The sequence below is a fragment of the Pholis gunnellus genome, assembly GCF_910591455.1.
Source record: "Pholis gunnellus genome assembly, chromosome: 14".
Classification (NCBI taxonomy): domain Eukaryota; kingdom Metazoa; phylum Chordata; class Actinopteri; order Perciformes; family Pholidae; genus Pholis; species Pholis gunnellus.
This window is the reverse complement of record NC_136541.1, coordinates 21,769,805-21,886,279: the sequence shown is the minus strand read 5'-3', so window position 1 is coordinate 21,886,279 and position 116,475 is coordinate 21,769,805. Positions and strand designations below refer to the sequence as shown.

At 41.6% G+C, this 116,475-nt stretch overlaps 3 protein-coding genes across 3 annotated transcripts; 2 read left to right on the top strand and 1 right to left on the bottom strand.

The window, feature by feature from the left end:
- Positions 1-13,650: 13,650 nt before the first annotated feature.
- Positions 13,651-19,173, bottom strand: cryz (crystallin, zeta (quinone reductase)). Its single transcript, XM_079172695.1, has 8 exons — positions 18,989-19,173; positions 17,841-17,993; positions 17,555-17,718; positions 16,324-16,375; positions 15,927-16,076; positions 15,560-15,661; positions 14,712-14,807; positions 13,651-14,630 (listed from the first exon to the last, which is right to left on the bottom strand). The coding sequence occupies exons 1-8, from the start codon at positions 19,094-19,096 to the stop codon at positions 14,466-14,468; spliced, it is 990 nt and encodes a 329-aa protein (XP_079028821.1). The 5' UTR covers positions 19,097-19,173; the 3' UTR covers positions 13,651-14,465.
- Positions 19,174-20,133: 960 nt separating this feature from the next.
- On the top strand, positions 20,134-31,809 carry dars2 (aspartyl-tRNA synthetase 2, mitochondrial). Its single transcript, XM_079173840.1, has 17 exons — positions 20,134-20,528; positions 22,903-23,002; positions 23,803-23,869; positions 23,969-24,070; positions 25,164-25,259; positions 25,355-25,478; positions 26,473-26,519; positions 26,706-26,812; positions 26,899-26,968; positions 27,528-27,707; positions 27,936-28,043; positions 28,236-28,298; positions 29,152-29,304; positions 29,442-29,660; positions 29,757-29,867; positions 29,969-30,044; positions 31,081-31,809. The coding sequence occupies exons 1-17, from the start codon at positions 20,354-20,356 to the stop codon at positions 31,269-31,271; spliced, it is 1,989 nt and encodes a 662-aa protein (XP_079029966.1). The 5' UTR covers positions 20,134-20,353; the 3' UTR covers positions 31,272-31,809.
- Positions 31,810-36,770: 4,961 nt separating this feature from the next.
- Positions 36,771-100,511, top strand: LOC306706130 (voltage-gated inwardly rectifying potassium channel KCNH6-like; the record flags this gene model as incomplete). The annotated part of the gene is made up of 21 exons (XM_079173041.1): positions 36,771-36,846; positions 41,606-41,836; positions 53,446-53,610; positions 58,451-58,913; positions 62,340-62,515; positions 63,162-63,241; positions 64,864-64,986; positions 87,295-87,467; positions 89,117-89,255; positions 90,426-90,563; positions 90,819-90,973; positions 93,063-93,304; positions 93,830-94,029; positions 94,602-94,689; positions 96,049-96,213; positions 96,373-96,494; positions 96,741-96,812; positions 98,370-98,469; positions 99,780-99,882; positions 99,986-100,104; positions 100,219-100,511. 21 exons carry the CDS (start codon positions 36,771-36,773, stop codon positions 100,509-100,511), a joined length of 3,423 nt encoding a protein of 1,140 aa, XP_079029167.1.
- Positions 100,512-116,475: the final 15,964 nt, after the last annotated feature.

Genomic DNA, 116,475 nt, shown 5'->3' with positions numbered 1-116,475 from the left:
TGGTTGAAGCTTCACCACATCATTAGAGCGCTGAAAAAACTTGATTGAAACTTTGATTTGTAACACAGTGTGAACCAGACTGGTCTCACCTAGCATACGTAGCAATACCTACGAAAATATATTGCGGAGTAATTTGTAGATATCCCACGAAATTATTTAGTTATCCACGTAATCATGAACGAGGAAGTATAAAGACCACAAAAGCCCACATAGGGCGGGTGGGAGGTGGTTGGTTCCATCAAACGGTCAACTTTCATCCAGGAGACTGCTGTTTGTTCCCCGTGTGAAACAAGAAGTCAACATCAATGTTTTTGTCACTTAACTTGCGTCCTGCAGTAACAACACTTCCACGGTTAGTTTAACCCAAACGCCAATCTTTTGCTCAACCTAACCAAGTAGTTTTGTTGCCTAAACCTCACTGAGTTTCCTGTGAAAACGGAAGTTTATTTTCACCGTACGCCTGTAATGAGCGGAAATTGACACGCGTTAGTGGCTTTCATCAGAAAAACTCACAAATATTCAGTAACTTTTCGTGTAAAATCAAAAGAGGTGGAATGCATTGGCTGAAATGCAATTTTGGAACCCATCGGGGCATTCATACGCAGATATGTGAATAGAGATGAGTTGAGATGCTAATCGGACTGTAAACAATAACCTGGCGCACCGAAGATGAGGTCTTGGCCTTGATTTGTGCTGGCTGTCTACACCCGAACCCAGCTGCTCCCCCAGAGGCTAAATCGTCTTCAGAGAAATGGCCGTTTGGTTCCGAAATTGCCAAACAGCAGACGGACACAGTTAGTGACTGGTGAACATAGTGGAGCATATAGCAGCTGAAGAGCCAGATATTTCCCTGGTGTTGGTGGAGACCAAAACAGAGCTAAAAGGAGAGTTAATATAGGTAACTGTTAACAAAATAGGTAAGCTATACTTAATAAGCTAGAGGCTTAACAAGTATAGCTATATATTTGACTTGTATATATATCTCAAGTCCAGTATTTCCATTTTTCAGAAGAAACAAGCCTGCAGTGGGTGTGGGGCCGAGTCAGAGCCGACCAAGTTTTTCTTTTTGTGCATCCAACATTTGCATTTCACACACATATGTCTGGAGACACAGTTACATTATTTCTAACAATACAAGGTGTTGGTGTCATAGTGTCAGTTCAGGCTGCTATCTAGTATCATCAATCATATTCTCGTATTGCCGTGGTGTGGGTTCCATGCTTTCATCTATTTCCAACAACACTGTTATGTGCTGATTACAACAACTGTCTGTAGTTAATCCTTAATCCTCAACTGTTCATTAGAACCTGAAGCTCTACAAAATATACAACATTTTTCTGTTTTTCCTAAGTGAAGACTATCATTTCGACATTGTGATATTTGAAACATGATACCAAATGTCAACAAACTGGTTTGATTCCATTCTCTCTGCCTTTCCTGAATAAATTAGTCTTTTTGTAAAATAACGTGTTGAAGAAGCTTCTGTACTGTTCTGCTTTATTTGCATTTTGTGTCCCTGTCATGAACCAAAGCTTTAGGACCACTGAAGAACAGGCTGCCTTTTGTGTGTGTGTCAGCAGGTACACACTGCCCCCTACAGGCAACATGGGAGGGCTGCAGCTAGTTCCTGCTCTGGTACACTATCTTCAAATCCATCTACACACAATGCTAACAGCTGTCCCTTTTCTGTGACTGATTTGGTGTAAAAACATTTTAATTATATAAGTAATTTAAAGTGGTGAAATGAAATAAGTCAAAAATATTCATTTGAGAGTTCGGGTCTGTGAGAGCCATGGCCTCAAATGCATGGATAGCTACCAACGACAGGGGGAAAACAGACCCTAGCTGAGATCTGTGAGCCCTGGATACCGTGGTGGAGGGCCTAACCTCTTGAATCCTAGGCCTATTTTTAGCCCTGTACTCTAAAATGTCCTACCCTTACGCAAAGGGGCTTATCTCGCTAACTACAAGGTCTATTTGAATAATTGAAATGGCAAAATAACACAAATAAATGTGAGCTTTGTTAATATGTGTACATATCATTGTATATGTTACTGGTAAATGCTGAAATGAATGTTACACACAGCTCAAATTGAGAATTTTCAGGTTCGTTTTTTTTTTCTGTGCCCAAAAAGCACTTTTATTGATTTTAAATGATGCACAGCCAGGCCTAAACTCTCCCAAATCATATCACAACATGTCAGCAGTCCTTTTAAAAAAAAAAAAAAAAAAAATATCAAATGGCTTTGATAGAGTGAAGTATGCCTGAGAAATCAATGCCGGTGTACAGGTCAGCTTTGGTCAGCCAACGTCAATTCTGATTTTCGAAGGCGCATATATCGCTGTCTTATTGTACTTTTAAATACTATATATCTATATATTTCACTTCTTTTATCACTAATAGTGTTCAATCTATCTAATACAGAAGTTTGGCATCATTTTGAGAGCCTGGGCCATATGAAAACTTGTGAAATATGGCTCATTTTCGTCAGAATTTCAGTTTTACGTGATGTATTTGAACCTAACACAGCCTGTGATTGGCCGATTTGCGCAATTCCCACAGTTCTGAACCCGGAAGACTCTGGGCAGTGCAGTCATTTGTTCTTTGAGTTGTTTACAGAATTTTAAGCCAATAAAATAATCAAAAACTGTGATCCGCCCCCATTGGCCAAAACTGAAATTATTATTCATTCGTCATAGAAGCTCGTCAGAGACTCAGTTTTTTTACCAGCACAGCAGAGAGACGGCTTCGATATGCCGGCATGGATTATTCTTTTTTTTTTTGGGATTTTCATCCAGGAAACATCTAAAAGGTACGGAGCGTTTCAATGTTTATGATGATGGGCTGAGTTGATATCTGTGGCAGATCAATAGTAACTTTATAACGGTTTAAAGTAGAATAATTTGGAGGTGATAGTTCGATGCAGTTTGTTCTCCTCGTGGTCCGGGATATGAAGTGTGTGTGTGAAAGTGCCGTAGATCGCGGCTGGAATCGATAACGGAGAAAATAGCTCGCCTTCTCCTGGTGAGAAATAGGTGAAATTGTGGTAGTACTTGTAGTACCTTGAAGTACTTTGTGTATATATACCTTTTTGAGTGATTAAAATAGGTTACATGGTCCATTTGGTCAGAATCTCTTCGTCATGTACGTTTTTGAAATATTTTAAAATATCATTTCATTCGTCCTCAAAAGTGATTTGTACTACATGTGTACACTCTTCTCCCCCCCTCAAAAACCCTATTTGGGGCACTCTCGGGTTAAAGCTGCACTTATCCATATTTTTTATAATCTGCCCTTTTTGATTTTGCCTCAACGCTCACGTTAACCTAATTTCAGGAGCAGCAGCAGGCAGCTGTTTACAGCTAAAAGTCCTGATAAACCCATTGTACACTACCTGCCCCAGCATCAAACAGCAGACATACACAGTTAGCAACTAGCTGGTGAACATAGTGGAGCTTTTAGCAGCTAAAGGGACAGATATTTCCCTCAGGAGCTGAGCAGAAACCTGACTCCATACGAATCATAATGTGTCTGCAGGGTGTGTAATGAAGAAGCTACTTGCTATAATGTCTGTTTGCTTTTCAACTTGCTCTGCTTCCCCCAAGTGGCCAAAAAACCCTAAAAATGCAGGTTTAAGTTGTTGCCTGTAGCATTTTACCATCAATAAATCATTGATGAATTAATTAATGGTTGATTTTTTTCTGTACAATGATTTGGGATGAACAGGAAGAGGATGCTGTTCTTTCTTTTGTTTGCACATTTGGCATCAAAAAGCATCAAGGCTTCTGGGAAATGTGTCTCAACTCTGCGAATTAGCAGCACTAGTGATATATGGCACATGGCACCTTCAAAAAAAAAGTGAGTCAGTGTAACAGATCAAAGTGACTCAGGGTTCTCAGACGGTAAAGGTTTGGTAAGTGTAAACCGAACCACCTGTAGGCAGATTGAGAGGTCGGCAGTGTGACCAGCGAAACCCAACACACTGCAAACAGCCGCCCTGGTGCCAAAAACTGAAACCCAATCCAGCAGCGACAGACAGAAGCTGCTACAGCAGCACAGAGGTCAAAGTTACTGCTGTTTCAGTTTGTTTTGTGTTCAAGTTCATGGGGTGCCTCGATCACTGAACTGTAAATCAGAACGTAAGTGTATGTCACTGCTGTTTTTTTCATTTTGTCTCAGTATTTGGTGTTCAGTACATTGGTCTGTCATTACTAGGCTGTCATGTTATGGAATCGTACTATATCGTACTTAAAGGTGCTAAATTGGAAATTCAGAGGATATCTATGATTGAAGGATTGCCTCTACAAGGCTCTCAACATGGCGACAGGTGTGCTTGCGTCGTACAGCTAATGGTGCTAACAGTGCAAACAACGGCAACAGTGCTGATAGAGCTAACAGTGTTTACCTGAGGGGGAACTGGAGGGTGGGTGCTGAGCATCCGCAAAGACGCCGTTGGTAGGGTCGCCATTATCAGCTATAACCGGCCATTAGCACAGCGAAGACGCTGGCCATTAGCTAGCCACGGCCATGGGGCACGCTCACATGCACTAACATGCACTAAAATCACATGCAGCCGGCCCAGCTATGTCAACAAAGCACAGAGAAGGTCAGATTACAACACACACAGATGCAGAGTGACTTCATTCTCTGCTCAGTTAGACATTACTCCACTATATCTTTACACAGATAATAGTTGTTTAATTCTATGTCAATGCTCTGAATATCGAATTTAGCTTAGCACCTTTAAGGTTGACCATTTGCGTCCAAGAGCAATCATCATTTAAAATGTATACATAAAATCAATAATATTGCAAAATATTGAAAAAATAGCATTCCATTTTAGTCCAGTACCTCTGTGTAGATGTTTACACCAAATACCAGCAATTGACGAAACACATCAAGTTCCATTTAGTTGTTCTTGAGCTTTTGACTATATCACATCATCATCAAATGGAGTAAGCTTAAAATGTTGAATTTTACTGGGCAAAATGTATCTGTCGATGAAGATCATGTGAAACCCAGTACAGCTACTAAACACACCTTGAGGTAAGATTGTTGAGTCAATGGACGTTTCTAAGATCAATAATTAACCTTGAAACTTCAAAATAACAGTAAGGATTTTTACACATGTGAAACTCAACTTGTAAGCCAACATGGACAAGAAGTCCAACAAATGCTGAGACTAAGCAAGCTGTGCTGTGGTTGAAAGCTCCAACACAGCCACTAAATGGATGTCAAGGTGAGATTACAAAGTTACAAAGGCCAACAATGAACTTTGAACTCTAAGAAATAACACCATGGTTTTTACTCAATGTTTATAATTAGAAAAATAAAACTACAGCAAACATCTGTAAAACACCTGAAAATAGCAAAGCTACATTTTTTGAACAGTTCATAACACATATCACACACATTAAGATCGTATGAAAACATCAGTCTCACTACTTTCTGCATCTGATGTTGGACTATTTTAAATGACGGAGTACTTCTTCTGACCTTTATTAAAACACTACCAATCCATCACGTTTCATACATTCATCAACATTCATTTCAAATATCACACGAGCAGCTAGCGTATCTTCTTCTCCAGTGCGGTGGGTGGTCGGCTGGATGTCTTCTCAGGAAGCACCAGCCTCAGCTTCCTCCTTGGGGAGGATCCCCCTTCCTCTGAGAGGTACTCCTGCTGCAGCAGCGCAGCAGCTGCAACTGCATCTCCCGTGGAGGATACACTCTGTGTGGACATACTGGGTGATCTGTCATCTGCTCCCTGCATGCTGCCTCCTGACAACCCTGCAGCAGGTCCTTCAGCTGACATGTGGACTGTGGACCCAGCATGCACACCCTCAGTCTCTGTTTGACTGTTGTTTTTTGACAGATTCTCCACTGTGGTCACTGGTCCAGGAGCCTGAGGGGTCACCCCAGACAAACCATCCACACTTGGAGGTGCCTGAGTTGGGAGATTGTGATGTACTCCTTCCCCGGTCTGAGGACCTGGTCCATGGGCTGGATCAGCCTTCAGTCTTGCTACAAGTGGAGAGCTGTCAGGAGGTGGCTTGCTCTGCGAGAGCAACTGCACAGGTCCAGGATCAACAGCTGGGTTTGCTGCTAAACTCGAGGCTAGTCCTGCAGGCTGGGAGGTATGAAGAGGAGAGTTATGGATTGCACTTGCTTGCAAAGGGTTAGCATATATAGTGTTAGCTAGAAGGGCGGTAGCTGGAGACACAAGGCCTCCCCCAGGTTGCCTGCTGAGGCTGTATGGGTCACCACTTGGAGCCATGTTTGGCCCACTGATCGCTATGCCAGGAACAATGGAATTAGCTGGACCACTGGGGAACAGTGATCCTGGGGCCATGGTGTTGAGCAAGAAATTACCCCCTTGAAGAGAGAGGCTGCTGCCAGTCAGTTGTGATCCAGCCGAACCAAGCAGGGAGAGGTTGGTAGTGTGTCCAATGCCAGAGAGGGATATGGGGTGCTGCGAGGAAAGCTGAGCACTCCCCAGAACCAATCCAGCTCCCTGATACTGAACATTCCCACCCTGCAAATTTTGTCCCTGTCCAATAGCAAGAGCAGAGGATGATTGGTTGGCAGTGTTGGTGGTATCGCCTAGTTGGGAGTTCTCTGGATGTGTACCCTCTCCCTGGTCACGCTCTGTACTTCCCTGCCCGCCTTCTTCCTGCTTAGAGGATATTTTGCTTTCCTGTCCTATTTCTCCTTTGTCTTCTGCTGTCTTCTCTTCCTCACGTTCCTCATTCGATCCTTTGGTCTTGGTGGATTTCTTCATTTTCTCGCTGCTACCCTTCATTTTCTTGCGAGACTTTCCTTTCCCTTCCGTCTCTTCTCTGTCTTCTCCATCCTGCCTTTTATCTTTACTCTTTTTTGAGCTGCTTTTCTCTGAGTGGCCGAGCTCCGTTTTCCTCTTAGGGTGGACTTTGCTTTTTCGTAGCGGGTTCAAGTTTAGTTTAACCTTCAGTAACCGGCTTGACTGGACTTTAGCTTTATGTCTCTTTCCTCTCTCCTTGTCTCGGGAGCTCCTCGCTTCCTCCTCCCTCTTGTCCTCTTCTTGACTGCTTCCTCGCTCTAGGCTTCTTGAACTCTCCAGGTCAAAAGTTACGTTTCTTGTTTCTCTTCTCAACTCTGTGTTCTTCGTCATGTCAAACTGGTTGTGGTTAACATTCCTACCCCTGTTAATCTGTCTGTACTGAGGATGGACGCCTTCAAACTGAGCCGAGTCTTTCATGTTGGTGTGAATCCTTCCTTGTCTCATGTTCTGATCTGGAGGTCTGTATGTCCTCTCAGAGTGTAACATCTCATGTCCTCTGCTCTTACCCTCTATTTCAGTCCTGTTGCTCTCCCCATATTCTCTGTTTGTCTTAAAAGCAGCCAGGGTCTCTGGTCTCTGAGCAAAGCAGTCTTTCCGTGGATGTGAGGAAGAGTTGGTGTTGCTATGAGAAAGGAGCTTGTTAGGAATGTCCCTGCTTGTTATTCCCTGCTCAAGCCTCCTCTTTTCTTCCTCTGTCATCATCCTCATTCTCCTCTTCTGTCTTTCCTCCTCCATCTCCATCCCTCCATTCATCCTGTTGTTCCATCTCATAGAGTTCAGCCCCATCCCTCTCTGTCCTTTGGTGCTACAGTCCGGACACCTGAAATGGCAATTTTCATCAGTTCTGGACTCAAACTGGCCTCCATGGCCTTCTGTCCATGCATCCAACGTCATGGCCTCCCTGTCCCACGGCTGGCTTCTATGTGCTTGCCAGAAGAGGTCCCTCCTCTTCTCACCAACATCTAGGTGATTGACAGGATGATTCACCATCGTGCTGCTTCCCTCTTCTTCTTCTTTCTTTCTTTTACTTTCTCTCAGTTTCTTCCTCCGAGACACTAGATAGTAACCCAGGACTACCAGCAGGGTCAAGCAAACTCCACCTGAAGCACAGCAGGACGGGTAGGATTTTTACATTCATCTTTACAAATCTACATAAAGGTGCTGTGTAGCATGTATTACATTACGAATTGATTGAGATCATATCCAGTCTAATCATTCCAGAACACAATGAGAGCAGAATCATTTTTGTCATTTTGCATCACTTTATATGAATGTAATTGTTGCATTCAGAGGATTCGTTCACAACAGCAAAGTAAATCCACAGACATATTGCCATAGTCATATTTATTGTGTCCCAGCATCTAACGCCACATAACCCTTCCCAACAAGACGATAAGTAGCTCCACACACGGATGTGTCGTAATTTGCAGTAAGCTGTTAGACACAAGTGAATAGTAGGTTTCCTTTCTCCAATTAGTCACTGAGCTAGCTAGCTTCCTAATTGGTGGCTAGCGGGTTAGCAATGTCAACACGCTGCTTTTTTTGTAAACTAACTTGTACGTTACCAGTTAGCATCCTTGCTAGCTCGTCAACCTTGCTGACAAGTTAAACAGAATAAAATGCATTTTTTGTTCAATACACTCTAAATGGAAAATTTGTGTTTTCTAATTTTCTGCTCTTTAAGTTTACAGCTGTTTGGGTATACAGTCAAATGTGTTTTCTTTGCTGAAATTATTTATGCGAGAGTTATGAATCTAATTCTCGTTAACGTTTTCTGATGAACTAATTAGTGACATCTTGGCACAGCTAAACTCAACGAATCAAACCATTTCTGTTGATTGTGTGGTGTATCATTCTCACCGATGAAGCAGATGACTGCAGTGATGGACAGATCTCGAGCGTACCGGTGAGGGGTCACGCTGCCTCTTGCCTCTATCCGCACTGTGATGTTCTGATTGGACGGGACACAGTTGGCCTCAGTCAGCTCCAGCACTGTGGTAACTGACGGGTTGTCAGCGCTCACACACACCATCCTACGGCCATTATAGAGGGTCTGAGAACAGCAGGGGGCAGATATATCAGGTTTGAGTCAACTAGTCCTGTGATTAGCATTTCAATGGCAGAACCTTGAAATAAGCTGAACCAATAAGATGGTAAACTATCTATTGAGTACAATCTCTTCATATTTTTCATACCTGTATCATCAAACATAATGCAATTACTCAATTTTTTTCAATATTATCAGTTTTTGTTTTCTTCCACCTCGAAAGACAGTGCTAGTATAAGTCATAATTTGCAGTCACCAAATAAAACTGCCACATTTCATTTCATGTGGCAGTTCCTGAAATCAGGTGAAGCAGCATTGAAATGTGTATAGGTTTAGGACGTCTTGCACCTTGTCTGGTTGTTGTATGAAGGTGGACAGGAAGGCAGCCAGTTCCAGCAGCTGACAGGAGCAGTTCCATGAGTTGAGGTCCAGGTTGAGGTTCGTCAGCCAGCTGAGGTAGGAAAAAGCCTCAGCAGGAGCAGAACTCAGACGGTTTCTGGACAGATCCAGAGTCTGCAGTCTCACCAACCCACCGAAGCTAGGATCACAAAACCGGAGATTCACTGTATCATAAATATATATAATACTGTGTGCAATTCAAATACTGTAAAAAATGTTTGACATTTTTGTGTGCTTTTGCAATAAATTAAGGAAAAAGCAAAGTGTAAGAAAGAATAATGTATTGAACGCAATACAAATCTACTAACCTGCTTTTAGGCAGATGATCTATCAGGTTTTCTGACAGATCCAAACTCTCCAGACCTTCGAGGTCATTTAGAGGGAAGGAACCAGAGTCCAAACTGGTGAGCAAGTTGCCCTCCAGCTTCAGACTCCGCAGGGCCTTGCTACCTTTGAACCAGCCACCTTGGATCTGAACATCAACACAGAGAATCATGTCGAAGGAAATAGCACAGACTTTATTTAGCAGTTGTATATATAGATGTAGTTCTCTCTTAGTACAAGAAGCAACACTTAATCATTATGACTGTGTCAATAGAATTATTTTTCATCCACTGGATCACCCAAATTATTAAAATAAAAAATACATCATCCAGCTACAACCAGTCTTGTTTCAAATATCTTCCCAGATATATCTTCCCCCTGAGGCCGTGCCCACCATGCTGATGAGGTTGTGGCCCAGGGAGAGCACCTCTAGCCGGGTTAGATTGGTCAGAGCTCCCCCCTGTAGGGCCTGGCTGGTCAGGAGGTTATGGTCCAGCAGTAAGGTGTGGAGGAACGGCAGGTTTCTGAAGGACGGTTCCCCTAGCACTGAGATAAGGTTGTGACTCAGACCTGGAAGATTGACAGACATACCTATAGTTCATAAATGCAACATTTTAAAGCCACTATGTATTGAATTTAGTGGCTCTTCGCTTCCTAAAGAGAATAATGGCAAAATGGTACACACTCGTGCAAGTATATATATAAAAGCACAGACACACATACTGACTGACCTATGACTGTAACTTTGCTGAGGTCAGACAGTGAGGCAGGCTGGACTGTGGTGATGGAGCCTTCTGTTAGCAGTAGTGCCTGGGTCGTGTCTGGAGCGTCTGGTCACACACACAGTTAACACATACAGTACAGTCCTGTAAGCACATGAGGTCTGATGAGTAATGTACTATAATGTTTCTCAGTTTACTGTAATGTAAGGGAAATTGAAATGTCATACAATTACTATCATTAAGACCGGATGACATAAAACAATGTGTGTGTGTGCGTGTGTGTGTGTGTGCGTGTGTGTGTGTGTGTGTGTTGGTCTGTGTGTGTTACCAATAATGTAAGCCAGTCTGTGACAGATGAGGGCATCTTCAGAGCAAACCACACAGGAAGCAGGGCATGATGGGACAGGGGACACACGCTGGGCTCTGATGACTGACAGTAGCAACATCAGGAAAATGCCTGCAGATAAATTCACATTTTCCCCAAATAAACACGTTATGAAAAACGATATCTTGGGAAAAAAAACAACAACTTAAATTCCTCCTTGCATAACATTAGCTTTAGGCTAGCATTATGCTTTGATTTGTGAAAAACGCCATGGCCGTATAGCTAGCTAGTCATGTTGCTAAACATACTGTACATACTGTTTTATTTTCTATTTACTGGAATGTCATGGTTGTTACACGTATGAGGAAACTTTCATGTATTACCAGGGAATTTAGTAAGGCCTTGTGAAAAACTTTAGGCCGAAGCTAAACGCGTGAAATTATACATTAATGGTATTTTTTTTTTCTTTGGCAAGTGACAAAAGAGGTAAGAAGATAAGAGGTATTCCTCTCAACTAGCACACAGCCTGTAAGTGGAAACACTTGTCTTCACTAAAAGCCCTTCTCTCAACTACAGCAAGCAACGCAGGTCACTGCTACACAATGTTATCTCCCACTTTGTATATTAATTGCAGGTCATGTTGTGTCACAGTAGAGGTAACATGGTGATGAGGTAGCATCTCTTCCATTAACCCGCTGCATCACTGTCATGATCTGATTGGCCAATGAAAACATATCAATACATCAATAATCACCTCTCTTCAGCTCCATGCAGGTAAGTGTAGACTTCAGCCCCCCAGGACCCTCTGTTCATGTCCTATGTTCATAGATCAAAAGCAACAAACAATACCCCCATCATCATCATCATCATCATCATCATCATCATCATCATCATCATCATCATCATCATCATCATCACCAACAACAACATCAGTGCTTTTTGGCTTTCCCTAAGAAAACCAAACCTGTATGTCTTTTTCTTAATGCCCTCCAAGTTTGTGTCATCCTGTTTATATAACGCAATGAATCCCAACAGTAGAATTTGTATTCTAAAGGTCATACATTTAAATGTTCCATGTTTTGTTAAAAGTAAATGTCGTGGGCCATTATAATAAATGGTCTTAGCTAAAGATTGGCAGGAACAAATTGTGATATCTGTCATTTGGACATTTAGTTTATAAAGATTAAAAAGAAACTGACATGAAGTCAGATGGCTTGGGCCCTTCTGGAGCCCTATCAGAGACCTCAGCGTGTCCTTGGACCAAAGTCTGTGAACCTCAGTTGTCCCGTTTGTTCACTGTTTGCTCTGAGTTGCTAGGCAAACAAACAGGGATAAATGTGTTGGCAATGAACTGACGTGTGTGTAGTGGGGTGGGGTGGGGGAGGTTGTCCCCAGAGGATGCTGACTGATGGATGACAGCCAGTCTTTGTAGCAGAATGAGGCCTATCATGTTTCTGCTAAAGCTCTTTTCCTAATGGACTTACCTCTAGTGAGCTGTCCTCTGATGAACAAATACGAGCTACTCCACAACAGTATCTAATGTTTGCATTAAATCCACAAACCAGAGTGGATGGACAGAATGTGAACATAAACGCCCAGAGAACAGAGCACCGTGGTGTTATGTGCCGACAGACTTTGAGCAATTTCACCTCAAATGACAAGAAGTATCGCTGCTGAAAACGTTGAATACACTTATTGTAAGTTGCTTTGGATAAAAGCGTCTGCTAAATGACTGTAATGTAATGTAATGTAATGAAAACAACACATAAAGTCACACACAGTTTAAACCAGCAGTACTCAGCAATTCAGCATTTGAAGTAATAATCTTGAAAATACAACTGAATCAAATGTGGACATTTTGCGTTTCTTTGTGGTTGTTTCGTGTTTCTTTGCAGTTGTTTTGCATCTCTGGAGTTTCTCTCAGACATTTTGCATGTGAAGCCCGGGAGCCTTGTGACTGCTTGGACCCCTCAGCCGGTGTCTGTTGGTGCCTGTTTAACCCGAGACTGTGTGGTTGAGTATAATGTTCTCATCAACGCTCAATAGAAAATCATAATTAGCCACAAAAAACTACACTACCTGTCTAACGTTTGCTCCAAAGGATAGAAAGTTAACAGCTTGAAAATGAAACATCTGGCTAAAGTGCCAGATGTTTCATTCAGGAGTTGGTGGAGACCAAACCTGAGCGGAACAGAGAGTGCAGATCGAACTTGACACTTATCAGTCGGACAGAAACACAACTTCAAATATATGCTGATGTGTCTGATAGAAGTGTGGGTAAGCTGTCGCTTGCCAACAAAAGATCTTGATAAACTTATAGTATGTTAGCGTCTGTGCTTGTTTCTGAGTTGTTCTGCCTCCTAGTGGTCAGCAATGATGGCTGCAGCTTTAAGCTAAACACTGGTAACCTTGTGATTCGCTCCTCCAAAGGTATCTGTAGTAAGAGGCCAGGTAGGTTCATCGTTGCCTTTGGCACGTTATTATGAATCCCACTGCTCTTCTTCTTGACCCGCCTTCTGCAGCATTCAAGCGCTAGGATTGGCCAGGCGTCCATGCTCGCCAAGGTGCTGGTGACCTGATTTGTTCTGGTCCTATGCCCTGACCAATGGGCTCTGTCCTGACCCGATCCACTAGAGGGCAATGCCTCTAACCAATCGCCTCTACCTCAACCAGCTACGCAGGGCGGGTCTTGCCAAGAAGAGCAGTGGGGCCTTCACCAAGATGACACCCCAGATTTGCTGGATATCAGTTAGTCATAATTTAATTAAACACACATTTGTTTAAGGATATGCACAAGCAAGATCAACTGAAATATTCAAGGTATTGAAAAAAACAGAGTGAAAATGCATTACCCACCTGATGGTAATTACCATCGTTTAATTATGCGTTCGTGGTGCATAATACCAAACAAAACTGTATCATCAATGAATCAAATTTCCACAAATTCATTTCCACACAAAAGACCTTTCAGGCCCCTGAGGGTCTGGGGTCCCAGGGCAGTAAGTCATCCAGCCTTGGTTTACACTAGATGTCTGACCTTAGAAATCCCCGTCAGTTTTGTCAGTTAATGAAGTACTGACTCACGGAAACCATTTCATTAATGTGTCTCACTACCGTGTGTCTAGTAGACATTAGATTTAAATGTTTATTTTTCTGTCAAAAACTATAACCTCATCCTAGCTGAATGATCCCCAGCAACCCTGTGACAAATGTGTCAATAAAGGAGCGAGATATTCCCACAGCTGATTAACATTCACCACAATACATCAGAGCAGTTTTATTGATTTGCTTTCTGCCTGGCTTTAGTTTCTGAACATCTACTGTATGCACCTAAACCAAAGAAATACTGATCACAGAGCGGGATCATTTAAAAACCATTACAAACTGCTCACCTGTTGAACAGAACCCAAAGCTCCCCCCCTGCGGGCGACATGGTACACTCCACTGCCATATTAATCCATAAGAATGATCTGAGGACCTGAGGGACAGTCGGCTGTAGGGAGACTTAAACTAGGAGCGCCATCATTTACCGGTTGCTACAGCGCTGTAGATACTGTGTGTGTCTAGCTTAGGTTACCTGGCCCTCTCTGGAGCATGCTCAGTAGAGACCGCCGTCACCTGAGAGGCACAGATGTCATGTTTAACTCCTCTCAGATATGATCTTTTAACTTTAGTCCTTTCTATTACTTCCTTTTACCCAAATACCAATCGTGTTTATTATCACAAAAAGATTTTTTTTAAAATGTCTTTTTTTTATACATTTATTTTATTTACATTCTTGACTTTTTTCCTTATTATTAACAGCCAAAGCCTGTTCTATGATCACATCATCCCACGATCAGGACGGTCTTCCCAGCAGCCCCGGGACACTCAATGATATCATGGTGGGCCTGGGCGGCCTTGGTGAGCGGATACTGGGAGCCGACAACCGGACGCAGCCAACCAGCTTCCATCCCCGCGTAGAAGAGCGCTGCACACTCCTTGTTCTCCTCCTGCGAGAGGAGGGAGGAAACATACAAAGATTTATTTAAACATTGTATCAGGACGGCTTATGTGATGCCACTGCTTCGTACCGCTGTAGCGAAGAAAAGGGCCACTCCCATGATGCTGCTCTCCTTAGCCATGGTGTCTCTGGGGTTGATCTCTATGGAGCCTCTGCAGCCGATGATCTACAATGAAGGAGAGGGATAAGGGCGTATGAAGTAACGCACAGGAACGAGCTACACTGGGATACAGCTTCTACTCTGGGTAGTAGGGCCTAGCGGGGATACTGGGCTGTACTACAGAGCTATAGAAGTCTAGGGGTCGTATTCACAAACCACCCTATGGCTAAAAGTAGCTCCTAACTGGTGGAAAAATAAAGGCTGTGTCAGTCCTAACTTTTTGATCTAAGAGTAATTCACGAGGCATTTCAGCTCTAAAAGTAGCTCCTCAGCTCCCCAAGAGAAGTTGGAGGAAGTCTAGAGGACTCCAGAGTCAAAATTTGAACAAATGTAATGTAGATTGTTCCTCGCTGCCCCTGTATACGGATGAATATTTCATTTCTCATTCACTGCCACTGTGAACCAATCACTGTAGACATAGTATTCATAAAACATGATGTCATCCGTTGCAACAGGGTCAGCCCCACCCCTTCTCTTAGCTTAAGCATTATCTCTGCATTTTTGTGCTACTCTTAAAGGCCCAAAATCCAAAATACAAATTTTCTCTCTTACCTGTAGAGCTACAGGATTATTTTGGTGTCTCTATGAGACAGCTCACACCAAGCTCTTTAGACTGATAAATAGCACGACAGGTAGGAGAACAAATATGTATTTTTCATATATTCTTTTGGAGTGTCCCTTTAAGAGGAACTGTTCCATTGTCTTTGTTGAGAGAAGATCATTTGTGAATACGGCCCCTGGACTGTAGTGCTACTGACCGTAACACGTCCTCCCACGGCCAACATCTGGAGGTCTTTACTGAGGTTGACATTTGACAGCATCTCTACTATCACATCGATGCCTCTGCCCTCTGTGGCTTCCTAGAACACACACACACACACACACACACACACACACACACACACACACACACACACACACACACACACACACACACACACACACACACACACACACACACACACACACACACACACACACACAGTTAATATCCCTGTAACCACCACTAAACCATCTGACAGAACTAAGAAACAAGGAATAAAAAGGTGATTAAATGTTTAAAGGAGCTTCGTTCATGATGAGTTCCTTTCCTTCTTGTGTTCCTGTGTGTGTGTGCGTGTGTACCATGATTTTGTCCGTGTAGCCCTCTTCCCTGTGATTAAAGGCCAGGTGAGCTCCGTTGTTGAGGACCAGCTTCAGTCCCTCCGGCGTCCCTGCCGTCCCCAACACCTTGAGACCCAGAGCACGGGACAGCTGGCACGCTGCCACACCAACCTAAACATACACACACACACACACACACACACACACACACACACACACACACACACACACACACACACACACACACACACACACACACACACACACACACACACACACACACACACACACACACACACACACACACACACACACACACACAATTACATGCAATGAGGATGTGGAAACCATTTGAATTTAAAATATATATATATACGTATATATATATAATTAGAAAAGAAGAAACAAAAAATGTCACCCCTCCACTGCCTCCATGGATGAGGACGGTCTCTCCAGCTTTGACATGGGCTCTGCAACACACATCAGTAAAAACACATTTGAGTCATAACATCTGTTCGACTGGCTTCTTTAAAGCGTAAGTCTGGTGTTGTTGTATATTTTACTTATTGTAAACAAATCCCATGCAAAGGTTAAAACCAACAATGCCAATGCCCTCTGACTTCCCCACTCGACCCTGAGACCCCTTCAAAAACGGTTCACAAATACATGCTGTTGTTTCATTTTTTAAAAAGCCATTGGGGAAGTGTCTTAAAGCTGCATTCTCTCTAATGTCCACCAGGGGGCGACTCCTCTGGTTGTATAGAAGTCTATGAGAAAATGACTCTACTTCTCTCTTGATTTATTACCTCAGTAAACATTGTAAACATGAGTTTATGGTCTCAATCTCTAGTTTCAAGTCTTCTTCAATACAACATGATGTTCATTTAGTAAATGATGGTCCATTTAGAGTCAAACAGACCATACAGCAGGGTATGCTTTAGGGCGGGGCTACACAGTGATTGACAGGTCTCTACCACAGCATTGTCGGGTCTGGGAGTTGTCCGTGTTTTGTTGTCTTACAACTTTAACCCTTTCACTGTGTTTTAGAGCATGAAAGGAAATTGTAACTATTTGGTTGACTAAAACTTAGTTTTCGGTTGTTCTTCGCTCCACCTTCTCGTGTCACTTGTGGTTGCATAAAAACCAACGGCTAAATGCCATGCTCAAGGATTCAGGACTGCAGTCCACAAACAGGTGACGTCACGTGACTACATCCCCTTCTTATATACAGTCTATGCTTTCAACACACATAACTTTAATATTTTCAGCATTGTCCTGTTCTAGTGGAAGCTGGTTCCAACCCAAAAAGCTGAATCACAGTGCACACTCTTGGAAATAATACTTATACAACAACTTCATTCACTTTAAAGTGAAGTCCTTACGGAGTAACTTCCAGTGCACTTGTGCTGGTGTTGGTGACGGCAAGCGGATACAAAAAAAAAAGCAGATGTAATCTCATTTTGCATAATCTCTAAAACAGCATGAATTAATCTTTTTGTCCACTTTGGGGGAGTTGTTTGGATGTGATGAAGCTGTCCACTCTCTTCAGTAACCACTCGGAGCAGGTTATGATGAAATAAAACTTCTGCACAAATTAAGTAAAAAGAAAAGTGAAATGAAAGAATGCAGGTTGAGCGCTGAGGTCTTACTTGTGAACCAGAGCCCTGTAGGCGGTGAAGTAAGGGATCCCTATGGCTGCACCCTGGGTGAAGTGTAAAGCATCGGGCAGCTTGTGGACACACTGGTCGGCTGCCACAGTGTACTCTGCATAACCTCCGGACTCTGTGGCCGTGGTGAACACACGGTCTCCTGCCTGCACACCACACACGTGGAATGAAGTTACTGTAGTTGCATTGAAACCGTGGATATGGTCAACTATGAGGTCCACCGTTAGTTCTGTTTTTTGTCGTTGTGTGTGTGTGTTTTTTCTCAGACCTTTACTGCGGTCACTCCTTCTCCAACAGTTTCCACCACTCCGGCTACGTCTGTGCCCGGTGTGTATGGCAGGGAGGGCTTACGGGCGTACGTCCCAGCCCGGATGTAGGTTTCCACGGGGTTCACTCCGCAGGCATGGACACGAATCAACACCTGCAGAGCGAGAGACATGGTCGAGCTGTAGATGGATAGATATATATGCAGAAAATAATTATGGGGACACGAGAGATAAAAGGATATATCCATAGCCAAAGGCCAAGCACAACTGATGATACATGTGTTTCCTCAGTTCAATTCCAATTGCTCAGCAGCTCAATTGAATCCTTATGAATAACAATATCTAATATTTATTGCTTTTTTATATTCATGACTCTGTAGGCTTTATTGCCATTCTGTGGGCTATGCACCCTAATATGAATGTATATTAGTGACCGTGCATTATGCATTTGAAAGTGTATTGATACAGAAACATGTGCATGGTTGATCTTTCAAAGGTGAAGCCCAGCCTACCAGACCGACACCAGAAAGAAGTTCACACAAAGACAAGTTACAGATTGATTTTTGGTGTTTAACGTTCAATCCACTTCACAATAGCACTGGGCTTTAAAGGGACTAGCAGCTTTACTGTTTTGTCACTCTTACACAGTGTTAACTTACATGAGTTATGTAATTAAATGACAATATAAGTGTAGTTACTGAGAAATAATTATGAAATTAAATTACAGTTAATGATCAAAATGTTGGTGATTGCAATGAGGTTACATCCAAATATATTCCTTTCAGTAAAAAGATTATATGCAGAATATAACATTCATTCTTTTGCTCGGTTTTCATCTTAATTCAAGTTATATTGAAGGACTTTTAATTCAAGTTTGACAGTAATCAGAGTTGAGTACTGTTTTTAGGAGGGGGATATAAAATAACCAAGCGTAGTAAGTTACATTATTATAATTAAGTTGTTAACATAGTTATATTATTACATTTGAAGCTGTGATAAATATAAATCTGTGAGCCATTTCGAAAGTAAGCTTCCCGACACTGCTCTTACACAATAAGGGCGGTTATTGCAGGTTGTTTTTACTGTGGCTGAACTTCCACCAGCAGATTGTGTGGTGTTGATCCAGTCAGCTTCCGTCTGTCCGTCTCACCTGTCTGTGTCCAGGCTGTGGGACAGACACATCCGAGCAGAGTCTGAGCACCGACGGAGCTCCGAACTCACTCACTCTGACAGCTCTCATCAGCCTGCAGCCCGACATGTCCGCACACAACGACGGAGAACAAACTTTCAACGAGACGTCCCACTCCCTAACGAGCCTGAGATGCGTGCAGCTTTCTGCAGTTCACAGATCTGGTTATACGCGCAGCAGCGCCGCCATCTGGACAGGAGTGTACTACATTTGCAAGGTTTAAAATGGATGAATACGAATAATGTGATTTATTTATACATTTATCCAATAGACTTCTTCTGGTACACCCTTCCTGCCTGCACCTCCAGTTTGTTATACATGTTTTCTTAACATCTTGAGAAAATGAATTCTCAGATTTGCCACAGAGGACATTTACTGCTGTTTTCTCATGCTGAGTGCTCTTCGTGATGAGTAAAGCAGCATTTTGATTGTATAAAAAAAAATATTTCCTCATTCAAACACTTGAGCTAAAACATGATAATGGGCCTCAGCAGAGACATGTCAATCAATCAATACAGTTTGAATTGGAAAGTCTAACATCCAAAATATCGTCTCATCCTGAATTAAAGTACTTTAGACCAGCTATCAAATCAACAGTTCTTCTTATCGGTCTGTTTTTTGGGTTGTAATACTGGAAACTTTGTCATTTATATGATTCCATCAAACTTCTGTGCTTTCTTATAAAGCTCAAGTCATCAAGGGATTCAACTACATATGCTATGGAATGAAAATGTTTTTTTTTCATTCACTTATCTTATTCTTAGTGATTTCCTGTTATAATGTCATATTTTATGGTCTTTTATTGTTGTAATTTTTTGTGGGTTTTGTATTTTGAATTCACTTCATAAAAAGGACACAAATACTTCTTTCACATCATCATGGTAGTTGATTTTTGAATTATTTAAACATGTCTTGACGATTTAAATCGATTGTGTTGCAGATCGACTGCTTTAGCCTCGGTCTCTATCATGACGTCACATCCGTTTAAGTATCATCGACTCCTAAACTATATGGATTAGCATTGAGCTAACGTGTAACTCAACAGAAAAGCCCATCCACATGAGCAGAGAGTCGCGAGACCTGCTCAGCACGAGCGAAGACACAGAACCCGGAAGTTGAGGTGACAGCGGAGGTTTTTCTTATCCAACCCCCTCACGTCCTGACCCGGTCAGTGAAGACCGTTCGCCATGTTAGCACTCTGTTGAATAACGGTATCATTACATGAGAAGCTCGCTCTTCATTAAAAATAGCAGGACACGCGCTGACCGGACGGCCCAATGACTGACAGGCTTAGTTAACCGCCTGGCGTTGTGGTCGGATAACAACATGGCAGCAAAGAGCAGGTGTGTGCTGGGGATGCTGTTCAGTGGACTCAGAGCTCACACTGTCTGGTACCAGAGCTCAGCCTCGACCTCCCGTCAAGTACGTCCGCTGTGGAGACCTCAACTCAGACACCTGAGCTGCTCATATCCGGTCTGCAGGTCAAGGTCTCCAACCACAGGTACCTTGCATGCATTAACCATGTCACTTCGATCAAACTGACTGGGACAGTGACGCGCATAAGGGTCCAGGATGTGAGTACAGTAATGACTGGTATTTAGTCAGTCCAAAAACTCCAGGAAAGGAGGCTAACGTGCCTCCTTTCATGTTTCCTTTAGCATCAGGTACAGTGGCGCATCCTTTTCGAAAGGAAAGAAGATAATACCTTCCCACAATTCCTATCAACCGCTGCAACGAGATTTAAAGGGAAGGCAGACACACTCATAATGACGTAAATGGAGTTGGATTATTTTAGCCCCGAGGTTATGGGGTCAGATCAGTCTCAATAATTGCAAATGCACACAGAAAGATTCACAAATGCGCACAGAACAATTCACAAATATATTCGATTTACAAATGCACGCAGAACAATTCACAAATACATTCCAATGCACAAATAAATAAATTACGATTTTGTGGATTTGTATGTATTTATTTGTGGATCGCACTGCATTTATTTGTAAATCGCTTCACATTCATTTGTGGATTTATGAGACGCCGCTGGATTCACAAATGCGTTTTTTTCAACATAGACCTATCTGTAGCCAATCAGATGTCAGCCTCATTTTCAACCAATCACATGAGCGCAGCTCCCCCCTCCCCTCCCCACGAGACTGGCAGCTTTGTTGAATCAGGAAATAAATATTGTAGCCGTCGATGTTCACCCAGAGCTCTACGATACCTCATATCAGTAGAGACCGGACCAAACTATGTGTATAAATGTTATTTCGGACAAATACATACAAATGCAGAAATATATTTGTGATTTTTTTTTTCCTTTTTGTTGGTTTATTGCTGTTAAATCACAGCCAAATCAGTTTATGTTGTGTTCATACAGCTGTGGTAAACAGCCGACGTGTGGCTCGCTAGACACAGTGAATACAGTTCGATGAAATCCACGGAGCTCCTCCGGACTATGTTATGAACCAGACATGACGGCGTTTAGTTCCCCGTGATATCTGGGACTTCCACAACACATACTAAGCAGAAATAGAGGTTATTTTTTCCACAGTTGACGGCGGACAGTTGAAGGGCTATCAGGGCGATAAGCCACACCCCCTCTCCGGCGCGTCCAGCGCGATTCACTGATTCACGCGAATGAACACAAATAGTCCCCCGGCGAGACCGGCGCCGCGAATAACGCGATTAACGCGATTAACGCAGCGCGAATCACGTTTTGGTGTGAACGCAGCATTACGCTGGCAGCCTCGTGGCCTCATTGTTTGTACCATATGGTTTACACACACATAGTTTGGTCCGGTCTCTACTGATATGAGGTATCGTAGAGCTCTGGGTGAACACAGACGGCTACAATATTTATTTCCTGATTCAACAAAGCTGCCAGTCTCGTGGGGAGGGGAGGGGGGAGCTGCGCTCATGTGATTGGTTGAAAATGAGGCTGACATCTGATTGGCTACAGATAGGTCTATGTTGAAAAAAACGCATTTGTGAATCCAGCGACGTGAGATGAGTCATAAATCCACAAATAAATGTGAAGCGATTTACAAATAAATGCAGTGCGATCCACAAATAAATACATACAAATCCACAAATAAATACATACAAATGCAGAAATATATTTGTGATTTTATTTTTACATTTATATAAATCGTAATTTATTTATTTGTGCATTGGAATGTATTTGTGAATTGTTCTGCATGCATTTGTAAATTGAATATATTTGTAAATCCTTTTGTGTGCATTTGTAAATCGAATATATTTGTGAATTGTTCTGTGCGCATTTGTGAGTCTTTCTGTGTGCATTTGCAATTATTGAGACTGATCTGACCCCATACGAGGTTGTGTTTTCCTAAATCCTCGTGAATTCTCCTTCACATCATCAAAAGTGGTTAGGAAAAGACATAGGACGTAATTGTTTTGACTATTCGACGGCAGCCAATGGCTCTGTTCCTCTAAGAGTCTCAGTCTATGCTCCCAGTGTGGCCAACATCAGGACCTGCTCCAAGTGGAATGCAGCCGTCATTAATGGTATGAAATACACCGGCGTGTTTCCTGCAGTGAAGTCGTCTACCGTGAAATAGGTCTATGGAGTCTGATATATTTAAAATCACTATCACACTATGCATTTATAATACTATTTATACACACAGAGGTGTAACAAATTATGCAAAATCACATGAACTAATCAAGCTTATGTTGAAAGCACCAAATTGCGTTCCACTGAAAGCTATGTTTGTTATTTAGTAACTCAGCAGCATTACAGCTTGTTTGGAGTCATTGATTTGGACGATGGTAATGTGTAGAAAATGACATCATATGACCACAACAATCCCAGTTATCGTCCAGCCACAATGTTCTCCTTGTTCCTCTTCCAGGTCCCAGCAGTCTGTCGTTCAGGAGTCACACCTGTGGAGAACTGAGATCGGATCATGTGGGAGAGGAAGTCACTCTGTGTGGCTGGGTCCAATACCTCCGGTATTATTCTGTTACTGCCCTCGTTGCTTTCAAACACTGGGGGCTTTAAAAAGCAATGAGAGGTTCACCCTATGGGGACCATGAATGTCTGTACGACGTGTTGTTCCAGACCATCTAATAGTCGTTGACATGTTTCAGTCTGGATCAAAGATTGACGCTGCTATCCCTAAAATGACTAAAAATGCCCTGAAATCCTGTGATGTACACGGCACGTTCATTTTGACTAACTCAGCCCTGTCAGTAAGGCCTCATATGTATGGAAGCTCACAGGGACTTTATTACAATTATTATAATATTCCACATATGTATGTGTTGTTTATAAATGAAAATGCAATAATCAGGACAATATTCAAACATTGATTCAGATTTGAAAATTAGAATGCAATATAAAGTGTTTAACCTGATTTTATGCAGGCAATATTGAAGGCAAAATGAAAAAGCATTTTTCCAACTATTTGAAAATTGAAAGTGTTTGACTTCACCTGCTGTACAGTGGACAATATTCAAATGTTAATTCAAATTTGACGACTAAAATGCAAAATATAAACAATGTTGCCTAATTTTCCATTTGCGAAAAACAACATTTAAGTCCCAATAACAAATGTAAATGCCATTTAAAGCTCACTCACTGGTGTTTAGGACACGCAGCGTATGTCACTATTACATATTAACTCTACACGTCCTGTGACCTCTCCATACCTTACTGCACAATTCTATCTGGGATAAAGAGAAAACATTACAACTTGAGGGTTGCAGAGTTACATGAAATAGTATTCTAACCATGTTTCTGCCTCCAACAGGCAAGACCTGTTTGTCATCCTGCGAGATTTCAGCGGCTTGGCCCAAGTTCTAATCCCTCAGGAAGAAGTAAGGACGAGTACAACAAAGTTGTTTTTGTTTAGGTGGATGGTCAAGTCAAGAAGTTGTTTCACTCGTGTTTAACCTTTTCTTTCCTGTGCTTTTAAGTCTGCGAGTCATTTGAAAGCAGCGCTGCGTGATCTCACAGCCGAGTCTGTCATCAAGGTAACGGGAACAGTCAGAAGACGACCCGCGGGGCAGGAGAACAAGGTGTGTGTGTGTGTGTGTGTGTGTGTGTGTGTGTGTGTGTGTGTGTGTGTGTGTGTGTGTGTGTGTGTGTGTGTGTGTGTGTGTGTGTGTGTGTGTGTGTGTGTGTGTGTGTGTGTGTGTGTGTGTGTGTGTGTCCTTATTTATATGAGGTATGGAAACAACAGCATGTTTTACTCTATTGATTTGTCTCTATTCACTTGTAAATAACCTCAGGTTTTGTCGATGCCTGATTGGCTAACACTTTATCGGAACAATAAATCTGAACTATAATTGGTCAATTAATTAAATTGAAATGCAGAAATAGAAACAAATAAATTCAGTGAAATACAAAATGTTATATGTAATTCCATTTCATGTATGCATTTACTCGCCACAATTAAATATAAAACATACAGATTTTAAAATGATTTTATTAGTGTATAAAGCACGACAAGGTTGTGCACCAGACTACGTAATGTAAGATAAAAACACATTTTATTCTGGCTCTTATGTAGTATTTCTTTTAAATAACTTTGTTTTTATTATTTATACTTTTATCATCTTTACTTTTTTTTACTCTATTTTGTTTTATCAACATTTTACTGTTGATCATTATGATTTATTTGATTCTATTTTACTCCATTTAATACTTTTAACGTCCTATGTTTGCTCAATCGCCTGTAAAGCACTTTAAAGTTGATGAGAATTGTGTAAAAGGTGCTTTGTAAATAAAGTTTGATTGACTGATCAACAATGCAATTCATCATTTATAAATTAGGAAAAAGCTCCCTTGCACGTCTTCTATCATATGAGTTTAATTTAATTCTAAAATAATTTAAAGACATGAATGAGCGTGAAATACATGTGATGTATTGTGTTTCACTTTATATCTTTATGAGTGTCTGAAAACCAGGAAGCATAACCACTAGACCATGAGGGAGTGCACAGGAACTAATATCCAACAATCCTTTTCAGTAAACCTCTTTAATCATATCAAGGGTTACATTGAATTGCTGTAATATGCTGTTAAATGTTAAATGTGAATCTGAATGGTGGTGTTTGGCAGAGCAAACATTGGAAGTAGTCTTTTCTTATTCATCTTCTCATTCAACAGGGGATGCCAACCGGAGAAATAGAACTCCTGGCTCACGCTGTGGAGGTTTTTAATGTGTGCCGGAAGTTGCCTTTTGAGATTAAAGATTTTGTTAAAGTAAGTTAACAATTTTACAAATGTTCAAGCAGTTAATGTGATTTACTATCGTTATTAATCATGGATGATTGTGTTTCTGTTGTATGGTTGTACAGAAATCTGAGTCTTTGCGGATGCAGTATCGCTACCTGGACCTGAGGTCCTCTCAGATGCAGAAGAACCTCAGACTGAGGTCCCAGCTGGTGATGAAGATGAGAGAGTACCTCTGTAATGTGCACGGTAAGGAGAGCGGGATTCACTTCCTCCCTCGTCTTTTGTTCATTACAGCTGGTGGTCGTCCCAAGCCGGGAACCACTGTGGCAGGCTGCTCATCCGTCATACAGCCGTCACACACAGACTGACCAACACACCTTTGTCTGTCGACCTGCCTCAACTTAGAGGACAAGGAGGAAACTATGGACCCCTGGTTCTGATGAATTCTGGTGATCCATTTTCTAAATCTGATCTGATTTGTTTTCTCTCCTGTGTTTACTGAAGAACAGGTGAAAGGTTTTATCAGGAGAATCTTTCTTAGTTCGAATGTTTTTTTTCATATGTGAAACAGGGGGAAAGGAAAGTTTGAGATTTGTTTTTGTCAGGACCATTTTTTCAAGTGTTTGTTGTAATTCTCATTTTGGCCACAAGAGGCTGCCGTGCACCACTACTCCATGTTCTAAATAAGACTAACAGCGTCCATGTTTTCTTCCAGGTGACTTTTAACCTCTCCATGCACTTTAAACCCAAGGTACAGATACTGCATGTTAGGAAGTTATGTAACATCACTGTCATGTCTTTCTTTTGGCTAGAAATGTATTTCTATCTGCCTTTAGGGAGAATCTGAATGCTTTAGTCCTCTTTAGAACATAGTGTAGTGGTGCACTTCAGCCTCTTGTGGCCGAAATGAGCATTACAACAACAAACATCTTGACAAAACTTTTTATTTCACCTGGCAAAACCAGTTTCACAGATGGAAGAAAATAGATGAGCAACTTAAAAAGATTATCTTGACAAAACCTTTTTGTTTCACCTTGTTCTTAAGTAATAACACCGGAGAGAAAACTATTTAGATCAGATTTAGAAAATGGATCACCAGAATAGTTTTTTTTTCTCTCTTGCCTCTCAGAGCTTCCATAGCAAGCATGAAAACACTACACCTCATTTACATAACTCTAGATAGAGAATAGTAGAATCCAGGTCCATTGTTTCAGGATGCCTATTCTTTTGTCATTTGAAGGTTTTGTGGACGTGGAAACTCCTACCTTGTTCAAAAGAACACCAGGGGTAAGAATGTCCTTCATCATGTAACTATGACAACAACACAGAACCAAAGTCACTTTAACCGTTCTTAAACAAACAAACTCTTTTGTCTCTTTTTATAATCAGTTTGGGTGAAATATCATTTCTCTTAGATTTAGGGACATAGAGTCTTTGCTTCCCTCAGACTCTGTTCATTGTGTTGTGTTTCAGGGAGCCAAAGAGTTTGTGGTTCCGTCCAGAGAGCCGGGCCGGTTCTACTCTCTGCCCCAGAGTCCACAGCAGTTTAAACAGCTTCTGATGGTGGCTGGTGTAGACAGGTGGGGTGATGGTGTGTGTGTGAGATCTTTGGTTAACAATTCAAAGGAGTTTAAGAAGTCTTTGTTCATTGTTGTCACGGTGACAGGTACTTCCAGATGGCTCGGTGCTACAGAGATGAAGGCTCCAAACCGGACCGGCAGCCCGAGTTCACCCAGGTAACGTGGAGGCGAGACGGGAAAAACACTGACAAAGTGCTTTTTTTATGTCACAGGTTTCATCTTGTGACTTTATTGTACTTCTTTATGTCGATAGTGACTGGTATTACAGCTGAGATATTCCAGTTTCATCCAGACTAGATCTGGGAAATTCTGTATTTGTTCCCGTACGGGGACTCGTACTGGGGCCACCTGGGTGAAAACTAGGCATCGTTACCGCTAAACCATAATGGAACTTAGTCTTTGTTTCCTATTATAAACACCTCATTCATCACATTTCTTTACATTTGTTAGCTGGTGCTGGATTGAGTAGCACAAAATTTAGCTCAGAAAGAACGCCAACAACCATACATTATGGCACATAATATAACATAGATCTTTTGCATCATTCATGTTTCTTGTACCTTGGGTCTAGATGCTGACTTTGGTTTGATTTGTCCTGTTTTTTGATCCAGGAGTGCCTTGCTCGTGGTCCTGGTGTTGACTTGGACGTAGCTAGGTGGTTTCACAGTCCTGACCCGTGTTCTCTGACCGGGCATGCTCTCGTTATCTCTCCCAGGTAGACATAGAAATGTCTTTTGTGGACCAGGCTGGCATCCTGTCCCTGGTGGAGGGTCTTTTACAGGACTCCTGGCCGGCAGAGAAAGGTCCCATTACAGTCCCTTTCCAAACCATGACATATGAAGAGGCCATGAGAGACTACGGTGTGGACAAGCCCGACACCAGATTCAGTATGAAGGTGGGCTGTTTGAGGGTTTTTTTAATGTCACGGGATGATATCAGAACGAATCTTTCTGCAGCACAAAGGAATTAAGCTCATTACATGACTGTAATTACTGTTCTAACATCAGTGGTGGAGATTTTAATTTTAAGATAAGATCTGAATATACAACTCATTGCTGCTATGAATGTACCAGCAGTGTTTCTGGCTGTTTAAGCACACGTGTCTTTCTGTCTGCCCGTCCAGCTGATCGACCTCCGACAGCTGTTCTTATCCATGGAAATTGAATTCCTCAGATCAGCTCTCAGCCAACCGGGAGGCTCCGTCCAGGCCGTCTGCGTCCCCAGTGGAGCGGTAAGACCAGAACCTGTATTTTCCTGACACAAAATAAATCCATCAGAGCATGCTGGACTTATAATGCAATAATGATGAGAACCAAAGACAGAGCTACGTTTGAGAAGCAACAGGCTTGCTGATATCTTGCCTTTGTTGACCTGCGTCACAGCTGGACTCACATGATCCTCTCTGTCTCGTGTTTGACCACAGAAACTGTTTGCTGGGAAAGATTTAGAAGAACTGAAACAAACAGCCAAGACTCAGTTCGGCCAGGTTGGTTTGTTTGTCTTCTTACTTTCTCAACCTCTATTGTCTTGAGATTTTCTTTTGTGATGGCACCATTTCATGTTACATCAACTTCTTGTTGTTTTGTATTAATGAGCCCTGTAGCAAATACAACCTTTGAAGCATACAAAGTTTCACTAGCTTCAAATCAGCATTTCTTGTTAATATTGATTATTCATGACTTTAAAAAAGCATCCGTCAAAGTTGCAAAACATCTTAAAGGGATAGTTTGGATTTTTTTAAGTGTGTTTGTATGAGCTTCTTCTCCATAGTCGGTGTTTTACTACAGTAGATGGAGTTAGTAGAAACAGACAGGAGAACCAGCACAGGAGCAAAGCAATGTACTGCTTACCAAATCTGTATTACTTTAAGTGTACGTTATATCTAGAATATCTTCACCACTTTACCTTGCTGCAGACGGTCCTTACTGATGGGGAACTGAAGCCGTTCTCTATGAACAACACAAGGGAGTTGTTGTTTTTCTATTGTGTGACTTTGGTCTTTTAAAGGGATAGTCATTTATATATTATTTGCCTCATTTATTTCTTAATTTCAGTATTTATCTTACAGACATTTATTTATTTATCTATTATAAACTTCAATGGCATTCCTTAGATCCAGGGTCACTTTTCTGTGAGGCAATTTCATGGCAATCCATCCAATAGCTGTCTAATGTCACCACTCTGACTATCCTCTCAAAACTTCTGTCTGATGCATCCGAAGCAAAAACAGAGCTTCAGCTTCACAAAGGTTTATTTTGCGACGGTGCAGTTTCCCCCCAGTATTGTCTCAGTATGTCTTTTGTATGTTGTCTCTTCATGTGGGTATGTTTTGTCCCCAGGAGCTCAGCGTGGTGCTGGTCAAAGCCGACGGGACTTTGAAGTCTCCCCTGAAGAAGCTGCTGTCTGTCTCGGCCACAGACGAGCTGCTGCAGAGGACCGGAGCCAAACCAGGAGACCTGGTGCTGATGGTAGCCGGGTCCCTCCACACTGTGGTAAGAGACCCACTGACGTCAAGGGGAAAAGTTATTAACATGACATGTGTATATGTTAATTCTATCTCCTCCTGTCTCTCCAACCTTCCCCTTCCTGTCTCACGGGTCTTGCTACGCCCCCACCGTTCCGCTCACAGCGCCCGTTGCTGGGTATTCTTCGTCTGCGGTGTGCGGAGCTCCTGGAGTCACGCGGCGCGTCAGTCCGCGACCCCTCAGCCTTCCACTTCCTGTGGGTTTTGGATTTCCCCCTCTTCTTGCCCAAAGAAGAGGAGCCGGAGCAGCTGGAGTCAGCTCATCATCCATTCACTGCCCCACTGCCAGAGGACACGCAGCTACTCTACACAGAGCCACAGAAGGTAGTCACGTAGATTCACTCTTATCTCAGTGTCTTCTTCTATTCCTTTTTGGAACGGTTATAAATAATCATACGTGTCACGTGGGATGCATTCCAGGTACGCGGTCAGCACTATGACCTGGTGTTGAACGGCTGTGAGATTGGAGGAGGCTCCATCCGCATCCACAAGGCCTCAGAGCAGCTTCACGTCCTGAAGAGTGTCCTCAAGGTCAGTTATTGTTTACCTTGACAGTTTTAGAATTAGGTTGAATAAATGACCGGTCATAACTGCTTTTGAACTGCTTTTTATCCTAACTGTATCCACTGCAGGAGGATCCCAGTCTTCTCTCTCACCTGCTGGAGGCTCTGGACTCCGGAGCACCCCCACATGGAGGCATTGCTCTGGGTGAGGTCAACTCTGCACTTCACTGAGCTGGTTTAGAAAAGAAACACACATTTTATTATTAATTAGGATGCTCCCTTAAGCAAAAGGATTTACCTCCAAACTAGACCCTGGATATGATCCAGGGTCCATATATTGAATATGAAGAATGGCGCAAGGCATATTTGCTCCCAGACGCGGATTGACCTATCTGGCTTGTTTCCCACAGAGTAAGATCTGATTGAACTTTGACACGGGTCGGAGACCGAAATCTGCCAGGCAAAATAGAAAAATTGTGAGCGTAGGGTTGTAAACATGTGCTGCGGGAGCTAGCAGGGCTAGCAGGGCTAGCGGGCTAACAACAACAGCAGTGTTGTCTACAGCTCACAGTTTATACATCTATGAGCTGCAAGTTATTGACATTGCAGTTGAGCAATATATTTCATTAGATGAAAGTAATGATAGATTCAAGGTTAATATTGAAGAGTAAACTTCACTGAAAATGAAACTATTAATATATCTAAAGAAAAACACAAAGTACATAGATGAATTCGGCAAAACATTTCTAAATACATTTCTAAATTACAGTTTAGTATTGCATATCTGCCAACGTCTGCTATACGTCTTATCCATACCACATATGTGTGATAGGCCAATGTTGGTGGATGAGGTATCAGTTGGGCTGTAGTTCTCACTTCAACTGATAAATCTTAAATATCAGCAAATCTAGGACTATAATACAAGTTGTACACTTTGGACCATTTTGGGTTCAAATATGAGAAACGTTATGAAATTTAATGAGAATTAAAAAAGAATTATTATAAAAGTGATTTTATTTTCAAGTTAAGTTTTGAGTGCATTTTTATTGGTTCTAATTTTTATTTTATTTTTTATTTTATTACGCAGCATCAAAGTTAGTAGTGTTGGCTACCTTCTGTTGGCTTGAGGAGCCAATGTGATATATTTAATACTACTATTAAAAAGCTACATTCATAAGCTATAAGGTGAAAATGATTATATAATTGTTAAGTCATTTTTTAACTCTTCCATGCTTTTCTAGGTTTGGACCGACTGGTCTCCATCATGGTCGGCGCTCCCAGCATCCGTGACGTCATCGCCTTCCCCAAGTCCTCCCGGGGTCACGACCTCATGAGCTGCGCCCCGGACTTTGTGTCTGAGGAGGAGCTGAAGTCTTACCACATCTCTGTCAAATGGCCAGCAGAGCGAGGAGCAGGAGAAGAGGGGAAGTGAGGAGGTAAAGAAGGAAGCGATACGGAGACATCAGAGGAAGGGGTGATACCTGATATGTCAGGTCTTTGCAACCCACACAGCAGAGGTTCGAGTGGACAATGAGACGAGATGAGCAGACAACCAGCTGTGAAGACCTCCGTCAGCCAGCCAGCAGATGTGAGGAGGAGGAGCTGTGGCTTCATCTCAGTACTGTCACTTTCAAATGGAAGAGAAAAAGGGACCAGCAGACATTATGGAAATCTGACACATTAACTGGTTAAACAAAGAAGATTGTTTTCAAGTCTCACTGACAGCTAACAACACTTAAGGGCAGACTGATATGTTGGTTTATAGATACTGAACCTCTGTTGTGGTGCTTAGACCAATGCCTCATACAATCTGTCTTTAATAACAGAAAGATTTATATGAACAATTTCCTCAAAGGACTAATAGCTCAACTGAATCTAAAGAGCTGCTTATTTTGTATTGGCTTGTGTCACATGATGGTCCAAATATGTTGTTTCAGACCATGTCTCACCTTGACAAGAATAAACATCTGGATAAACTGTCAAATCCACAGCCCTCGTTCTGTGTAAAAACAAAGAAAAAAGCATTTAAATTGTCAGCTGAAGCTAATATGAGGCTTCAGCTGTCTAAGTTGTGGGTGTCTTCCAAGTGTAGTCTTTTTATCATGTGTATCCAGATGGTGTTCCCTTGCTGAGTTATGTGAAGGAATAGAAACACAAAGAGAGAGTATTGCACCCAAAACATGATGACTTCTGAAGTTACTCATTTGGAACAAGCACCGTGACTTCTACTGGAATCGCTTTAAGAAGGAAACCTTTTGTGGTTATTGAGGACAAGAGGAACAATTAACATTAACAGCAAAACTATTTCAATGTACTTATGATTATTGCTATGAGACAGACTTGGATAATGTCAACCTATCTTTTAATATCATACAAGTTTACAGGGGATAAAGAGAAATTAATGTCAGCTCAATTTAGAAACTGCAGATACAAAATGGCACACTAACCTAGGACTGCATTAAAAACATGGTTTGAATATTCCTGACTGATAAGATAATGACCAAAAACACACACTGTACTTGAAGGGCCGGGGGAATTTGTTTTCTGTGCACCATGGGAGAAAATGGGGCCAGATTTACTGAGGCTTTACAATTCAATCCAATTTATTTCTATCTTCCATTATCACAAATCACAAATGTACAATCTTTACAACATACGCCATCTTCTGTCCTTGAACCCTCGCATCAGAAAAGGATATACAGTATATATATATATAAATGTGTGTATATATATATAAATATATATATGTGTGTGTATATATACAGGACTGTCTCAGAAAATTAGAATATTGTGATAATCCCCATACGTGTGATTTAGTTTACTGAACCAAGCTGAGTGTTTTTCAAGGCTCAGGAAACCCTTGCAGGTGTTTCGAGTTAATTAGACGATTCAAGTGATTAGTTGAATACCCTACTAGTATACTTTTTCATGATATTCTAATATTTAGAGATAGGATATTTGAGTTTTCTTAAGCTGTAAGCCATAATCAGCAATATTAAAAGAATAAAAGGCTTGCAATATTTCAGTTGATTTGTAATGAATCCAGAATGCATGACATTTTTGTTTTTTTAATTGCATTACACAAAATAAAGAACTTTATCACAATATTCTAATTTTCTGAGACAGTCCTGTATATATATATATATATATATATATATATATATATATATATGTATATATATTTTTGAAAGTGGAAGTCCAATGTTAGACAGGCGCACCAGTGCCATCTCTTGATGCATATGCACATTTAATGTAAAGTGGTTTGATTCACGAACAGTGTTGCCGTAAATTTATTTTTTGACTTTATTGACAAAGTAGCGCAACACAGCATCTTAAATCATCTGGTTCTTGCTTCGTGTTATTTATCAGTGACATGTCCACTCTGTCGGGAAATTCTCGTGCAACGGCCACACACATTTCAGTGAGGAAATCTCTGTAGCCGGCGTTGTCTTCGTGGTCCCAGTCAATATTTACCACTTTGTGGTCGTTAACCAGTAGGTTTTGAATACGTGAATAGTGGGTAGGACCCATATGATGCAGCAAAATACGTCTCATTTCTTGTCCTGTAGGGAGGAACTATTGGCAAAATACGGTGAATTCACCCATAAATGTTGCTCCTGAGATGTGGACAGGTGGCAAATGAGCCATTGCTGCACGGATATCAGAATCAGTCCATGGTCTGTAGACAAGTAGCGCTGCATCAGCTGCTCCAATTACTTCGGGGCAGTGATGTTTACGTTGTTTTCTACTTCTTCGAGAGTAAGGGGCTTTGAAGAGAGAGAGGAGGGGGCTGAAGTGGGGGGGTTCGTAAAGTATTGATAAAATCTCTGGGGGCTGAGGAAAGAGAGAGGGCCTGAAGGGGGTTGGGGTGACTCTGGCATGTCAACAAGTGAGTAAAACATAGCTAAGATTCGTTTACGTTGGCAATCGTTAGCTACGCAGATTTCTTCTTTGATACTAGAGCTAAGTTATCTCGCTAGCTACAGGTGAAGTTGTAGCAGTAGAGAAAAAAAAAGAAATGTCCAGAAAACCAGTGAAATACCTGTCCCAGAAAGAATTAGAAGAGCTCCTGTTCAGGGAAAGCAGTGATGAAGATGTTGATAATGTGGAAGCAGAAGTGATGTGATAGTGATAAAGACTACATTCGGGAACCGAATGATGATGAGGAGGAGAAGGATGATAGTGATTGCATTGAGCCTATCACTTCAAGTCATCAGAGAAAAAAAATACGACGTCATGATTCCGGTAGGCCTACCACCAGACAAATGGCCCCCCCAGGACCTGTTACCTCTAAGTCTACTGCCCATCCTACTTGATGCTGAAGTGACGAAATATCAGAGCGGAACAGCTACAGTTCAGTAGCAGAGGTGCGTGCGATCCTGGGGATTTTTATCTTTAGTGGTTGCCAGATGGACAACCATCTGTCTACTAAAGAAATGTGGAACCCTGGTACTGGTGCACCTGTGTGCCGTGCTGCTATGTCTGAGGGTCGCTTTTCGTTCCTCCTTGCCTGTCTGCGATTTGATGACCCTGACACACGGCGGGAAAGACAGGCTGCACCCTTTTTTTATTGGGTGCAGCCGCTCACATTCATCCACAGTGGTTGAGTCGTGGGTCTACATGGCCCTGTCCCACCATGTGTGGCGGATGGGAGTGGTCCTGTTCCAAATTGCTTTGAGACCAAAAGCTTCCTCCCACTGAAGATCAGTGAGAAGCAGTCCATAAGTAAAAAACAAAATGAAAAAAGAAACACGCAGAAGGTTTGGGCAAACAACAAACACCAAGATGAGGCTCCAGTTAAAGAAAACAGACAAATTACAAAAAAAACTGACCGATTATTATAGACAGACCTCAGTGTACAGGAATGGAACGACATTCTGTGTTATTCAGCAACAGGGACACTGTTTCTGAAAACAGACGTTTTACAACCTCATTTTCAGAACACACTAAATGTCCTTCACTTCCTTTGTTTTGGGGCAGGAATCTCAGAGACTGAAAGCTCAAAACCTGGACAAATAAAGCCAAAACAATAATATACCACTAGAGGGTAGACAGACAAATCATTTTATTGTAATTTGGTCACAAGTGAAATATGTTTTTCTGATCTCTGTTCTCCTTCTGTGTGTCCAGGCTGTCAGGATCTGCTGAGCAGCATCCCACGCTGGAGCAACATCAGGCGCCACCCCAGCGCTACACTCAGGGAGCTTTACAAGTTTCTCTGTTAAACATCTGCTCCTGCCACTGTTTTCTTCCTGACAGCAAGGGAGTCATATCGGCGTTAAATCATCAAACTCATGTGATTTGTTCTCCTGTATCGACCCCAGCCGTCCGAGGAGAGGGGATCTCTCGTTGAATTGCCTTTCCCAAGGTTTTTCCTCGTCTTCTTCAAGAGCTGGGGCTCGGTCAGGAGCTGCTGCAAAGGTGGAGCTGTCAACTCTACTGAGTCACTGGATGCCATAGAGGTCATAGAGGCCCATACTAATAAACGTGACATAAACAAACACCGCATGGTCTGTCTTTTCTGTCTTCTAGACTGCAGAAAATCATGAAGGTCTTTTGAATCCTTAAGTAACAAAGACATTTTAGCTCCAGACACAATAAAAGTAATTGTGTTCTGGCAAAAAAACAACACGTAAACTAATGAGTGGCTGGGCAGAGCTTTAATAACTTTCCAGTTTTAATGCTTTTCTTTGTTTCATTTCTGCTTTTACTACAGAACATCTTTCCTCTTGGTCATGAATACTCTTTCACAATTTAAATTGACTAATTATACATCTATGTAAAAAAAAAGAAGTAATGGTTACAGGTAATCATAGCCTACATGATTGATAGGTTAAAGTGAAACATCAAAATTGTCATTTGCTCTGTTGGATTTGATTGTTTGGAATGAATCAATATCACATACATTTGAGATGATAAACTAGTCCAAGGCGCTTCGCTGATGGATAAGACTCTTTTTAATAAGTTTATCTTAACACTTAACACTCAGTTCATCTTGGATGTGAGATGAACTGTTGTGCTAAGTTGCATTTTGGTGAAGAGAACCGTGTGAAGAGAAAAAGTGAACTCAATATAGAGACATGTGGGTTAACAACTTTAAAAACACAACAAAAACTACTATTGTGATAGTCAGCTGGGTACATCACACACACAGTCTCCTCTTAGTTCTAAAGATGGGAACATTTCATTCAAATAAAATACTTTCAATCTATGGGTTTTCTCTTTCCTTTACACTTTTTATGAACCCAAATTAAAGCAACTATTTAGTCCCTTACAGCACACACACTGTCATTACAACATTTATCCAGTAGATGTCCCTTTGTGCAAGTAAGAAGGAGCTGCCCCACATCCCCCTTCCTTTAGAAATACAGCAGCACTGAGAGAAGTGATTCTAATCAAAATGTCTGGAAGAATAAACATAAACTCTACTGGTCACATATTTCCCCTTTTCGCTTACAGAGGATTTAATTACTTTTCTTACTTTGGAAACTTATGTATTAGGTTTTGTTGTTGTACTTTAACCTGTAGATAATACTATGAAGATATTTCTTACTGTGAACTGAGTATTCTGCTGTGTAGAATGGGTCGACCAGTTGTTTAGATATTGATAGTAGTATTATCAGAAGCAGCAGTAACAGCATCTATGGATGCTAGTTATAGTTAAGAGATACTACATGTAAATAGCCTACCTAGCCAATCAGAGGAAAGGTTTCGGATTATGGGCGGGCCTGTGCGGTCAGGATGGAGAGAGCGTTAGAGAAGGAGAGATGGAGAAAGAGGGGAGGAGACGATGTGGTGAAGCCCAGGGCACAATCACAGCTGAGACAACTTTTTTTTGCAAGAGAGCGTGTTTGACGGATCGGAACAGCTCGGAGCAGCTCGGGTTTCAGCCAATTAGAGCCGGAGGGGGTTCCATCACCGGGTCTGAGCCATGCCGGTGAGACGGGGCCATGTGGCGCCTCAGAACACTTTCCTGGACACCATCATCCGCAAATTCGAGGGACAGAGTAAGTGCAGGGGTCCGTCATAACAATACATGGATCACCTTGCTGAGCAGACGGCCGCTCTGGAGACAGAGGTGCTAGGGTCTCTGAAGCTGGCTCCCGCTCTCCTCTCAGCAAAGGTGATCCATGTATTAAAAGAAAGTTGTATTTGACTACAGTCAAATACAACTTCTTTTTTATATTGAAACATTTCAATATAATTCAATACTAGGTACTATTTTAAAGGGACCCATTGTGTACAAAACACAGGCTCGGTCTATATTCTGCATTAGGTATGATATCTTATTATGATCGAGCTTCATTTAAGTTGATTTCATGGTTTTGCTGATGGGAGCAAAGATGAGCGCCAGACTCAGCAGCCAGCAGCCATGAGTCAGAATCAGGCATTGGAAACTGTTAACGACTTCAGTATTTGGTGTAACTTTGTAATACTTTGTGTATCACAGAGTCATTAGCTAAAATGCTAACGATAGAGAGTCACTGTGCCCAGTCAGCATTTTTCCGTTGAAAAGACGTTTAAAAGACGTCCAGAATTGGTTCAAAAGTGAATGTTTTTTAGCCAACTATTTATAGACGTTGATTAAACATTCATGCTGAGACCAGATTTCAACGGGATTTGCAATATTAAAATGTTTCATCCTCTCTATTGTGCTAATAATAGTATATCATCATTTTAGAGGCTTACTAAGAAACTACATCCACATTTATTGTTGAAAGCCAATATTGCAAATCCTGTTGAAATCTGGTCTAACCGTGAACGTTTAATCAACGTCTATAAACAGTCGTCGAAAATGTTTTCTTTATATACAACCATCATCTCCTTTTCCTTCTTTAAATGTCGTTGTCAAAGCCACACATGAGCTGGTTTCAGAAGTATTATGTATTTTAAATATGAGCTTTAACATGTCGCATTCTGTACTCTGAGAATAAAATTAAGTGATAAGACAATATTTACTTTAAGCAACAATAATATTTTATTATTCAGTGATTAATCAGTATTTCAGCTCTAGTTCAACAGCTGGCTAGTTAGCTTCTTTTTTGTTTCAATCATTATTATTATTATTATTATTATTATTACTAACCTTTATTTAGACAAAATCCATTGAGACCGAGGTCTCATTTTCAAAAGTTTTAGTCAAATAAAAACAAGGATAGCAAGAGTAGCGAGAACCATCGCCTATAAAAATAAAGTGATTAGTTTGCATTGAACCCTGTTACTGCATGGCTTCATATTAACTTCCACTGTTACTGTAAAGCTGTTAGAATTGTGGCCAATCTTCTATTTGCAATTAATATGCATTGAATCCAGTTCTATTATTTAAATTAAAATGATAATCTACTCTGGCTGTGGTCATCACAGTGAACAGTGTCTGCAGTGTGACGAGAGGGCACGTGAGCCCTTGTTGCTGTAGTTTATCTCCTTGGAGCAGAGGCTGCATTTAGCATACCCTGCCTTATCAATGTCTTTAAAACACTGTGACAGCAGGAAGCTGTACTCACGTCTGTTTAGAGTAGACCTCCACCTTTATCCAGACCCAGCCCCACCTTTATCCAGGCATCATCACGTTACGTTTTCTCCTCCTAAATCACGATAATGATGAACGTTAACAGTCGAAAAAGTTCCGCAAGCAGTGGACTTTATCCTTAACCCAGCAAGTCTGAACGGTAACGGTACATAACGTAACTTAAACTTTAATGGAGGGAAAGACGCTGTAGACATCTTAACGCTGATTGGCCAAGACTCGACACGTCACATCAAAGATGTTTTATTGCGAAGATCACGACATCACCTTTTCTCCTCGTCTCACTCCAATCTGAGAAACGCTGGCTGGCCAGTTGCCCCCCCCCCCCCAAAAAAACAACTCTACGGATCTACACGATTCACGTGGATGATATATTTTGATTCAAAACGGCAAATTTCGCCAAAAAGCGACAAGTTTGCAGGTATGTATAAGCCAAACAACAATGATTTGACCGTGTTCTTACTATTACTTAGTTTTACTCACGTCCTCCACATTTAAACTGTACAGCCCACTCGCTGTCCGCCGTGTATTTTACATGTAAAATATCCTACAACTATTTTATAACGATGGGCTACAGCCAGTGGTGGGCTAAACAGAATCACAGTTATAGCTATTTTATAATTTAATATTTTTTCTTATATGTATTATAATTTATACAAATATTGTTTCCATTATCTTATTTTCTCAATGCACAGCTACTGTGTTCCTCAGTTGCTTTGCTTCCAGTGCAGCTTATTTTAAGTAGAGATTTTATCCAATCAGATTTCACCTCTGTGTCTCTAGGTAAGAAGCGAGGCCCCAGGCCTGCAGACTCACCAGTGAATCCATGTGCAGGTTAAGTGAATGGGGACGATATTGTTGATTGTCATAGTCTTAGTCATAGTCTTATGATTGTCATAGTCAACCAATCAGATCTTTAGTTTGAGATTCTTAGACGCGCCAGAGCGGCTTGCAGGCCTACAGCTACGTCAGCATTACTGCCGCTCAGAATCCAGGTGCAGCTCTGCCACAAGGTGCATAGTGTGCTGTGATTGGTCAGTGGGCGAGCACGTGACTAAAGTGAAACTTATGCTTGCTAGCAGAACTTAGGTTGTAGCAGTCAAGTGGAACGATATGGAAGAAATTATGGCAAATTATGTTTTTTTTACCTAGCTTTGTTTTTTTAACATCAAATGGCGGAAGGAGGAGGAGAAACGGATTTAGTGGCGGAGTTACTGGGAACGCTTTTCTCAAGAAGGACATTTCCGAACAAACTGGACATAGTAAGAAATGACCCCACAGCTAGCAGCCCTGACCAGCCAGGAAAAGGATTTGTATGCAGCGTCGGAGAAGCGTTGCACATGTTATGGCTGTGAATGTGTTTCATTTTAACTGAGCGTCGGTACTTTTGGAGAGACTCGAGTGGATCTACAACTCAACGACCACGTTAGCAGGGAAACAGCTCCACAACCGCGGCCCGCCCTTCGCCGGTCCACGGTCGAAGACGACAACCGAACGGCGGCGGAAGACCGACGACGACCGGCGAAATACAACTGGGGAGGCTCGACTGGCGTCAATGAATGGAGAAGGACTTCTTACTGGAACTGATGTACTGGGATTAAACTCTTTGTCAACAAAGAAAGGAGGATAGACAACATTTGGTAAGTGAAGTTCGTTTGTTTACCTCTACAGTTACTCCTGTTCATTTGTCAAGCGTGGCGTTTTTATGAATAATATTTGAATGGCTCGTGCTCGTGTGGTGGAATGCGTGGATCCGCTGCAGGTCTGCTGGATTGATTTGTGGCTTTGTTGTCATATAGATATATGCGACTGCTCTTGTGAGTTTGTCATTGTGTTAATTACATTGATTTGGACTCTATTGTCCGTTAATGATGCAGCGTCCCGTCATGCTTGTATTCATTCTTTATTTTAAACCATCAATATTTTAAAAGAAATTTGTGTTTTGCGACATGTTGATATTGTAACCGTAATTTAGACGGTTGAAAAGACGTTGAAAATAGGTCTAAACGTTCAGACTCCATTTCAACGCGTTTTAAACCAGAAATCAACATTGAAATCCAGGTTAGTGCTCACTGGGTGGCGTCGCTGAGTACCTGGTACGGGGGATGTGTTTTAGGGCTTGGAGATGTTTTGATGGTTTTCTTCATAGTGCTTAATAAGGTACTGAACTCAATTGTGTTCAATTGGTAGGGGTTTCGTTATGGGCTTGTTACTGCATAGATCAGGTGTACGATGTGGGATAAGGTCAAAATAAAGTAGAGCAGCGCACACTTTGCCAAAGGGCCAGTACTGTGGAGGCCTGGATGTTTACACACGAGGATACTAGGCTGCTCGGAGCGCTCCACTGAATCTTTTCACAGTGGAGCTGCTCAGAAATCTACAAATACTGGGTTTCAATCAAAAGGTATTTAATCTTACTGAGGCTATACAATTTGCAGAGTGAATTACACTATCAATAGAAATATGATCCGCGGAAAAGAGTTCACGATGTCTCTAGGTAAAGATGTGACGAACTGCTCGATTTCCTCCTCTGCATCCTTCTTCATACTTCAAAGAGTCATAAAGTTTATCAGTGTTACAATTGGCTCAAATCCAGCTGGCCCCTCCCTGGGTCCGTTCAGCTGACCGCCCTCACGTGACCACCCGGCGTGTGATCAGATGATCCTTCTGCGCGTTCTTGCGTCGTTGGTCACTTCCTGTTGTCTCACTTCACGGCTCTTCTCCTCATGGTCATAGTGGTCCCTGTAATGCCTGTTTCAAAATCCCTATCTTTCCCTATTGACTATCCTTTACAGTCTAATACATATTTAATACACTCAATGATTGTTCTTTTATGGTTCAACACTTCTATAGTAAACACACTGTAAACATACTGTAAACACTTCTAACATTTGGCAAGCACAAAGTGGCATTTCCACATGCTTCTAACACATGTAACATTGCTTCTAACATTTTACTATTCACCACTAGTTGGTGCTATAAATCATACTAACAAACACTTCTAAATTTAATTCCTCACAGTACCGGCATGAGTAAACCAAATGTCTGGCTCGCGGGCCACCTGTTGGGGTTTGGTTAATGTGCATCTGTCAAAGCTATGTTTCATATACTGAGACTATTTGGGTGTGATTTTTTAAGGTTAAAAAATGTCAGTCACGGCTTTCAACATGTGTGTGTGTGTACTGTGATTTTTTTGTCCTCCTAATCTCTCCTTTCTTCTCTTTCCTCTTCCTCCACAGATCGAAAGTTTATCATTGCCAACGCACAGGTGGAGAATTGTGCCATCATCTTCTGTAATGACGCCTTCTGTGGGATGTGTGGTTACACCCGGGCTGAGCTCATGCAGAAGCCCTGCACCTGTAGCTTCCTCTATGGCCCTCACACCAAGAGACCGGCGATGGCCCAGATGGCTAAAGCACTGCTGGGAGCCGAGGAGAGGAAGGTGGAGATTTCCCTCTACACTAAAGATGGTAGGATCCCGTCAACCCTGATTTTCATACACTCGTACAGTGCCTGTTAAATACTTGCTTGTTCAGAACGGGCAGAATGTTTGGCTTGTGGTGTTGCTGCTCATACAAACCACTTCACTCCCAACACTACGCACCCTCGGGTCCTCAGCAACACACCTGCCATGACATATAGTAGTACGGTCACACACCCGCATCAGAAACCCCGGGGAAATACACTCTGGTTCACGGGAAAAGTACCAGGGGAAGACTTTGCCGGCAAGAAAGGCAGCCTGGGGGTCCAAACAGCTTTAGATGTATTATAACGAAAATTAATGAATTGTGTTACAATTTTAACTCATTGTTCCCCGAAATGACTGACAAAAGGCCCCCAACAAACTTAAAATATGCAATTCAATTTTATACTACTTACTGTGTACTTCTACTTCAGTGGAAAATGTTACTCGTTACGTTGCAGATTCAGATTTGGCTCACAAAATATAGCAAGTCAAATGTGATTTAAGCACATTGTGCTCATAATGCCTAGCTTTCACTTGAAGTAAAAATATGAATGCAGGACCTTTACTGTGTGGTATTAATAGTGTAGTGACTTTAACCAATATCCATTTTTTCTATCTAAATGCCACTAGGGGGTGAACGGGAGAACTTGTTCGGACGCGTGTTCCACAAACATTTCATTGTCCAATGTGCTGTCTTTCTTTCGATCCGTTGATCCATTTATTCCGGTTACATGACACCATAACAGAAACACATAGGATACTGGACTGGATAATATATCACCTGCAACTCCACATTGACACGACAAGTTGCCTTGATACGACTAGTTTCTTTGAGACAACCAGTTGCTTTGAGACGGTCAAAAACTGTTGGCTTCCTGTCCACACACACACCTGGCTCATTACCAGGCTCTTACCTAAATGCACTTTCAGGGCAATGTGCCACCCACTGATCCATGCCAGAACTGCACACAAATTCACCCTGTGTTACCCTCAAAAACAAAAGAAAACAACAAAACCACATTTTGGCTCCAACAAATAGTTTTACTATTAATAGTTAATAGTTTTACATCCCCAAAAAAGTCTCAGTAGCCTCTTTTATATCACTATCAATACCAACATTCCCAGTAAGACCGGATGTTGTTTGGCTGGGCCCCCAAATTACTAAATTTGCCCCTAAAAAAATACACCCAGGTGGCTTACTCACAGTCAGAAACATTGGTGAAAGACCTCCCCGCAACCCTGAATAGGATAAGCGGTTACAGATAATGGATGGATCGAAGGATAATGACCTGTTTAACTTCCTAACACTAGCTCTAAGTAGTGTGTACAAATGGTTTGTGAATTATGCGTTCTGCTTTGAGAGGCATTCAAGGGTTGTACCCATATCCATGATAATCCTAAACAGAGGCTCTGAATATGTCTGACAAACTTGCTCTAAACACAGCTTTTGCTCATGAACCATAGCAGCCACTCCTCACTGAGCAGAGTAATCTTTGTATCCACCTGGTCAAACTTTTTATCGGCTGCTGAACATGCCTCCCCCACATCTGCAGGTAATGTCTGCATTTCCCACAACTTTGATCAGCAGGTGCTTAGGTCCTCTGATTTACAACTGTTGATAGAGGTACAGAGACCCCCCTCTGAGGGGCCAGCGCGTCTAGCGTTGACTCCGTAACATCAAAGTCAAACACATTTAAATCACACAATTCAATCAGAGCGGGGTGTGATGAAAAAACAGAATCCAGCGAGTGTAATGTATCCCCCAGGTTCAAACCCTCATATAAACTGGGGGAAATGTCTACATCAACAAAACCCTGTACACAATCATTAGGCACTGCGGACTCGATACACATATCATTAGGACCAATACAGTGATCACACACCCACTGTAAAATATCAGGAGGCACTACAGCCCGCTGTGCAACTGACTCGATGTCCTCCGTGGGGATGAGGGCAGGCCATGCAGTGGGCGGTGAAACTATGTCGTACTCACTGGTTGATGCAGCAGCGAATGCTAACACAGTCTCGGGCAAGTCCGACGCGGCACTATGGTCCACAAAAAACACAGCGGGGCCGGTGGTGATCTGGGCCGAAATAGTCGCTGATGAGTGCTCAGCCTGTTGGAGGGCGTCCACAGTAGGGCTGCAACAACAAATCGATAAAATCGATATAATTTGATTATTAAAATAGTTGGCAACGAATTTCATTATCGATTCGTTGTGTCGCGTGATTATTACGCCACTCAATAAGTCGCGGAGATGTTTGCCTCTCGGCGCCCCCTCGATGCTCTTAACTGAGTGTCCCGCGGGGTCCGAAGCCTTTACTTTGAAAAAATGAGAGTGTTCAAAGCAGGCCCGGTCGCCTGAATACCGCAGCTAGGAATAATGGAATAGGACTCCGGTTCTATTTTGTGGGTTTTTCTCTGAACTGGGGCCATGATTAAGAGGGACGGCCGGGACACTTCGTATTGTGCCGCTAGAGGTAAAATTCTTGGACCGGCGCAAGACGGACGAAAGCGAAAGCATTTGCCAAGAATGTTTTCATTAATCAAGAACAAAAGTCGGAGGTTCGAAGACGATCAGATACCGGCGTAGTTCCGACCATAAACGATGCCAACTAGCGATCTGGCGGCGTTATTCCCATGACCCGCCGGGCAGCGTCCGGGAAACCAAAGTCTTTGGGTTCCGGGGAGAGTATGGTTGCAAAGCTGAAACTTAAAGGAATTGACGGAAGGGCCCCACCAGGAGTGGAGCCTGCGGCTTAATTTGACTCAACACGGGAAACCTCACCCGGCCCGGACACGGAGAGGATTGACAGATTGATGCTCTTTCTCCATTCTGTGGGTGGTGGTGCATGGCCGTTCTTAGTTGGTGGAGCGATTTGTCTGGTTAATTCCGATAACGAACGAGACTCCGGCATGCTAACTAGTTACGCGGCCCCGTGCGGTCGGCGTCCAGCCTCTTAGAGGGACAAGTGGCGTTCAGCCACACGAGATTGAGCAACAACAGGTCTGTGATGCCCTTAGATGTCCGGGGCTGCACGCACGCCACACTGAGTGGATCGGCGTGTGTCTACCCTTCACTGAGAGGCGTGGGTAACCCGCTGAACCCCACTCCTGATATTAGTCCATTTATTTTTTTAATTATTACTTTAACAGCTCAGGAATGTTCGAGCAACCTGTTTGTGCACTTTCTGAAGATTCTTTGCACTGTGAGTTCTGTTTTTGAATAAAGGGTTGGAAATTAATGCTTTTTTGTTTTTTTATCCGATTCATCGATTAATCGAACAAATAATCGACAGATTAATCGATTATTAAAATAATCGTTAGTTGCAGCCCTAGTCCACAGCTATGGATGTTTCATCACACAGGGACGAGCGGGGTTGGGACCTCTCAGTCAAAACCCTTGATAAACAAAACAAGACAAAACAATAGTAAAATATATAGATGAAACACGCTGTGTAAATTAAATAACTATTCTTTAATGTGTACAGACCTTGTAGGGTCCCTCCTAGATTATTGGATCTCCAACAGAGCTGCGGTGATTTCTTCATGCACGTGGGGCCTTGTTGATACACAGCCGTTTGGAGGAGACCTAGCAGTCAGCACCCTAACGAACAAAACAATAGTAACGTGTGTGTATATATAAAAAAAAAACACCTGCACTAATTAAACTAGTCTTTAATGAGTACCTTTTGTTTTTTTGCCTTTTTTGTGCCTCAGCTAGTTTTTCAGCCCTCTTATACTTTATCGATAATCGTCCGGGGCGGGGTGAATTGATATCTATAGGTATTTACAAGGATAGAAATTGAATATTCTCTAGGGGTGAAAAACAACAACTATGTCCTTGTTTCTGTGGCGACTGGAAGTCGTCAGTAGAATCTATATACAAGTATAGGCATTGAAATAAATATACTATCTTAAAATAGAGTAAAAAGTATTTAAACCCAAAACTAACCTAATACATGAATAAGTATGAAAAAGGCATTGATAAATGCTCTCTAAAAGTGAAGAGAAGCAGACAGGGAAGAAAGAAACTGGAGGGGCTGTTGTGTTAGAATGACAGGAACGAAGAGCATGATGTGTGTGTGCTCTGAGGTCATAGTGAAGGTCGTTCCAATCTTTAGGGACAATGAGAGAAATAGGATCATATTTTTCATTAGAGCCAATAGAAATGATAAACAACGGATTAGAGATTAATGGAAAGAGCCAAAAGATTATCCAGGACTCAAACACACACACACACACAAACTCTTTCTGCTTACGCACAGCTTTAGGAACATATTTATCATTCACTAAATGGATGTGTTTGAAGTGGAAATTGATTAATCTGGGTAGTTGGGAGGAGCTGAATGAGCCACCACCACCGCAGTCACTGCAGTAATGCATCTCATTTCTCAATCCTTTTATGAATAACATAACCAGGTCGTGGATTTCCTGTTCCGTCACAAGCCTCCACCTGAGGAGTGGCGGCTTCATCCAGACGTGGTACACAACATCAGGGGCCTCTTTGGCAGGGCAGAGGTGGATCTCTTTACCAGTCCTCTGGGTCAGGATGCCCTGGCTCACTCGTGGCCAGAGGGTCTTCTTTATGCCTTTCCATTGTTCCCTTTGAGCTTGCCAACGCTTCTCAGAGTTCTTCAACAGGGCCACAGACTTATGTTGGTGGCCCCCTTATGGCCAGCCAGGACTTGGATCTCCCTGCTGCACAGACTCTGCTGCAGGACATCCTGACGCCTCCCCGACAGGAGGGACGTCCTGTCGCAACTAGGAGGTTGGATTTGGCATCCCGATCCCAGCCGCCTTCAACTATGGGTCTGGCCGCTGGAAGGCCCGACTGGCTGCTGAGTGGCTGCATAGAACCAGTCACAAAGACTATTCTAAATGCCAGGGCGCCATCTACCCGTCTGCAGTATGAAAACAGGTGGAGGCTGTTTTCTGACCGGTGTGCGGTTCAGAACAAGGACCCAGTACATTGCCCCGTGCCTGCTGTACTTGAGTTCCTACAGTCCTTCCTAGATAAGGGCCGGTCTCCCTCTACCCTGAGGGTATGCGTGGCTGCTATTTCGTGGCAGCATGCTAAGGTCGACAATGACACAGTAGGGAGCCACAGACTAGTGTCCCTCTTCCTAAAAGGAGCTCTGCAATTGCATCCCCTGAGCGCCCCGAAGGACCCTGCATGGGACCTGACCTTGGTACTGGACACCCTATGCTTACCCCCTTTTGAACCCCTGGCACGGGCAGAGCCGAGATGGCTGTCGGCCAAAACGTTTTTTCTTTTTACTCCTTGCCATCACTTCAGCCAAACGTGTAGGCGAGCTGCATGCCCTGTCGGTGAGTGAATCATGTCTGAGGTGGAACTCAGATGGCTCGGGTGTCACTTTGTGGCCTAATGCAGCATTTCTCCCAAAGGTGTTGACACGCTCACATATCAACCAGCCTATCCAGCTTGCGCAGTTTGACCCCCCATTAGGAGAGGAGAGGTCAAGGCTGCTGTGCCCAGTGCGAGCCCTCAGAGCTTATGTGGAAGCTACCTCGTGCATACGGCAGTCGGAGCAGCTCTTTGTCAGTTATCGTGGGCCTAAGAAGGGCTGTGCTCTTTCAAAACAGCGCCTGTCCCACTGGATAGTGGAGGCCATTGCCTATGGATACAAGGCGAGTGACCGAACACTACAGAGTTAACGGTTCTATTAATCCTGGATGACCGCCAGAGATCTTGGTCACTCGGAATCCCGTGAACTCGCGAGAAGATTCCGTAGGACTGAACTCAGGATGACAGGATGATCCCAGCAATACTCAAACTCAAACTCTCCCAGCTCACTGTGCCAGCATCCACGTGTCAGTGGATCACAAACTTCCTGCCTGACAGGACGCAGTAGGTGAGGCTGGAAAAAATCACATCCAGCACCCGGACTATCAGCACTGGTGCCCCCCAGGGATGTGTGCTCTCCCCACTGCTCTTCTCCCTCAACACAAACGACTGCACCTCAGAGGACCCAACTGTTAAACTCCTGAAGTTCGCAGACGACACAACGGTCATCGGCCTCATCAGCTGTTCGGCCTCTGGTGTGGTCAGAACAACCTGGAGCTAAACAAGCTCAAAACTGTGGAGATGACAGTGGACTTCAGGAGGGGCCCCCCAACACTGCCCCCCCTCACCATACTCAACAACACTGTGTCTGCTGTGGAGACCTTCTGGTTCCTGGGATCCACAATCTCCCAGGACCTGAAGTAGGCCTCCAACATCAACACCATCAGGAAAAAGGCCCAGCAGAGGTTGTACTTCCTGCGCCAGCTCAGGAAGTTCAACCTACCTCAGGAGCTGCTGATCCTGTTTTACTCAGCCATCATCCAGTCTGTTCTCTGTTCTTCCATCACTGTGTGGTTTGACTCGGCCACCAAACAGGACAGAAACAGACTACAACGTATTGTCAGGTCTGCAGAGAGAATCATTGGTTCCAGCCTGCCCCCCATCCTGGACTTGTACACCTCCAGAGTCAGGAAACGGGCAGGAAAGATCACTGCAAACCCATCACACCCTTGACACAAGCTGTTCCAACTCCTCCCCTCTGGTAGGTGCTACAGAGCACTACGCCAAAACCACCAGACACAGGAACAGCTTCTTTCCAGTGGCTGTCACTCCGATGAACAATTAATCAGACATATTGCATCTTCATTTGTACTATTTGCACTATTATCACCTTCTGCACTAATATCCCAAATCCATTGTCCATTGTTATTGTTGTTGTTCTTTATGCTCATATATATTCTTAGATATATATTTATATTCTACATAGTACTTAAATGTTAAATGTTTATGCTTAGTTTCTCTGTTCTACTTTGTTGTCTTTAATGTCCTTGTTTTTCTTATATTTCTCTTGTTTATTGTATATATTTCATGTGTGTGTGTGTGTGTGTGTGTGTGTACGATGAGATTAACCTGAGTCAAATTCCATGTATGCGCACGCAATAAACCAATAAAGCTGATTCTGATGACATCCAGTGTTAAGCACTGCCTCTGGCGGTCATCCAGGATTCAACCGTAACCGTAGTTACATCCGTAACTTTAGTTTAATTTATTAGTCTCTCTTGATGAAAGTAACTTTTGTATTAAAAAAGATTGGTACAGTTCAAGATTTAGTCTTAATGGATTATCACTTTGGAATCATCCCTCGCTATAAAGTGTGTTTGTGTGCGCATGGTCTACAGCAGATGGTCTTCCAGCTGTGTCACTGGGATATCATTAAGGTAGAATAAGTTAGCATGGAGCTCCGTTAATCCATCCTGGCTGTCAATTTAGCCCTAACACTAACTCCTATAGTCTGCCACTGTCACACACACACGCACACGCACACGCACACACAAACAAAGCCTAGTACACTCCGTTCTGCCTTATTCCTTCATTAAATCCTGTTTCAATGGAAGACCAAGGACAGTCTGTATACATGACCCTTTCTGTTTTGAAGTGAATTAAAGACATGTACAATAATTATGACACAAAGTTATCCATTCATTATGTTGTCATTAGTTTGTATGTAGGATTTCCCGTTTGATTGCAAGATTAACAACAATGTTTCCTTCATTGTCAGGAGTTGGAAGTAACGAAGCTTTCTGCTCCAGGTCCATGAATAATACAGCAAATCTAATAAAATGTCCTGCAGTGCTATGTTACACTAAACATTTGGTCAAAATTATTAAAAACACATGTATCACAAATGTAATTATCAGCACTTTTATCAGCCACACACAATACTTGATTCTCATTGAGGACGTTCATTACTTTCACATAACATCACAGTACAGTTTATGGTTTTTTGTCATCAGTCATCAGTAATTATCACAGCTTCAAAGCTTCCACTATGTGTTGAAATGGTAAAGGCTCATTTACATTAAGGTTAAAGTGCAAAACAATAATTTCCATTTACAGTGTATTTCTCCAAAATATGTATATTTAAGGGACACCCCAGGTGATCAACTAATAAATAATAAGACAATGATGAATATATTTTAGTTTTACAGGTTTTCTGTTTAAATATGCAAGTGAGGCATTATTTTATTAAATATGTGCACATTGCATACATTTCCGGAACAGAAATCTGAACATTGAATTAAGTCAGGTTCAAAACGATTGTGTCATTTTGTGACATATGAGAGTCAACTGTTTTACAGAGGGAATTTTGGATATGACCGTCAACAGCCTTTATAAAATCAATTTTCACCATGTTTTCAGGAATAAAATGTTATAAAAATCAGGCTTTGAAGGATATATGAACTAACACCTTCTTAAAAACCTTCAGAATATAGAGAGGAATAAAACTGGAGAGTTTGGTGTATGTAACAGCTACTTGGTGTATGTAACCCACCCAAAAAATTTTAAAGATATGTCTCGTATAATTACATACATTTTGCATGACACTGCGGGGGTATAGGGTTAAAATGACTTAGTCATGAAACTTTCTGAGTTGATTACTTACATTAAGATAATTATTTTTTTGTATTTTAGGTTTTATGAATATATGTTTAAATATGCAGAAATCAGCAAATATCTAAAACTTTGCAACTTTTGGTGAGAGTAATCTACACACATGGATAGACAAAGTAGTGATATGAACAACCAAATGTGTATTTGGGATGTTTTCTCTTCCACTTTTCTAAAGGAGACATGTTATGGATGTAAAACAGCTCTTACTCTCAAAATTGACCAATGCGTGAACACAAATGTTTTTGCCTGTAATGTCCCACCTTTAAATGTTCATTGCTGGCAATGGTATGCACAGGATGATCCACTCTGACCCATTTAGTTAAGCAATTACCAGATAGAATATAGTGTAGGACAACCTCCTGCACACGACACACAACGCCCCCAAATTTGGGGGCTCTCTGGCTCAGAGGGGCTAGCATATACCGTCGAAAAAATGTACATATCGAGAGCTAAAAAAATGCATGTATACATGTTATATACCAGATTAAACAGCAACATCTGGGCAACACTATCATGTAAGTCACTTTTTACACACTCCAATCACAACTATTACAAGCAACTAGAAGATGTACCACAATATCACATATTTTAATACGTGATATTGACGAGTCAGCGAGCTATGCACTCCACTTCGATTTTCCAGAGCATGAGATGAGAGCATGAGAATTCGACACAGAATCCAGAGATATCTTCAGAATTTCTCTCTGTGAAACCAGTACAGAGCTGTGAGCAAACACAGTATAACACACTATAAAGAAGTGGGCATTCGTTTGTGGACTGCGGTTTTGAAGCTTCGGGCTCTGCATTTTGGCCCTTGCCATCTTGTTTTCCTCTTGTCGCCATCTTGTTTTTTTAGGAATGAGAAGCAATAAGAGAGGGTGGAGCTAAATACAAGCTAAATAAAACATTTTTTTTGGGCGACCAAAATGTTACAATTAACTTTCATGAACTGAAGACACACTGTGAAAGGTTAAAGTTGTAAGATGAAAACACGGACAACTAGCGACCTGTCAATCACAAGGTAGCCCGCCCAAAAGCATACTCTGCTTTATCATAATTTTTACTCTAAATGAGCCATAATTTACTCAATGAACACCATGCTGTATTGAGGAAGACTAGAAATTAATGATTGAGACCATAAACTCATGTTAACAATTTTTACTGAGTGTGAGAAGAGGGTCAGAATGGTTAGTTGCACAGAACCGTCTAAGAGGCCGTTATTGCCGTTAAGGATCTGGAAAAGAGAAGACACTTTTAAAAAGATACTTGGCAGGTGATTGGATGAACTATATGTCAATCAAACTCAGGAGAAGAGCGAAAAATATGTTTCCATCAAGCAAAGCCTTCAGTGCCGTTCTTTGCACTTCTTTCAATGAAGAAAAACCCTCCAGGTCTGATAGAACTGATGGTATTGCTAACTTCATCCATTCTTGTTTTGAACGAACAGTCTCTGTGTTTCGTACACACCTGAGCTCCTCACATGACAAAGGTTAGACTTCTATACAATTGGACTTCTTTTTGCAATCAGAGGAGGCGACCTTTAGAATGGCCTTTAGAAAGAATGCAGGTTTAAGGCACCTTAGCATTGACTTGACTTAGCCCACAGGCTAATGGATGTTTAAAACCTTTTATTGCTCTCTGCCATCTTGACTGTGCGGGGGAAGATGGGGGATGGTGGGGAACTGAGAATAGGTAATGCAACAACCATGGTAGAGTGTGACAGGATGAGCCTGCTTTTCTCTAAAATAATTACATATATATATTAGGGCTGCAACTAACGATTATTTTAATAATCGATTAATCTGTCGATTATTTGTTCGATGAATCGGATAAAAAAACTAAAAACTAAAAAGCATTAATTTCTAACCCTTTTTTCAAAAACAGAGCTGACAGTGTAAATTCACAGTGCAAAACATCTTCAGAAAGTGCACAAACAGGTTGCTTGAACATCCCTGAGCTGTTAAAGTAATAATTTAAAAAAAGAAATGGACTAATATCAGGAGTGGGGTTCAGTGGGTTACCCAAAATACTCTGTCTCTCATCACCTACAAGTATAACAGTACTTTAATGAGTTAACTGAATAAACTTTACCGTGTTCGCCTGGTAGACCAGCAGTAGAATAACAGAATGGGAAGAAAAAATTCGCTGTTTTCACCCGCCATTTCTCATCTTTCTGAGCTCCGCTTAACTTCCGGTTTAATGGTCATGTTACAAAAACAAAAGCTCGTCTATCATAAGTAAAACAACGTCGAAGCAGTTACGAGTTTAACACAAGGTACCCAAAATGGCAATACATGTAATGTATTATAATTGCAGAAATAAACAAAAAATAATACAAATCGCGTAAATCAACTTCCGGTGTTGTCATGGCAACGTTTATACGCCGGTCAGCGTCAGCTACAGAACCGGAGTCCTATTCCATTATTCCGAGCTGCGGTGTTCAGGCGACCGGGCTGCTGTGAACACTCAAACATCTCCACGACTTATTGAGTGGCGTAATAATCGCGAGACACAACGAATCGATAATGAAATTCGTTGCCAACTCTTTTGATAATCGATTTTTATCGATTCGTTGTTGCAGCCCTAATATATATACAATTTTGTTATTTTGTTTTATTTTTTATTAAAATAGTTTTAAAGCCATGGAGATTGTTTTAGTTTAAAGTGGCTTGAATGGATCTATAAGGAAGGGTGATTCATTGTTCTCCCTCATAGGGAAGTGTACTGTCAGAGGGCTACTCTAAAGGGACATTAGTGCATTGGTATGCTGTGCATGTGCAACTAGAGCATTGCCAACAACATGAAGACTCTTTCGCTCTGTTTCAATATTGTGAATTTAATTCTAATATACTGAAAAATATGTTAACTTTGTAGTGTCAGTAGAATCAGTAGACCGACTCGACCAGATGACTGGAACAGATTTATGAGGCTGAAGTTGACTTTTTAAGACGTCAGCACTCTGAGGTATAAACTGTTTCAAAATGGTTCAAATGTGGTTTCTGTGTGGTAGCACCATCTAGAGGAATAATTCAGAATTACACGAGTCTCCTGACTTACTTCTTTTCCTAAACAGAAGCTTGTCATATCTCATGTTAAAGGAAATTATCTAATGTGTGTCTCTCTGTCGCTGCAGGAGTGTGTTTCCACTGTGCAATAGACGTGGTTCCTGTGAAGAATGAAGTCGGCCTGGTCATCATGTTCATTCTCAACTTTGAGCTCCCCACTGACCCCAGACCAGTCAACAGCTCACCAGCGAGAGAGCTCAACAGAGTGCTGCATATTCCCTGGCTGACCCTGGGTATGTTTCATTTATCGTACACTCAATTCATTAGCAACTGAGGTATGAATGATAACATTCAGACATTCAGCATACACACACTGTTTCCTAAACACACCAACCGTTGTTCGATTTTAACTCTTGGCTACCGAGCGAGGACCATTTGTGGTTCGAGCGAGTTTAGCAAAGAGAGTGTCGTAGAATGCACTTTTTAGAAACGAATATAATGAATGTTACACACATGTTATATAACAGATTAAACAGCAACATCTGGGCAACACTGGGTAAGTCATTTTTTACACACTCCAGACACAATTATACACAACTAATACAAGCAACTAGAAGATGTACCACAATATCACGTATTTGTTGCCATGACTCGGCAAACTACCACTCCTGAGAAAGCTACGAACAAAAAGCTAACGGCTAACACGGACCACCATTATACCAGAAAGCATGAGAATTCGACACAGAATCCAGAGATATCTTCAGAATTTCTCTCCGTGAAACCAGTACAGAGATGTGAGCAAACAAACGGCAGAACAACAAACTGCTTCACCGAAAAAAAATCACAGCCAGCACCTCACCTTTACGCAGAATCATGAAAAGACCGGCATAATTCCCCGTTTGCCGGCTAAACACTGTTGCTACGTATGTCCTGTGTCTTTCTCATCTGTTTCCTGGAGAAGGGGGGTCAACCTAACATGTGGGACCCCGGGGGGAAGGGGTCAGACTTTTGGCGAATGGAATTTTACGCTCGGGGGTGCGCTGCGTTTTTTCGATTTTTACTGGCTAAAGACTCTGTCAATCAACACCAGGCTTCTACTACTGCATTCCTGAGACTCTGACGCGTCTAAAGAGGTGTCATTTTCTAAAATTGACCAATCATAGGCTGGCAGAGCCTCAAATACACACATGAAGACCTCAGAACCCCTCCAGTAGTCTTGCGAGGGTAAAGAGCTGGTCCACTGTTCCACGGCCGGGACGGAATCCGCACTGCTCCTCTTGAATCCGAAGTTCGACAAACGGTCGGAGCCTCCTTTTCAGCACCCTGGCATAAGCCTTCCCTGGGAGGCTGAGTAGTGTGATACCCCGATAATTCGAGCACACTCTCCGGTCCCCCTTTTTGAAAATGGGAACCACCATCCCGGTCTGCCAGTCCATGGGCACTGATCCCGACCCCCATGCGACACTGAAGAGGCGTGTCAGCCAACAGTGTCCAGCGCCTTCAGCATCTCAGGGCGGATCTCGTCCACCCCCGGCGCCTTGCCACCAAGGAGCTTTTTGACTACCGTTTTGACAGTGGCGGGCCGTCAGGGCCTGCAAAGCCTTCTTTGCTGGCCTAAACAGAATCACAAAGTTATAGCTATTCTTAAATACATTTAATTTTTTCTTATATGTATTATAATTTATACAAATATTTTTTCCATTATCTTATTTTCTCATTGCACAGCTACTGTGTTCCTCAGTTGCTCTGCTTCCAGTGCAGCTTATTTTAAGTAGAGATTTTATCCAATCAGATTTCACCTCTGTGTCTCTAGGGAAGAAGAGAGGCCCCAGGCCTGCAGACTCACCAGTGAATCCATGTGCAGGTTAAGTGAATGGGGACGATATTGTTGATTGACATAGTCTTCAACCAATCAGATCTTTAGTTTGAGATTCTTAGATGCGCCAGAGCGGTTTGCAGGCCTACAACTACGTCAGCATTACTGCAGCTCAGAATCCAGGTGCAGCTCTGCCACAAGGTGCATAGTGTGCTGTAATTGGTCAGTGGGTGAGCACGTGACTAAAGTGAAACTTATGCTTGCTAGCAGAACTTAGGTTGTAGCAGTCAAGTGGAACGATATGGAAGAAATTATGGCAAATTATGTTTTTTTTTACCTAGCTTTGTTTTTTTAACATCAAATGGTGGAAGGAGGAGGAGAAATGGATTTAGTGGCGGAGTTACTGGGAACGCTTTTCTCAAGAAGGACATTTCCGAACAAACTGGACATAGTAAGAAATGACCCCACAGCTAGCAGCCCTGACCAGCCAGGAAAAGGATTTGTATGCAGCGTCGGAGAAGCGTTGCACATGTTATGGCTGTGAATGTGTTTCATTTTAACTGAGCGTCGGTACTTTTGGAGAGACTTGAGTGGATCTACAACTCAACGACCACGTTAGCAGGGAAACAGCTCCACAACCGCGGCCCGCCCTTCGCCGGTCCACGGTCGAAGGCAACGACCGAACGGCGGCCGAAGACGACCACCGAACGGTAGCGGAAGACGGACGACGACCGGCGAAATATAACTGGGGAGGCTCGACTGGCGTTGATGAATCGAGAAGGACTTCTTACTGGAACTGATGTACTGGGATTAAACTCTTTGTCAGCAAAGAAAGGAGGATAGACAACATTTGGTAAGTGAAGTTTGTTTGTTTACCTCTACTGTTACTCCTGTTCATTTGTCTATCGTGGCGTTTTTATGAATAATATTTGAATGGCTCGTGCTCGTGTGGTGGAATGCGTGGATCCGCTGCAGGTCTGCTGGATTGATTTGTTGCTTTGTTGTCATATAAATATATGCGACTGCTCTTGTGAGTTTGTCATTGTGTTACATTGATTTGGACTATATTGTCCGTTAATGACGCAGCGTCCCGTCATGCTCGTATTCATGTATCTGCACTCTGCATTTCGTGTTTTGTTGGTGTTGAGCTTCATGTAACATTTTATTTCATTTGTCAAATGTTGCAGTGTTACGTGAATATGCGGCTTTTACACGAAACAAATAATAACCCGTAGCTGTGACATCATAATGAGGTTATTAGAAGTGTAGAACAGCACTGAAGGCCCAGGTATAAAATCCACTGCGTTTTGACTGCCTCCGCCAGGGATATGGGTGAGCCATATCCAGAAGTCCAATTACGAGACACCACTCGGGTTCAGATCGGGCAAGCCGTTCCTCCCAATCACCCCCCGCCAGGTTTCTCCGTCATTGCTATAATGGTAAAAAATATATATATCAGTATCATGAAATGGTTAGAAACATTAGAAGAACAGAGTTAGACATTTAGGCTTGTCCAAACATCGGGTAAGAACAGATAGCTCTGTGTAAACATGATTTATGATCAGATCAGGAACTGAGAGTTACTGTTTACTTTAGAGGACTGTAAAGACAGACACAGGAAGATGATCAAAGGGTCACACTGGGGGTTTGTTCCTGTCCTGGGGATGTTTAGGTTAATGTAAATGAATCTGACAATGAGATCAAGGGAAAATGGGAGATCAGATCAACCAGCGTAAGACACCTTTGACCTGTCTAGAGGAGGAGACTGTTTCTGTTGTAGTGTATATAGTATGTGAAGGTGTGAACTGATGTTGAAGAATGCTTCCAGCAGACTCTGTGTGAAGAGCTGTGTTGGAGATTCTCCCTCTTGCAAGAGAATAAATGGAACAGGACAACTTTGAATGATTGAGACTTGGATTATTTTGATTTGCGAATAACACTCTCTTCTCCCGATTAACATAGAAATATTCTACGACATTGCCCACGTGAGCGTTGAAGTCCCCCAGGAGAACTATAGAGTCGGCAGGCGGCGCCCTTTCCAGGACCCCTCCCACCGACTCCAAGAAGGCCGGATACTCCGAACTGCTGTTTGCTGCATAAGCACAAACCACAGTCAGAGCCTTGCTCCCCGCAACCTGTAGGCGCATGGAGGCGACCCTCTCGTTCTCCGTGGAGAACTCCAACACAACGGCGCTCAGACGGGGGCTCGTGAGTATCCCCACTCCCGCCCGGTGCCTCTCACCTTGGGCAGCTCCAGAAAAGGACAAAGTCCAACCCTTCTCCAGGAACTTGGTTCCAGAGCCAGTACTGTGTGTGGAAGTGAGTCCAACTATATCTAGCTGGTATCGCTCCACCTCCTGCACCAGCTCCGACTCTTTCCCCGCTAGCGAGGTGACGTTCCACGTCCCTAGAGCTAATGCTTGTCCCTGTGGGTGGTGGGTCCACAGGGTGGCTGCTCCATGTTGTTTCTTAGGGCTGAGCCCGACCGGGCATCATGAGCGAAGGCCCGGCCACCAGACCCTCGCCAACGAGCTCCCCTCCTGGGTCTGGCTCCGGGAGGGTGCCCCGGTTTCCCTGGTCCGGGCGAGGTGGCTGAAGACCGTGGGCTGCTTATCATCAGGGTTATATTGAACCGCTCTTAGTCTGGGCTCTCCCCTGAGACCTGTTTGCCTTGGGAGACCCTACCAGGGGCTACTGCCCCGGACAACATAGCTCCCAGGATCACTGAGCCACTCAAACTCCTCCACCACGTTAAGGTGGCGATTCGTGGAGGATAATCACCAAATGTTGACCTCAGTATCATCATTAGGTGATGCTTGTCCTTACATCCATGTTCAGCTTAACCTTTCATTGTACAGCGCCACTCACAATGAGTAGACCACGGCTAACTCACTGAAGGTACAATGTTAACACTATACTTTTGGTTTACATTGCCTAAAGTATGATGGGAACCTCAAAACACATTCATCCCAAATGAAAACATAAATTAGATATATTTTGACTGTTCTGAACCAAAAACCACAAATGGTTAACATTGTGAAGCGATTGATTAGGTTAAGGCAACAAGGTTAGAAAAAAGATCACAGTTTGTATACAAAATAACTAGGGTGAATAAATAACAACCACCTTTAGCTGACTTTTTATAAAAAGTTGTGCAACAAGACTAACAACTTTGCGTAACAAGCGTAAAGTCAGCGTCTACTTTTGGTTTCACATGGTACACAAACATTGTTCTCCTGGGTGAAAGTCCTGTGTTTGTTTGACTGTGAGGTTGTGCTTTAGTGGTGCATATTTCCAAACAAAGTTTCTCCATCCAGCTCGGCGGCAGCGTCTGCGCCTCCTCCTGCAATCCCTCAGCTCCAGTACGGGTGTCCTGTCACAGGACACAGAGCTGGGGGCTCCTCATACCGACATCCCTCCCCTTGGACACGAGTCTGTGGCCCTGGACAAGCTGCTGTCCCTGCCTGAGAGACAGCAGCTGGAGGAGGCAGGAGCTGGACTACTGTTGTGGGACCAAGAACGAGAGGCGGAAGAAGAAGAACAAATGAGAGGAGGGCGAAGAGGAGGAGAGAGGGGCAGCTTGGTGGCAACCAGGCGAAGGAGCGAGGGCGACAGAAAGAAAAGGGAAGGAGGTGATGTTTGTGGGCTGCTCGTGGATTTAAGTGCAGGGGGAGGAGGAGGGAGAAGAGGGAGAGAGCTCCACACAGGTCTGTCTCCAGCTCCGGCCTCAGCACCTCCAACACTGGCCCTGCCACTTGCCTCCTCACATGCTCCACAAAGGTATTTCAATCTTTTAATTTTCTATTTTATTTGGTTATTGTGATTGTATCTACTTTTGATGATACATGTGACTGGTAACCCTTTACCTCAACTCCCATTTAAGCTTCATAATCATTATATAAACATAAAATAAGTGGTTTATATCACAATATAATGTAGTGTATTTGTCAATAATCAACAATTCTCCTATGAAAACATTTCTTATGACAAATGTGTTTTACTATTGTCATTCATTTTCTGAATACACAGCCATAGGGCTGTCCACAGGAGTTGTCATAGGTGTTGTCAAATACATTAATAAACACTTATGCTTATAACTACATTGTAGTGTTTATGAACCATTTTATAAATGTGTAAATGCTGTTACTACACAGAATCAACAACCTAAACAATTACAAAAATCTGACCCCTTTAAACATCCAGCAGACACAGAAACATGATTATTCAGTAGGTCCAATATCAACTCCTGAGGGAAATATGTGTCTCTTTAGCTGCTAAATGCTCCACTGTGTCTGCCTGCTGTTTGCTGCTGAGCAGTAGTGTACAGCAGTCTAAATTCTGTTAACACGGCAAAATAAAAAATGAAAACGAAAACAATTATGTGCGCCACATAAACAATGCCGATGGAAAGTAAGATAGGATCCTTTTTTATGGCGGACACATGAATTCCCATGTTCAATAGAAATGCATTTGAATCAAATTCTCTCTTGGGAGGAGACCAGCGTGGATGGATGGGTCAAAGAAACACAGGACTTTTACCAGTGTCCAGAAAAAAGTCGTTGAGGTATTTTATATTACATAGGCTGTGTAAGAAGTTACATTACAAATTAGTTATTTTAACCCAAAGCTTGATCTTTTCTTTTCTCAACCTAAAAACGTAGTTTTTTTCCTAAATTGTTCCGTGGTTGCGGCATGTCATTTTAACACATTCCTTGCCACAACCACGTGATGTGCTGTTAGCGTTCATTGTGTTTTACCAGCCTTTCTGAAAGATGTTTCAAGTGTTTAAATCCACTTGCTGTCCAGACAGTTTCCCCTCTGAAAAGAAGACATGGAAGGCAGAACAGGATTTTTTTGACATGCTAGCAGTTAACCAAGTTTTCCTTTTGGTGTACACACCCAACAAAGCAATATGTTATGGGGTCAGATCAGTCTCAATAATCGCAAATGCACACAGATAGACTCACAAATGCAAACAGAAAGATTCACAAATGCGCACAGAACAATTCACAAATATATTCGATTTACAAATGCACACAGAAGGATTTACAAATATATTCGATTTACAAATGCACGCAGAACAATTCACAAATACATTCCAATGCACAAATAAATAAATTACGATTTATATAAATGTAAAAAAAAAAATCACAAATATATTTCTGCATTTGTATGTATTTGTGTGTGGATTTGTATGTATTTGTGTGTGGATCGCACTGCATTCATTTGCAAATCGCTTCACATTCGTGTATGGATTTTTGAGACTGTTCTGCCCTCGCTGGATTCACAAATGCGTTTTTTTCAACATAGACCTGTCTGTAGCCAATCAGATGTCAGCCTCATTTTCAACCAATCACATGAGCGCAGCTTCATACATATTCATACATATTGTAGCCGTCTGTGTTCACCCAGAGCTCTACGATACCTCATATCAGTAGAGACCGGACCAAACTATGTGTATAAATGTTATTTCGGAGTTCCTTTTTGTTGGTTTATTGCCGTTAAATCATAGCCAAATCAGTTTATGTTGTGTTCATACAGCTATGGTAAACAGCCGACGTGTGGCTTGCTAGACACAGTGAATACAGTTCGATGAAATCCACGGAGCTCCACGGAGCTCCTCCGGACTATGCCGCGCTCCCTCACCGGCGTGTCCAGCGCGATTCACCGATTCACGTGAATGAACACAAATAGTCCCCCGGCGAGAACGGCGGCGCGATTAACGCGGCGCGAATCGTGTTTGGTGTGAACCGCAGCATTACGCTAGCAGCCTAGTGGCCTCATTGTTTGTACCATATGGTTTACACACACATAGTTTGGTCCGGTCTCTACTGATATGAGGTATCGTAGAGCTCTGGGTGAACACAGACGGCTACAATATGTATGAATATGTATGAAGCTGCGCTCATGTGATTGGTTGAAAATGAGGCTGACATCTGATTGGCTACAGACAGGTCTATGTTGAAAAAAACGCATTTGTGAATCCAGCGACGGCAGAACAGTCTCATAAATCCGTACACGAATGTGAAGCGATTTGCAAATGAATGCAGTGCGATCCACACACAAATACATACAAATCCACACACAAATACATACAAATCCACACACAAATACATACAAATGCAGAAATATATTTGTGATTTTTTTTTTTACATTTATATAAATCGTAATTTATTTATTTGTGCATTGGAATGTATTTGTGAATTGTTCTGCGTGCATTTGTAAATCGAATATATTTGTAAATCCTTCTGTGTGCATTTGTAAATCGAATATATTTGTGAATTGTTCTGTGCGCATTTGTGAATCTTTCTGTTTGCATTTGTGAGTCTATCTGTGTGCATTTGCGATTATTGAGACTGATCTGACCCCATAATATGTTTCTACAGAAGGGATTTTATTCAGAATATGATGAAAAATTGCAAACATTTTCTGAAATAGACAAAGTTAGTTTGCTACTATTTTATCTGAACTAGAGAAAAGCCCATAACTTCCTCTGTACCACAGCGTCCTCTGATGGGGCCGTGCCCCACGGGCCCTTAATTAATGCACATATTTCTGTGAGAACACTTTGTTGGCTTTACGTTAGGGTTAGGGTTAGGGTTAGGGTTAGGTGGGGACAGTACATTTATGTTCACAATGAATTGCAGTTGTTCGTCTTCATTTATAGAACATGGTTTTATGAATAGTCAGAAGTTGAGGCAAAAGAAGCAAAGCAATCTAGCCAAAATACAAAAAAAACGTAATATGAACTGAATTCTTACTTTACCACAAACTTTTTTTCTCATTTTATGCTTTATCCCCCAACATTACTGTCACCCTATCACTTTTTCCGATTCAGATTTTTTACCAAATCACACTAACAGTCTTATATTTTTCAGGGGAAAAAGTCGTCGCTGTGTCCATTTTTTTTTCTCACATTCACTAATTGCTTCTCTCTTCATCGTCTCTGAAGTGGATGCTTGCATGACAGTGGTTATGCATCCACCCTTCCTATGAATAAAAAAATAAAATAAAATCAGCACCAATCCCATTCTCTGGCCACCGATCCTTGCTATTGATGGGGTGCACAAGATCTCCGGTTTATTCTATGCCTGAGAAGAACATTGTAGAGGTATTAGCAGTCAGATCAGTGGCACTATGCTGTTTGATAACTACAAAAAACACTGCTCGTTCAACGGACAGCTTATAAATGTACATTCTGTCTAGAAGAGAGGAGAGAGGAAGAGGCCCAGATGAAGATGACTGTCCTTTCCACAGCAAACATCCTTCCAGCAGGTTAGGCGGTAGGCGTGGGACATTAAGACACTCCTCCTCAGTGGATGCTATCAAGAGCGGGCAGAGTTACTGGGAAAAGAGGCTGCAGCTGAGACACAGCTGTACTGGTGAGAACGGCACTGTACTTAACCCAGTTCAACCTGTGGTTGTCTTTCAATCAGATGATTGGAGGTTCAATCCCCGGCTCTGCTAGTCGCATGTGGCCACCTTGAGCAAGACACTTAACCGTGGATAGTCTGATAGGCAGGTGGCACCTATTGTGTAATGGGTGAACAATGACAAGTAGTGTGAAAGCGCTTTGAGTGGTCGGAAAGACTAGAAAAGCGCTATAAAGTCCGTTACTTAATTAATAGATTCATTAGTTTATCAACTAACCTTTTAACTAAGAGCTGACAATAGTCATACATATGCATATACGTCTTAATCCAAGCAGCAGAGGTGTATAGCTCAAACATTCAGTATTAATGTACACCTGGCTGCTTGTGCTACTGACCTGTAGTTTATTGGTGTAATGTGGAGTAAGACATACCTTTATGGGTAATGGGTAACAAATAAAACTATAGATGGACTGCACAGGGAAGTCACATCCACTTCACTTTCCTCTATTGTCAGTTGTAGTTTGTGTGTATATGAGGAATACAAATTAATTTTATTTATACATTTTATTTGTATTTGTAATTTGACTTTCCATTTTATTTGGCTTTGATATACGGTGACTCTGCAACAAACATTCTCTCTCCTCCTCTCCTTCAGCTGGTATGGTAACCATTAGAAAGAGCAGCGTGCCAGTTGGGACATCAGACACCGATTCACGCTGCCGGACCAACAGCCAGGTAATGTGTGCAGAAACACGCAGATACCCTGCAGTTTAAAAGATGTTCCAACATATGGAAGGAAGCATTAAAAATTCAGTGATAATAAAAGTTTGGAAATGTTAGAGATACTGTTTAGGCTCGTTCTGTTTAGTTGCAGGCTGGTTCTAGACTCGTAAATTGCTCTGAGTTGGATCATCACCCAAATTCCTAAAATACAGTGTAAAATGTAAATGTTATTAGATCCCGAGCAGAGCCCAATTGAGCTCTAGAGGGGGGGCGAAGACTGTACACATGTAGTACAAATCACTTTTGAGAACGAATGAAATGATATTTTAAAATATTTCAAAAACGTACATGATGAAGAGATTCTGATCAAATGGACGATGTAACCTATTTTAATCACTCAAAAACATATATATACACAAAGTACTTCAAGGTACTACAAGTACTACCACAATTTCACTTATTTCTCACCAGGAGAAGGCGAGCTATTTTCTCCGTTATCGATTCAGCCGCGATCTACGGCACTTTCACACACACACTTCATATCCCGGACCACGAGGAGAACACACTGCATCGAACTATCGCCTCCAAATTATTCTACTTTAAACCGTTATAAAGTTACTATTGATCTGCCACAGATATCAACTCAGCCCATCATCATAAACATTGAAACGCTCCGTACCTTTTAGATGTTTCCTGGATGAAAATCAAAAAAAAAGAAAAGAATAATCCATGCCGGCATATCGAAGCCGTCTCTCTGCTGTGCTGGTAAAAAAAAATGAGTCTCTGACGAGCTTCTATGACGAATGAATAATAATTTCAGTTTTGGCCAATGGGGGCGGATCACAGTTTTCGATTATTTTATTGGCTTAGAATTCTGTCAAACAACTCAAATAACGAATCACTACAATGCCCAGAGTCTCCCGGGCTCAGAACTGTAAGAATTGCGCAAATCGGCCAATCACAGGCTGTGTTAGGTTCAAATACATCCCGTAAAACTGAAACTGACGAAAATTAGCCATATTTTACAGGTTTTTATATAGCACAGGCTCTCAAAATGATGCCAAACTGCTGTATTAGATAGATTGAACACTATTAGTGATAAAAGAAGTGAAATATAGAGTTATATAGTATTTAAAAGTACAATAAAAGAGCTATATTGGCTGCTTCTAAAATTAGAATTGACATTGGCTGACCACAGCTGACCTGTACACCGGCATTGATTTCTCAGGCATACTTCACTCTATCAAAGCCAATTATTTTTTAAAAATGACAAAAGACATGTTGTGATATGATTTGAGAGAGTTTAAGCCTTGGACTGCATCATTTCAAATCAATAAAAGTGCTTTTCTTTTCAGGCGAACCTGAACATTTTTTATTTGAGCTGTGTGTTATATTCATTCAGCATTAACCAATAACATATACACTGATATGTACATATATTCAAAAACTATCACAAGTGTTAGTGTTATAATACCATTGAAATTATTCAAATAGACCTTGTAGTTAGCGAGATAAGCCCCTTAGAGTGTGGGTATGAAATGTTCGAGCGGAGGGCTCAAAATAGGCTTAGTGGTTAATCTTTTGTTGCTTTCAATGTTTCATTGTGTGTCTATATGTGATTTTTGCATATGCAGCAGATGACCCAGAGCCTACAGGACACAAAGACAGAGGCCTTTGTGGCATTACCTCCAGGTGAAATGAGACCTCCCTGCAAACTGATGGACAGAACACACCATGTCACTGAGAAAGTCACCCAGGTTAGTAGAGATGACTTTGCACTCTAATGTTTCTGTTCTAAACTAAATAGACCAGCTGTCCATCTAATGGAGTGTGGACCATTAAGGGAGCTGCTCCTCCTCCTTATACATATTGTAATGGAAAATCGTTTTTGCTTATTGTTGTGTGTGTGTGTGTGTGTGTGTGTGTGTGTGTGTATACGTTACAGTTGTCACTCTCACACAAATCATACATTATTACATATATGTGCTGCCTCCAGTCATCGACTGTGTGCTGAAGGGTGTACTTTTCTCTGCCCCTTTGATTTATTCAGATTTTTTCTGGTAGCTTCTGATTAGTTCACACTGCAAGCCGAAAATACCTGGGCCGCGTTCCTCGTACGTGGCTAACTGAGTTAGCCGGATCATTTTCAGGATTACATAAGTGAGGCTTTTCGGTTCCTCGAAGCAAGTTTGGCAAAACCACCATAGCAACACATCCATAAGCTTGAATAATGCTCATCAGCGGAGAAAAAAGAGGCTCTTTCTTTGAGTTTATTCGCCATTGTACTGTTAGAAAATCATGGTTTCGGTGATAGACGCTTCCCCCTTTTGAATTAGGACGGGCACGCGCAATTATCCTGGTTACTGAAGTCTGGTTCGAATTAACGAGACTGTTTGGGCGCAGATCAGCCTTTGAGAAACCGAGATAGTCTGACTTCAATCATCAGGTTAATTTAAGCTGGCTAATAGGACATTTGATCGACTTAGTTGAACCACGTACCAGGAACGGGGCCCAGGTTGTTAAACAGTAAGTGATATGGGAAACAACCATAGAAAGCATGTATGTCTTAGCTGCCTCTGTTGACATGTAGTTTTGTGTGAACCTGAAATTTGATAGATTAAATTTGACCCGGTTAAAGACCTTTTTCACTTGAGGTTTGAATGATAATTTGGAATCAAAAAGTACTCCGAGATACTTGTAGTAAGGTACAACCCGTAGCCTCTCCCCAAATACAAAAACATCCTGCTCTACTCTACCAGAGTTTGTTTTGGTAAAAAACATACACACTGTTTTGGATACGTTTAGTTGTAAACAGCATTGCTTTAACCATGCAGTTACATGAAGCATGGAGTTAGTGAGTTCATTTGCAACTTGTCCCATTTTGCTACTATGCAAGTAAATGATAGTGTCATCAGCATACATTTGGATGTTGGTGTCAGGGCATGCTGATGGCAGATCATTGATATATAAAGAGAACAGCAGTGGGCCCAGGACAGATCCTTGTGGGACGCCTGTGGACAAGTGGAGGGCAGTAGATTGATAGTTCTGTATTTGGACATACTGTGATCTATTTAGCAAATACGATTCAATCCATTTAAGTGTACCTGAGGAGAAATTGTAGCTGTGCAATTGGACAAAAGAATGCTATGGTTAACAGTGTCAAATGCCTTCTTGAGATCAAGAAATACAACTCCAACAACACCCCCATTGTCCAATAGAAATTAGATTTTTTTCTGTGAAGAAACAGGTGAAACAGTAGAATAATTGGCTCTGAAGCCGAATTGCATTGGGTGAAGGGCAAAATAACTGGTTTTCAAATGGTAGATAATTTGCTCAGCTACCAACTTTTCTGCAACTTTTGATATTGTTGGCAGGATACTGATGGGTCTGTAATTACAGGTAGAAAGGGGATCTCCATCTTTGAATACTGGAACAACAGCAGCCGACTTCCAAACACTTGGAAACGTGCTCTGAGAGATTGAGAGGTTGATGATTTTGCTGATGGGATCTGTTAGTGTTGTGCTAAGTTCTTTGAGCATAACTGCATCCATACCAAATATATCCTTTGCTTTGGAAGGTTTAAGAGAACTGAATATTCTCGTGATCTCCGATTGAGTGACATTTCTTATGCTGAAGGTCGGCTCCAATGAATTTACTGTACAGACGTGTGTATTCTCAGGGGAGAAACATTTCGCTAAGTAGCTACAGAATCAATGAAATAGTGATTGAAAGCTTTTGCGACTTTAGCTGGGTTATTTGACTGCTTTCCATTTATGTTAAGTTCCTGCAGCTTCCTTACTTTGTTGAAATATCCCGTTAGCTTGTGTAACTGATCCCAGATCATTTAAGTATTACCTCTTGCCTTTTCTATTATAGTCAGGAAAGAATCTGCCTTAGCTTTTCTTAATTTCTTTACCACTTTGTTCCTCAGCAGAGCAAAATGTTGTCTGTCATGGCCCGATTTATTTTTAATTGCAGTTTTTAAGACACAATACCGCTCTTTCATTAATTTTAAGATATCATCATTTATCAAAGGAACAGTGTGTTTGATATTTTTGTGCCTAAATTTGCGATTACAATCCTTGATAGTGTTCTCTTTTGTGAGAATTTTGAACTGTCTTCCTCAATGTCTATTCCCAACAGTAGTTCATCCCAGTCAATTAGTTGAACAGTGTTTTTAAAATGTTCTTGATTGTTTTTGGGGATTCTAAAAGATTCATCATCCCTGACAGAAGGCCTGTCAGAAGGCCTAAAACGCAATCTGACTCTGGCTACCAGTTACCATATTGGCAATCGAAAGGGACTTCTTGCTGGAACTGAAACGCAGGGATGTACTGCACAGCCGCGTTTTGAACCCTTTGTAAACAAAGACAGGAGGATGGACTTTGTATTTATATAGAACAGCATTTGGTAAATGAAACTGCTTTTATTTTCTTTACATCTGCAGTGTGTTCATTTTGCCTATCGTGTCGCTTATGGATATTGTTCCCTGATGTAAGTACTGTTTGAATGGCCTTTGCTCTTTAATGTGAGTGTTGCTGGATTGTCATGCTTTGTTGTAAATAAATGTGACTGGTTCTTGTGAGTTCGCTCTTGTCATTGTGTTAATTACATCGATTTTGACCATATACATTGTCCGTTAATTATGAAGCATACCGTCCTTCGTGGGTTTAGGGTCCGGATAATTGAATCTGTTTGGGCTGTTTTCTTTTACAAAGCAAGAATTATGGTCGAGAGAAATGGGGATTGTGTGGCGATTGCTTAGCCCAGTTTGAATCAGTAGGAAACAGCTGCCTAAACGCTGCGGGAGAATGTAGCGTGAGTTTGTGCATGTTGTTTTCATTACTAAACTAGTTTAGCATAGCCTCGCAGAACACACAGTTGTGTTTTGTTTTGCTTCTGGGTCGGAAACTAAACAGACACACAGACCGTTGTCTCCACCGAAAACATTATATTTCCTACAATTTAAGCTTCTGCATTTTCCAAATGCACTAGTATTATTCAAACGTATTGTTCGGTTTGTAAGCCTCGTACCGAAAGGTTTAATACGAATACGTGATGTTCCACCCTTAGAAACAAATAACCGTAGCTGTGGCGCCATCATGAGGTTATTAGGTGGTAAGACAGCAGTGAAGGCTCAGGTATAAAATGCACGGCCCGCCACTGCTGTCTCTCACATAGATCATGACACCACCACCCTTTGATCCGACCCTATCTCTCCTGTAAATGTTATAACCTGGCACTGTTATTGCTGCTGATGGAGCATTTTTGTGGAGCCAGGTCTCAGATAAACAAAGAGTCTAAATTGGAATCAAGCAAATGTGACGGGAGGATGGTCGCTAAAAAAGATAGGATGGATCTTCGAGTCTGAAATATTAGATATAATTGAATTGCTGTTGAGGAAGAAGTCAATGCGTGGTGAACTGGTGAAGAATGAGTATTCTCTTGAGTTTGGGTGCTGTAATCACCAACTATCGCCAAGACCAAAATCGCTCATGAACTGTTTTATTGTTTCTGTGGATTGCCAGGTACGCTTATTATTTGTAATATTAGATCTGTGTTAAAATTGCCTCCTATTATGACTGGGCAGTTGCAAATGTTTGAGAAGGATGAAAAGAATTTATGAAAAAAGGATGGGTCATCAGTGTTTGGGCCATAAACATTACAGATTGTGACTGTACTATTGTTGATGGATATGTTTATAATGATAAAACGGCCTTCAGGATCGGTGATGGTGGAGTTATGGACAAATTAAACTTTTTTGTTAATTAAAATACATACCCCTCTTTGTTTTGTGTTGTAGTGAGCCGAGAATGAGTGAGTGAATTGTGGTGATTTTAATTAGTTGTGGTCTGATTCTGAGAGGTGTGTTTCTTGTATTAATTAAGCATATATCTGCTTGCAGTTTAGCCAAATGATTCAGAACTTTTATTTGTTTTGCCTGAGAACCAATTCCACGGATATTCCAGGTTAAGAATTTGATAGATGACATGTTGATCGGGTTAATATAGACTGAACATTAATATTGATAAGTATGTGTGTGTGTCTGTGTGTGTGTGTGTGTGTGTGTGTGGGTGTGTGTGTGTGTGTGTGTGTGTAAATGACACAGCAGGACCTGCAGACACTGAATCAGGGAAAAACAAACACATATAGGAACATGAACACAACAAAGTAAGTGGAACCCACCTGTATAATAGGATACCACAATGAGTAAACAGGACACCGAGTTAAATTTACAGAACAATACAACTCTGGACCTACTGTATGCTAATGCCATGGATGCATACAGTGCTACTGCCCTTCCGCCCCTTGGTAGGTCTGACTACAACCTGGTCCTGTTATCTACAAAGTATGTTCCTCTGGTGCAGAGACAGTCTGTAACCACCAGGTCTGTGAGGAGGTGGTCACAGGAGGCTAAAGACGGATGGACTGGGATGTGCTGTGTGGACCACATTGGGAGGACATCCACAGCATGACGGACTGCATTACGGAATACATTAAATTCTGTGAACACACCAACATTCCATCCCGGACTGTACACTGCTTCCCCAACAACAAGCCATGGATCACCAGTGACCTGACATTTCTCCTTAATAAGAAGAAAGCAGCCTTCAGGTCTGGGGACAGGGACCATCTCAGGAATTCTCCTGAGATGAGGAGAAGCTCAGGGAGTGTATGGACTCCTACAGGAGGAAGCTGGAGGCCAAACTACAGCAGAACAATGTGAGGGAGGTGTGGACCGGGACGAAGCAGGTATCTGGTTTCAAGGTTGGAGGGAGACAACCAGGGGGCTCCCTGGAGAGGGCCAATGAGCTAAACTGTTTCTTCAATAGGTTTAGTTCACAGCCCTCATCTGTCTCTTCCACACACCACACCACGACTGGCTAGGTTAGGAGACAACTGGACTTCACCAAGGCAAGGCAGCAGGACCTGACGGCATCCAGCTGTCTGATGTCCTGCAACACCTCTTCAACCTGAGCCTGAAGCAGGAGGAAGTCCCGGTGCTGTGGAAGACGTCGTGCCTGGTTCCTGTTCCTAAGACGACGACTCCCGACCAGTTGCCCTCACATCTCATGTGATGAAGGTGCTGGAGAGTAGGGGTGGGAATCACCAGAGATCCCGCGATACGATATTATCACGATACTGCGATATTATCACGATACTGCGATATGCTGAGTATTGCGATAACATATATTACGATTTATTACTTTTTTCAACCGCAAATGATGTCCCCAAAGGAAAACTGTGTCAACATGTTTTATCTAATAAGATAAAGTTTTCAGTCTGTTCATCTCACTTCAATCATTTTTATTGCAGCACAATGGGATTGTCAAGCAGACAGACTGACCAACACTGTGATAAAAACCTGTCATAAATGTTGCACCTGACAAACTGAACTGTTTGTATTACAGTCTATATAGTCCAACTTAACTGAAAGCAAACGTGTCTATAACTTCTGTAAGTACGATATAAGAGTTATATAACTCAGTATAACTTGCGATGCGTGGAGGTCGAGGGCAGAGAGACAGTTATGCGCTGCACTCTCCCCATGAGCCTGCTGCTGTTGGCAGATGTAACGCCCGTTGTGAGGCCAGATTGAGCGTGCGAGCGAAACACTTCACATGCAGGAATCCCGCTAACTGAACGGCAACGCCCACGTTAGAAGCGTTGTCGGTTACAACCACCAGGTCTTTGTCGGCAATCCCCCATTCTTGTGCTGCATTTTGCAGGAGGTCTGTCATGTTTGCCCCGGTGTGACTTACGTGTCCTGCTCTAGTTTGGAGAACAAGAGACATCAGTCGCCAGTCCTCTGTGAGATATTGTGCTGTTATAGTCACATAGGAATCCACTGCGCTTGACATCAACGCATCGGAAGTTAATGCAACTCTTACTGCTGTACTCAAAGATTCCTCAACTTTAAGCTTCACTTCTCTGTAGAGCTTGGGCACGGCTGTGTCGGTGAAAAAATGCTGCGACGGCCTTCCTTGTTAAATAAAAATCCAAATAAGTCCAGACGTCTGATTCAAATGCGGACGGCGCATTTCTGATTTCTTTCTCCGATGTCTCTAACTTTGTTTTGACCAACTTCCTACCAATCACACTGACCTGAGAGCTCTGCTGACTTCACCAGAAAACAACTCAGCACCATCTAGTGGACTGAAAAAGCAATTGGTTTTATTTTTCTAGTACCAAAAGGTTTATAGTTTATAGAATAAAAGGTTGATACTTGGCTTCCGTGTATCGATACAATATCACCACGCAAAATATCGCGATACAATGCTGTATCGATTTTTTACCCCACCCCTACTGGAGAGGCTGGTCTTGGCCCACCTCCGGAGACACCAACAGACTTAACAACATGATTAACCTCTTAAACCCTAAGAAAAACTCTTAGGGTTTAAGAGGTTAAGAAGGCCGGCTCCATCATTGGCTGCAAACAAGACGGTCTGGAAAAGATGGTGGAGAGGACACTGAAGAAACTATTATCCATATTGGATAACCCGGACCACCCTCTCCACCACCAACAGGGACAGCGGAGCACTTTCTCCAACAGACTCATCCAGCTTCGCTGTCACAAGGACAGATACAGGAGAACATTCCTGCCTACTGCAATAAGACTTTATAATAAATCACCTCTGGCCAAATCAATCACACAACTATAACACCGTTACACTGTTGTTTGTTTATTTGGTTTGGTTAAATCTTTGAATTATTGTTTAGTTAGTTAATTTTGATATTATTCTATATCATTGTATATATTGTACATTCTTTTAATTAATATGTTTTACTGTTATTTTTATTGTATATATTATGCATTTTTATATTTGCATTTTTTACATTTAATATTTGTACTCTGTTATTTGAATTGCTTTACCTGTACCATAAATGCTGCTGTAGCGAAAAAATGTCCCCTTGCGGGATTAATAAAGTACAGTCTCTATCTATCTATCTATCTATCTATCTATCTATCTATCTATCTATCTATCTATCTATCTATCTATCTATCTATCCTTCTATCTATCTATCCTTCTATCTATCTATCTAAAACAGTCTACCTGAGTCTTATTGCTGGCAATGTCCATCCCTTTATGACCACAATGCACCCATCTTCTAATGGCTGCTCCAGCAGAATGACGCCCCACGTCACTAAGCTCAAATCATCTCAAACTGGTTCCTTGAACATAACAATGAGTTCACTGCACTCAAATGGCCTCCACATGGCCTCCACAGCCACCAGATCTCAATGCAATGTATGTGCAGTAGATTGATCTCTGAAGAACGTTTCCAGCACTTTGTTGAATCTGTGCAATAAGGAACTAAGGAAGTTCTGAAGGCAAAAGTGGGTTCAACCACATACTAGCAAGGTGTACCAAATAAAAAAGGGGGCTGGTAAGTATAGGATAGTATGTTCAGCTGATCCTCCCTGATCCAGTGCCATAGAGTATCCTCCAGACATCTGAATGGATACAATCAAGCTTTTGTGGCAGGAGACTTTCCTTGTGAATATTATTTTGTCTTCCTTTTTTATTTCTTCCTTTTGTGCAGTCCTGTATTGTATAATGACAATAAAGCTGAACCTTGAACCTGCTTTAAGCTCTGTTTTGGTCTCTGGAGTGTGCAAAATACCTAGTGGCAATTGGGGGGTCCTCCCACCTAGTTATGCTGAAGGCCTGGACAAATTTAATTCGCAATATTGACAATTTAATGGTTGCAAGCCAAGGCAACTGTACACACTTTGCACACACATCACTTGGACTAATTTCGTTAACAATAAGGCCACTCGCATAACTACACAACACTCCACCCTGCAACAGAATACGCACAGCACACTCGCCTCTCTCTCTTAACACGGACACACATGCACACGCTCAAACCCGACACACAGACCTTGGCTCGGCTTCTAGTTGTTTTGCTGGTATCCAAGAAGAGGAGAGACGATGTCCTGCTTTGATCAGGGTTCTCACGAAAGATACTGGATTAATTTTGTCCAAAGAGTGTCCATTTAGGTTGAATAATTAATAATTATAGTCCATTTATAATTCATAATAAATAATTCTCATAATACTAATTTTATCCATTGTCATTATTGTTATTATTAATTATGGCAGCTTTAAGTCTGTTAGAAGCATATTCAATGTGAAATGTTTTGAGAACCAATTTAAACCAGTTTATTCATTTGTCCATGCCCATTCATTTTTCTCAGCAAAATAATTCGTACTCCAAAAAATGATAAATGATAAATATCAGTATTAAATGACACACTTAAGTTGTTTTATATACTGTATAAACTGTGCTTGGATCGTAAAACTTAGAGTTAGATTGACATATTGCTTTTGTGACATAACCAGCTAGCGTTGGTGATTTTAATCTAAGCATACCACTGAAAAGTAAAAAGACATGAAAAAAAGCAACAATATAAAATAAATAGATAAATTGGTAAAACAGCAGCTGAGGTTGTTTTAAAATTGGAGAACATCACACAGCATTTATGTGCACCTCCATGACTGGTGTAAAGGGGCACCGGCTTCCTCTCTGTCCCCCAAACCGTCATCTGTTTCAGTTGGAGGGCTCTGATGGGACCTTCTGGACGACGTGAATAATGAGGGGCCGACTTCTGATAACCGTATAGTTAATTTGCCGTGGCCAGGAGCACTTTGATCACATCACTGATGACTTCTGAGATTGTGTAACTGAATAATACCGTAACACTTACGTATGTACTGGTACTAATGTTGCCAGACAACTAAGCGGTCAGAATTTTTCTGCACACATTTGAACTCTCAGCAGTGCAGCCTCCACATTTTTTTGTCGTTTTGAACGTTTTCTAGAATGACTTTTGTGCTGAGAAGAACTTTCACAGACTGTTTGCAGTCACTGACGACCTAATAACATTGCCGAGATATTTTGTCACCAGTTTACATGCAGAAGAGGTTGACTTTAAGATAGTATGTATTGTTTTAGTTAAATACTGGCTGATATACTTTACATTGCATTTTAGTTGATGGTTTATCATTTACAATGTGCACCTCCATTGTTGTGTCTGCTTCTTGAAGTCGGAAGTAGGAACTCCGACTTTGAGTGATGTTCTGTTTTTTTTTTTCTTCTCGTAGTTGTCTTGAAGGCAGCATGAGACATCCAGAGTATATGTAGCATTTATATATCCCACTGATGGACTTTGTCTTGTAGTACATCTACTGCCCAGTGGCGGGCCGTCAGGGCCTGCAAAGCCTTCTCTGCTGGCCTAAACAGAATCACAAAGTTAGAGCTATTTTATAATTTAATAATTTTTCTTAAATACACTACATGTATCATAATTTATAAAAATATTTTTTCCATTATCTTATTTTCTCATTGCACAGCTACTGTGTTCCTCAGTTGCTCTGCTTCCAGTGCAGCTTGTTTTAAGTAGAGCTTTTATCCAATCAGATTTCACCTCTGTGTCTCTAGGTAAGAAGAGAGGCCCCAGGCCTGCAGACTCACCAGTGCCTCCATGTGCAGGTTAAGTGAATGGGGACGATATTGTTGATTGTCATAGTCTTCAACCAATCAGATCTTTAGTTTGAGATTCTTTGCACCAGAGCGGCCTGCAGGCCTACAACTACGTCAGCATTACTGCAGCTCACTTTGCAGGAGTGAGGTGCAGTGTGTGCTGTGATTGGTCAGTGGGCGAGCATGTGACTATTGGAAAATGAAACTTAACTTACCAGCAGAATTTAGTTGGAGAATTAAGAGTTCAAATTGAAAGAAATTATAAAATGTTTAGGGTTTTGATTGTTGTAGTTTATTTATTTTTTTACCTAGCTTTGTTTTTTTAGCACTCAATGGCTGAATAAGGAGGAGAAACGGATTTAGTGGCGGAGTTACTGACAACGTCTTTCTCAAGAAGGACATTTCAGGAAAAGCTGGACATCATAAGAAATGGTCAGTCAACGCCACAGCTGGCAGCCCTGACTCAGCCAGGAAAAGGATTTGTATGAACGGTAATTCTTGCTGACAGCGTCGGAGAAGCGTTGCGGGCTCCCGGCCCCGCTGCGAACCTGCCGCAGCAGACCGGCGAAATACAACTGGGGAGGCTCGACTGTCATCACTGGCTCCATGAATCGAGAAGGACTTCTTACAGGAACTAAAACAATGTACTGGGATTAAACTCTTTAAGTTTCGGTAAGTCACAAACTGCGTCAGTTTTTTTAGTAACGTTACTACTGTTCATTTGTCTATCGTGTCGTTTTTATGAATAGTATTTGAATGGCTCGTGCTCTTATGTGGTGGAATGCGTGGATCCGCTGCAGGTTTGCTGGATTGATGCGTCATAATGAGGTTAATTAGGAGGTAATTCAACTGTAGTAGGACAGCACAGAAGGCCCAGGTATAAAATGCACGGCCGCCACTGCTACTGCCCTTATGATAAAGTGAAATATAAATGCAATAAACTCTTAAATTATACTTTACATTCTTTTTTTCTCAAACGTTTCAGCGAGCAGTTTAATCTGTGAGGGTTTTAAAGTGCAGTGAGCTGGCATGAATAAGGAACTGTTCAATGGATTGCTAATGGTTTGATCCTTCATCCTTATGTACTATATGTCTCTCTTTGTTTCTCCATTAGAGAAAGAAGGGACAAGGTCAGAGATAATGGTATCATTGTGGAAACAATGTACGTGACTGCCCTTAACACTGTGCCTGTTGTGTGTGTGTAGGTGTGTGTGTGTGTGTGTGTGTGTGTCTGCTGATTGGATAGGCTATTGTTAGCTTAGGAGGGCACAAATGGAAGCTTGAGGGTCTGCAGTGGAGCTTGTCCAAAAATACCAGTGAATGTACACCAGCAGAGTCACTTCACGGTCTATCGCGGTCAGTCTCATATAAAACTCAATGTGACCCTGTAACACTGGTTCTAAGAGTGCTGCAGGAATGAGTCCTAAAACCTGAAAATTAGTCAGCATTCTTGCATTTTGTCTCAAAGTCAATGGGTTCTTTGAGTGGGTTTTTGGTTTTGAAATAGGAGCTGTGATTAAAACAAGTTTAAGAGATTTTAAAAATTTCTTCTACGACATTAATCACGTCGTTTTTTTTGTTTTATTTGTGCAAAGCATATCTACCATTTGTCTTGTAGAATGTAAATGCTGCATCGCGGTTGAGAGAGGAGGGGGAAAGAGGGAAGAGAGAAGAATAAGGAGAGAGACAAAAGGGTGAGGAGAAAGAGGGATGAGTGGCAGCGTGGATCAGTGTGTGGGACTGAAAGTGTTGAGGAGTTCTACTAAAGCTCAGATCACAGACTGAAAGTAAAGGAAGGAGAGCTGGGAGAAAAGAAGCGATATAAGTCTGTCTGAGAAAAAGAGAGTGGGAGAAAGACGAAGCTGTCAACTGAAATAATCCTGCCAAGAGAAGTGTTTTACCTGCTGCTGGAAGAGTTTTGCTTTTATCAACTTCTGAAGACTACTGGACTTATTGAGCACTTCTGGGTCTACTTTGTGTCACTCAACACTTGTCTTTGAAGCATCACTGGGAGGTTTATTAAGACCAAAAGCTTTTGTTGAATGATTCAGCGAGTGACGTGTTGTGGATGAAGTGCTGAAGGGATTCTGAAGGTAAATCTCTCAATGCGTGGCTGTCAGCTGACCCATGGGAGTGTTAGATGTCTCAATAAAAAAACTTTGAGAATACTATTATGGTGATCTTTGCATCATGAAATGAGAAAGCATTGCTACAAGATCAGATTCAGGCAAACTATACCTAAAGTATCTTCCAATTGCTTGTGTGAAAGTAAAAGATGTTTCGTGGAATATGCTCAAATTTCACAAAACAATGCGATAAAAACCCTTTTAATGAGTTCAACTATTGTGAATCAAGGGAAACATTACTTGATCTAGCCAAACTTGAACTAAACTAAATTGTCATCCAAGAATCTAAATTGAAAGTCAGATGACTCCAGCCATTGACAGTGCATGGTTTATAATAGATACAAATTAATGAAAGCAATGAGGTGAAGGATACAATGACCTCCACAAGGCAAACAATAATTGGGTGGATAGGCTGACAAACTCTGACGAGCAACTGAACAAACTACAAAACACAGAGGAAAACTAAGTTCATGAAAACAGAAGTTAACTGTAAAACATCTGAGACAGAAGGACAGAAGAAGAAGACAGGATACAAGCTGGACAAACAGAGGACAGGACAGGAAAATTGAATTGGACTTGCAGCAGTTGTGGACCATGTCTGTAGTGTGTAGTGTTTCTCAGGATGGCCTGTGTTTGGACAGTGAACGCAGAAACAGCAGAGTGAAAAGAGCTGTCCGCATCTCCTCAATAGCTCATGAGGTGAGTAGAACAGTGTGTGTGTGAAGTTTAATTGATACCATGTTTAGGGTAGTAATTTATTGAATATTACCTGGTATGTTTTGGGAAGACATCACCATAATTACTGCTTTTCAGCATCGTTATTTAAAGAACAATACAATCATCTTGGGTATCTAAATGTGGAGGATATAGTTACAGATGTTTTCAGTGGTTCGTTATCATAGTTTACTATATTAAAGTGAATACAGCAATGACTGCATAAAATTATTTATAAATTGGCATTTCAAAAACAGTGAAAAATGAAATACAATTTAAACTTCCACTACGACGCTGTCGAACCGGACGGTGTTATCAGCTGTAGCCGCCATATGAGAGCAGTGCAGAGTGGGGGCCATGAGCTAACCAGTGGGAAACTCACATGCACGAACATGCATTAAAAGCACGCGCAGCCGGCCTGGCTATGTAAACTAAGGGCCTTTGTCAATATGCGTACTTCTCTGTACTTGTGAACTTGGGTATTGAGAAAGGCCCTAAGTGTAACCAGGTAGATAATTTGAGCCCTAATATCTTTACTTTTAGGATTATTTTCTATTTGTGATGTAACCCAGCAGATAATGTAAGTCTTTAATGTCATTTTAATTTAACCTTATTTCTGTTGTTAAACAAAGTGTCAATCACAGCAGTTTTACCCAGATACGCTTCTCATTGGTTATTTCGGGGAATGCAGACTCCCGATTGGATAAAGGTAAATAAGTCCCGCCCTACCAGAAAGACGTTTGAAGTTACCGAGTAAGAGAATATGCCAGGGAACGAGTACTATCTGTTTCATAAAGTAGTTCAGCCGTCACAAGTGATAACTGTTAAAACTGTCAGAGACACAGCGCTTTGTGAGACTGCACTCATGCAACATGAGAGGTGATTCAGAAACTTTTGTGCCACGAGTTACAACTTTTGGCAGCGTCTTGGCTAGGTTTTTGATGTTCCCTTGATACTGGATATTGAACTCTTCCTGACGAGGGAGATGGCGAGCCACCACTGAACCGATCATCTCCTTACCCCGAGGAGTAGGATCAAGATTTTCTTTGTTGCTGAGGAGAAAGCGACCGTTTCTTCGTTTCTCATCTCCTGAGTGCACCAGTGTGGTAGGATTAAGAAAGCAACATCTTACTACTTTGACTTATTCTTTTGACTTTGGAACTGAAACTGACTGTTGACTGAAACAAGGAAGGAGCTTGAACGTGAAAGGAACAAACTGAAAGAACACTGCATCTCAGAGACACTTTTACACATATCAATGGATATGTGCCGAGTAATCGGTTGAGAAGAGCATTGTAAATGTTGTATCAGATGTCAATTTAAAATATTTTATTTTTAGTTTCACAAGGTTCAATATAATCTTTGAAATCAAACCATTCTGTGGCTCCAGTTCCTTTGTGTGTCTATTATTGTCTATAAACCTCTCCCTATGAACCTAGGCCCTGGTCCAACACATTATCTGAGTGTACTGCAGATTCTAAGAGGGTTTCATAAGCAAGAAGAAGCTAGGACAAAAGTGGTAGTGTTTCAGAGCACCAGAGTCCATTTAGGAAACCTCTCATTCTACTGCACCAGGGTCTGACAGTTTGCCCTGCGCAGTCCTGGTTCTGGTTCTCCTTCCTTTCCTCCAGCAATACGGCCTGGGCCTCCAGCAGCCTGTTGTCGGTGTTTAGCACAAGCCACACTTTCATAATGAAAACTTGAATATTCATTCCCCTTTTATATATATATATATGTATATACATTTACAATTAAAAGTATATCGACTGCATTTACTGTATCTCTGTATACAGTTTCCCTGTCTGTTTAGGAATTATTAGCTATATTCCAGATCATCCTCCAAATAAAGTGGTTTAGATAATCTGGACAAACAGCTTCCCTGTAGCGATGTCACCATGTTCCTACATCTCAGCAATTAACCAAAGATGAATACAGTGTTATCATATCTACTATGAAAACTGTGAAGTCAAAACCCAAGTTGCAACAAACTTTAAATCCTTCGCTATAGGAAGGATTTAAACAGTCACTGTTTTCTAATATGAATGACAAACTGAGATAACAAATATAAAATAGGGCTTATAATAATATCTATCCTGTTCTGACCTATCCTGCTTACAGGGCAAAGAAACCAAAAAGTCAGTCAAAAAGAGAGTTTTACAATATCAGCGAAGCATTTCAGAGACAAAATGAACAAAGCAAGATGACATTTTCAATGTGTAACTTTGACCTACTACTCTGAGGTGATTCGTGTTTAAGTTATTTGAATTGCCTTTAGCTTAACAATGACTTAAGCATTAAAAGGGTCTATAAAGAGTCATATCCACCTCCCAGTCCTCCATCTGTCAAAGCACTCAGTCCTTGACTGCTTGCCCTGAGTGCTGCTGTGTAGCGCCTACCCCAGGCTCATGTTAGATCCCAGAGGAGTTCAGATGCTGATGATTAATTACACTGTTCACATATCCCTCCCTAGAGTCCACATGTGTGTGTGTGTGTGTGTGTGTGTGTGTGTGTGTGTGTGTGTGTGTGTATTTAATCTGGTGTACCACAACAGAGCACAGACCCACTTTCATATTGGTCCATAGGCACAGGTGCAAAAAACAGCATTCATCTATAATGAATGTTGTTTTTCTGTTGTGTCAACTGTTCACACCAATAATTAGGTTGCCAGTAACTCCATTAATTACAAGTTCCAATTTATTAATTTATTCTACCATAATTAATTCAAAACTTCTCAGAGACCTAAAGCTAAATGTATGTATTAAATGTATATGTATTTATGTATAATGCTGTCATTATATTCCTAAATGTTGCTCTAGATAGAATTTTTAGGAATGTCCTTCATGGTTTATCAATAATTCATCACTGTCATCAGAGTTGACAACCTGCTGAATAGGTACAAGGTCACTATCCATAGACAATCCATAGAGACTGTCTTCATGAGATAGCAGGTGTAAAAATGAAGCATCCCAGTGTGGTTTGTGGACTTTTGTGACTGTTAAATGTCACCTTGGCTACTGACAAGTTAGGGACAAGAGAGAAAATAAATTAAGTGTTCTTTACTTTGTTAAGACAAAGGTTGATAGATGTGAGCAGGGATAAGAGTTTGCTTAGTAAGTTACCAGTAAGTACTAAGTACTACTTACTAAATGTTAAGAAAGTTTTCTGCGCTCACTAGGAGACAATGGTCTGTGTGACCTCTGAACCGGAACAAAAACAGCTGGGGCTCCGGAAGTGTTCTGGGAGGCTAGGCTAACTAGCTTAATGGAAAAACAACAGCAGCAACATGCATTCTGCTACACACTCAAGGGCCATTCAGATATTAGATGTAAAAAAACGAACCAGTTGACTTACCAAATGCTGATCACTATGGGGTCAGATCAGTCTCAATAATTGCAAATGCACACAAAGACTCACAAATACATTCCAATGCACACATAAATAAATTACGATTTATATAAATAAATATATAAATAAAATACATACAAATGCAGAAATATATTTGTGATTTTTCTCTGCTGGCCTAAACAGAATCACAAAGTTATAACTATTTTATAATTTAATAATTTTTCTTAAATACACTACATTGATTGTAATTTATAAAAATATTTTTCCCATTTTCCCATTTTATTTTCTCATTGCACAGCTACTATCTTCCTCGGTTGCTCTGCTTCCAGTGCAGCTTATTTTAAGTAGAGCTTTTATCCAATCAGATTTCACCTCTGTGTCTCTAGGTAAGAAGAGAGACCCAGGCCTGCAGACTCACCAGTGCCTCCATGTGCAGTTTAAGTGAATGGGGACGATATTGTTGATTGTCACAGTCTCAACCAATCAGATCTTTAGTTTGAGATTCTAAAGCTGCGTTCACACCAAACGCGATGAACGCGGTGCGATTACATACAAAGTCTATGTACAGATGCGATAGACGCGATGGCGCGATAGCGCGGCGCGTTTGGCGCGTTTGGCGCGTCAAAACGCTGAAACGCCCCAAACGCAGAAGTTGAAATATTTGAACTTCTGCGAAAAAATCGCGTGACGCTCCAGCGCGATAGCCAATCAGCGTTGAGTTGCTCTCCCCTTCATCAGTGAAGTCCTGCCGTTGCTAAATCAAAAAAAATGGAGGACAAGCTGATAGTCGCGGTTTGTGGCATCCCTGAGCTCTATGATACGTCCTCATATCTGTACCGCGAACATTTGAGGGACTTCCACAACAAGTACAAGGCCGTAATTGTCCTTATTCCTTTCATGGTTGATTGTGGAAAGAAATAACGGAAAGAAATAGCGGACAGTTGGCTTCCAGGTCGATACGCCCCCTTTCTGGCGCGTCCAGCGCGATGGACGCGATGGACGCGATGCACGCGAATGAACACAAATAGTCCCCGGCGATGCCGGTGGCGTGATGGACGCGATGAACGCGATTCGCGCCGCGTTCATCGCGTTTGGTGTGAACGCAGCTTTAGACTCGCCAGAGCGGCCTGCTGGCCTACAACTACGTCAGCATTACTGCGGCTCACTTTGCAGGAGTGAGGTGCAGTGTGTGCTGTGATTGGTCAGTGGGCGAGTATGTGACTATTGGAAAACGAAACTTAACTTGCCAGCAGAGTTGGAGGAGTACGAGTTCAAATTGAAAGAAATTATAAAATTTTTAGGGTTTTGGTGTAGTTTATTTCTTTTTTTACCTAGCTTTGTTTTTTTAGCACTCAATGGCTGAATAAGGAGGAGAAACGGATTTAGTGGCGGAGTTACTGACAACGTCTTTCTCAAGAAGGACATTTCAGGAAAAGCTGGACATCATAAGAAATGGTCAGTCAACGCCACAGCTGGCAGCCCTGACTCAGCCAGGAAAAGGATTTGTATGAACGGTAATTCTTGCTGACAGCGTCGGAGAAGCGTTGCGGGCTCCCGGCCCCGCTGCGAACCTGCCGCAGCAGACCGGCGAAATACAACTGGGGAGGCTCGACTGTCATCACTGGCTCCATGAATCGAGAAGGACTTCTTACAGGAACTAAAACAATGTACTGGGATTAAACTCTTTAAGTTTCGGTAAGTCACAAACTGCGTCAGTTTTTTTAGTAACGTTACTACTGTTCATTTGTCTATCGTGTCGTTTTTATGAATAGTATTTGAATGGCTCGTGCTCTTATGTGGTGGAATGCGTGGATCCGCTGCAGGTTTGCTGGATTGATGCGTCATAATGAGGTTAATTAGGAGGTAATTCAACTGTAGTAGGACAGCACAGAAGGCCCAGGTATAAAATACATGGCCCGCCACCACTGCAATTAAGTGATTTTGTGCCAAATGTGTAAATCTGTGGGATTCCACAGTCACTTTTCTACGACAAGGATAAGATTAGCTACTTTAAAATCAAAAACATATATATGAAGAGTGAAACAAAGCTAGGTAAAAAAAAAAAATCTACACCAAGCAAAATTAAAAAAATATAATTTCTCAATTTGAACTCTTACTACTCCGACTAAGCCTCTGCTGTAAATTTCGTTTCAAAATAGTCACGTGCTCGCCCACTGACCAATCACAGTACACGCTGCATCTCACCGCAAACTGAGCTGCACGTAATGATGACGTGCTTATAGGCCAGCTAGCAGTTCTGGCATGTCAAAGAATACGCCCAACATGTCAAACTAAAGATCTGATTGGTTGAAGACTATGACAATCAACAATATCGTCCCCATTCACTTAAACTGCACATGGATTCACTTGTGAGTCTGCAGGCCTGGGGCCTCTCTTCTTACCTAGAGACACAGAGGTGAAATCTGATTGGATAAAAGCTCTACTTAAAACAAGCTGCACTGGAAGCAGAGCAACCGAGGAAGACAGTAGCTAAGACAGTAGCTGTGCAATGAGAAAATAAAATAATGGGAAAAATATTTTTATAAATTACAATCAATGTAGTGTATTTAAGAAAAAGTGTTAAATTATAAAATAGCTATAACTTTGTGATTCTGTTTAGGCCAGCAGAGAAGGCTTTGCAGGCCCTGACGGCCTGCCACTGTTAGGCTATCTTGGCTGTCATGCCTCTTCAGCATTGTGTGGTGGGTGGGGTCAGTGCCTGTGGAGTGGCAGTTAAAGGGTGGTGGTTCCCATTTTTAAAAAGGAGGACCATGGTGTGTGCTCCAATTATGGAGTAATCACACTGCTCAGCTTCTCTGGGAAAGTTTATTTGAGGGTGCTGGAAGAGAGGCGCTGACTTATGCAGAACTTTAGATTCAGGAAGAGCTATTTGGATTCCGTCCTGGCCGTGGATCAGTGGACCAGTAGGTGGGAAGGGTCATGGGAGTTTGCCCTTCCAGTCTACATGTGTTTTGTGGACTTGGAGAAGGCTTCCGACTGTCCCCCCCAGAGAGTCCTGTGGGGGTATTTCAGGCATGCTGGGAATACCGGGGTTGTTGCTACAAGCCATCCGGTTTAACATTACATTACATTACATTTAGCAGACGCTTTTATCTAAAGCAACTTACAATAAGTGTATTCAACATGCTAAGTGGAAGGCTCAGGGTAGTACTTCTTGAAGAGGTGAGTTTTCAGCTTACGCCGAACTCCCCACTTATCTGACGTCAGTGGGGAGTTCATCGTAGGGCTTGACCATGGCCTCGAGATGGGAAGGAGCTGTTCCTTTCACTGCCCTGTAGGCTAGCACTTAATTAGCCCTTTACCTAATAAAGGTAACACTTGTGAGATTTGTTCAGACACTGATTGTGTAACTATCAGTGTATATGTTACTGGTTAAGAGTAAATGAAGATGGCACACAGGTCAAATTGAAAAGTTTCAGTTTCGCCTAAAAAAAAAAGCCCTTTTATTGTTATTATTTCTTGAAATGAGGCAGTGGTTAACCTAAAACATCTCCCAACTCATAGCACATGTCAACAGTCTCTATGCAAATTTTGACTTTGATAAAGTGAAGCAGAAAAAGGTTAGAGAGGTTTTAGTACAGAGAGGACAGGCGAGGTCAAGCAAAATTGTCATTTTAGAACTAGCTGTTCGATTGTAATTTTATATACTATAACTATATATTTCACTTGTTTTAACACTAATAGTGTTCAATCTATCCAAATACAGCAGTTTGGCATCATTTTGAGAGCCTGGATCCTCTCTGAGCCTGTAAACCAGGGGTCTTCAACTAAAATTCTGAAAGGTCCAGATTGAGAAAATCTCCTCGTGCAAAGGTCCAGAACATTACAATAATATCTAACTTGCGCTATTTAGTGCAATATATATTCAAGAAGCCTAGCCAATTGACCTAGTGATACTAAATCACACCTACCTTACACAAACAGAAACTGCAACAGCGCTAACACTGAAGTAGCCTAGGTATAGCTAATAGCAACTTGTAAAAGCAAGAACAATATACTTAGTCTTTTCTAGCTGAGTCAAGTAGTTCAGTATCCCTCCAGAAGCCAAATACACTCTTTGAGAGCTGTGCCCATATACTTAGCCTAAAGTCAAACACACGTTTTAGACTCAATTTGGCTAGGGTCACCAATCCTTTAGTGGTAGGATCCCAAGGTGACGCAGGGGGGGGAAGAAAGTGTCCTGTCACTGCTCTTTGCAGATGACGTTGTTTTGTTTCAAACACGTTTCCAGTGAGTGTATCGCCAATACTTTAGTGATTTTTTAGGATTCCAAGGCACAGCTTGGGGATCTCAGAAAGCCTTTTATGCTATTCTGATATACTGATTGTAAATCAATCCAAATTTAAATCATCGTCAGACAATAGCTGCTGGGTTCTGAGATTTCATTTTTGCCAATGCGTTCCGCCTGTTATGCTCTCCACAAAGACTGTTTAACTGCATTCAACCAAAGCCCGCTCAAATGTGATTGGTCAATATTTCTCAGACCACAAACAGAATTCAGAACGCTTTTGATACCAAAAGCTTGCATATGAATGCAGAATCTGTTTTTAGAGAGAACCCCCAAACCCATCTACTCATGTCATCACTTCACAGGTTCCAAATGAGGCTTAACGTTCACACAGTCTATTTCAGTAGCCTACACGTTTTTACCAGCCTGTGAGCCTACAATCGGTGCTAGAGGCATTAGAGACGCTAACGTGGACTTTTAAAACGTGTAAACCCTAAAACAATATAAAGTGGCAAAGCTTCCAAGTTTGAAGTTGGGTCACGCCAGGCTGGTATCGATCTATCCTGAGCTTCAGTTTTGAAGTGAATCCTGCCGTCTACTGAACCCTCGTTGAGAAGGATTGATCACATCATGGCTAGAGACACAAAGCCAAAAGAGCAAGAACAGCTGACTTCTTAATGACAACAAAAAATGGCTAGCATGGGAGTGGTGCACATAAGAAAAGATCACATTTTATTATAGCTTTTTTGTGACACTGTACAGCCACCAGATGAGTGTTTTTTTACTTATTATGAGTGTTTTATTGTAGCATGCCAGTGTAAAAAAAAGCTTTAGTATAGTGTACATTTCTTATTTTATCAAGTTAATCCCTTTTATTACATAGCTTAATTAGCCTGTAAATGTTTCTTAACATTTTGTAATCAAACTTTTATCACAGAGTTTGTGATGTAGCTGCTTGTTGTTCCTGGTGTTAATGAACATACCAGTATGTGAAAAATATGGGCGACTGTGGCTCAGTGTTTGAGCGATGTTCAATCAGAGGATAAGCGGTTCCATCCCCGGCTCCGCTAGTCCATGTTGATGTGTACTTGGGCTAGAAAACGTAACCACAAACTACTCCCGTAGGCTGTGTCTGCAATGTGTAAATGTTATTCAGAACTGATGGGCAGGGGGCACGTTGCATGGAAGCCCCTGCCATCAGTGACTGCTCTTTGAATGCTCGGAAGACTAGAAAAGCGCAAACACCATTTGGACTGTGTGTGGTATTTCAGTGTCTGTTCACCCCTGGTCAGGCATGTGATGTTTGGCAACACCCAATGTAAGTGAACTCCATGGTAAGATAGATAGGGCTCCAGTCAGGAGTGGTCAGTAGCTCCCAGTTGCATGAACAGGAGACACGATATTCCTGCTGTCACACTAGTTGTTATTTGCCAGATATACTCCCCCTCCCTTTGATTTTTCATAGTCTGACGGGCATGCAGTGAACTGAGAGGGCCTCCGCTGGTTGGTCAGCCATGTTTCTGTGGGACAGAGGATGTTACAGTGCCCTATGTCTATTTGGTCTTTGCATCCCGGCCCTGAGTTTATCCAGCTTGTTATCTAGAGACTGGACATTGGCTAGTATTATATTGGGACAGGGTGGACAATGTGCCCGGGTCCTCAGCCTGTTCCTGACTCCAGATCCTTTCCCTTGGTGGCTTCCTCAAGTCTTCCAGCTGGCATGTTCTTTGCTGTTGTCCCTCCTTAGGATTGCACTGGGCCAAGTAGGATAGTTAGAAGAAATCAATGTGTTCGTTGTTTGAATCCAAAAGTGTCTGTCTATCATGTGTGACGATAGCTAAAGGGATTGGTGCAAAATAGTGGAGTAAAATTGTGCAAAAAAAGTAAATGAAACTCAAAGTCAGAGCAGAGCAGGTACGACAGTTGCTCACTCTCACTGGCACCATCTTAGGTTCTTCTCTCCAGGTGCTTACAGTGTGGTTGTGTGCTGCACCACTGCAGCCCTCAACAGTCCAACACAGAGGGGAGGGGACTGAGGAAAAACCTGAATAAATAAGTGTAAAAGGGGCGACAGAGCTGTAAATAATAATTGAAGTGTGGATGAACTGACTGACAGATCGCTCTGTCTCTCTTTCCTCTAGGTGCTGTCTCTGGGTGCTGATGTGTTACCTGAGTATAAACTGCAGACTCCCAGGAGCCAGAAGTGGACCATCCTTCACTACAGTCCTTTCAAAGCTGTGTGGGACTGGGTCATTTTGCTCTTAGTCATTTATACAGCCATATTCACTCCTTACTCTGCTACATTTCTACTGAGGTTGGTGGAAATTGACACAACACAGCTCACCTGACCTGCATGGGTTGATTATTACTACTACTACTGCTAGAACTAACAGGGCTGATGAAGGTTGATACTTTTAACCAGCTGGCTTTGTTGGAGGGACATTGTCTCAACATCTCAGCGGAGCTAAGAATGACCATGACACTCGTTACCTTAACCAAACTTTGGATATGTCAATATTGAAATTGACTTTTCATGAAGTTTAGTATTTAGTCTTATACAGGCTGAATGAGCTAATTATTATTTAGATGAAGGTCAAAAAGACATTACAGTTACACTCTCTCATTTATTTCATAATTTCACAGTTCTAAATATTAGCAGTGAGCTGGTACAAAATGTGGAAATATGAGGCCACTATCGATATCATTTGTTACAGTTATGCAGAGCACAGAAAAGCAACACATGAACATTCCAAATATTTTGTTTGGGATTTTGTCTTATACTAGCAGTGTACTGTTTAATATTGGGGGTAGAAAAGGAAATGTGGGCAGCACATTTGGTTCAAGAAATTTGAGTTTAAGCTGTGTGTGACACAAGGTGTTCTGTCGACTACTGCCATGAAACTACTATATATGGTCCCCAAAGATTGAGCTCTAATAGCTTTTTGTATAATAGCTTTCCTCTAGTCAAAATATTTAACTACATCAAAATATCTCTAATCTTGAGTCAATTAGAGCCATGCAGAGACTAACAATTAGCCAATCCGCACCATAGTGGGGAATAACGCCGTTGTTGACAAGCCGTTTTCAAGTTGTTGTTGTTGATGGTGGTTGTCATTTGTTTGTTAGAACCAAGAAGTAATAATAAAAACAATGGAGGCCGCTACAGCAGCATTGACGCTGATATTGAGGCTGTTCTAAATTGATTAAAAGTATTTATTACTTTAAAATCCGAACACCACTGGGCTCGGCATATTTACCTCCATTGTACTGTTTTACCCTGACATCTCTGAATTGTTCACTCAACGGCCTCTCTTTTGCATTTGGGCTGCTGAATAATAGATTACGATTTGATATTATCCCTTGATTAACGAATACATTTTACATATACTGCATTTCTTCCAATATCACCTGACATCATAGGTATGTTGTCTTTAAACTCGTATGTTGTCATGGCAACACATCACCTGTCGACTTAAAAGGACATTAGATTCAGGCGGATACGTTGGTCTCTGGTGATTGGTTACCAAAAATCAGTACCTCCCAATGGAAATCTATTAGAGTGGAGGCAATGTCAGACAAATTGACAATTCTGTCTGATATCAGACAAACTCGAATCTAATCTGGAGATTAAACCTGAAATGACCCCATGACCTTTCCTCTGCCACACACAGGACAAACTTTTTTGGCTTCACAAAGCTCAAAGAATATCAGAATTATTTGTATGTCCAAACATTAGACTTAGATTAGAGAATGAAACGTACAAAAGTGTTTTCATGTTGAAGATGAATTTATACATTTGTTGATATTAGGTGCAAGTCTGTAAATGTGTCTTAAATTCTGTGTTATCCTTCAGGTACTGACCTACTAATTTGTACTGTTGCTGTTGTGGGTTTTTTCAGTGGATGTTTCATTCTCTTTTGGAGCAAAATCCATTTATTCCTTTATTGATGCATTTCTCTTTAGTGACCAGGAGGAGGCAGCCATGCAGACCTGTGGTTACTCCTGTTCTCCCCTCAACGTGGTGGATCTTATAGTGGACATCATGTTCATTGTTGACATCATCATCAACTTCAGGACCACATATGTCAACTCCAATGATGAGGTGAACTGATCTGATTGTCTGATTACAGCCTTGATGGTCTAAATATGATGTTCCCATACAACAAAACAGCATCGCCAATTACACTTTTCCCCCAGAATCACATTTGTATTTGACCTATCACAAATATATCAAATCAGAGTCGACATACGTCTGCACAGAGAGGAGATTGGGTTGGGGTCTACCACAGTTACTAGGCGCAGGAGGCCTGTCAAGCTTTCAAGTGGTGTATGTTGAACAGCAGGTCCAACAGCAGATATCAAGGATTCAGATAGATTTATTGTCAGGTTGCACAACAAAATTTAACTGTAGCCCATTTGCTACACAAGACAAAAGACAGGAGTAGGCTGAGTAGTGGAATAGCCTTTTGTCCTAACTGGGTTAGCTTAGCTTACATCTTGGAGCGATCGACTCTGCTTTCGGTGGCGTTTGGTTCGGCTGGGTAGTCTGAAAGATGCTGTGGGAAGTGATGTGTCAAGGTCCGCTTCGCTTTTCCAATATCCTTCCTCCCTGCCATTCTTTCCTACTAAATTGGGACTACAATCTAAATTTCTTTGTGCAACCCTGTTGTACAATGACAAATAAAAACCTTTTAACCTTGTAAGTTTAGTCTTTAGAGTGGCTATTTTGTTAGCCTTCCCGAAGCCATAAACGCAAAAAGACAAATTTCTGCTGGTCAAACAAATGATGTGCACTGTGAAATCATCACATGAATTCTTGAGTTATGGACAAAAACGTGGTCAAAGTTCTTGAACTTTGATCACCAAATTCTAATCAGTTGAGGGCAACGGGGTTTGTACCAAATTTCAAGAAATTTGATCAAGGTGTTTAATGCAATATCGCATTCATGAAAATGGACAGACGTGAGGTCACTGTGACCTTGACCTCCGACCACAGAAATGTTCAGTTTTTGCTCGAGTGCAAGTGGATGGTTGTTTGTGCCAAATTTGAAGAACTCAAATTTAGTATCACGAGAATGGGTCCAACTCGAGGTCACAGTGACCTTGATCTCCAAATTCGAACTGGTCCCAAAAACATAATGTGTCCGGCCACGGCTGTCGCTGGTGCGGACAAAAAAACTTTAATACATCCATATCTTCATCATTTGACAAGGTTGTGGAATATTGAGTTAAATCTACTGTGAGCTGTTATATACATTTTTATTCTCCTCAGGTGGTGAGCCAGTCTTCTCGGATTGCAGTCCACTACTTCAAAGGGTGGTTCCTCATCGACATGGTGGCAGCCATTCCCTTTGACCTCCTCATCTACCGCTCCGGAGAGGAGGTGGTTAGGGGAGGTGGAGAGGGAGAGGTAGGGAGGAGGGAGGGAAAGAAGAAGACAGATAAGGGTGGGGGGAGGAATGGAGGTTTGGGTAAAAAGCGGGATTGTAGCAAGGAAAGACTTTCGGGAATGAAGGGAAACAAGGAGCACAAGAAAAGTAGGAGAAAGAAAAAGAACATCTGGACTCCAACAGCAATTATTTATTTGATATTGTTATTTATCATTTGTTCACTGACATATTTTGATCCAGTTACATTGCTGCTCTCTGTCTCCTCCTCCTAACAGACCACCACACTGATTGGCCTGCTGAAGACAGCTCGGTTACTGCGATTGGTTCGTGTAGCCAGGAAGTTGGACCGGTACTCAGAGTACGGTGCAGCTGTCCTCTTCCTCCTCATGTGCACCTTCGCCCTCATCGCCCACTGGCTGGCCTGCATCTGGTACATTACTCTACTTTATCCAGTTACATTGCTGCTCTCCAAACGTACATTACGTAGCCTATGTAGACAGTCGATTAAAAGAGAAACTTCGTACCACAAATGGATGGTTTTGGCCTCAAAACAAGTCTTTTGACATGAATCTGATCAGATTTATATTGTGATCTGTATTTAAATAAAAAACAGACATCCATTTCCTCATGTTGAGCTAAATTAAGACATGAAGTGTAAATAAAGCAAAACCAGAGAAAAATAAAAAAGAGAAAGGAAAAATCATTATAATAACACAATATGTAGCACATATGTAATATGTATGTAATGCTATTACTATATAAATAGTAAACACGTGAATTACATTGATATACGGAAAAATATACAAAAAACAATCGCCTTAACTAATTCCTGAAGCAGACTAATTGTATGCACACATTTCCTATTGATCGATAGTTTTAACAGACTCAATGTCATTTCCAAAGTCTGTAATCATACCTGCAAACTTGTCGCTTTTCGGCAAAATTCGCCATTTTGAATCAAAATATATCATCCACGTGAATCGTTTAGATCCGTAGAGGATTTGGGGGGGGGGGGGGGGTGTCAACTGGCCAGCCAGCGTTTCTCAGATTGGAGTGAGACCAGGAGAGAAGATGATGTTGTGATCTTCGCAATAAAACAGCTTTGATGTGATGTGTCGAGTCTTGGCCAATCAGCGTTAAGACGTCTACATGTCTTCATTTCCCTCTGTTCAAGTTTAAGTTCCGTTATGTTCCGTTACAGTTCAGACTTGCTGGGTTAAGTTAACGTCCACTGCATGCAAAACTTTGTCGACTGTTAACTTTCGTCATTATCGCAATGTAGGAAAAATGTGATGAAACATGCGGAACACATCCCTGTGTTCCGGTTCAGTGCACGCGGTCATTAACGTTAAACCGTAACACCGGCGGATCTGGTTGCAGGTTGTTTTTTTTTAACTCAAACTAGAATCTGGCGATTTCGTGGTGACAACTTTTATGACCACGAAAAGTGAGGCCAAGATACTGATGAGATGATGAGGTCAAAGAGCTTCAGGAAGAGGACGCTGTTTGTGTAGCGCAGCTGGACGCAGGGCTGAGATGTGAAGGAGCTGGGCCTGGATAAAGGTGGAGGTCTAAACAGACGTGAAAAGAGAGCAGTAGGCTACAGCTTCCTGCTGTCACAGTGTTTTAAAGACATTGATAAGGCAGGGTATGCTAAATGCAGCCTCTGCTCCAAGGAGATAAAGTACAGCAACAAGGGCTCACGTGTCCTCTCATCACACTGCAGACTCTGTTCACTGTGATGACCACAGACAGTGTACTAACAGTCCCAACAGTCCCACGTGCAGTTGCTCCTAAGGGCCCTGAAGTAATGAGAGAGAGAGGGTTCAGGTGCCTCTACATTAATTTCAGCAGGTTGCTAATGCAGAAGTGTGTATAGATTACAGCTATTATTGTACTCTTGATAAGATACCTCGGCTTAGCCAGAGTAGATTATCATTTTAATTTAAATAATTTAACTGGATTGAATGCATATTAATTGCAAATAGAAGATAGGCCACAATTCTAACAGCTTTACAGTAACTGTATAAGTTAATATTAAGCTATACAGCAACAGTAGAAGTTAAAATTAAGCCATACAGCAACAGTAGAAGTTAATATTAAGCCATACAGCAACAGTAGAAGTTAATATTAAGCCATACAGCAACAGTAGAAGTTAATATTAAGCTATACAGCAACAGTAGAAGTTAATATTAAGCTATACAGCAACAGTAGAAGTTAATATTAAGCCATACAGCAACAGTAGAAGTTAATATTAAGCCATACAGCAACAGTAGAAGTTAATATTAAGCTATACAGCAACAGTAGAAGTTAATATTAAGCTATACAGCAACAGTATAAGTTAATATTAAGCTATACAAATACTGTTTTCTTCCATTGACTTCTTTTATAAATGACATCATGAGAGAATCTATGTTGAAAATTATCATTTTAAGCTTTTATTTCAGGCCTAGGAGCCAGTGTTGAAAATGCTGCCGCTCATGTATAGAAGGTGCATTTTACCTGTTTTCTTACCCCAGGTATGCCATAGGGAATGTGGAGCGGTCCAATACGGCTGGGATTGGCTGGTTGGACAATCTGGGTGAGCAGCTTGGGAGGCCGTACAATGAGTCCATCATCGGCTCAGGTCCTTCCATCAGAGATAAATATGTCACAGCTCTGTACTTCACCTTCAGTAGTCTGACCAGCGTAGGCTTCGGGAACGTCTCCCCAAACACCAACTCTGAGAAGATCTTCTCCATCTGCGTCATGCTTATAGGAGGTGAGTCTAACAAATACAGCTGTATGGAAATGTCAGAAAAACTAGTGAAGCTAAAGTAACAGCAGTTTTGTTTAAAATTGTTTCTGAAGGCAGTACAAATTATTTTTAACTTAATAGGGTAACATTGTTTAGTCACAGACACTTATGTCAAGTAAATGACAGTTTTTAATAAATTGTTCAACATTAAGTTCAGATTAAAAAAAACTCTAAGAATCCAAGTAGCAACAAGGTTTCTGCTTGGAAAAGTAATACCAAACATTTAGAAAATAAATGAATAAATCTGGCCCCCAGTGGAAAAGCACAGTGTTTATGCACTGAACATTTTGAATGTGAACAGATAAGATGTTGGAATGCATGCCAGCATGCTTTATATTGAGTAAGTTCTTTCATTATTTTTATGATTGTTTTCGTTGGTCTCTTGTTTTCAGTGTCCTTATGAACTAGACAGTCTAATTATTGTATTAAACTCTTTGTTTTGAGTTAAAAGGTCAACGATACAGGTCTCTGATTTACTCTCCTCTCCAGCTCTGATGTATGCCAGTATTTTCGGTAACGTGTCAGCCATTATCCAGCGGCTGTACTCTGGTACGGCACGCTACCATGCCCAGATGATGAGAGTTCGAGAGTTCATCCGCTTCCACCAGATCCCCAACCCTTTGAGACAGCGGCTGGAGGAATACTTCCAACACGCTTGGTCATACACTAATGGAATAGATATGAACGCTGTGAGTATGGGAGACTTTTGGCTATATTGTGAGTCCTCAGCTCTTTGGATCTTGTTTTGCTAGTAACTAACATTCTGCTGAAGATTTAAAAGTTTACAAAGCTACTCAAATTATATGTTGACTTTTATGGAAATAGTCAAAAAGGACCCTTACAACATCTATAATATTTCCATTTTATAGATGCAGCATGTGGTCTGTTTGCTTGCATTCTAAAACTCATATTTTGATTTCAAAAGAAACAATGTTTCTAATTCAAGTAATATTCTAACATGTATGAAGACACTACTCACTTACATTTTTCAAATTACCAACGTTTTTTGGGGATCAGCAGGAACATGTCACAAAACACAATATCGACATATCTGATTGACTTTCAGTAAAAAAGTGAAAAGTAATTTATGTCACAATAAATTGGAAGAAACATTACAGAGCAAAAAAGATGAAGTTGCTTATATGGCATGTGGGCTTTGTATATCTAACTTTTTAATGGAATATATTTACTGTACTTGCAGCTAAATTAGTAATCCAGGGTGTCCTCTCTCTCTGTGTCCCAATCTCTACTTGTCCCCCAGGTTTTAAAAGGTTTCCCAGAGTGTCTCCAGGCAGATATTTGTCTCCACCTCAACAGGTCGCTGCTGCAAGACTTTAAGGCTTTTAAAGGTAATACTTCTTTGCATTACACATGAAAAGTAAAATTTTGAGATTTTTATACTTTACTTTATACTTTACATTGTATGCAAGGTAATTGACCAGCTACATCAAAATGCCTCACTCATCGAATTACTTTTATGTTTAATAAGGGTATAGAGTGACTCATTTGTTAGTATTACTAACTTCCTATAACAGAGCAGAGTAAATGTGAACATTGTTCACAGTTAAATGTGTAACCCAAATTAGAAGTAAACTGGAGAAACAGACCTGTAGGTTCCCTCCAACAACAATTTGACACTCAGCTTCCAAAATACTTATCCTCCAGAAAAATTCCGTTTAGCCATCAAGTTAGAAAATTCAGCTTACATTCACAGTTCTTACACAACACTCAGGGGCAAGTGGCCTGGGAGTTGAAGAACAGCTGGGCTCCACAGGCAGACGGGGGTAGAACAGGAGGCCTCAGGCGGACATCCTGGGAGCAGGGGCGAAGCGGATCGGAAAATCTCAGGCAGATGATTTAAGCAATGTAGGGGTGACCGCCCTGAAAGTCGGCCAGGAAGCAGGACAGGTGGGCGGCAAGTAATTGGCAACTGGTTGAGGTTTCATGGAGCTGTGCAGCTGGGTCTCTGTGGTGCTGAGCAGCTGAGAGAGCCATCCATATCAGGAGTCACGGGAACCACACCATCCTCTGGTGACTCTACGGTACCCCATGAAATTAGCAAGGCGAGTGCATTTAAAAAGATGACCAGCATTTGCTGGTCGGAGGGAAGGTTGGTTACTAGCAGACTGGAGGTTAGCAGGTAGACAGGCAGGCAGGTACAGGTGGCTTGAATGCAAAGACAAAATGTGCATAGCAACTTTGCAACAAAGAAACTTCAATGATCTGATTCTGATTGGGGAAAAGAGGCCTGCATATGTGATCCAGGGCTATTGAGGTGAATGGGGAAAGAAAGGAAAGTCTGAGGGCATCTGGTGGATGAATGGAAAATGTCCATGAATGTGTCTGGGAAATAGGGAATGTGCTACAGAGAATGGGCAGGGAGACACACACTACAGTGCACTGACACACAGTAATCATTGTTTCCAAAATAATAAAGCTCTGAAAAGACTCTCATAATTTTAAAGAGCAGCTCAATGTCTCATGAAATGGGTAACAAGGATACCTGCCTGCTTTGGCACATGAATGTTAAATAGTCCTAATCGCTCCTTGCATGGTAGCCCCTGCCATCAGTGTATGAATGGGTGTGAATGAGTGAATGATGACATAGTGTAGTAGTGTTAAAGCGCTTTGAGTGGTCGGAAGACTAGAAAAGAACTATACAAGTACAGTCCATTTAACATTTACCATGTATTTGCTATGTGGTCTAGGATCTACTAAGGGCTGTCTCAGGGCCCTAGCCATGAGGTTTAAGAACACCCACGCTCCTCCTGGTGAAACCCTAGTCCACGCTGGAGACCTGATATCAGCTCTGTACTTCATCTCTAGAGGATCCATAGAGATCCTCAAAGGAGACGTGGTGATAGCTATACTGGGTAAGGTGCATGCATGAGGCTCAGGTATATGCTAGTGGCTCCATCAAGTGGCCCAAGGAAGACTCACGTAGAGTCAGTAATGTCTCTTACATGAATAAATGAACAAACCAATAAAGATACCTTTATTCATATCCTGACTACATGTTTTTTCTTCTCCAGGGAAGAACGATATCTTTGGGGAGCCCATTAATCAGTTTGCTCTGCCAGGAAAATCCAGTGCGGATGTCAGAGCTCTGACTTACTGTGATCTGCACAAGATACAAAGAGAGGATATAATGGAGGTATCGCATGTTTTTATGTTTTCATTTATAACTATCCAGGTCCTGGGGACGTCATTGAATGGCTGATAACTGAGCATGTGTTAGTCGATCAATGTGATAAATACAGTATAATCCATCCAAATTAATCGAAAACCAAAGTTTCTCTTTTTTCTCGAAACATGTATCAGTTCTGTATTTGTACTATATATTTTTGTACTTTTTGATGTTGTGTTGGCAGTGCTGATTTACTGTTATTTGTGTTTGCAGGTTCTGGGCATGTATCCTGAATTTTGTGAATATTTCTGGTCCAACTTGGAGATCACCTTCAATCTCAGAGAAGTATGTTACACATGTTACAGCTCCTCTATTTATTGAAAACAGGTAGAAAATAACACTTTATAAAATTACAATGGCGACATCTTAAATTTAAGTTTTGACTTGAAATAACTTGAATAATTAAAATGGAGATGTCTAAAATTCACGTCGGATTTTAACTGGAGGCTCAATACAATTTAAAGGCAAAAGCATAACTTCAAGCTTACAGTCACATTAAAGATGTCTTATATGAAAACATTTGATTTTCAAAATATAATTACCAACATATTACTTTTCTCCATAAATGAATTATAATAAATGAAGTCTGTCATGTAAACACTGTAAAGCTATAGCTAATCAAAATGAATGTGAACCCAGTGTATCTCTATCTGGAAATGAAGATCTGGGTTATGCAAGCTGGTTCTCACAATGTGCTGTCCCATGACGGCCGAAGGGGATAATGATAATAATAATGTACAAACAGTCAGACTTTCATTGTGTTGCACCAGGTTGTACATGTGAAAGAGACAGAATACTTGTTTCAAGAATGAAGACAGAAAGCTGAGAGAGACGTTCAAACCCTGCTTGCTTTCTCACCTCCACACAGCTGACCGCTGACTGCGTGAAGCAGATGTGAATGTTGGAGTGTCGGGGTCGAATATTTATAGAAAACGACGGACACAGAAAGGTGTGGTGGGCAATTCTGATGGGGTATACTGGCGCCGAAAAGAGTGACATTGATATTTTTCAGGTCTCACTCTTTACAGCGTTCTTCCTCTGTGGTCACAGTACCCACAGGAACACCACCACTCAGCAGATGATTCATTCTCCTCTGCCTGTTGCACCTCTCTCTCTCCTCGTGTGCTCTACGATATGTAGGAGGAGCTCTTCATCAGTACACTCTGGCTCAAATAAATAAATACAGTCACCCATTGAATTGAAAGACCTCATCTCCATTGTCTAAATCATTTTAATATTCAGTAATAACATTGAAAATATTTTCGATAACAGCTGCGCCTTCTGTACTCCAACACAACAAACAGCGGCACTCCTGCCTACAACTCTCACCCACGTTTCCTCTGATGTCTTCTTGCAACAAGTCACCTCTCACTAGATTATAGAAGGAGACTTCTCCTCCCCTCCATCTCTGAAGGGTTCTGTTCATAATGTTGTCAGACACTAATAACTACAATCTGAGCCCGTGAGTGGCAAAAAAACAGCACTTTTAATGGACGTAATCAACATTGACAATGCAGTTGCCCCTGCAGCCCAGCAGCTGCAGGGCTCTCGATCAATACCGGACCAGTTTCAAAAATGTTTGTCCCCATTAGATGCAAAAACGTGGGGGACTTTGGTATTGAAAATATCAAAGTCTTTTAAGTCTTTTTTTGGAAACATTTAACATTTTGTGGTTAATGAAACTGAATGGAAATATCAGAAATACTCTAGTCCAGTGGACCACGATCTAAAATGGGTCATTTCACCAACATTTTTTTGAATGAAATGTAACTTCATCTATAGCACACAATTCTTCCTCTGTTTAACCTTCACACATTCTGCCCTCTCCCTCTCTGCCTGCAGGTGAAGAATGAAGCTGCAGGCTTTGTGAGTGGAGAAGACTCTGACTGTGAGGGATTCAGCAGACCACTCAGCAAACACAAACTGTCTTCCACTCACACAGGTGAAACTTCACACATACCAACAGCTTGCAAGAACAGACAGAAGTCCCGGTTCACAGAAGTTATTTATTCACATAGCACACACAGTTTACCGTATGCATTGACATTTTTTCCAGGCGTCAACATTAGGGAATATTGAAGCATTACTGAGTATTTTCTGTCTTACTAGAAACATTTTCTATGTTCATAAATTGCATACAATACAAATTTTGTCTCAGTGTCATCTTTACATTTAACATTCCTAATACATTTTGTGTCACGAATTCCCCTTCATATTAGTTTGTTTTCATCCTGTCTGCTTGTTTTAGTAACTCTCCTGTCATTTCAGATCCTACCATTCACCTCTGATTCCCCTCACCTGGTCCTCCACACCCATCTCACCTGCAGCCCATTCCCTCATTAGCCCTCTCTATTTAGGTCCCCTCACTTGCGCTTGTTCCCTGCCAGATTGTCTTGTGTGTTTGTGCCAAGTTCTCCAGCGTATCTTTAGATTGTTCCTGATCTGCCTGTTCCGACCCTGTCTGCCTGTTTTTGACCTTGGAGTTTTGCCTGCCCCTTATCGGATTTGTTTGCCTGTTCGGTCTGACCTCCTGGTTTTGACCCTGCCTGAAAACAAGTAAAAAACTAACTTGTATTTTTGTCTCCGAGTTGTGCTTTTGGGTTCAAGTATCTGTAATCCTTACAGTTTGGCTATAATTGCATCATAGATGCACACATATACATTCTAGTATCAGTACCAGTAAAAAAAACATATTGACAAAATGCTATCCTGAAACACTCCAACACAGTTCTTAACAGGACAGAAGTAGTTCTTACACTTCACTTGTGTGACCCAAGCTAACAGTTTATTGCTCGTATCACAAGTGTGTCACCACTATTTCTATGACTCTTGGTGGGCATTACGTTTGTATAAGAAACAAACAAGCCTTTCACTGTTTATTTTACACTCACTTAAAACAAGATTATTCCTCAAATATCTAACAAACAACAGCAAGTTAGGTTTTGACACATTACTTACCTGAAATACAGGAAAGAAGTTATGAGACAGGCTTGCCTTGAATTCTTCCACGAGCATGAGCTTACTCACTACAACCCCAGGGCCAAATCACACGTCCCTCAGTCTCACACTGCCACCTATTTTCGAAAAAGTAGTACAGCGAGTGCACTGACTTGGTCAAAATACCAGATTAGTCACATTAAGAATAAAGACAATGCAGCAGCACAATAAAACCAAATTACATTCACCCAAATGTGGTAACACATTAGTGGAAATCACACAAACTCACACTGATTGTTTGTGTGTCCCTGTCAGGTGACGCCATCTCAGCAGGGAGAGAGAGAGTCGGATGTACAAGACAACACAGCAGCTGTGAGCAGCGTGCAGGCAGCAACAGAGAGGATCATAAACATACATTGTAAGACCTGCTATTTTGTTTACCTCATTTAAAGCATACATTAATTCATTACAAAAGGGAAGTAAACTCATTGCCTCTGTAGATATGGCCCTGTGTTTTCCAGTGAGGATGAAGGGGAGGACTCAGAGGAGACCCGCGCCGCTCAGACCTCCGCCGGTCCTGCTGCTGCCACTAATGCTACGGGGTGCCCCGACACAGAGAACACCTGTAACCCTTTAACAGGCAAGTGTAGAGATACATTCAAGGCACATGAGATACAAACAAAAGTCTGTGTGTAGCGGTGACAGCTCCACCTAGCTCTGCGTGTGTCACACTGTGTCTGTATGTGTGGACCAGATGCGTTCTCAGGAGTGTCCAACATCTTCACCTTCTGGGGCTCAGAGAGTCGAGAGAAGCAGAGATACCAGGAGGTGCCCTGCTCCCACAGCCTTCCCTCACCTCCTCCTCAGCCTCCCTCCCTGGACCTCTTTGACCTGCCCTCCTCCTCCCACTGTCCCTACAGCACTTCTGCTCTTTCGTCCGCCATCCCTCGGAGGAAGAAAGTTGACTTAGAGAAGAGGCTGGAGGCACTGCAGAGACAGATAACCAGGTGGGTCACAGCAGGGCTTGGTCAGTGTCTTCATCGGTAGTGGGGATAACGTTACATGTACGTCAGGTTTCAGGTTAAATACACAATGCCAGCCAAATACTTTTATTCTCTTTGACAAAAAAAATATTTAAAGACACATTACATTTAGCAGACACTTTTATCCAAAGTGACTTACAATTCAGATTCCATCACACCGTAGGCACAGCTACGGGAGCAGTTTGGGGTTAAGTGTCTTGCTCAAGGACACATCGACATGCGACTAGCGGAGCCGGAGCCGGGGATTGAACTGCCGATCCTCTGATTGAAGGACGGCCCTGCTCTCAATTTAGCAACGGTCGCCCCACATACAAATATTGTCTGTTTAACTAGAGCCAAAATGTCCCCTCTGTCACTGACAAGTCAATGCTCAGTGTATGTGCACTAGTGGCTTCAGATTTCCACATCACAATTACCGGATCACGATTGGCTCCACATTGACATCACAAAATCCTGCTGACACTGTAAATCCATGTGTTAAACTGAGATTTAAGCCCAGAGAAACTTCCCCCAGCCTGCTGGTGTCAAACTGCACACATGCCTCCATCATTCTGCACAGTGAAGGTCAAACATCCAAGTGAAGTAACATGCAAAGTTTTTTGAGTGGAGGGGGCAGCGACTGGAGCAGTGGTCCATTACTGTAAAAGAAGAATAGGGATGTCAAAAGAATAAGATAACCAGTACTTTATGATCTCCACATTATTATATCATGATGATATTTAAGACTGTTTAAACCATTTTACTTCGTGTTATAAACATGCTTTTTACTTTTGTTGTTTTTGTGTACTTACTCATTTAATGAGTGGACTTCAGGCTCCTCTGCAAGATTCCTGTTGGTTCTAGAACTGACAGTCTGGTATATCTCAATGGTGTATCGCTGTGACACAAGTAGCTCTTTGTGTGTGTGTGTGTGTGTGTGTGTGTGTGTGTGTGTGTGTGCTTTCCAGGTTGGAGTCTCATATGTCAGCAGACATCGGGACCATTATGCAGCTGCTGCAGAGGCAAATGCCAATGATCCCACCTTCCTACAGCACCCTAACACCAACATCCAACGCCCTCTCCTCCCCCACTGACGAGTCACCAACCACCAACCCCCAGCAGCAACTGTCCAACGAAAACGATCAACAACTTGAACCAGAATCTAACTCTCTGGATTTCGGTTCCTCTGTGTTCCATCTTGCTGCCTTCCCCCAAATCATCCACACCTCACCCCTTCACACTTCATATCAGTCACTGTTGTCTTCCCCCAACTTCCCCCAGGACACCTTCACCTCCCCACCCCGACCCCAAACTTCTATCCAGTCTTCCTCCTCCTCTGTCTTTCCTCAGACAGGAAGTCAGTGTGCGTCTCACTCATTGTCCCGACCCTCACCCTTCAGCACCCTGAATCCTCAGTGGCCAGAGAGGCTTGATCAACCAGTCCTTCCTGTTAGGACACAGAGCTTCGCCTCTGTCTCACAGGTACGGTACACCTTTTAGTAGCACAGTCTCTTAACTTTCAGAGGAGAATGGGAAAGTGTATAAAAGATGTTCTGTTCAGTCTTCTTATCAGAAGTCTTGTTTTTCCTCAGAATTCTGGATTTTCTGGATTTTCTTTTGTTAAATATATATAGTAAATTCTGAAAACGTTGAATGAAAAATATCACATATCTTAGTGCTTTATAAATGTACGGGGACGAGAGGAAACAAAAGTGATCTGATGATCAAGTTTGTTTTAACAAAATGACACAACTCTCAGGATATTAAGAAAACACAAAAGCCTTATCCACCATGTTGTTACATGTTGTAGATGAAGGGGAAGGAAAGCTAGAGACAACCTGAATGCAAGCAAAGCTAATGGAATGAGTAGAATGGGTATTAAATGCATACATGGTATTCTGGTTATGATTTTCAATTTATGGGTTATGGGTTTTGGAGTTTATGTGTTTGTAATAATATACTGTGGTGGTTCTGAGAAACCTGAATATGCTAGCTGGAAACCGTTAATAGAGAGCAGGTTATAGTGGGATGGAAACACCTAAAGCAGGTTTCTGATCACTTGTCTGACATTTTTGCAGGTGCATTTTGAACTAAAGTTACACAGCAATTAGTCAGTAAATCATAAAAGATGCCGGTAACACTTTATAATAACTACACGCTATGAAGCATTAGTTAAGTGTGAGTAAACACTTAATTCATCATTTGAAAAGCATTGTTCCTACATTAACACTCATTATATTAGTATGCAATTCATAACAAAGGTTATAAATGCTTTATTCTTGATTAATAAGCTCATCTATTATGTGTTCCGCGATTGTGTTTTCATACTTTATAAATGATAGATTCCCCATTTGTAAATGAAGTATTATTCTATTAAAAACCAATTAAGGAGTTGTAGATGATTAATAACATCCTTTATAAAGTAGAAGTAAATGATTAAGAACTTATTTAGATGTACATTATTCATGCATTTACATATATATATATATATATATATATATAAAGATTTAGATATGCACTAATGGTAGGGACTATGTTAATATATGCTTTATAAACGTGTATTAATACTTCAATTCATGATTAATTCAGGTAGTTACTAGTAGGTAGTTACTAGTAGGTAGTTAAGTATTTTGTGTGACCTCATCTAAAGTGAGGACTATCTATGCTTTACAAAGCATTTATAAATTACATTAAAAGGTCATCAGTTCCTCAAAACCCACAAAAGTATCTTCTCAACAGAAAAGGCAAATAGACAAAACACAAAGTGATCAAGAACATACCAATAAATTATTACAAGATGCAAACAATACACTCTTAAACACAAACCTCTCAGCCATTCATTCATGTAGAAAAAAGAAGAAGATTGTCCTTCAGGAGAACATGCTGCATATAAAACGTTCACATTCACTCCACTCATATGAACAGATAAATGGTCATCTAACATTGTCATTATCAATGTTAGATGACTAGTTAGCCAACTGTCTCCTGGATTGCTCTATTTACAACAGAGGTGACGCGGTAGCGTGCGCCGTCTCAGGACCTCTGGTTACTTACTGACTTGCTAGCAGGAAGGCTAGCTAGATAGTAACTACCTGAATTAATCATGAATTGCAGTATTAATACGCGTTTATAAAGCATATATTAACATAGTCCCTAACCATTAGTGCACATCTAAATCATTATATATATAAATGCATGAATAATGTACATCTAAATAAGTTCTTAATCATTTACTTCTACTTTCTAAAGGATGTTATTAATCATCTACAACTCGTTAATAATTGGTTTTAAATAATACTTCATTTACAAATGGGGAATCTATCATTTATAAAGTATGAAAGCACAATCACGAAACACATCATAGATGAGCTTATTAATCAATAATAAAACATTTTTAAATAACTGTTGTTATGAATTGCATACTAATGAGTATTAATGTAGGGACAGTGCTTTTCAAATGATGAATTAAGTGTTTACTCACACTTAACTAATGCTTCATAGCGTGTCGTTATTATAAAGTGTTACCAAGATGCCGATGATACAGGCTGAAAGGAAAGTATGAGTATGTTGTTACGTACCTTTACTTACCTTGTCCGTCTTATAGCTTAGTAAAGAAAAATGTCTGTTATGTTCATAATTCTGGAGGGATACTGAACTACTTGACTCTCCTAGAATAGACTAAGTATATTGTTCTAGCTTTTACAAGTTTTTATTAGCTGTACCTAGCCTGATTCAGTGTTAGTACTTTTTGTAGTCTCTGTTTGTGTAAGGTAGGTGTGATTTTAGTTTCACCTGGCCAATTGCCCCTTGTGGCTTGCACTCCTGGCAGACAATGAGCAATCAGTAGGTAGCTGTCCTTAACCACTGTTGGTGGTTGGAAGCGAACGAAGGCAACAGGGTGACTTTTTCAAGCCAGACTTCGTCAAGCAAAGACTTCTCGAGCGTGTCCTTGCGGGTCAGTAATCTGTTTATATTGACTACCATGTGTTTGCATCCTATTTCAGTCTGTTCCTCTGTCCGGTGGTCACGTAGACATTGGGTCACTCCCAGGTGCCGTGACCCCACTAATCTCATCTATCCTACTCTCTCAGCTCATGGCGAGCCAGTGGTGGCAGGGGGGCTCTGGAATTGCCAGTCGGCGGTGCCGAAAGCTGAGTTCATCTCAGGCTACACTTCCTTGCTCACCCTCAACTTTCTTGCTCTAACTGAGAGCTGGATCACACCAGAAAACACTGCCACACCCGCAGCTCTGTCTGATGTGTACTCTTTCTCTCTCACTCCCAGAGCTGCGAGGCGAGGTGTTGGTACTGGCCTGCTAATTTCCCCAAAATGGAAATACTCTCTTGTCTCTGTTCCAGAACTCTCCTTGTCCTCTTTCGAATTCCAAGCTGTTACTGTCACTTATCCAGTCAAGCTCACCATTGCTGTTGTGTATCGCCCACCAGGCCCTCTTGGTGAGTTCCTGGAGGAGCTTGACACATTAGTCTTGCACTTCCGTGACGATGGCTCTGCACTCATCCTGCTCAACATCCAGACTGATAAGTTAGAACCTCTTCTTTCCTTCTTCTCCTCCTTTGACCTTTACCACTCCTCTTCTCCTCCTACCCACAAGGCCGGTAACCAGCTGGATCTCATCTGGTTACCGGCACTGTTCTACTGCCAACCTCTCTGTCACTCCTCTAAAGCTCTCTGACCACTAAAGCTCTCTGACCACTATTTCATGTCCTCCCTTCTCCCTGATGATTTCGCCAACTTCTTTGACATGAAGGTAAACGATATCAGATCCTCCTTCTCTCAGCCCCCCTCTCCCTGTCCACCATCTTCCTCTCTATCCTCTCCAGCTCTTCCCCCTCAGCTCTCCCTCCCCTCTGCATGCCCCATCTTACCCTATCTTGCTCCCCTCTCGCCTAACACGTCCTCAACCTTGTTACATCTAACCGCCCCACCATGTGCTCCCTTGACCCGATCCCCTCCCCTCTTCTTCAGTCTATTGCGACTGAACTCCTTCCTTTTCTCACCCACCTCATCAACACATCTCTTGATTCAGGATGCTTTCCCACGGCTTTCAAGACTGCCAGAGTCACCCCCCTTCTGAAGAAACTATCACTTGACCCCTCTGATGTCAAGAACTTCAGACCGGTTTCTCTTCTACTCTTTCTATCTTGAACGTGCTGTCTTTAACCTCTTGGACCCTAAGCCTTTTTTTAGGCCTCTTCTCGAAAATTGGAACCCATACTAAAGAGACTATAATTCTGTAACTACAAGGTCTATTTTAAAAATTGTGATGGTTGAATAACACTAGGAATTGTGAGATTTGCTGAGAAGAGTAAATATTGTGTATATGTTACTGGTTAATATTAGCTGAAGACTGAACACAGCAAACAGGGAAAATTCCCAGGTTCGCCTGAAGAAACAGCACTTTAATTTATTAAATGAGGCCCTGGCTAGCCTAAAAACATTCCCAATTCATAGCAAAAAGGGTGCAGGTGCCTCACAAAAAGATTTGGTGTAAATAAAGTGAAGCAAACCCCAGTTATAGCAGTTTGTGTACGAAAAAACATGCCAAATTCTCATTTTCGAACCAGGATTTGCAGTAGGGCTGCACAATTAATCGAATTTTAATCGCGATCACGATTTTGGCTGCCACGATTAAATGAGCATGATCGTCTGCGATATTGACGTTTAAAATGTGTGCTCTGCTACATATCAAATCAAGCGCTTCCTCAATTAACAGTCAGCCAACCACCAGGGGGCGAACGAGATGAGAGCTGTCATGCGCGCACCCTGTAGCATCTAGGGTCCGGTAATCGTGATTAATAATCGTGATCTCAATATTGATCAAAATAATCGCAATTATGATTTTGGCCATAATTGTGCAGCCCTAATTTGCAGCTGTTCCATTGTACTTTTATACACTATATAACTATATATTTCACTTTGTTTATCACTCATATTGTACAATCTATCATAACAGAGCTGTTTGCCATCATTTTGAGCTATTTTGACCTCTCTGGGGGTCATCATATCTCTCCTCCATGCATTTTCCTTGTCTGTCTGTGTGTATGGAGCCCTTGCTAAGCCTATGGTGGGCGCATCTTATCATGTGATCACTCATTAGAACCGGGTGGTTATTTCGAACACACCCATATGTTCCATGAAGTGATTGACAGAATTTTCAGCAACTAAAACTCCAAAACCGTGCCGCGAGCCCCTGTATGATTCGCCGGCAGCATATTGACCTCCATTTTGGCTCAGATGAACGGAGAATCGCCATTTTAAGTTTCAAGGAATTTTAAGGAATAATTTGGGATTCCTCCGTTTTCGCCCTGAAAACCTACTCAAGGTATGATACGGTTCTAATGTTTGGCAGTGTTGGAGTTGTGCTTTCTGTGGCTTGTTGGCTGTAACATTTGAACACTTTCACGGAGAGAAATTCGGATGTTCTGTGGGAAATCCTTGTGCTGTTTGCTGTGTCATTTGCCGGGGGAGATGCAATGGCCCCCATGTTGGAAGCATTTTCTGAGTAGTTGGATCGCCGGCTGTGGCGTAAAATGAATGATATTGTGGCGGATCTTCTTAGTTAGTTAGTGTAATAGTTTATAATGGTGTTTGCAGTGTGTAAAATGGTTTACATGATTATGTTGCTGAGACTTTCTTTCGAAAAGAAAAAAAAATTCGGAACCGAGCCTCGGAACCGAACGGAGGCCTTTTGGGCGTCGTTCGGGTCCAAGAGCCAACTGTCTTCCTATCCCCACCAGTCCGGGTTCAAGGTGGGTCACTCGACAGAGACAGCCCTCCTCGCGGTGACAGAGCCGCTTCACGCCGCGAGAGCTAACTCTCTCTACTCTGTCCTGATTCTCCTGGACCTGTCTACGGCGTTTGACACGGTGAACCACAAGACCCAACCTTGAGTGGCTCAGGCTCTGCACTCTCCCTGTTTGCATCCTACCTGACAGGTCGATCCTACCAGGTGACATGGAGGGGGGCCGTGTCGGAACCACGCATGCTGACTACGGGGGATCCACAAGGTTCAGTTCAGCAAACGGTTACACGCTCCTGTAGATTCCTGCTCTACAACCCCTTCCTCACTGAGGAGACGGCGCAGGTGCTAATCCAGGCTCTTGTTATCTCCCGCCTGGACTACTGCAACTCTCTACTTGCCGGAGCCCCGGCGTCGGCCATCAGACCGCTGGAGCTTGTCCAGAAAGCTGCAGCTCGCCTGGTGTTCAATCTCCCCAAGTTCTCCCACTCCCACACAACTTCCCTTCTCCGTTCTCTACACTGGCTTCCTGTGAGAGCTCGCATCCAGTTTAAGACTCTGGTGCTAGTCTACAAGGCAGTGAAAGGAACAGCTCCTTGCTATCTCCAGGCCATGGTCAAGCCCTACACCCCCGCCCGACCACTTCGCTCCGCTACCTCGGGGCGATTGGTTGCCCCGTCGCTCAGAGGTCCCTGCGGCCGATCGACCCGGTCACGGCTGTTTTCTGTCCTGGCCCCACAGTGGTGGAATGAACCAATGACGTCAGGACAGCAGAGTCACTGCCCATCTTTCGGCGCAGGCTGAAAACTCACCTCTTCAAGAAGTACTACCTGAGCCTTCCACTTAGCACTTATTGTATTCGTATTAGTTTGTTGCACTTATTGTATTCATATTAGTTTGTTCCTGCACTGTACTTTTCCTCTGGTTTATGCTCTTAGACGCTTGTTTAAAAAAGGAGATGCACTTATGACTTCTGGAATTCCTATGTTGAATACACTTATTGTAAGTCCCTTTGGATAAAAGCGTCTGCTAAATGACTGTAATGTAAAATGTAATGTAATGTAATTCAAATCAAACCCACATGAAACAGCTTCTGTAGACTCCAAAAGTAACGGTATGTCTCTCCATGGCAGGATCTGGTCTCAGATTATAAGGTCCAGTCCTCCAAACGCCCATCGGTTGACAGACAACAACTGCTTCAGCCAGAAGACAGTCCCTGTCCTCCCACCATCAGTCAGTCAGAGCTTCTCCACCAGAGGGGAATCAACCAATCAGAACGGGGCCCGCTGCTCTCATCTGCTCAACCCAATACAGAAGCAGCATCGGAGCCGCATGGGAGCCAGCGGCGCCTGTCGATGTCGGGATCATTGGACAGCAACTAGCTGACTCAGACTGACTACAGTTCAAACCCAGGAAGTTAACGGTTAGTGATGAAGAGGTTTGGCGAGTCATCACATTGCAAAGAGTCAGCTGAACTTTGTGAGTAAGGTGATTTACATGATATAGTAGATCAGAAAGAATGAACAAAAAGGTTCATGGATCAAACCCACATGCCCTTTGTTTAGGCTCTCGTTTGTGTAGAGTTAGTTTGAGATAGTCCTTCATTTAGCTGTGGTTTGGTCTGGTGATAAAGTTCAAAGACGAAGTTCACCTGCGAAAAATGAAGCATTTTTCTATTAATGACCCCAGTGTAAAAACACATTCATTTCCATTTTTTCTCTGGCTGACATTATTCTTCAAAGCCGGCTGCTATTCCTTGACCTTTATTTGACCAATAATGTTTCATTGGGAGTCTTGCTCTCTTTCTCAGGAAGGTTCTGCCCACACATTCACAGCTGAGGCTGCCTGGTACAACCACAGTCTGACCTGTTGGTCACTGAGCAGCTCTACTGGAGCACCTGGGGTTACAGGTTAAATTCTGTCACTTTCTCACTTGGATTGATCCTGCCATTGCCGGCAATTGGACCAAGGTCAGAAGCCTGCTTCTCTAGCTTTCTCACTTTCTAAAAAAGTTGTATTTGATACTAACGGGGTACCAACAACTGTTATTTAGAATACAGGAACTGAAAGATGTTATGTAGAGTGCAGTGCACATAGGGATTTTACAGTTGGGTCACAAATCTCCTGTCAGACATTTGTGGCCAGCCCTGACTCCTTCAAAATTTCATTCCCATACAGCTAAACTGCATTCTCAGTTATGTTTCATGGAAAATGTATTTCCGATAGATGTTTGAATTTGAAACAAAACAGAAATGCAACAAAACCAATTGGTTAAGTTTAGTAAAACATCATAGTTTGGCTTAAAATAAGTCTGTTTGGAACATTACTGAGGTCAGTGACGTAATTTAAAATATAAGAGCGTTGAATTTAGGACACGAATAGTTGAATCCGCAGACTATGATTGGAAATATTTTAAATAAATGAAAAGATACAATTTGTGTACATCAAAAACAAATACGCACAATATTATTATTGGCAATGTAGTTTCGTTGTATGGGAATGTCACCTTTTTACGGGAACAGGCTGGTGTGGCACTGGTGTGGAGTTGGAGCAAGGAATACATGTGTAATATAGTGAATGGAGTTAGAAAAAAAGAAATACCAAACAAATACTGTAGCGTTAGAGTAGATCCAGTGAGTAATGTTATTAGTAAACTTGTATTAATATGGTTTATGTGTTTCCTAATTTCTGTAACTGGCGCAGTTATGTTTTTAGTCCTTCTGGTCCTAGTTTATTTCCTCACACAGTATAAATTATAAACATTTGCTGATTTAACCTAAGAGGCATTTCAGAATGGAGGCTAAAAAGTAGAGATGTTTCGATTGCTTTCTTTTCTTCCTGATACTGATTCTGATACCTGAACTTGCGTATTGGCCGATACCAAATACTGATCCAATAACAGTGTGTTAAAAACTATAATATCTGTTATTATTTTATTTTTTTACAACATCTGTATACTATTAACCCTTTATGAATGTGATATGGTGAATGCCATAGGACTTTATTTATTATCTAGTTAAAACAACCATCATTATCCACAATAGGAAACTTAAGCTGTTTAGAAGTTTAGTCTTCTCAACCGATACCACAATTATGTTTATCATTACAACATATATTATGTATTTGTTGAAAAAAAACAGAGATACAGATTGGGACAAAGTTATGGATGCTGTATTTAATATTTAGTTGTTTAACTTTTGTTTAATGTTATTTATTGGTATTGCAAGTTAGTTTGTTTTTCTTTTTGTGTCATGCCACTCGTTGGCCCTCAAATGTGATGAATAGAAACTAAACAAATATATGTCACTGATTTATGTTATTATTTATATCAATATTTGGTTGTTTATGTGAACTTAACTTAAAGAATTTACATTCAAATTATTTTCTTCAGTTGAAGATAATTAAGAGATTTGTAAAATAACACAATGTCATTTGCACAAACATGGTTTAAAATCACTGGGTTAAATTTGACGGAGTATTTCTTTTATATTACTGTTATCAACCCAGTATTAGACACAGAAAGTGTACATTTTACCTTAAAATGGTCACAAATTTAACAAAATGATGCATATGGCATTCAAAACTGCAAATATATATACAGTATATATATACATATATATGTATAAATAAATAAAATGTGAATAGTAACACTCACAAACCCTTGTCTTTTGTGGTTTAGCGGGTACTGGGTAAAGTAACAGGGTCAATTTTAATCCAGTGATTTTTAATGTTTAACTTAGGTTGTAACTGCTCCAACAAATTTCTACATTAAAACTTGTGTGTGAGTATGAAGGACAACACGATTTCTTTTGATTTTTCTTTGACACATTGTCTGGAGACAGCATATATTCTTTTTGACGTTCTTTTGCTCAGATACATTTAATTTGACCACTTCATTGATTATCTATCACAAACCCATTTTTGTCTTGGAAATACTGTAAGATGAACTGAGCGAATATGAAAGTAAATAAAGATTTATTTGAGTTTCGTTAAATTCTTTGTCTATTGAGATGTTTATCTTAGTGCTCATCCACTTATTTTAACCACTAAATGAGCTTATGATCTTGGAAACAAATTATGAAGGAATATAAAGTACAACTTGTTTACATTTAAGTTTCTTTCAAAATGTAATCATTAATATGTACACGTTAAGCCTCTATCTAAATTATACCTATTTTGAACCTCTATATTAGGTTAAGCTGTCATTTATTCACAAAAGCCAAATGTAGAAACATTAAAAAAACTGTATGAATATGATGGATAGCATGCATCAGTGGCGGGCCGTGCATTTTATACCTGGGCCTTCACTGCTGAAACACCACCTTATAACCACATGATGGCGCCACAGCTAGGGTTATTATTAGTTTCTTGGGCTGTAACTATATAACGTTACGTATTTGTATTAAACCGTTTGGTACGAGGCTTACAAACCGAACAATACGTTTGAATAATACTAGTGCATTTGGAAAATGCAGAAGCTTAAATTGTGGGAAATATAATGTTTTCTGCGCTCACTAGGAGACAACGGTCTGTGTGACCTCTGAACTGGAACAAAAAGAACCACAACAAAAAACAGCTGAGTCTCCGCAAGTGTTCTGGGAGGCTAGGCTAACTAGCTTAATGGAAAAACAACAGCAGTAACACACATTCTGCTACACACTCAAGGGCCATTCAGATATTAGATGTAAAAAATGAACCAGTTGACTTACCAAATGCTGATCACATCCTCTTTTCTTTGTTGACAAAGATTAATCCCACAAATCCGTTTATCCTCCTTCAGCCATTGAGTGTTAAAAAACAAAGCTAGGTAAAAAAAGAAAATTAAAAATTTACACCAAGCAAAATGCAAAATATATCATAATTTCATTCATATCTTTCAATATGAACTCTTACTACTCGACTAAGCCTCTGCTGTTAAGTTTCGTTTCACGACAGTCACTTGCTCGCCCACTGACCAATCACAGCACAGAATCTCACTGCAGCGCTGCTGCTAATGCTGACGTAGCTGTAGGCCTGCAGGCCGCTCTGGCGCGTCAAAGACTGTTAAACTAAAGATCTGATTGGTTGAAGACTATGACAATCAACAATATCGTCCCCATTCACTTAAACTGCACATGGAGGCACTGGTGAGTCTGCAGGCCTGGGGGCTCTCTTCTTACCTAGAGACACAGAGGTGAAATCTGATTGGATAAAAGCTCTACTTAATACAAGCTGCACTGGAAGCAGAGCAACTGAGGAACACAGTAGCTGTGCAATGAGAAAATAAGATAATGGCAAAAATATTTTTATAAATTATGATACATGTAGTGTATTTAAGAAAAATTATTAAATTATAAAATAGCTCTAACTTTGTGATTCTGTTTAGGCCAGCAGAGAAGGCTTTGCAGGCCCTGACGGCCCGCCACTGGCATGCATTCATTTTGGTTTCTTTTAATAATATTACTATTTTAAGACTGTCAGACTGGTGATAGCTAATAAGTTAATATCAACTGCCATCTCCTTTGGGTTAAAAATGACTGGGTCAAGTCAAATTCATTTCCCACCTGAAATGATGAGCTGTCCCAATTTTCAAATGGTCTCCAGTTGAAGTAATGAAGAATGCCCTATTACCTAGCTTGACTCAACAATTTCCGGACACTGACACAGATTCATGGAGGTATATAGGAAAGGAAAATAAAAGCTTTTGGACCAGTGGGAGCTTTCTAGAGGATGAGGTTTGAAGCAATACACATCCACTATAAAAGGACTATGATGCATACTGTCAACTTAAATAACATAATTCTATCCCACGCTACAGAACATTAGTTTCTGATTAGCCCCCACCTGGATTCCACAACAGAGGGTACCTGCTCATAGTGTCGTTGAGGTAATATTCTAACATCCCCTCTTTCAGATATGGAACCAACTACATTACTTTGTGTCGTCATTGATCAAGAAATCAAGAAAGACAGGGAGAGGGAGATTGCTCGGTCCAATGGTGCCTCTGTCTGGTCCAGTCCAATGCAGCTATGCCCAGTAGAAGGAGTTGTAACAGGGGTAAATGTTGTGTAGAGTTGTAATGTTAATGTTACACACAGGAGGTCGTACTGGAAGCACAGTCCCAAAGCCTGGGCCTGCTGTGGTGGATGCGACGGTTGGTATTGTTGGTGGAGATAGCGTGAAAACAGCAGTGATAGTATCTTTAGTCCCCATTGACTAGCTAGCGCCCATGCTAAAAACAAGCCGGGATATGTTGGCAGCAGATTGCGACAGGCTATCCTGGCCGGGTGGGTTAAAACTTAAAATCTGAATGTCAAATGACAAAAATTGCTATGTGAAAAAATATAGATAAAACAAGCAGGATCTAAAAGTGTAGCATAAAAAAGTCTTAAAACTGGATACAAATTTCAATGTTTGATACAAACATGAATTCAAATAAATGATAACACATTCTCCGCCACAACTCCATGTGGTGATATGCCAATGTAGCTTGTTTCACTGCCACCAAGTGGCCAAAAATATATCAATATTACAAGAACAAACAGTTTGTCAATTAAGAAAGAGGTGCCCCTTTCTCATGTTTGCCCCCTGCCCTTCAGAGAGTCTGTGCAGCCACTGTCAGACAGCACAGCATCCTCTGAATTCGGAGGTGACGTGAGGACTGAACTCTGATTGGTTGGTTTGCTGTCCTGAATCCTGACTGGATCATTTCCATTGTGTGTGTGTGTGTGTGAGTGCTCCAGTGTGCTGAACTCATACTGAGCTCTCTGCCACAGTTGCCATGGTGAATATCTGACCAGCCAATCAAAGCTTTGTCTGCATTGTGTGCACAAACACATACACATACTAAATAAAGACACACACAACATAAACACACAGATAGTGTTTCTTCTCAGATATGAGTAATAAAGCACATCTCTGTCTCCCTCCTCTCAATCCACCACCCACCCCCAGTCTGCTTGGTCTCTAGGCTTTCCTTCGTGTTATTGCCATGGAAACTCAACTGAGAATGCAGGGTTGCAGCAGCAATGAGGGGAAGAAGGGTAAGCTTGAGATTGAGGGTGAATGAGCAAGTCAGAGACAGAGGAGGTAAATTGGTGTAAAAAAAAGATAGTACGAATAATATAAAGGGGATGTAATATCTATTAAATCAACAAACCAGTGAAAAGCTTAGTCATCATTACAACATCGCAGCTCCATCCTTTTCTTTCAGTGTCTATATTTTCTTGAGTCTCTGTATTCAGGTCATCATTTATCTGAGTGATCCAGATTTAAATTACCCTATAATGTTATAACTAGGTCTCACCACTGTCACTCAATATGCCATTAATAGTCTGAATTGCTGCTCCTGTTAACATATCCACTTCTTTTCCTCTATCGTCCTCCTTCCTTGTGATGATTTTCTGACTTGGCAACTTCAAAGTGACATTAAAGCTGCACTTTGAGAGGAACCAGTGGCTGCAAGAAACTATTATACAGGTTGTATTACCCTTGTATGCCCTTCATTGCATTCATGTGATGACGTCAAATTAAAATATTCTTATTTTGTGATTGTGTGGACGGATGGATTGATGGACGGATGGATGATGGGTGAATGGCTGGGTGAATGGATGGATTGATGAATGAATGGATGGACGGTAGGAAGTATGGATGCTTTATTGATCCAGAGGGAAATGTAGGTGTCCTATTCTACTACTAAATGTACTACGGTGACATTTCTAGGCTTACTCTGACATTTCTCTCCTTATTTCTCTTGCCTTTAATCTGCACGCCTCTCTCATTTCCAAACCTTTAACTTAACTTTCTTTCTCCAGACAACTATTCATACAGGCAGAAACACAACCAGGTGCCAGGGGTAAAAAAGGCAATGAAATAGGTACAAACTGGCGGACACATTTAATATCAAACTTTTATTTTATTACAGAGACACCACTGGAAAACAGAAACTTAAGGATGTCTGTCATTATTAGTCCACTGTCACTGTTGTACATGTTCACAGAGTCATTTCAAATATAACAGTTCAGTCATCCACACTGCAATTAGCCCTCAACAAATAATAGTCCTAATGCAAGGCAACTTTTCCAGCGTGTTTTAGAAAAACAATCCATCAATCAGTTCACATGTGCCCAGTCATTGGAGAAGGCAGAGAAAAGAGTCGGACTGTGGATTCATGTAAAGCGTAGAGTGTTACAGTCACAGAATGTGTGAGACGACACCATTTTAGTAACTATCTTAACATGTACACATCATTTTGATACAGACTTGCATCCCAGTCTATTGTGAGCCATCGAGGGCAAAAACATACCACCAGCCGCCCCCCGTTGCCTCTAAATTAGTGTCATTATGGTAAGGATGACCTCTGAGCTAGGCAAACAGCATTACCAAAGTTTTGCAGTCGGCTGGCTCATGTTACTGCAGTTTTGGAAAGGGAGGAGTAAGTGGTGGGGGAATTCAGTTGGTTGCAATGTGCAACAAAATAAATGTAGAGATTTTTTTCTGCTAGCTAGCTTAACCACACATTTTGCTTCCCTGTCCCCTACAAAATACATTTGAATAAGACTAAATTGACTCCTCAATTTCATTTCAAGGGAAATGTGTTTTCCCTTTTGGTTTTACACGGGACACAAGCAACAGTCTCCTGGGTGAAAGTTCTGTCCTTTATCTCATTTAACAATCATGCTGATAGCTACCATTACGTCACATAGTTGGTCTAAGCTATAAATGCAGCTGGTGCAGATGCTTCCTACAGCTAAAATGTCCAAGACTGTATTTCCAAGGTATTCATATGGCAGCCACTTTTTCACAAACACTTTCTATTATTATTTCAGGGCTCTTGTGGTGTACCAAACGGACATGAGGCATGGGTTCAATCCATTGAAACTTAGCAATGGAGTTTTAAATGTAAATACAGTAACATTTCTGTCTTCTAGCCAACCAAACATTACGTAAAAAGTGGGATATAGAGTGAACCCTCTTGTCTGTTCAGGTTGCGGATGGATGGACTTGCAAGTGGATTGGCTCCAGGCCTGGCTGAAAATGTCTTTTAGTCTATGCTAAACATTAGCATTTTATACCGAACTAACAACCCAGACCATCAGGCTGGGTTCACACACAGAATATACAGATGAGTATAAAGATACAAATGTCTATGTACAGCAATAGAAACAGCAAACCATCATGTTGTTGGTCGTTATAAATAGCTAGTAGCTCATGTCAACGGATTATAAATCTGACAGAAAAAACAACAAAC

Bases quoted from the DNA above. Each gene is read 5' to 3' on its own strand.
- cryz (XM_079172695.1), bottom strand. From the start codon at position 19,096: ATGTCGGGCTGCAGGCTGATGAGAGCTGTCAGAGTGAGTGAGTTCGGA. The intron at 17,994-18,988 runs GTGAGACGGACA...CTCGCTCTGCAG, and splicing joins CACAGCCTGGACACAGACAG to GTGTTGATTCGTGTCCATGC. The intron at 15,662-15,926 runs GTACACACGCAC...TGTGTGTTCTAG, and splicing joins GCTACACGGACAAAATCATG to GAAGCCACAGAGGGCAGAGG.
- dars2 (XM_079173840.1), top strand. From the start codon at position 20,354: ATGGCAGCAAAGAGCAGGTGTGTGCTGGGGATGCTGTTCAGTGGACTC. The intron at 23,003-23,802 runs GTATTATTCTGT...TGCCTCCAACAG, and splicing joins GGCTGGGTCCAATACCTCCG to GCAAGACCTGTTTGTCATCC. The intron at 30,045-31,080 runs GTGAGGTCAACT...ATGCTTTTCTAG, and splicing joins ACATGGAGGCATTGCTCTGG to GTTTGGACCGACTGGTCTCC.